Source organism: Lytechinus pictus, chromosome 3 (assembly GCF_037042905.1).
Source record: "Lytechinus pictus isolate F3 Inbred chromosome 3, Lp3.0, whole genome shotgun sequence".
NCBI classification, from domain to species: Eukaryota; Metazoa; Echinodermata; class Echinoidea; order Temnopleuroida; family Toxopneustidae; genus Lytechinus; species Lytechinus pictus.
In genome coordinates, this window is record NC_087247.1 from 75,400,308 (window position 1) to 75,544,486 (window position 144,179).

The following is a 144,179-nucleotide window of genomic DNA, read 5'->3' on the forward strand; positions in this document are numbered from 1 at the left end:
CCTTCAAGTCAGGTTACAGAATTTTTTTTTTTTTAAATCATAATTTCAGTGGGAAGAACAATGAGAAAAAAAATGCAAATATGCATTTAAGATGATTATCTCACCATATTAATTTATTCAAAGTGACAAGATCTTCTTCAATTTCCAGGTATATGATATCACAAGATAAAACATTTACACCATATGGCCGTTTCAGAAGAATGTCAAAAGTTTGACTTCTAAAATAAATCTATCATAAACTACTTTTGAAAGAAAACTCACTTGATTTTTAGGAATTCAAGAAAACACAGAAAACCACAGCTTCAAATCAGTAACCTCATCTTAGTACAATAGTTCACAGAAGTAAGTGAAAAAAAAGGGGTATTCCTGGCTAAGAATAATTATATCTGAATAAATAAAATAAATTTTTTTTTTAAACAGTAATATCATTTGGTGGGCTGATGACACATCCCCACTTTCCTTTTTCTTTTATGAGATGAAATCGAAATTGTTTCCCTTTTTTAGACATGTACGTATGATATGGCTCCCCTATAATAAGATAAGTTGCAGCAATGACTATCTAATCGTGTACATGTAGTCTGTTGTCAATCCAATATTTTCTATTTTTGGAGGACAAAATTTGAATATAAATGATTTCATATACATGTAATAAAAGACAAGAAGTGGGGATGTGACATCAGTTTTCTCATTGAATATTCATTAAGACACGAATGAAACTACTTAGCCAAAATAATGCAAATCTTTTGAATGATATAACAACGTTATTCCTTGTCCAATTTTCATCAAATTTTCAGTGTTTTGTTCTTCTGATTTTTTAGCTCATCCAGCCCAAAAGGGCCAGATGAGCTTATGTCGCGGTATCCGTCGTCCGTCCACAATTTCAAAATGTTTCTTCGTCATTTCAAGTCTGATTTCAATTCTGTTTGCTTTATATGATAGCACTAGTGGGGGATTCCAAACTTCTACACAGAATTTTGAAACTCATTAAATATGCTAATTTAAATGCTTCATTTGTTTACCGAATATGATTTTTGGCTTCCGTCTGGTAGAGCTTCATGAGGTTCACCAAACTTCTACACAGAAATTTGACTAGAAAAATTTTCATGCTAATTTATGCATATTTTTTAAAATTCACACAAGACTTGAAAGAAAAAAGTCATGAAATTTTGCAGCATTTCAGAAATAACGCACGAAGCGTTGAGGGGGGCCATCATGCCCCCCCCCCCCCCGTCCTTACAGGGTTGAATAAAAATGATCTAATAATGATAGGCATTTATATAGTGCCATCTACCTAGAAATATTCTATTCTGAGGTGCGTTATTATTATCATTTCCCTGGCTTTAGCTCGAGCTGCCTTTCAGCGCTCATGCATTCTTGGAATTTATCCTGCCGGGTACCCATTCACCTCACTTGGGTCGAGTGCAGCACAATGTGGATAAATTTCTTGCTGAAGGAAATTACGCCCTAGCTGGGAATAAGAGAAAATATACCTATTGTAAAAGAGAAAATATATCTATCATTTAGACTGATGACAATGCAATAGCATGATGTATTGCCTAACATTGAATAACAAGTGCATATAACTTATATTTGACCCAGAAAGTAACATTTATTTTATGCAACATGCACCACTTTATCTGTCCTATTGCCCCTTGTTTGAGCAACCCATTACAAACAAAACATTCATGGATGTAGTAATTATACACAAGAAATGAAAAAATATGAAATTTCCCTATAACTTAGAATGGAGAGGAGGTAAAACCTGACAGTTAATCTCTTAAATGTTAGGTGCATAATTTGTTTGCAAAACTTCAGATACAGTGAAGTGTGTAAAGGCATCAAATCAGGTACATGTACATGTATATGTTATTGACACAAATAATAATTATCTTAACACATAGCTAATTCCTGTAAAGTATTGTTTTACCAGATCCTGTGGAAACACTAGTCCTACATGTATATCAGTGTCTTCAAAAGTGGTGTACAATTGATACATTGTCTTAATGTAAACATATTAGATTTCAATTTTTTTCTGGATCATAATATTATCAGTAGTACTTGCACATCTTACACCAAGCTACCTGTTACAGGCAACATAGCACAACCATTCAACTTCACTTTTAAACTCAAGCATCAGTGACTAAATAATAAAGCAATATTGACTGGCCTCCGGGCAATACAACATATATCGCCCAAACTCTATTTACAGTGCGTATAAAAAAAATGGGACAGATTTGAAAAGTCTATAAAATTTTTGTTTCAAATTATGATCTCTATATTTTGGTGTCAATTGGTGCTCTGAAGTATTATCCTTCAAATGCCTCTAAAATAATTTAGTTTCGTTCATGCTTGAGCGAACACGGAATTAACCTTAACCTTAACCTTTTCATTATCTTTGCCATAATTTTCGAATTATGCGGTCAAAATTCATGTCCAAATCTACTTATTTGCTTGAATTGTTCTGTTGTTCCTTTTTAATATGTTCTCTTTTAGCTTTTAATATTCCTTCTTTACGCAAGAACATTATTTTTAAACCGAAGTATGGGAGAGTGTGTTTTTTTCTTCAAATCCTTTGATTGTGTGCTACAAAGGTTATGGTTCTTTTGAACAGTGGCATACTGATGGGTGGGGGCTTGGGGTGCTCCCCCCCAAAAAAAAAAAAAAAAAAAAAAAAAAAATCATGACCAAGAAAAAAAGTGGAAAGGAAAATAACAGAAAACATCGAAAGTGAAATATGATATCATTTTCTGAATATTATGTCAAAATCACAAAATTTCATATTTTAATAAAAAAGTGGAAATTTTTGCTTGATGGCTTCACAACTTTTTAATACATTTTACCCGATCTGCCATATCTTGCTCCTTAAAAATTGACTCAATACATCATTGCCGTTGAAAGACATGAATCCTTTCCCGTTTGTCCTGCCAAGCACATAAACTTGGTGAAGAATTCAATAACCCCTTGAAAATAGGATTTATGTCTTGTATAGGTACCATAATATAATCTGTTTCACATAATAACAGGATTTGAATAATTACAAATTCTCCTAATTAATAATGCAAATCTTGTTACTTGGGTTGACAAAAAGTCTTCTTTTCTTACTTATGAAGGAAAATTCAAAGGTAAAAGAAGTTTAAATGAAAAACAAAATAATTCAGGTAAATAAATAAATTTGTAAACGAAATTTGGTGGTGGTGGTGGTGGTGATTTTTTACCTGATTGCTAAGAAAGCATGAATGCTTGTAAGCAAGCAACCAGAGGACCGACGGCTTAAGGTCCTCTCCGAAGGACCTGGTACTGAGGATTAATGCCTTACCAAAGGACACTAGCGCACCAAGTGGGAATCGAACCCGGGTCACCGGAATACGAATCCCCCGCTCTACCGACTGAGCTACAGCATAATTTGAAAATTATGACAAAGAAAATGAAAAGATTAAGAGGAAGTCTGCTGATTAGCCAAAAGTCTAATCATCAAATTTCTCATTTCTGCCAATTTGGCGCAAGCCTCTTTTTGAAACCCTGACAAAAACGTTCCATGTTTGCTCAAGCAAGAACAAAATTTATTTTTTTAATGGCATTTTAAGGATAACATCTAAGAGCATCTATTAACATCAAAATATAGATATAATAATTTGAAACAAATTTTTTATAGACTTTTCAAAACTGTCCCATTTTGTTTTATACGCACTGTATATCGCCCAAGTCGTAGACGAGGGTGATATCAATTTAGTGAGGGCGATATATGTCCTTTCGCCCCTAGGCCAGTCAATATTGCTATTATTAACCAAATCAGACATCTAGAGCAAAAATCATGAAAATGTAGATATTTTACAGTTTAAGAATGGGAATCTACATGTATTTGTCATGTTGAGCAGACTGGGCCTCTGAACTTTACCATCCTGACGTAATTGATATGACCCTTCCCTTGCCTGGGGACGCAGTATCCAGTGCGTTGTCTCAACTTGACATACAGCACTGCATGAATCAAGGCCGCATACAAAAACGTGTAGAATACCCGGGTGTTAGCTCTGCCTTATTGCCCGCCACATTTCCATGCATTTTCTCATAGACTTTCCTGAGCGGGCAATAAATTTGTCCGTGGTTAAACAAATGAAAACTTATTGACCGACCACCTGATCTCAGTCTTAAGCAGGCAATAATGTATTAAAGTTGCCCTGCTCAGATGTCTGAATATGGTTAATAATCAATAATATTGTATTTCGGTGTCGGTGTATAGCTTTTGCAATAACATATCATATTAGTATATACAATGTATGTTTAAGCATAAACTTGCACGATTAGGTAGTAAACAAACAATGGAATGCTGATATACACTCTCAAAAAAAAAATTAAAAGAAATTGCACTAGAACTGAACATTTTATTTATCAAATGAATGGTAAAGACAAGAAGTCTATAAATATATTTCTTGTCACTTGAAACTATTGAGCAATGCTTTCCATAAACCTACAGAACTCAAATACCTGGGAGATTAGTGTGACTTGAGACACATTTATTCTTTACAATTCAATTCAATTCCATTTTAAAACTGAATTGTCTAAACATTAAAATGCAATGTAGACTTTTTTGCTTAAGACATATCTACTTTCACTGTTGAAATATGATACAATAAAGTAATAAACTTAGAACTAGACTTGACCGGAAAAGAAATAATACAATCATCTAAAAATAAAGAAATTTATAACTGAAGCTGTATTGTCAAGGTTGTTAGATTTTGTGAAAAGCTACACGTCCTTCAATATATACATAATAAAATACAAGTTCTAACGGTTGACTGGAGGTTAATCAAATTTATTGCTACTCAGAGTTTCACGTAACCTTCAGTTGCCTGAAGAAAATTCACCTTAAACACAGATGTATTTACTTTATCTTCAGAAATATAAATACTACCATGACAAATTTGGTATCAAATGAAAGAGCATGATAAGCTCTTTCACATAATTGGGATGCCATTGGGATTATTAAAGTATATTTCAGGTGGAATTTTCTTTGAATAAAAAAGTAATATTCATGCCAAATGTATTCTAATATTTGTTATTTTATTTTATTTTCAAACATCGTTTCATAGAAATATAAAATGTCAAATCTTTGATTTATATTACATTTTCTATCATGTTATGTCACCATTGAACAAAAAATTGTAATAAAAAACGTTTGTGTTGAGAAGTAACTAGCACAAATATGAAATGTTTTTGTCAAGTTTTTATTTTTGATTTGTCTAAAATATGAAGATTTTTTGGGGAAAATGACACCTAAATATTTTTTAGCACCTGATGACATAGCAATGTGATGAAGGGGCATGACATATTCACTTGTTTGATATCAAATTCGTCATGATAGCACAAATATTTCATAAGATACAGTAATTTTATAATGTTTGGCAAGCGAACAAATTTAACTAAATTCCATGGGTGTATGTAAACTTATGGCCTCAACTGTATATACACATATAAATGTGTGAAATAATACATATACAACAGCTTTGGCAACTCTTTTATTTAAATATTTTGTGAAAGGAATGGATGAAGAGAACAATGGTAGGCATAGCTTAAAGGATAAGTCCACCCCAACAAAAAGTTAATTCGAATAAAAAGTTAAAAATCCAACAAGCATAACACTGAAAATTTCATCAAACTTGGATGTAAAATAAGAAAGTTATGACATTTTAAAGTTTTGCTTAATTTCACCCAACAGTTATATTCAAATCATTGTTGGTATGCAAATGAGGAGACTGATGACATCACTCACTCACTATTTCTTTTGTATTTTATTATATGAAATATTCCAATTTTCTCCCTATTGACGTGTGAAACAATGATTAATTCCTCCCTGAACATGTGCAGTTAGCATCGTTTAATTCTATATGGTTCAATCAAGTTGGTCCTTATTGTAAAATATGAAAAAATGGAATATTATATAATTCAAAAATAAAAAACAAAAGAAATAGTGAGTGAGGGACATCATCGACTGTCTCATTTGCATGTCACTGAGTTGTGCATATCACTGTTTTGTAAAAAATAAGTGAAACTTTAAAATGTTATAACTTTCTTATTTTACATCCGATTTTGATGAAATTTTCAGCATAATGCTTGTTTGATTTTTCTCTATTTATTCAAATCAATATTTTCTGGGGTGGACTTGTCCTTTAAATCAAGGTTCCCAGAGCTATCTGCCCTTTGGAAAAATTGGTGATGCCAAAAAAAGTCTCTGCCGGGCAGATATTTATGGGGAACCTTTATTTAAGCTACACCTACATGTACCATTGTTCTCTTCATCCATCCTTTCACAATATATTGAAATAAAAAAGAGTTGCCAAAGCTGTTGTGCATGTATAATTTCTCACATATAATATTTATATATATCTATGTGGTCGCATTTCATAAGTTGGGTATGCAAAAAGGGTGGCATATGAACAATTTTCCACATGGTGCCATACTGCCATGGATAAATTGTTGCTACATCACAGCATCTTGACGAAATTTACTGAGTAAGATCTCATTTTGAAGCTAGAACTACAGGCTAAATATATTACTATAAATTAGATCAATACAATATAAAGAACAAAAACTATAGCACATTAAGTTTGAAGTAACAGGGGTGGCGGAGCCGGTGGATGCGGTGAATGATAGAATATTAATTAAACTTAATTAAAAACTTACTATAATATGTAATATGACTGTTATCCTCATATTTCTGGGCGTTTTAAAGCAGGGAACAACTAAATGTCACAAAAATTTGACAATTTTGAAAATATGCAGCAATGAAATACATGTGTATGTCAGCTCTGATCTGCAACCTAATCAATTAGTAAACTGGAGAAATTTGGTTAATTATCTCATTTGTAATCTTAATTTTTAGTACAAATGTTGTGCATCATTGAAACAAACATTTCTACCCATGATGTTGTCATTTTGCCAAGCATATGAATACAATGACGGGTATTTTGGGGGCAAAAATGTGAAATTAAATACTGTACTTAATCAATTAGTACAATTAATATGCATACAATAATAGATAATTATTAGATTTTTGGTACAGATTTAATTATTGATGTTTCAAGATTATAACTGCAAAATACTAGGGTGATCCAATTTTGGATCATCTTTTGACACCATTTTATTTGCAGCCGGTCCAATTTGAGAAAAACACATTTCAAAATTCACATTTACACTGACGTCTATGTAATAATTAGCTGTTAATTTGTCATTTTAAGGAAAATAAAGGTATTTGAGATTTAAAACTGTTTCATTATTTAGAGAATGGTAATAGCTATAACATATCAAAAAATAAAAATTTTGACAATTTTTACCCTGTTCGCGAAATTGGACCACCTTGTGAAATGCGACCATATATATATATATATATATATATATATATATGTACATATATACACTACCCTTTTTTCCATATAAGAAAGCTAAAATAATCAACTTCAACATTAAAATAACATCTACTTAGTAATTTCTAATGTACATCTTAATCAATTACATGAGACCTACCAAATAAATCGTTGCTCTTCTAGGCTATTTGGCCAGTAAAATGGCCTATGGAGAAAGAGATACAACATGCCAATATTGACTACACTGTACAGGATAAATTCAGTGATAATATCAAGATATGATCCAATATTCATGTTTAACCTATATATTAGGTATGGTATGATAAAATATCTGAACTCAAGAAGCTGTTGAGGTATGGTAGCTGCAAGGAGACAAATGAAGAAGACAAGCTGCCAGAGTTCACTCTTGTGGGAGAGCGAATCACGGATGGACCAACCAGCAAAGATGTAGCCAGGAATAAGAATTGATTTTACATACTCATGCCTCATAAACACACGTTGCCAGATGTAAAATACAATGTGACGATTGTCCGCAAGAAGAAAGGGATGCACAAAGGTGCAATGGTAAATGGCTAGAGACATTGCAGCAATGATGCTGAGGTATGTGATAGGATGGTAAACTAGACTTTGGAAGAACCTCCAAGCTTTGCTAATAGAAACTGAAAATGGCAAGGAAAATCCAGCTGTGAAAGCTGCAAAATAAAACAGTTGTGGAAAGTTCAAGGTTGCTTGATGGTTACTTCGATCCCCAACAACAATTCCCTTATTGATATAAACAAAGGCCACAAAGCCAATGGTGACAAACAAATATGGCCATATGAGTGCTGCCAATTTGAAGATGTTTGTCATTGATCCTATGAAGATAAGCCCTCTTTGAACAGCAGTAACAAGGGCATCCAAGACAGTCTCACTTTGAGGAGGCTTCTGTTTGGCATTCTGATTCATGAGTTGTGCTATAGATGTACCTGCCATGAACACAACCCATACAATATTTGTCTGCCTGAAGAAAAAGGCATCAACAGCTAAGATGGATGCCATTAAGTGGTTGCCACGGATACAGAAGAAGTACGCAAGAAGAATGAAGAAAGTAGAGCCAACGTCGGTATAGTACAGGAAGATGAAAAAGTACAGAAGAGGAAATGATGCCAGCACCACAGCAGTTAAAATGATTTTCACCTCGTCAGTACGCTGTATATAAATAAAAACAAAACAATACAAAGTCAGTTTCATGGTAACTTTTCACATTAGATGGCTTCACTTGGTTTCATAATTGAGACGGCATTAGGAATCAGTTGGTATAGCACTTGTCTCATAATTTGGTAACCCAGGTTTGAAACCAAACTGACACTATAGTTCCATTTAATGTTTAAATCCAAGGGTCCCAAGACTTGTCATCGTAACAAATGCGCAATTTTTACATCATGTTTATCAAATCAAACTTAACACTTTCATGGCACTGAACTGTAATCTTGTTATTATAACAAGTCTTATGAAACAGTCCCCTGGTCCCTCCAGTAGGATGTGCAGAACAGCTGGATAAAGATTCCATGATCTATTTGGAATCAGGTAATATAATCAACATAGGAACATTGGGTTAGAAATTTATCAATATCAAAAGCAAAACCATACCAGGTAATCATACAAAATTAAAATAGTATGTAACTATGCAGTAGCAAAAACCAATGTGACTATTGATCCTAAAAACATGTGTTCTAAAGGGAAGTCCTCTCAAACAAACAAAAATTATTTGAATAAGAAAAGAAAAATCAAACAAGCATAATGCTGAAAATTTCATCAAAATGAGATCTAAAATAAAGTTGACATTTAAAACAATTCTGCATATCCTGATTGGTAAACAAATGAGGGACTATATCACGTCATCCACTATCTCCACCATCTCCTCATCATAAATGTGAAACAAATTTTGACTTTTCCCTGACAATTTTCAATTAAAAATTGTCAAATGACAAAAAAATTGAAATATTGTATAATTTATTCAATATAATAACAAAGAAATGAGTGATATCATTAACTTGTAATTATTAATGACCATTTTATTCATTATATTATATTCTCTCATTTAAATATCACTATGTTGTGGTTGTGCATATAACTGTTTTATGAAAAATAAATGAAGTTTTGAAATGTCATAGCTTACTTATTTTATGAAATTATTTGAACTACGCTTTTTTGATTTTTCAATTTTTATTGAAACAAACTTTGTTGAAGTGGACTTCCCTTTGATCAACGATGAGCTAGATGAATTGATGTAAAACCTTCTGAGTGTATCTCACATTTTTAGGTTGGTGGATGGCCCGTAGTACATGGTAGATAACAAATAGACATCCAACTGCAAACAGGACATTGAGGGATCTAAGAACAGTGACAGTACATATGTCTATCATAGGAGACTCAAGAAGAGCTGCAACAGGTTTCAAAAGGCCCACGGATGAAAGATAGAGTCCTGGCAAAGTGGTTATTTTAGAGTCCCACTACAATCATAAATGACAAATAAAGGATAAAAAATCATTTACTGTAAATCCTAATGCAGGCAAGTAGCCACTAGAGTAAGACAAAACTCAATATGAATACTAATAGTGATAAACATTGTTTGTTTCCTCTTCTATGTGTTTTTATTATGATTTTACCCTATTTTTCAAATTGACAGATTTATTTTGACGTAATATAATGCATTCTGTCACTTTTATTTCTGAAATCTTCTATACAGGGTCTTACAAGTGCCTTTCTAAACAAATTCTACAACTGCTTAGAGTCCAGTGTTAAAAATGTGGACCATGCATCAAGCTACAAATTTATTGATATTCCTAAAACAGCTTAACACTTTGGTAAAGAGTCAATAATGTAAATTATACTCGAGTGTCATCTTACATTCCCATCTCACAAAAGTGTGGTTGACTGTGCAGTTTCCTTCAATCCATGATTCAATATAAAAAAATATATGAATTATGATTTTATTTTTAATCAGGCACCCACAAACACAAGTGGTGTTTTCTTTAAATCAGGAATCATTGAGCAATGATCATACAAATTTGATTGGTATCTATTATAGACTATCTCTTGAATATTAATTATTTCAGCCCATTCAAAATGTCCATCAGTAAAGGGTAAGTCCGCCTAAACAAAAAGAGGAATTGAATAAATAAGAGGGTAAAGCAAAAAAAGTAATGCTGGAAATTCAATCATAAATGGATGTAAAATATGAGCCTTATTGTAAATTTCCACATATTTTTACAGTTTATGCAAAGTAGAGTCGATGATGTCGCACGCTATTTCTTATGTACAAATGTAGAATTATTTCAGTTCCTGGCAGGTTTGTCAATAAGAAGACATCTGGGCCCCATCTTACAAAGAGTAACAATTGATCCGAACGACCTCAAGTATATGGAAATCCATCAATGTCATAATTTTTTCTTCAGGAAATTTGCACACAATGTTCTTTGTAAACAAAGAGAAGCCTAGTGAATATTCAAGAAAATAATGGATGTATGAATATACATCATAATTGAACAAACATGCATTTTCGATGTTGACATTGCTGGCTTTCCATAGCTATGGTTGTTTGGATCAATCGTAACTCTTCGTACATGTAAGATGGGGCCCTGATGTCATTGTACAGTGCGTCCCAGAAAAAACGAAACCGGGATTTATCGTAACTTAATCACAAATACAATAGACAAATGACCTACCATTGTAGAGCTGCCAACTTGGATTAAAAAATTACTTGCATCTGCCGATAAATATCAGGAATCGTAAAATATTTGTGTTAATCAATAAATATCATATAAATTACTTTATATTTATCAACCGAAACAAATATTTTATGAATCGTGATATTAATCGGCAAATGCAAGTATTTTTAAAATCTAAGTTGCAGCTCTGCATGTGCACGTGACGCGTGTGGTATCTAGGTATCGATAACAAAAGAATGGAAAATGGCGACGTAAACAGACGGGGTAAGTGAACGCTCTTGCTCTTAATTTTTTTAAATTTGACTAATATTTATTTAATGAAAATTAGGAAATTTGATAAAAAATGGGGGTAAACATAAAACTTGCCCATGTACTTTAGTTTGGGCGCTAAACAAAAAAATAAAAATTGGTGATTTAGGTCTTACTTAGTTTCACCATGGGTAATCCTCGCCTCTACAGCCAGGCATATATAGCCGAGCCAGGCGTTAGGGAGTAAGCCTACGTATAGTACATGATTTTTACTCCCCAGACTAGCCTGGAGGCGTCTGGGGAGTAAAAATCATAGTACTAACGTACGCTTCCTCCCCACTGACGCCTGGCTTGCTTAAGCATTGGTCTACACACACAGTAGATTTTCCCACGGTGAGAGTAGACCTAAATTATAAGTTTTTGTTAGGATTTTTACCCCAAACTACTGTACATGGGCCAAAACTAAGTTTTCCCCCCAAATTTGATATATTTGTATATATTCCTTCAATAAATATGAAAAATAATTAAGAGCACGAGCGTTGACTTACCAAGTCTGTTTTGGTCGCCATCTTGATCTCTTTGTTATCGATACCTAGATACCACACGTGTGTATAGCTGCCAATTTAAATTTTAAAAATACTTGCATCGGTCGATAGATATTTTTGATCGTAAAATACTTGCCTCGCTTGATAAATATCATGAAGCAATTTTATGATATTTATCAACCGAGGCAAGTATTTTACGATCAAAAATATTTATCGGCTGATGCAAGTATTTTTTTAATTTAAAATTGGCAGCTATTGGTCTACTCTCACCGTGGGAAAATCTACTGTGTGTGTAGACCAATGCTTACGCAAGCCCACTCACACAAGCATGCGAGGTTAGTTGTACTAACCTCGCACAACGCATGTCATTTCATAAATGAATTTTGATGTTTTCATTCATCACACGAATGTGAGAGAATGACACACGCCAAAATCTTCACAATATACTAAATTTATTCATCTAAATCTGTTCATTGAATTAATTTTCAAACTATGCTCCAAAATATTCATAAAAAGGGATTTTAAACGCTTACCTTCAAATCTCAGCCAAGATACTCCGTCCAATCCTTAATACTGCGGTGGAAATTACGCAAACAACAATCGAAATGCGAATTTTTTTTAAATCGAACAGTCTAGATTCAAGTCGCCGGCGCATAATAGGAAATTGTACCAAAAAAATCAACAGGCATCTCACGTATAATCGCTGATGGCGCTACATCATAAAATAACGCTGAACAGCGAAAAAAATGCGGAGCGCCTAGAACGCAGCCAGCAGCTACAGCTGATTTGACGCAAACAAGCAAGTTTATTAAATAATATCGCGCGCCCTCTCTGTGCGTATAGAGAGAACCAGCTAATCGGGGCCATGCCCCTGCTTCGACATCAAGAAAAATCATCTATATAAAGTAACAGAAAGACAGAGAGGAATTGAAATTGGCTTCATATCGTTCGGTAAGTTTCATATCCAAAGCTTACTTCATGTAAAATGTAGATAAATTTCAAATTTTTAAATAAGAATAAAAAACTTATTGCAAGTGCCGTGCCAGCGGTTATCCTGTGCACGGCGGCGGTAATGTACCCATAGGTGCCAGAAAGAGCCCCGGTGAGTAGCGAGAAGGAGTTTCGGCAAATATTACTTCAGCAATGAAGCGATGTTTGCCGACTACTTCGAAATCAAGGGTCAAACACGGTTCGGTGTACGAGGTTAGTATATAGAGGGAGGCAGTGTAGCTCAGTCGGTTAGAGCGCCTGTTCCGGATAAGATCGTAGATCTCAACGTGGGTTCGAGTCCCGCAGCATGCCGGAAGACGTCTAACAAAAAACTGATGCTAGCGTTGTGTGTTAGCGTGCCTCACCGCTGTGTTCAGTGCGGGTGTGAATGCAGTTGGAAAACACTCCGTCCATCGGAAAGGACGCAAATGTTGGTCCCGTGTATAGGAGAGTCACAACCTATGCACGTTAAAACCAATACACTATTCGTCAAAGAGTAGGGTGTTCACCCGGTGTATTGCACCTGCCGGTCCCCGGTACTACAATACTGCAAGAATCTTCAAGATTGAAGGAGGCAGTGTAGCTTGAAGAAGAAGAAGAAGTATACTAACCTCGTACTAGTGTGAGTGACCCATAGTAGGGTGTCTGAAGCCACACTGAAAAGTGTCAGCATAAAGCAGGCTAATTTAGGGGAAAATATGGCACATTTTTTCAGGGAAGTTCAGGCTACTAGAAAAATGTGATCTGAATTTATTTAACTTGTGTTTGGCATGTATGGAAAGAAAAAATTCAGGGGCTTCTTTTGTCAGTCAGGACAAGTTTATATGATCATTTTACATAAGGATTTAGAGATAAATTGCAAACCCTTATTTTTGTGTGTGTTGAGATTGCCATTTCTCCATGCGTTTTCTATGGGAAAATGAAATTTCTGTTTTGCACAATTTTTTTCACTTTGTCGCAATTTTTCATTGTGATCTGGTTTCCAAATCTTTATAAAAATCATACCATCAGATAGAGCATAAAAAATCCTATTGGACTCTTTATGGACAAGTTTTTGGCATTAATAATAAATTTATAACAGCTCTCGGAAGCTAAAAATTTGGATTTGTGTGTGTCCATTTCTTAACTACACATGGCAGAGAAATGCTGAAAATTTACCTAATTTCATTCTTCTTTTTTGCAGCCAATAATTGGATTTTTTTCAAAAATGTTACATTTCTGTCAGTCTGAAGGTCATTTCTCTTCAAATTCACAAAGAAAATGTGATATTTTCTTAAAATAAGAAAAATAATTTTTTTCTCCAGACACCCTACCCATAGGTGACGCAATACTAATAGGCCTACCCACTCTAGGCGACACCCCAATACTTACCCGTGCTAATAAACTGGGACTCCACTCACGCGCATTTGGGCCGCCCTAGCTTAGAACTAAGCAATATTATCTAGAAATTGTTACATTGTAGTCATTAAATATGTTCTATTAAATAAATTGATAATGTTTAATCGGTACTCACCGGTTCTTTTGTTGCATTTTCAGACCATTTCTCACAATTCTTCGTAAATATTTGCGGCAAATTTTGTCGCCATAGACAGCTTAGCATCCATCTTTATTGATAAATGGAGCGCCCTTTACGATAGTTGTTAATGCCGCGGAGAAATCGTTAGGCATTTTGGCCTGTGTTCAAGGCGTTCTTTCTGTTTTATTTTTTATATTGAAGATTGTGCATTTGTTGAATAGCGCCGTCTACGTCAGGTATGAGATCGAGTGTATAAATACACTCTTCCAAAATAATTATGATTCCGACCTGGCGCTGTTTAACTTCAATCTCTTTCACCTAAATTAGCGATGAATGCTAGCATTATAAAATATATATTATTAACGTCTGACGAAAAGAATAACCAACCGATCAGCTGACGAGAACGCGAATCACGTGATCTTCATATCAGCTTCGATCGCGAGTCAGAAGAGAAGAGCAGCTGCCCAGAAAATCAGGAAAAAGCCGTGAAAATGTAAGTTCCCCTTCATTTCTTTCATTTTTTGTTGTTGCTAACGATGCATTTACACTATAAAATTATAATTTAAATAAGAGAAAGGAATATAGCTTGTACTTGTGATATAATATATAAATATCCTGTTCTCAGAGATTTCTAACCAAAAATACTACTGATGTCGCCTATGAGGTCCATACATGTATTATGTAATGTTGGACCTCATTGGTACTAGGAGTGGGCCTACCTACTAACCTCGCAATACGTGTGAGTGACGCAAGCCAGGCGTCAGTGGGGAGGAAGCGTACGTTAGTACTATGATTTTTACTCCCCAGACGCCTCCAGGCTAACTTAGGCAGAGGTAAGCGATTTTGCTCTTTTTCGTGTCCTTTTGAAATTACAAAAATATGTTAAAAATTGAAAATGGAACGCTTTCTACCAGAAAAAGCCCTGAGAATTGGTTTCGGCTAACATCATTCACGTTATGAAGCGATGTTAACGGCAACTCTAAAATCCACTACAAAGACACGTTGGTTGTGCGAGGTTCGTATAGCATATACTAACCTCGCAATACTCATACTTCAGTGTGAGTGGCTCGAGGTAGGCTTTCTTTGCTGAGTTATCTCTAACTTACACTAATGTAAATTCCAGTATATGGGACTGGCATGAAACACAATTTACTTATTTAGCCATTATTACCTCTCCAAATGATCCATTGCAATACCTCTGAGCTTGTGGAATGTGGAAAATTTCATCCATATACGGCAATGGTTGCGTTTTATCTACTTCTGTGAATATCATGAGCGTCACAGCAACATGAAGTGAAGCTACAAAAAATACGAACACATCGTTAAATTGAGCCATTTTCCTAAGCTTGGCCTGGCACTGCACTAGCCACGTCGTGTCGTTGCATGCCTAATTTGTCCTGCGGCGCGGCGCATAGCGCAGGCGCAGCGCCCGATCCATCCACGAACACAGCACAGTATACAGAGAGACGTGTCGAGGTCGGGGGCAGGGCAAACGTTGCCCCACGTGCATAGGCGGATCCAGGGCGGGCCCGCGCGTTTCCGTTTTACACCCTGCCTGGCGAAGGCATTTTCCGCAAAAATAGCCACAAAGCGACTAGTGAAGAGTCTACACACGTCGCTGGTTGCAGCGTGCGACACAGGCGAGTCCCACACCACCGCATGCAATCTGCACAGTTACTGATCAGAGCATAGAGTTCCTCGGCACTTCATGTACAGAGAGCAGTCATATGAGTGAAATCCGAACATGCTTTTGCAGTTACTTTTTTTTAATGAAAAGTTATGAAAAAGTTTTTTTTCTAAATATAAATTATTAACTAAATGAATAGAATGACATACAAAATAAAAATAAACAGATACATATAATAGAAAGAAAATTGAAGTTTGATGGATTGATACACTTAGATGCCGAAAGATAGATATAGAAGACTGAAAAATAGATAGAGACATAGATAGATAGATAGATAGATAGATAGATATATAGATAGATAGATAGGTAGATAGATAGATAGACAGATAGACAGATAGATAGATAGATAGATAAATAGATAGATAGATAGATAGATAGATAGATAGATAGATAGATAGATAGATAGACAGATAGATAGATAGATAGATAGAAGTAGAGAGAGAGAGAGAGAGTAAGACAGAGAGATGGATAGATAGATAGATAGAAGTAGAGAGAGAGAGTAAGACAGAGAGATGGATAGATAGATAGATATATAGATAGATAGATAGATAGATGGGGGAGAGAACTTGAGAGATGGAGAGATGTTATAGATAGATAGATAGATAGATAGATATATGGACGGATAAAGAGAAATTGAGAGAGAGAAAAAAAGACAGACAGATGGATAGATAGATAGAGAGAGAGAGAGATAGAGAATCTGAGAGATAGATAGATAAAGAATGAGAGAGACAGAGATGATAGACAAATTAACAGATAGATAGATACTGTAGTTACATAGATAGATAAATAGATAAAAGATATAGATAGATGGGGGGAGAGAACTTGAGAGATGTTATCGATAGAGAGATGTATATATGGACGGAAAGAGAGAAAAAAAAGACAGACAGATGGATAGATAGATAGAGGGAGAGGGAGATAGAGAATTTGAAAGATAGATAGATGTTAGATAGATAGATAGATAGATAAAGAATGAGAGAGACAGAGAAGATAGACAAATTAAAAGATAGATAGATACTGTAGTTACATAGATAGATAGAGATAGAATTTGAGAGATAGATGAATAAATAGATAGATAGAAGATAGATAGATAGAGAGAGAGAAAGACAGAAAGATGGATAGATAGATAGAGAGAGGGGGAGAGAGAGATAGAGCATTAGAGAGATAGATAGCTGTTAGATAAAGAATGAGAGAGACAGAGAAGAGCGACAAATTAACAGGTAGATAGATACTGCAGTTACATATAGATAGATAGATAGATAGATAGATAGATAGAAGATAGATAGATAGATTGATAGAGAGAGAGAGAACTAGATAAAGACAGATGGATAGATAGATAGAGAGAGAGAGAGATAGATAGATGTTAGATAGATAAAGAATGAGAGAGACAGAGAAGATTAACAGATATATAGATACTGTAGTTACATAGATAGATAGATAGATAGATAGATATAGATATAATTTGAAAGATAGATACATAGACGGATAGAGAGAAAAAGACAGACAGATGGATAGATAGATAGAGAGAGAGAGAATTTGAGAGACAGACAGACAGATGGATAGAGAGAATTCGAGAGATAGATATACGGATAGAGAGAAACAGAGAGAGAAAAAGACAGACAGATGGATAGATAGAGAGAATTTGAGAGAGAGAGAGAGAGAGAGAGATATATATATATATATATATATTGGATTTTATTGCAATAAAAACTATCAAAATACAAGCACAAGCAGTCAAAGACTGAAATAAGTGAATGTTTACATACAAATAGAATCATAACAAAATATAAAGTAAACATTATAAATAAATATCAAATACAGTACAAATTCATACAGATGAAAAAGAAATGTATCATAAATGAATACAAAAGGCCAAAAGTACTACAAAGTGTCACCAAAGAAGAAAAAAGCGGAATGAAAGATTAAGAAGAAAGAGGAGAGAGAAGAGGAAAGCCGGAGGTGAGAGAAGGGAAAGAAATTGGGATAAGACAAAGAGAAGGGAAAGCAAGAGGTGGAATTTGAAAGAGGATAGGAGGCAACCTTCAGAAAAAAAACTCATTATGCAATACAAGACATTTAACAATGGTAACAAGTAAATAAAGTAGTAATTGAATCGAATCGAGCACAAAAAGGGAAAAGTAGAGCTGAGGAAATAGACTCCCAAAGGAAGTCGAAGCAGTGTTGATATTGCACGAGTAGATAGATGGATAGAGAGAAATAAAGAGAGACAGATGGATAGAGAGAATTTGAGAGATAGATGTTAGATGGATAGATAGATAGACAGATAGATAGGTTGATAGAGAATGAGAGAGACAGAGTAGATAGACAAATTAACAGATAGATATATCATGTAGTTCCATAGATTGATTTATAACATAGATAGTGGATAGACAGATATGATAGATATAATATGAAAAAAAGTAATTATGTGTTTTATTTTTCAATATTTTAGCTATTATTCGTTTTCATTCATATAAACGATCATGTGCGATAAAGTAAAAAAAAAACCATGAAGCCAACGTATATAGTTCAGCGGAACAACCAAAATACAGAGACTGAAGCTTTTGGTCTATAAGCTCAGCTGCATTTGCACGTATGTTCTGCGGATATCTTCGGTGCGGACTTATGGATCGCGCGCCCAGCTGATTATGTAAACAAACGTAGACGTAGACTCTTCACTAGTCGCTTTGTGGCTATTTTTCCGGAAAATGCCTTCGCCAGGGTGTAAAACGGAAACGCGCCGCCCGCCCGAGGGGCCCGGAGCAAAAAAAAAGAAGAAAAAAAAAAGAAAACGGGGAAAGAGAGGAGAAAAAAGAAAAGGAGGAAGACGAGTGCATAAAATAAGATAAGGGGAAGAGTGGAAAATAAAACAAATCTTTCATGCCACTAAATTTTCGCTCGCGCGCTTCGCGCTCGCATTACCTGTTATGTGATTTACATATCTTGTTCAATATGGAGCTTGAATATCAAGTTTGGAAGTCAATATACGAAACATATTTCACCTCGGAAATCGAACTTTCATTATTTTGTGTGATTAACAAATTGATTTTTAAAAAGTGTTCTGTAAAATGTTAATTGTATGGTCTGAATAATAACATTTTCTGCTCGAGCTGCGCACTCGCAAATTTTGGTGTATCAGGTACCTATTATTTTCGTGTATTCCATAAAGTTTTCAAAATCTCCCTTTTCTGATTGTCAAATGTATCAGCTAGCGCTGTACGCTCGCATTTCGATTGGCGAGTTATGTATGTCTCAATATTGATTATACATCAAACTACTTAAAATCCCTTTTGCATGACAGTTTATCAAAAATTTAGCTCGCGATTTGCGCTTGCATTAATGGTTAAAATATATTAACCGATGCATCCTATTCATAATTACATAAGTGCTTGAAATGTCCAGTTTTCAGGCCATAATATCATCAGATTTCGCGCCATCTATAGGCATTAATAAATAAGATATTAATTTAATAATTAAATTGTCCCTTTTGTTTCATCCCGCGCTTAGCAAGAGGAATAGGAAGATAGTCATCATTTTCATATGATGACATATGTCCTAAGGATGTCCCTGTCATATTATGTCAAAACTCAAAGTAATAATAATTAAAAATATCAGCTCTTTTTTAAGTGCGATCAAATTCCACCTCACAATTTTTCCTACAAAGTGCTTGAAATAAAGAGCTTAATTTGACTCTTTTTTTTTTTTAGCTCGGAATAAAAAGATAGTTTAAGCTCGCGCTTCGCGCTCGCTTTGATTTTCATGTATTTAGAATGCCTAGATTCTAGGTCTAAATATGAAACACGCATGCGCATGTTTATTCAGATACTCAACTCGTTAATTCTCTCTTTAAATCATTATCCAGTTTAGATCACAATATCAAAAACTTTCTGCTCGCGCTTTGTACTCGCATTATTAATGTAGGAAGATCCCCTATTACTCCTTTTCATGATTTACTAAACATGAATAGAGTGGCCCATTTTTAGGTCTAAATCTCGATTTTTTTTCCGCTCGCGCTTCGCGCTTGCATCGATTGTTTAGTTATATAACTATCCTGTTCACGATTACAAAAATTGATTAAAATTTCCATTCTATATGTAGAAATGTCAAAATATTTTAGCTCGCGCTTCGCGCTCGCATTATTTGATTGTTGAAATATGCACCGTCTTCATGGCTAAGTGCAAGCAGTCCTTACCAGGTACCTTTCCGATCAGTTCAAAACGTATATAAAATGTTCCTGCTCGCGCTTTGCGCTCGCACTGCAGTGTTAATGTAAGAGATCCCCAAGTACTCATCCTTTGCATGATTTACAAAACATGAATAGAGTATCTCGTTCAGTAGGACTAAATCTCGAAACACTGCAGTGTTAATGTAAGAGATCCCCAAGTACTCATCCTTTTCATGATTTACAAAACATGAATAGAGTATCTCGTTCAGTAGGACTAAATCTCGAAATTTTCCGCTCGCGCTTCGCGCTCGCATCAATTGTTTAGTTATATATACCTATTCTGTTTAAGTTTAAAAAAGTGCTTAGAATTTCCATTCTTAAGGTGAAAAATCTCAAAAAATTCAGCTCGCGCTCGCATTATTTGATATATGTTACGTCTTCATGGTTAACTGCAAGCAGTCTTTAACATGTATACCTTTTCCATAAGTTCATCTCTGCTCGCGCTTTGCGTTCGTAGTAATTATTTAGTTGCATACGCATCTTTTTCAGGATAACAAACATTGCCCAGAATGTTCAAATTTTAGGAAAAAATACATAAATTTCCCAAAAAAATTAGCTCGCGCTTCGCGCTCGCATCATAAGATTATGATATTACACATTAAGAAATAAAGGTTCAAAATTGAACCCCGAAAGGTTGATGCAAAATCAGCACCCTTTGGGTTCAAAAATTGAACCCCTGATTTGGGGTTCAAAAATTGAACCCTGCGATTGGGGTTCATTTTTGCACCCTGCGGGTTCAAAACTGCACCCCTAGGGGTTCAATTTAAAATTTAGGGGTGCAGTTTTGAACCCGCAGGGTGCAAAAATGAACCCCAACCGCAAATCAGGGGTTCAATTTTTTAACCTACAGGGTGCTGATTTTGCATCAACCTTTCGGGGTTCAATTTTGAACTTTTATTTCCTAGTGTGTATATATATATATATTTATGTTGATTTATAATGTTATGTAGTGTGTCTATAACTTCCTGTTATCCTTTCAATCATTCACCTTTTCTTGTTTACAAACTCCCATATCTAAGAATCCCAAAACCTCCCATTAACTCCTATAAACCTTGACCGTTAAGACCAACCACCAGTGACGTCGGCTGACTTCAATTGGAACATAAGTTCTAAACAGTATGACTCACACGTCCAGCCCCAGTCACTTGCACAGAGCATAGAGCTATTAATGCACAGAGCATCACCACATCCCTTATACCAGAGAAAGTTTGATAGACAGTTACCTGTAGACTAATCAGAGTAAGTTTAGATCACTCCCAGTCTCCCACCTTAAATTGTTACACCCCCAAAACTAATGATATAAATAAGACTTCTTGATTATTAGAGACATAGAATATATACAGTCAGGGGCGTCGATCCATTTTTCAGATTGGGGGGGCGAAATCATTAACGTTCCAAAGGCGCTCGATCGTACAAAACACCCACCCACACACACACACACACACACACACACACATACATATATATATATATATATATTATATACACACACACACACACACATATATATATATATATATATATAAATCAAAGAGTTCTGATATATATATATATATATATATGTATATATATGTATATATCTATATATATGTATGACTCATGAGACACAGACACGTATCTCACTACACAGATAGTACGAGTGCCGAGAGTGAGCTCAAATTTCTTTATATTCTGAGCTGAAAACTTGATATTCTAAGCATTTTTGGTACCAATGATTAAGATTTGTATCTAAAAGAGAATAGATGCGAGCGCGAAGCGCGAGCTGAAAATTTTGATATTTCGATCTGAAAAAATGACAGTTTACTGGACGTTTTTGATAAAGAACAAGCTATATATCCAAGAAAAGATGATTGCAAATTGAAGCAGTTCTTTTGAGGCTTAGAACTGAAAATGGGACATTTACATTCACCAATTTAATCATGAAAAGTATGGGTTTTTGCTACAGAAATGATGCGAGCGCGAAGCGCGAGCTGAAAATTTTTATATTCCAATCTGAAAAGCGGACATTTTGAGCACGATTTTAAATAAAGAACGAGTTGTGTATCTCAATCTCGCTTGCTGAACATTACAATCTTGTTTTTTTTTAATGCATATCCGGAATTATTGGGGGGGCAAAATGATATGTTTGCCCCCCAATATTTTCATTGGTGGGGCGATCGCCCCCCCTGCCCCCCCAGGATCGACGCCTCTGTATACAGTAGAATACTAGACCCACACTCATCCATGTAGACTGACTGACTTCAAGACTTAGACGTCCATCAAATATTATCTGAACTTCACAATCTCAATCTTATGCTTCTAAATTATTTTATATTCATCGTCTCTTGTTATATCCGAATCTTAATACTTCAAATTGTGAACTGTAACTGATGATTAAATACCCAGTGATTTGAACTGTATAATTTTCTCCAAAGTTTCTTCATTACGCTTCCCTTCTAAATTATAATTACCGATCCCAACATGACAATAAGAATAAAGCTAAGAAGTGACTATTAGGACTACCCCTTCAAAGAAAATAACAAAAATCATCTTCGATCGGCCGATCGGGGAAAATATGGCTGAAACAAATTCCGCCCCCCCCCCCCCACCTATTGGCGAAGGCTGGATCTGCCCCTGCAGGTGGGGGTACATATCATCAGGGGCGGATCCAGCTTTTTATAAAGGGGGGGTTGGGGTGGTATGCGAGGGAGCGTAGCGACCGAGTCCAAGCGAGCGGAGCGAGCGAGGGGGAGGGTGTGGGAGGGGGGTGTCCCCCCTCCCACAGTGGTATAGAGGTCGTTGCCATAATAATAATAATAATAAATGAAATAAATACATAGAAATAGAATAAAATAAAGTTACAAGTTAAAAAAAAAAGATAAGATTTAAAAAAATGGTCCCCGGATTTTTTTTTTTTTTTGGGGGGGGGTTGCAACCCCCCCAACCCCCCCTCTAGATCCGCTTCTGTATCATGCAATCTCTACGAACTCTAAGTTAAAAATATACATGTTGTATCCAACGAATTTATTGTATTTCTGTGGTTGTATCTCAATGATCTAATCTCATCGTTTTTTGTTTTTTTTGTTAACAAATATGGGCAAATAGTTTTTAATTTCCTAGGGGAAGATGTTTGTCAAACTCAATTCATATAAAATGATAGGGGCATATAAGGCCTTTATGTGAAAGACTTATATGTAATACCTGTATATGCTAAATAGGTTCATTATTGCGGATTGAAATAATCGCTACACACTAAGAAATAAAGGTTCAAAATTGAACCCCGAAAGGTTGATGCAAAATCAGCACCCTATGGGTTCAAAAATATTGAACCCCTGATTTGGGGTTCAAAAATTGAACCATGCGGTTGGGCTTCATTTTTGCACCCTGCGGGTTCAAAACTGCACCCCTAAATTTTAAATTGAACCCCTAGGGGTGCAGTTTTGAACCCGCAGGGTGCAAAAATGAACCCCAACCGCAGGGTTCAATTTTTGCACCCCAAATCAGGGGTTCAATTTTTGAACCCATAGGGTGCTGATTTTGCATCAAACTTTCGGGGTTCAATTTTGAACCTTTATTTCTTAGTGTGTAGAGGGTATTCATTTGTCTCGCAATCTACTATGGTCAACAAGGAAATTCGTGATCACTCTCGCAAAAAGTGTTCACTAGCTTACAAGTTCACGAGCTTTCGAGTGCCGCTGCAACTCTTTATCAAGTGGCGAAAATTATCTGATAACGTAGTCTACGTAGTCTAAGCTCGTGAACTTGTAAGCTGGTGAACACTTTTTGCGAGAGTGATCACGAATTTCAACGTAGACTACGTTATCAGATAATTTTCGTCACTTGATAAAGAGTTGCAGCGGCACTCGAAAGCTCGTGAACTTGTAAGCTAGTGAACACTTTTTGCGAGAGTGATCACGAATTTCCTTGTTGACCATAGTAGATTGCGAGACAAATGAATACCCTCTAGCGATTACCTGTATATGGTTTACAATTCCTCAATTGTTATGTATGAATTGTGATTTTTAATCACAATGATAATAATGGTATTTATTCATCAAAATCTGGAGCAAGCAGATACAAATTACATGATTTACATGAAATGATTAAAAACATATTGATTCTGTACACAGTAGCTAAATGGCCTGCAACATATTCAAATTACACATTACTATTATTATATATCAAGAAGTATCAACGGATTATGAACTTTACAGAAGAAAACTAAATAGAAAGAGAGCGAGAAAAAACCCAAAGGAATGACAGGGATAGAGCCGAGAGGGAGCACTGAGAAAACAAATAGAAGAGAGCATGGAGGAGGGGGGGGGGGGGGAGTCAAGAGAAAGAGTGGAGTCTGGGGAGGAAGTGTGAGAGAGCAGCTGTAGGGGGGGGGGCATAGAAATAGAGGTATAGGAATATAACAAACGAGGGAAGTAGACAATATCGAATAGAGAGCATAATTCTCATAACTATACAGCCACTGGATGAGTTAACGGGATTTTTTTTATCTTCAAATAAAATTCCGATTGATGAGGGATGTGATAATGATACATCAGAAAGATTAAGTGGGTATATAGTATACTAAAATAATTGAGAAAATAAATGCATATTTTAAACTGCACATGGGATCAAGAAAATAGTTGTAAACACTGATCCTTTATTTTCAGCATTTCAAGTTGATAAAATGCAAACAAATGACAGATATATAAATGCAATCAAGCAGAATCATAGGATTCAATATAAGACATTAGGTTTGAAAGGGGTTTGGAAGCTCAAATTGCAACCGATAGCTGTATTACTATTTAGTTCATTACATTCAGCATTGACACAAGGAAATGAATAACTCGATCTGCATCTTTCGGTGTTACATTATTTTGAATGGTATCAACATGTATAGTGTTTGCGGGTCATAAATTGAAAATAAATGAAATGAAATGAAACTGAACTGAAAATGTTCTATTGTCTCATGGACCTGACAATTTCATGTTGATTATATTTATACAGATAATGATTTAATATACATTTTCCAAGTCTTAACCGGTGAATCATAGTCTCTTCATATAATGAGACCTTGACAATCAACCTCACCAACCAACCAACCAACCAACCAACCAACCAACCAACCAACCAACCAACCAACCAACCAACCAACCAACCAACCAACCAACCAACCAACCAACCAACCAACCAACCAACCAAAATATTTTAAACAATAAAACATTCTCTCTTATTTCTGTAACCAACCAAGGTTTTTTTTAGTAGGGTATCATTCCACAAGAAATTATGATGCAATATCGGCTGTTAACAGATTAGGAGAGTCACGATAGTTCAGGGAACAAAGTACATCAGATTCCATTGTATTCTTGGGATTCTTGACTGGGGTGGGTACTCTGTTTCATGGGAGGCTCTGTTTGGAAAGATCGATAACCTTGACATTTACGATATGGACCAGTAACTTTAGCTTGTTGAATCTGAATATTATTCTAATAACAAAATTCGGAGATAAAGGAAACCTATACAAATTTTTCACAATATCGTTGCAAATAAAGCTGAAAGAGATCTTAGTTCTATCTCTGTAGAGATACGACGATTTGGGAATTATATAGACCAACAGGCCTGCGTCCTGAAAATCAAGGTGGGTACTATAGTTTGTGAATGAATGTGTGCCATGTCATGCATGTGTGTTGTGTGATTTATCATTTTGATTAAGAATGTGGTGCTGGTATAGCTAATAACTTAATTTATACCCGATGATCCCATGACAATTTCCGTGTTAATTATAGGATTTGCAAAAAAATAAACCCAATCAGAAAATGAAAAAAAAAATATATATATACATGACCAGGGACCAATTACATAATTGTAGCTCGAATGTCTGAAGCTCTCATTCTATTTATTTCAAAACAGAATAAGTGATCTATAAACATTTGTCTCATTGTCGGTCATGAAATTTTGTTCATAAATGGGTATGTTTGTGTATGTGTTCGTGGGCCTACTTTAAATGAATATGGGGATGAGTATTGACAGTACTATTGTATGTTTCTTTTGTTAATTATCTTAACTGAAATCACTGGGTTATTTATTCAGATCCCTTGAAAAATAGGATTTGTTATATAATGCACGGTAGTTTATACAATTTGTTTATCAACAAGTCAAACAATGGCACGTATACATATATATATATATATATATATATATATATATATATATATATATATATATATATATATATATATATATATATATAAATAATCTATATATTCTCTAAAAAAATATTCAATTGTGAAATCAAGATCTTAACAAAGAAAGGTGTCTCGCTTCACGGTGAAATTGCTGGTTATCTTGAAAAGAATAGGCCCGGGGAATAGGTGTTTGGAGGTGGGGTACAAAGTCAAATTTAATAATCTCTCCCTCTATTCGTATATTTTCCACTTTTTTTTAAAAATCGCTCCTGAAAAATGTCACTGACCCAGCTGACCCATCCCCACTAGCGTACCTACGGGCCCACGGGGGGGGGGGGGGGGGCAGTCTGCCCCCCCTGAAGAGCCACCCATGCAAAGGACGTATCCTTGCCCCCGGCGCCCCCTGACCAGCTTGAAAGACTTTTTTGCCCCCCCCCCCCTGACGAGCTTGAAGACTTTTTTTTTTTTTTTTTTGCTTGTCAATTTTTTTTCTGGTACGAAATCCTTTATTTGTGATTGAAGACCTTTTTTGTTTTGTTTTTTTTTGCTTGTCAATTTTTTTGGCGGACGGTTTTGCCCCCCCCCCCCCCCCCCCTGTGGAAAATCCTAGGTACGCCACTGCCCATCCCGTTCGTGTTTTTCAAGTCGTTCTGTATGGATCGATGTGAACTTTGATGATTATGATATATTATTCTCATTTTCTCTTTCTCCTCGACCATTAAGCTTATCTTTGAGAGATTTCTTTCAGATCCTGATCGATCATGGTTCACGTTTCTCTTTTACTGCTGGTGACAGTCATCTTTGGTAGCTGTTTTATATCAATCTCAGGACAACATGTTCAGTTGAGTCTTGGTGTAGAGACAGAGCAATATACTGTACCATGCAATGAATATCAATATTTCCGTGTTGATGCTACTGAACCATGCAAAGACTTAAAAATACAGGTAAACACTATACACATATTTTATTCATGCAGCGACACGTCATTTTTTGTAATATTTGTTTAAAAAGGGCAGACAATTGCTAATTCTCTGTTTTTGAAACATCAATTTTTCATTTTTATTAAAGAGGGCAGACATTCTAAATGCAATAGAAGAGGTGTCTGTGCTTCAGAGAGATGTATACTGCATGTGCTCTCATCATCATCATCATCATCACCATTATGAGTTATCATATTCATAACGAACATTTACTGCATTAGGTTCGAAATTTGATACTAAATGAATTATTGTTTACTTATTGAAATATTTCTGTCAGTATAAAGCTTTGCTTTGGGAATTTAATTGAAGAATGATAGAAATTTAAGAGATCGAAACTCGCAAAGAAACAAATAATATTTTTTTAAATATATGTTTTCGATCAAAACATTAAAAATATATTAGATCTTTTTTACGAAGAGATAAATAAATAATTGAAGACTGCCACCAGGTGGGTTAGTCGCTAAAATATGAAAACGATCTCGATTTGATTGATTAATTTTAGGTGAACCACGCTGAAGGGGAACCTGACCTATACGTATCTCGAGGACCAGATAGATTCCCAACATTTAAAAGTTTAGCTTGGTCTTCTTATGAATGGGGTTCTGAGAGTCTAATCATCTCTAGTTGGGATCCAGAGTATGTGATAGGGACATATTACATCGGGGTTCTTGCATATTGTGGTTCAGATGTCGATACAGGCAATATCCGTAAGCAAATATTCTATCATATTATGGTTGCAATTTGAGCAATGGTTTTATCTTCTATCTATATCGAGCAACATGATTTAGGAAAGTAACATACTAGCAAATAGTTTCTGAAATTATCGTATCACTTTATTAGTTCAGGGAACCCTTATTTTTATGCCGACTAAAGGGAAAAAAGAGAATCATCATAATGACACATATAGTTCATGAAAACCTTTCAATATTCTTATATAGGATAACCGTTCCCCTCCAAATTCAATTACAGTGGTTAGGGCGAGTAAATTAATTTATTCCAAATGTATTGTATAAATTCATTTTTTTTTCATTTATAAACCGATTGTTCCTATGTATTTTTGTATTTCAATAACATGTTTGTTTTGGGGTAAATATATAATCTTTATAACTCTAAGCATCTATATATGCTTCTTTATTTCCCTTCTATCATTTGTGAACTAGTTCCAGAATACTAAAATAGATAGATTTTAAATGCAAAAAAATAATTTTATAATCATAATTGTGAGATATTGCCTATTTTAATTTTTGAAAAAAAAGTAAAACAACGTAAAACAGAAGCATTTCTCATCTTCGACTGAAAGGTCCATCACTTACTCTACTGTCTCTCTAGACTCTACCATATGTTATCTCTCTCAACAAATATTTTATTTATTGTTTTAGCTGCCAAGTTTACCCTGCTAGCAGAGCATGTAACATCGAGCCATCCTCATGATGAAGTATCATATAATGGTCAAATCACAGACAACATAGATGCTCAAAACTACAAGTACTATCGCTTCTGTGTACCATCAACCTGCTCCAATATCGTTGTGGGATTGGAAAACTGCATTAATCCTTCGACATGTCCAACAACCTATTCCTATCCTGAGCTCATTGTTTCTCGCTCAATTCAAAGACCAACCATCAACAGTCATGCTTGGAAATTAGCCTCCATTGACGTCCGCAGTGTTACCTTGAATCATGATGACCTTGACTTCTATCCTGGTCATTATTTTGTGGGTGTATATGGATGGTGTACTCCTGATAATCTTTGTGGTGATATGTCAACTTGTGGACCATGTTCATATGCAAATAATACGGAATTTCGTCTGTCATTGATAGTAACCAATGTGACAGAGAATTGCACTCCAAAGGAACCTCTAGAGCTTTGTAGTACAGGTGGAACCAAAATCATGATGTCATCTGTTAAGGTTCTCATCCCATCATTGTTGCTAGTTTGGTTCATTAATATGTTCTAGCTAGGTTCCCTTTGTCTCCCTTTTTTTCTTATTCTTTCATTATTTGTTATCCTCTTCATACTTCGTACTCATCTTTCTCTTAAGTTTCCCCAACTCCTTTCACTTTTGATATTTTTGTTTTTATAATCTTGCATATTTGGTGTGTTTTTATTAAATGGAAATAATGTACAGTAATATTCCTACTAATATTCACCTTCTTTTAAATAAGCAAATTTTACGGATCCCTGAAACATTTAGAAAAAATTAATGTTTCATTATACTATTTTATATTTTCAAATTGACAATGATGCATTTTAATGACATCCTCTTTTGAAGAAGATTGAAGAGTATGTATGCATGACTGATTCTAGACACTAAAGTAATTGTTTGTGTAAACTTTAAACTCTAAACTACAGAAAGTAACTGTGTGAAAAAGCAGGACATAATCTCTTGTATTTCTTAGCCTATTATAATAATTATTTTCATTTAAAGAGGGGTCAAAAGCTAAAGGAATTAAAGGGGAAAGAAAAGTAAAATTAATGGGGGGGGGGGAGAGCTTTGACATGAAGAGATAAGAAATTTGATATTAGAAGAGAAACAGGAGCTTTAGAGGTGTTAATGCACAGCAAGTTACCAAAAGTACTAAAATAGAAACTAAGATCTAAAACAGGGATACAGTATTTATATGTTTCTGATCTGTATCTTTGAAAAATAACACCTTAAATTTTCAATAACATATGTAAACAGAACTCACTGAATGTATATTACTTCCTCTCATAATTTATTTCACTTCAAATATATAGTACAATGATTCTTTTGTTCTCTGTATTCCTTGTAAAAATAAATATATACACTTTTCTACACACAAACAATATTTCTATTTACAAATATTTTCATACAACACAGCAAACAGAGGAAATGGACTTAAGTAAAACATTTTTAGTAATAATTACATGATTGAAAGATTGTTCAAAACGATAAGAAATTAATTGGACAAGGTATCAATACTATAAAATATATCATACATGTAAATGTTCTGTTAATCATCACACACATCTTAAGTTGGTAGACATGGATGCAAAATATAAAGAATTATAGATAACAGTGTTTACACAGCTTTTAAGGTACAATGCAACTGTTTACAATGGTGAATAATCATCACAATGTTTGTATTTTATTATTCTTGTATCAATGTTGGAAAACAAACAAATGTTATAAGTCAAGATCAAAGGTTCATTGTAATGACTAACATGAAAACAAAATAAACTTTGCATCTAATGAAAAACTCTTCGCTTCTTTTCTTGCTTTAGTGTGTACTATCATCCTAATTCAACACAGTAAATACATTTTTCTTTGTTATAAGGATAAATACACAAGCTATTCAGCTGCTGTCATAATGCAATTTGTCTTTTCAATCATATCATAAAATCAATTGCATAAAATACTAAAATGACAAAATTATTTAGCATTCAGTGAGGAATAAACATTTTCATACAAAATACTTTCCACATATACACATACACATTCATTAAACCATTTTTTAAATAGATTTGTATAAATCAAGTATATAAGTATAAACAACAACAAAATATTTTGTGGAATATTTTCTTCTTATCTCTTGAAGAAAATTCAAATAGATTTGTAAAATCATCCATGATTTATTTAATTTGCTAAAATAAAAACAGGCTTTGTTCAAAACAAACCAAAGAAAATATATTTATTGTACAAAGTGTTTACTAGTTTTAACATACATTTTAAAAATATATCTTTATGACCATGTTAAATTTGCATAATTGTATTCAATTTATAGGCTGCAAGTCATGACATGGATAAAAGTGATTAGATGAAAGGCACAATAATGTCATATGTATCCACAGAAAAAAAAACCTTTTTGTTTTGTTCTCTGTTTAAATCTTGGAAGTTCGGAATATCTTCACTTGATTGAAGGATGTGTTAGTATTTCATTCATGATATTTTACATAAAAATTAATAATAGAGATATACCACATAATATAGTCAAAGTCTTCATAATGGACGGAGCTGAAATGCAGTGTTAATGAAGTCTAACCTTGGAATGTCAAATGAATACACACCATACATCACATTTAAATGATTAACTGAAGTTCACACATTCAATAAAGCTAACACACCAATACCCATTTAAATTTCTAAACAGCAATTGCATTACATAATGTTCATTATAGCAAATGCTTTTAAAATACAATAAATATAATACAAGGTGATGCCAACAACAAGTCTTGAGTTTTTTTTTTTCCATTTTTTTTTTTACATTACTAGGGTTGTATATCATGGACTCATTTGAAGCATTATTTTTTTCTTCCAAAGTTGAACATTACTCCATTCTAAAATCATAAATGAGATGGGAATAATACTAGGTGAAAAATAAGTTACCACACAATTTTGCATAAATCTGCATAATTACTCAACATTCTATAAGTATAGTAATTATACTATCCAAGGCAATTTATCAGACTAGAATATGGAAAGCATGCATTATTATCTTTTTATTAAAGTAAAACAGATTTCTGAGGGTCTAAGAGGGTGTTGCAAGAAAATATTTGCGATCAATTGCAAATATTCTGTTGCAATTTTACAACTGATAGATCAACGTTAATTAGAGCAAATCAGATTAAACTTCTTGTTTCAAGGAGCAGATTAGCAATCAATCACTAATTCTCAATTAACTGCAAGACATATGATTGATTTAGGGATCAAAAATAGACTTGCAATTGATCGTAAGTTTCTTGCAATGCCCCATTATAGATTTGACTTGGGTAGACTCAACTGTATGTTCACTTATCAACAATCTTTTAAAACTGATTTAAGAACTGAACCTGAAAACTGAAATGTGAAAAAAAAAAAAATATTGGATTGAAATAAAATAAGACCCTGCCAAACCTCCTTTGAAAGACAAATCCTTATAATATATCTCAATAAAGGCAGAAGTTATAGGATATAAAATATATACTTTGGTGTGCGAACCTGTTTATGGTGTCAAACTAGAGTGACACAAAGAGACAATACAATACAAATTTGTTGAATCAAAGAATTTTCAAATATTAGAGGTTCGAAGGATTCAGTCACATTTATTGAAGAAATGAAATTCAAAGTGTTTGATATTTTTAGACTTTATATTTAGTATTGATGTTGTGTTGTTGTTCTATGGCCTGTAGCTGCATGATAGTCTCATGTCTATCAGGTGTCAGATCTGTCATAAGCTGCTCAGCGATACGATTACGTAACCTTGTCCCAACCTGTAATTATAAAGAACAATTATTGAGTAAAAGGAGAATCTAATTCACTCAATAATGATAGAGAATTAACAGATTTGGGGCACTGTATTAAAATATCAAGTAACATGAAAATAAAGAACATGAAATAAGAGCTTAAATCGTTAAAAATTACAATGTTATTTCAACGTCTTACAATGTTATTTCAAAGTCTAATGGACATTCCACATTGAAGATGGCCTTAATAAGTGATAAAGTAGACCTTATTGTATTTGGAATATTTGGAGCTTACAAACAAATTGATTCTGCCTTGTAAAGTGAGCTGCGGATAGAGATGGCCCAGAAGACAAATAAAGTTGTCTTTGTAGACAGGTAAAATATGATGCAAAGAATCACATGAAATATGACCTCTGGAGACAGGAAGTCCATAATGAAGGTCTGATCATAATTCACTTGTCTATTTTGTTTCTTTTGTCACTAAAGATATTAGGTTATTCCCCTCAAAACATAATATCTAATAATCTAGAAAGTGTATAAAGTGCCTGTATCCTAATGCACAAAATACCTATACCATCACCCATGGTAATTACTATATAGTATAGATATTTATTGTTTGAGAACCGATATTGCCATTAATGAAGCATGATTCTCTTTGTATGGCACTTGGTCTCTCATCAACTCCCAATTTACTACCCCCATTCCAGTAGAATATTAATACAAGAATCGGTTTGCATGCATGTCTTGTGAACGTCATCTTCAAGTGAAAGTTTGCCCTGACAAAAAAGGTATGGTAAAAATAGCAGAAAACTATTTAAAGGAGAATGAAACCTTTGGAACAAGATAGCTTGTGTGAAAACAGAAAAATCAAAGAAAAAGATCAATGAAAGTTTGAGAAAAATCAGACAAATAATGAGAAAGTTTTGAGCTTTTGAATATTGCGATCACTAATGCTATGGAGATCCTCAAATTGGCAATGCGACAAAGATGTGTGATGTCACTTGTGAACAACTCTCCCCATTACTTTAGTATGTATTTCACTTAAATTACATCTTTTATTACATCTATCAGAAAATCATGTGTTCTTTCTATAGGAGGGCGTGTACTAACGATTTTTAAAGAATACATCATGAATGAAGAGTTTGTATCACCATAAGAAAAAGCAAAAAGAGACATTTTGGGGGTATTTCATAGTCCATCAAAGGGAAAGTTGTTCACATGTGACATCACACATCCTTGTCGCATTGCCAATGTGAGGATCTCCATAGCATTAGTGATTGCAATATTCAAATGCTCATAACTTTCTCATTATTTGTCTCATTTTTCTCAAACTTTCTTTATTCTTATTCTTTGATTTTTCTTTTTCGACACAAGCCTACTTGTTCCAAAGTTTTAATTCCCCTTTAAAAATATTGGTGAAGGTTTGAGGAAAATCCATCAAAGTTTATCAAAGTTATTAGAAATTTGATTTTTTATTAAATTTGTGATGTCATATGCAAGCAGCTTTCCAACATATGTAGTACAAAGTCAAATCAAATGTCATTTTTTTCCAAATTTTTTTTTTTTTTTTTCATTGTAACTTCAGTATATCAACAGACAAATCATTTGAAACCAGCTCCTGAAAAGAAACAAAAATTTAGTTACCACAAACCATTAAAAAATTGAAAATTATCTATTTCATATTAAATAGCATAGGGCAGCTGCTCATAAATGATGTCACAAATCAATTCTAATAATTTTCTTAATCTCTGATGGATTTAAAAAAAAAACTTTCATCAGTATTTTTTTAATCATACTTTTTTGCATTTTTACAACAAGCTTCTTGTCAGGGTAGAACTTCCCCTTTAGTGAATAATTCCTTGAATACAAAATGAATTACTGATTTAATGAGACTTACAGTTTTAGGTCTTTGTGTCATACGATCTCTCTCATTATTAGGCTGGTAAGGATCAGGAGTAATAGATCTATAGTTAGGAGGAAAGGAAGTTAACCCTCCAGCAGTAGTAGTGGTAGAGGGTGCTGGTGTCACGGTGTTTCGACTCTTTGACTGGCGCTCCGAACCGTTACCAGATGACTTAGATCTCATAGCTGGTCAAAAATAAAATGGGATAATCGAAAATCAATCAAATGTTTTGACAGATGACTATAATCTGTACCTGCACCACTGTCTTTCTAAAATAAAATATCAAAGGATAACTGTAAAAAAAAAAAATCTTTCATTGGGAGGATCATGGAAGAAACCATTTGTATCCTCTATCCTTAAATGGTAGATGTTACATACTTATCAATACAATGATCACAGTCCATGATTTCATATCAATTTGGTATTATCAAATAAAGGGAATGTCAAATACAATTTCAATTACACATGCTATATCATTTAAGTCTAGAGTAATGTAAAATCATGTGCGATTATTCAAACATGTGTCAACATTTATGGTAGTCCTTAGACAGACTGTTGGCTATATATTATTTATAGAACTGAAAATCAATATTGCAGGTTTGATAGAATGTTCAATGTAATACTTGAAGTGGATACATTTTCATGATATCTAGGTCTGGAGGAGTCAATCCAATTTACATCCCCAATAAAAAAAAAGAAAAAAAAAAGTAGATAAAAAAATAAACAGCAGTAGTCAATATAAAAATGATAAATCTGAGATATCATTTACCAGATAACTACTTTATAATCAATCAATTCATATCATATCACATGGTTGAGAATTTTCCTGTACTAGCACAAGAAATTAATGAATAAAAGGTTACTATAAAGTTATGAAGTGACAGATTTATAATGATGGGTAAATCAAAATTAAATAACAACAAACTATGTCTCACAATATTAGTGATTTAGGAATTTTGCATGATATTACAAATATATTGGTTAGAACTATGTGGTACTAGTATACATTGTGATGGAAAGTGTTTAGGTTATATTTAGCAATATATAGTGTTAGCAGATAGAATGCATATGGTATGATCAATAAATTATATTTTCATGGGAGGTCATAATTACACATCACTGATGGGGGCACAAAGCTATTCAGTAGAGCCTTCAACAATACTGCATCTGGTGAAAAGTTTCTGCTTGAATTGGTTTATGTGTTTGCCTATTTTGGAGGTCTGTCAGTTCTGAGCAATTTAGATAGGATACTGAAAATTTCCATCCATCCATCCATCCATCCTCCCATCCATCTATCCATCCATCCTCCCATCCATCTATCCATCCTCCCATCCATCTATCCATCCATCCATCATCCATCCATCCATCCATCCTTCCATCCATCCATCCTCCCATCCATCCATCCATCCATCCATCTATCCATCCGTCCATCCATCCATCCATCCTCCCATCCATCTATCTATCCATCCGTCCATCCATCCATCCATCCTCCCATCCATCTATCTATCCATCCGTCCATCCATCCATCCATCCATCCATCCATCCTCCCATCCATCCATCCATCCATCCTCCCATCCATCTATCTATCTATCTATCCATCCATCCATCCATCCTCCCATCCATCTATCCATCCATCCATCCATCCATCCATCCATCCATCCATCCATCCATCCATCCATCCTCCCATCCATCTATCCATCCATCCATCCTCCCATCCATCTATCCATCCATCCATCCATCCTCCCATCCATCCATCCATCCATCCATCCATCCATCCATCCATCCATCCATCCATCCATCCTCCCATCCATCCATCCATCCATCCATCCATCCATCCATCCGTCCATCCTCCCATCTATCTATCCATCCATCCATCATCCATCCATCCATCCATCCATCCGTCCATCCATCCATCCATCCTCCCATCCATCTATCTATCCATCCGTCCATCCATCCATCCATCCTCCCATCCATCTATCTATCCATCCGTCCATCCATCCATCCATCCATCCATCCTCCCATCCATCCATCCATCCATCCTCCCATCCATCTATCCATCCATCTATCCTCCCATCCATCTATCTATCTATCCATCCATCCATCCATCCATCCTCCCATCCATCTATCCATCCATCTATCCTCCCATCCATCTATCCATCCATCCATCCATCCATCCATCCATCCATCCATCCATCCATCCATCCATCCATCCATCCTCCCATCCATCTATCCATCCATCCATCCATCCTCCCATCCATCTATCTATCTATCCATCCATCCATCATCCATCCATCCATCCATCCTTCCATCCATCCATCCTCCCATCCATCCATCCATCCATCCATCTATCCATCCGTCCATCCATCCATCCATCCTCCCATCCATCTATCTATCCATCCGTCCATCCATCCATCCATCCATCCTCCCATCCATCTATCTATCCATCTATCTATCCATCCGTCCATCCATCCATCCATCCATCCATCCATCCATCCTCCCATCCATCTATCTATCCATCCGTCCATCCATCCATCCATCCATCCATCCTCCCATCCATCTATCTATCCATCCATCCACCCTCCCATCCATCTATCTATCTATCTATCTATCCATCCATCCATCCATCCATCCATCCTCCCATCCATCTATCCATCCATCTATCCTCCCATCCATCTATCTATCTATCCATCCATCCATCCTCCCATCCATCTATCTATCTATCCATCCATCCATCCATCCTCCCATCCATCTATCTATCCATCCATCCATCCATCCATCCATCCATCCATCCATCCATCCATCCATCCATCCATCCATCCATCCATCCATCCATCCATCCATCCATCCATCCGTCCATCCATCCTCCCATCCATCCAAAGACAAGAAAGTGGACAAATCTGTGATAAATCTTCAAATTTCCCTTAGTATTTGCTTTGCTTTGCAATGAAAGCACAGTCTTTGATACTTTGGTTATACAGAATAACTGTGTCTAAGGTGAATAGATGATTTAAATTTGTGTTGAGTGAAAGGAAACTTGACACTTGTTTCAACATGATTAATACAGCTATCATAGATTTTCTAATATATGTTTGATTTATCTCAAATAAAATCAAACAGAAAATATAACTTTCATATATCTTGGCTCAATATCAAGATATACTACACCAACGAAGATGATGATGATTTCTAATCAATAAAAGCAATGTGATATGGTGTTAAAATATTCTATTTAGAGTTAAAATGGGTCAGCATTAATTTTTTTCTAGATTAAAATCTATCAATATTTTATTAGCAGGGTCAGCGTGACTGCATCTCATGGAAATTCAGTTCTGTAAAAAAAATTTATTACTACGTATGTATAAAAAGAATGGAACTGCAATTCATAAAAGCAATTCTCATTTTCAATGCAGTGGTGACAATAAAATCAAAGAGCAATCACTAAAAGAGAATGCACACTCCGCAACTAAGTTGTCAATCGCTCAAGATGACTGAATATAGGTGTTTGAACTTATGATGATAGCAATTAAAAGACCAAATGGTGAAATACCAAAATACACAGCATAATTTGAAATGAAACAATAATTTATAGGCAAATCAAGAAATTCTTTTGAAACAATAAATCCCCAATTTCACTTATTTTGCATTCAAAGTACACCAATGGAATCAAATCCTTGTAATGAACAGAAGCTGCAATCTCCAAAGCAAATTCTTTTTCTTCAAGTAGGTTCAAGAGTAAATGACACATTGCACAACAAATCGAAATTTCTTTCCCTTTGTAATTAACCAACAAAAAGAAAAACACAAGTTTACAAGTGGGAGGGAAAGGGGGTGGGGGGAATAAATTTCATGACCACTATAATTCCAATACTGTACATCTTTTGAATCAATTACAGTGAATTCATTCCATCCACTACAAGACTTTCAAACCATTCTACCTTTAACGATCTGTACTGGAGTGCCTTGAATGGAATCTTTATAGACTAACATAATAAAATATAAAAAGAGAAAGTAGATTACAAAAAACATTAATTTGATTCTTCAACAAGTGGAATGCCTCTGGCGGTCTCAACTGCATCACACGATTCAATATAGCAGCAGTACTGACTTTGAAAACTACTATAACATAATTATTCACAAAAAACACAATTCATATAATGATACAATACTATGTTCATTGACGATAATTGACATTTGACCTTGATCATGCGACCTACATGTAAGACTTGTCAGTGATACTTGATTACCCCTATATCCACATTTTATAAAGTATATCTATAAACATTGAAAGTTATGACAGCAATATAATAAAATCATCCAAAATGGCCAAAGTTCATTGACCTTAAATGACTTTGACTTTGGTCATGTGACCTGAATTTCGCATGAGATGGTCAGTGATACATGATTACTCTTATGTCCAAGTTTTATGAACTAGATCCGTACACGTTCAGAGTTATGATGGTTATTCAACAATTTCCCCCACCCCCAACATGGCCAAAGTTCATTGGCCTTAAATTACCTTTGACCTTAGTCATGTGACCTGAAACTCGCACAGGTTGTTCCGTGATTGTTGATTATTTCATGTCCAAATTTTATGAATCAGATCAGTAGTTATAGGTGAGACCTCATCCTATTTGACCTTTGACCCATGACCTTTGACCGCATGACCCGGTCAGCCTTTGACCTTTGACCCATGACCTTTGACCGCATGACCCGGTCAGCTTTTGACCTTTAGCCCGGTCAGCCTTTGACCGGTCACCCATGCCCTTTGACCACATGACCTCATACCAACTTGACCTTTGACCTTTAGCCTGGTCAGCCATGACCTTTAGTCCGGTCAGCCTTTGACCTTTAGTCCAGTCAGCCATGACATTTGACCCATGACCTTTGGTCCAGTCAACCTTTGACCTTTAGCCCGGGCATCCTTTGACCACACGACCCCATGTCACCATGAAATGGTATTACGACGCAGTTATGCAACCACCGTGATGCCATAGAATTACCCTTATCGCACCGTCGGTATTGCACCACCGTTGCGTCATCGCCGCGTATAGGTGATTTTCGGTCGACCTTATCACACGATTGCAGCGACGTTGCACGGGTATTTTTAGCATATGATACGATGCACAAAAAGACATTTATACATGCAGTTTCTTATTTAAAAAAGCGATCATTCTCCGCCTACCGGCGGATGTCAAGCGCCTCGCATGATGTCACCAGCTACGCAAGCACCGTGATGTCATATCCCAGGGAATTACCCTTTACCCGGTATGCAACCACCGTGATGTCATCCCAGGGAATTACCCTTAATGCACCATCGGTATTGCACCACCGTTGCGTCATTGCCGCATATGGATGACTTCCGGTCGACCATATCACACGATGCAGCGACGTTGCACGGGTATTTTTAGCATATGATACGATGCACACAAAAAAAAACATTTATACATGCAGTTTCTTATTTGAAAAGCGATCTTTCTCCGCCTACCGGCGGATATGTCAAGTGCCGCGCATGACGTCACCATAAAATGGTGTTAGCGACGCAACCACCGTGATGTCATCCCAGGGAATTACCCTTTACCCGGTATTGCACCACCGTGGCGCAATCGTCACGTATAGGATACGATGCACAAAATAGACGTATGATTTCTATACAGTTAAAAAGTGAAAAGTTATCTTTCTCCGCCTACCAGCAGATATGTCAAGTGCCTCGCGGTTCACGAATCGATCGCCCCATGCACGGCCAACGCGCGTCATTGAACTTGGGAGATCATATTCAAGGTGAAATTATACAATTATTGGTAATCCAACATGTGATTATAATAGTGACATCTCAAGCTCTACTCATTCCAGACTTTTACACATCAAAACTCTCTGACTTTTTCATACTGTTTTGTTCATACTTTTCATTTAACTCACATGACCTGCCCGGCTCTCTGACTCGCAAAAAGTATACTATATTGAAACCGGTAGATGCCTCCTTTAAATCAACTTCATTCATCCGCATTACATATGGTGATAACATGAAACACTATACAGTCAAGGATGATTCTTTATTATTCTCATCATTTATTTTATTCCATTTCAATGTAGATAGGTTCAGATATTGTATCAACAGCAGATTTTGATACAAAGGTAAAATAATGTAAGTTATGTTATCAAATTATATTGTAATGATAAACTAATTGTTAACTGTTCATTGTTAATATGAAAGTGAAGTTCTCGTTTTTCTATTTCTTCGCTTAACTTAATGGATTGTAACACATGTCTATGGATGGCATTCAGAAAATATGAACACAATGAACTTCAAACTGTCATTTATGTTGACGGCGTTTTCTTGGATTATTATTATTTGACAAGCTGATGTTTGTGCCTTTAGTTGTAGACTCCATCTTCACCCTCCGTTTCTTCTCCACCATCATCATTATCGTCATCGTCACCTTGATACTGGAATAAGCCATCGAATCGTGAACCATGCCTGGCTAACACTCTCTGTACGGCTTTCCGGAATTCCATGCCATTCTCTAATCTTTCCGTGAGATCGGACACGATTTCACGATTGATGTCAGCGTCTTCGAGGTACACGTTCTGCTGCAAGAACTGAGAGTAAAGATCGAAAAAGATGCGTTTGACTGCCCAGAGTAGTTTCACGTGAGCCTTTGTTTTAGCGTCTTCTTCTTCCATTCCTTCTGAGATGTATTTCTGATATTTTTCGTCTCTCAAGTCCTCGGTGGCTATCATGGCTTGGTCTAACCATCCTCGATAAGCGAGGTTGTCTTCAGTTTCTTCCATGTTTGCTGTCATTGACGATTCGTGTCCATCGCTTTCTGATACGCTCATTTCGGAACCATCGTTGGATTCTTCAACTCTTTGCATTTGAGAGGATGGGTCGGAGTCTTCATCTTCACTCGTTTCTTCTTCAGTATCATGCTTACGGATTCTTACGGATTCTTGAGGATTCCCATGCTGCATGGGTCATTCCAATGTGGATGAACATATTTTCCTTGAGATTATACATGTATGAAAGATTTTATGAAAGCATTAATTAATCCGTAGAATCCGTAAGAATCCGTAAAAATCCGTAAGAATCCGTAAGAATCCGTAAAAAATCCGTAAAAATCCGTAAGCTATAATCCGTAAGAATCCGCAAAAATCCGTAAGAATCCGTAAAAATCCGTAAAAATCAGTAATAATCCGTAAGAATCGAAGTACCTTCGCGCGCGTTTCATGATTACGTATTATTACAAGGTAGAACGTTAATTTTCTTCATTTCCCAGCAAATAATCATCGAGTCAACATGAATACGTTGGATATGTCCAACCGTTACGCTTGTTCACGATGCGATAAAACCTTTAGTAGGAAGTATGATATGCAGAGGCATGAACAAAACGAGCATGATACTGAAGAAGAAACGAGTGAAGATGAAGACTCCGACCCATCCTCTCAAATGCAAAGAGTTGAAGAATCCAACGATGATTCCGAAACGAGCGTATCAGAAAGCGATGGACACGAATCGTCAATGACAGCAAACATGGAAGAAACTGAAGACAACCTCGCTTATCGAGGATGGTTAGACCAAGCCATGATAGCCACCGAGGACTTGAGAGACGAAAAATATCAGAAATACATCTCAGAAGGAATGGAAGAAGAAGACGCTAAAGCAAAGGCTCACGTGAAACTACTCTGGGCAGTCAAACGCATCTTTTTCGATCTTTACTCTCAGTTCTTGCAGCAGAACGTGTACCTCGAAGACGCTGACATCAATCGTGAAATCGTGTCCGATCTCACGGAAAGATTAGAGAATGGCATGGAATTCCGGAAAGCCGTACAGAGAGTGTTAGCCAGGCATGGTTCACGATTCGATGGCTTATTCCAGTATCAAGGTGACGATGACGATAATGATGATGGTGGAGAAGAAACGGAGGGTGAAGATGGAGTCTACAACTAAAGGCACAAATATCAGCTTGTCAAATAATAATAATCCAAGAAAACGCCGTCAACATAAATGACAGTTTGAAGTTCATTGTGTTCATATTTTCTGAATGCCATCCATAGACATGTGTTACAATCCATTAAGTTAAGCGAAGAAATAGAAAAACGAGAACTTCACTTTCATATTAACAATGAACAGTTAACAATTAGTTTGTTATTACAACATAATTTGATAACATAACTTACATTATTTTACCTTTGTATCAAAATCTGCTGTTTATACAATATCTGAACCTATCTACATTGAAATGGAATAGAATAAATGATGAGAATAATAAAGAATCATCCTTGACTGTATAGTGTTTCATGTTATCACCATATGTAATGCGGATGAATGAAGTTGATTTAAAGGAGGCATCTACCGGTTTCAAGTCAGAGAGCCGGGCAGGTCATGTGAGTTAAATGAAAAGTATGAACAAAACAGTATGAAAAAGTCAGAGAGTTTTGATGTGTAAAAGTCTGGAATGAGTAGAGCTTGAGATGTCACTATTATAATCACATGTTGGATTACCAATAATTGTTGTAATAAGAGGCAGAGAGAGCCGGCTTTCACCTTGAATATGATCTCCCAAGTTCAATGACGCGCGTTGGCCGTGCATGGGGCGATCGATTCGTGAACCGCGAGGCACTTGACATATCTGCTGGTAGGCGGAGAAAGATAACTTTTCACTTTTTAACTGTATAGAAATCATACGTCTATTTTGTGCATCGTATCCTATACGTGACGATTGCGCCACGGTGGTGCAATACCGGGTAAAGGGTAATTCCCTGGGATGACATCACGGTGGTTGCGTCGCTAACACCATTTCATGGTGACGTCATGCGCGGCACTTGACATATCCGCCGGTAGGCGGAGAAAGATCGCTTTTCAAATAAGAAACTGCATGTATAAATGTTTTTTTGTGTGTGCATCGTATCATATGCTAAAAATACCCGTGCAACGTCGCTGCATCGTGTGATATGGTCGACCGGAAGTCATCCATACGCGGCAATGACGCAACGGTGGTGCAATACCGATGGTGCATTAAGGGTAATTCCCTGGGATGACATCACGGTGGTTGCATACCGGGTAAAGGGTAATTCCCTGGGATATGACATCGCGGTGCTTGCGTAGCTGGTGACATCATGCGAGGCGCTTGACATCCGCCGGTAGGCGGAGAATGATCGCTTTTTTAAATAAGAAACTGCATGTATAAATGTCTTTTTGTGCATCGTATCATATGCTAAAAATACCCGTGCAACGTCGCTGCATCGTGTGATAAGGTCGACCGAAAAATCACCTATACGCGGCGATGACGCAACGGTGGTGCAATACCGACGGTGCGATAAGGGTAATTCTATGGCATCACGGTGGTTGCATAACTGCGTCGTAATACCATTTCATGGTGACATGGGGTCGTGTGGTCAAAGGATGCCCGGGCTAAAGGTCAAAGGCTGACCGGACTAAAGGTCATGGCTGACTGGACTAAAGGTCAAAGGCTGACCGGACTAAAGGTCATGGCTGACCAGGCTAAAGGTCAAGTTGGTATGAGGTCATGTAGTCAAAGGGCATGGGTCAAAGGTCATAGGGCATGGGTCAAAGGGCATGGGTGACCGGCCAAAGGTCAAAGGCTGACCGGGTCATGCGGTCAAAGGTCATGGGTCAAAGGTCAAATAGGATGAGGTCTCACCTATAACTACTCAGATCCATAAACTTTCAAAGTTATGATGGTAATTCAACAAATACCCCTAACATGGCGAAAGTTCTTTGACCTTGGTTATGTGACCTGAAGCTCAGGCAGGATGTTCAGTAATACTTGACTAACCTTAAGTCTGAGTTTCACGAACTAGGTCCATATACTTTCTAAGTTATGTTGTCATTTCAAAAACTTAACCTTTGATTAAAATTTAATGTTGACGTCGCCGCCGCCGGAAAAGCAGCACCTCTAGTCCCCCCTGGTCTCACTCTGCTATGCAGGTGAGACAATAAAACCAGAATGAAGAATTATGATCAATAGATTTGAAATTATTTGAAACATTATTTCAAATATTTCATAAGAAATAAGATAAAACTGCAGTTAATTTGATGATTATTGCCAACAATATTTGTCATTATTCCTGTAAAATGTAATACATCTATATCTAATCTGATTTAGTTTGCAAATCTTGCAACAGAAATAGATATTCTTATCTGAATCATACAAATATCATTAATGATACAATGCCCTTCTCTAACATACAGAGAATTATATTCTGGTTCAACATTTCTAAATAAAAACAAAGGATGTCACTAAAAATGGGGGGAAGGGGCTGTCACCATATGATTTTCAAGTAGTGAAAAATTGGGACAGAGAGGAGGAAAACAAGAATAACAGAAGAGTATAAAAAGGAGAGGTCTGGTCTACGACCATCATATAACACTATAATACCCCTGTAATTCAAGTAAGAAACAATATGATATACCCTTTCAATCATCACCTACCTCCCCAATCAAAATATCATGATGCCACCTATGTGTACATTAACTCCTACTTTGATCTTTGAATGATAATGTTATGCATTTTACATGAACAAATAAGAACACATTTGTGTTATTTATTGAGCCAAGCAGGTCTAATCTTTTGACCCTTAGTAGCAACCACACAATTACACAAGCTACTCTAAATGAAAGATTTTATGTGCAGCAGATGTTGGCAGTGCGCTCAATGAATGTGAGATATTAATGAATGGGTGAAGCTCAAGCCAGATCTCTGCATTAAGAAGGACACAATACTTACGTGGTAAACGATTTGTTGATGTGAAAAAACCTGAATGACAGATATCATGCAGTATAGACCCAAATGAAAGAGAAGGAATACACATGCAATGGAAACCATTGTTTCACTCAAATGGGATATGATAGCTAGCTATATATATATATATATATTTATATATACATATATATATATATATATGTTTTTTTTTACATATAGAATGGGATAAACTTTAAAGCATGGAATATGTATAAATTTATTTTTCAATGATTTTCAAAATAATATATTTATGAATTTTATAAATGTTGGTTTGAATATAGGCACACTCAAAGTGAATGAAAGGGTATACAATTTAATATGCTAGCCTACTTTACATGCAAGTATTTTTGTCAATAACTCAATATTTGCTATAAACATGGGTAGGTAATAAACATACAAAAAAACCAACACATTAATGAATAAGAATGATTAATTTAAACACAAAACAAAACAAAAAGTAAACATCATTCATTGGAAACCCAATCACCAAAAGAAAAAGAAAATAAACGGGACTCAGTTGAATCAATCAGAATCAGGTATTGAAAAATCACTCTCATCCAGGAGCGAAAAAGTATCACAAAGCAAAGAATAAGAAAACAATTGTTCTTTAAAGCAGCTACGGTAATCTTGGTATTTTCTACTCCTATTCAGTGTGTGCAAGGAAAATAGCAATATAAATTAAATAATCATTGGATTTTACTTTGATGAATGTTTGGGTTTTGAAACTAAAAAATATGTGCAAGATTTATTGAAAACTATTGAGTTAAACTAAAGGATATTGAAGAAGATAAACCAAAGACTTACTCATTGATGTGAAAGGGCGTGACATACTTGATACAGCATACTCATAGTCATAAACTTGAGTCTGTAGTTCATCAACTCTATTGAAAGCATCTAGTTTCATATTACGCTCATGATGTAATCGAGATTTCACCTGCAGCATACATAGGATTAGTAAAATTCAATTAGAACAGATTCACACGATGCATATATTAGAAATATGACACTGGTATCATATTTTATTTATATAGGGAATTGTTTCCTATACTTGAGTGATTTTAACCTGTGCTTACCTATTAAACCATAAATGGAGCCATGTGAAAGGAACAATGTCCAAATGGACAGAGATTTTATCCAGGATATTTAGTGTGTTTTAAAGGTCTGAATTCTTAAAGCATCAATGCTAAGTTACAATAATTTGAACTTACATAGTCCTTAAAATTGTACACTATTTATAACCCCCCCTTTTTTTTTTTTTTTTTTTTGGGGGGGTAAATTCATTCAGACCCAATATACACCATATACTCCATTGTTTAGAAATATAATACACCTATCAAGATTGCCACTTCCAGATCACTCAGTTACTATGGAATTTTGATCTTTATCAAGAACACCTTTGCTATTAAAGATCATTGCAAAACTACTTTGCTAGTTTTCAGGACTTTGTAAGACTCTTATCTGCTAATTTCTAAGCTGCAATATTTCATGCAACATATGATTTGAATTTTTTTTTTGCAGCATTTGATTTTCATTACTTTATTTCCATGTATCACTAGTAGCAATTATTTGCACTTGTGCATCTTTATCATCTCATTACCTGTTTATATCCATTTTTAATTGTACACTTATATTCAGCTTTTGGCTGCATCACATCTTTCTCTTACGTCTTAATACACCATTTTTAATTGAATAAAAACAAAAAACTTCTTTCCTTGTCAAGAATTCTTTATATTTGTTCACAATGACAGCACATGCAAAATAGCTACAGAGGAGACCTAGCAAATCTGTATCAATCCTTGACAAAGGATAGGTGTCAGGGATCATACCTACGATACATTAAAAGAGGAAAAGATTAGGAAATAAACATAAGGAATATAATTTCAATAAGAAAAAAAAAATCAAGAAAAAGTATAAAGTACTGGTCAGAAAATGAAATGTGTTTTTTTTGTCATACCTGTGTGACTTCTTTGCGAGTTTTTTCTTGGGTTGTGTGATAAAGACGACTTGTCTTATCTAAGTCCTCTTCCATTATTTCAAGCTTTGCTGCCTTCTCTTCTATTTCTTCCATCTGAATAAACAAAACAAATCATAAATGAATATCATGATGATTCTCAACAAGTGAAATGATACCAAAAAAAATATTAAATTCAATGCATGAATGGATGACTGGATTATAAATCCTTTCAATTCAACTTGATTGATATAACCTTTCCATATATCAATATCATCTGTATTATAAGCAACCATTCTCTAGTAAAAACATCAAATCATTACAGAGTATCAATAAAATTGTGCTCTATTACAATATATTAGTTTCATTATTCAGTGCAATGTTATTGTTTAATATTGTATGCATAAAAATGCAAATAATCTGCATACTTTGATATTTTTATTCTATCAATATACAATTCATGTGTTGTGGTCTGCAAATGTTTGCAATAAATGCTCCCTGTATATGTATATTTATTACATTTTTCATCACTAAAAGCCTGGAAGAAATAACAAAATGAATAGAATCTGATGAAAAAGAATTTTTTGTTTACCAGACGATCTAATGTTGCAGCCCTAGCAAGCTCCATCTGTCGCTGGTTTCTTGCTTCCTGCTCCTCACGATGTTTACGCTCTTCTTTGATCCGCATCTATGATAAAAAAGACAAGTACAAAGAAATCAAATGAATGAAATGTCACATCTAGAGGCAATAAAAATGTTCTTGATTTTTCTGAAGAAGTGCATTGAAGAATCAATAAAACTTTTGCTCATATCACAAACATTTTAATGAATTACATTTGGGCAAGACCTATAGTACTTTTGGCATTGTTTCACTCACTATAATGATATTATGGGTTGAGAATATGAGAAGGTCATGTGTGTTTCTTTTGGGTAAATCTCTAATTTGATCAGTTATATAGATGGTAGATTTAATACAGAGCTGCCAACCAGAAAAAGAACATTTCAGTATTGTATTTAAAAAAAAATACCATAGGACAACACATAAAGCTGAAACTTTAGAAATCAGTATTTTACATGAAACTATCAGTATTCTTCTCATTTTTCAGTACTAAATACTGAAAATCAGTACTACTTGGCAGTTCTGTTAATATCATATGATCTTTGCCTAAAACATTGGCAAACACTCTTATTAGCTACAACTGATTGTAACTTTTCATATATAGTATGCAACAGACTTACATTTATGTTTGTTAATGAATGGATCATTCATTTCACAGGACCCTGATTAAAAAATATATTGAATATTTTCATCTATATTTTGAAATTCCTATCATTTTTCAATGTTAAATAAACGCTTGTACTTCAAATTTGGATGATAATAGATTACTAGTGACAAGATAGGGCAAATAATTCTTAGAAAACTTACTTCTTTGTCAAGAACTTTCTTGGTTGCCTCCCGTTCCTTCTCAGATGTTGACAAAGCCTTACGTAGCGCCATCACTTGTTGACGTAGGAGAATGACTTCCTCATTTGCACCCATTTTGATTTCCAAGTAGTCCCGCTTACTTCGGTCTAGGTCGTGCTGTAACTGACCAACCTATGGCAATATCACATAGACAGAAGGGTTATGCCTGTTTGCTTTTAAGAAGTTTGTTTTTATTGAAAAAAAATCATGAAAAATAAAAATATTTACAAGTAATTACTATACGATTAGAGTAAAAAATGACAGAAAAAAAAAAAAAAATTAAGAAAAGTAAACAAAGATGGCAGAATGAGCCTCGGTGTTTGATTTAAACTCTTTGATGTGATAGGGGTTATGACTTTGGTACCACTACTTCACATTCCAAATGTCTAATTATTATAGAAAAAGAGTTTCCAACCAATTCAACAATATATATCAAAATAAACGCCTGAAAAAAACAAGTGGAATGCCTCTGGCGGACTTACATGTACCTGCATCACGCGATTCAACATAGCAGCAATGCTGATTTTGAAAACTACTATAACTTGCACAAGATGTTCAGTGATACTTGGTTACTCTTATTTCCACGTTTTATGAACTAGACCAATACACTTACAGAGATATGATGGTAATTCAACAAATACCCCTAACGTGGCCAAAGTTCATTGACCTTACATGACCTTTGACCTTGATCATGTGACCTGAAACTCGCACAGAATGTTCAGTGATACTTGATTACTCTTATGTCCAAGTTTCACGAGTCAGATCCATAAACTTTCAAAGTTATGATGGTAATTCAACAGATACCCCCATTATGGCCAAAGTTCATTGACCTTTGACCTTGGTCATGTGACCTAAAATGCGCACAGGATGTTCAGTGATACTTGATTACTCTTATGTCCCAGTTTTATGAACTAGACCGACACACTTTCAAAGTTATGATGCTAATTCAACAAATACCCCAATTTGGCCAAAGTTCATTGACCCTAAATGACCTTTGACCTTGATCATGTGACCTGAAACTTGCACAGGATGTTCAGTAATACTTGATTACTATTATGTCCAAGTTTCATGAATCAGATCCATAAACTTTCAAAGTTATGATGGTAATTCAACAGATACCCCCAATTCGGCCAAAGTTCATTGACCCTAAATGACCTTTGACCTTGGTCATGTGATGTGAAACCCATGCAGGATGTTCAGTGATACTTGATTAACCTTATGTATAAGTTTCATGAACTAGGTCCATATATTTTCTAAGTTATGATGACATTTCAAAAACTTAACCTTAGGTTAAGATTTTGATGTTGATTCCCCCAACATGGTCTAAGTTCATTGACCCTAAATGACCTTTGACCTTGGTCATGTGACATGAAACTCGGGCAGGATGTTCAGTAATACTTGATTAACCTTATGGTCAAGTTTCATGAACTAGGTCCATATACTTTTCAAGTTATGCTGTCATTTCAAAAACTTAACCTCAGGTTAAGATTTGGTGTTGACGCCGCCGCCGCCGTCGGAAAAGCGGCGCCTATAGTCTCACTCTGCTATGCAGGCGAGACAAAAACACCTTGCCTTCTCTCATGTGCATAATGTCGATTTCCTTTTTTTCCATTAACTTTTTTTTTAAATCTTATGTCTCTCTTTAGAACATGATGATTTTTATATTAGTTGCTCAATACTAAACTGGGCTGGACATAACTAGTAACTATTACTCAATGAATCTTGAAACAAAATGAATGCACTCAAAAGTATACTTTTGAACACTCTTTACCTTGATCAAATTTTCTCATTCTTTTAACTATTATCACATCAACTTTCAGATGAACCATCAAAGGAATTAAATAAATTATGTTGTCTAAAACCACTAAGAATAAGGAAATATTAAATCTAACTAACCAATGCATTATAATGCTCTCTAAGTTTAGTTGTTTTCCATCCATTGAAGCTCTTCATCTTCACAAGTCTTCTAGTTAAAGCATTGTTCTCTTTTCTCACTTCATGAAGCTCTGTAGCTCGTTTTAGATTTAACTGCAGTCCTTCATCAGCTGTGGGAACAGTTCCAAATAATGAATTTTACAATTATTAAATTTCATTCGTTTCAATTTGAATGAAGCTTATCTTTAAGTACAAGACAATCTGAAGAATATAAACATTCAGGTAAAGACATAATTGTGCCTCAAGAATTGGATCACATGTTCAATCTGAAAAATAAGCTTGAAAAAAATATAGACATTTGTTCCAATCCATTTTCTTCTAAATTTTTACTCAAGTTTGGAAAAGAGCTTAATTTTTAAGATTGATAAAGAATGAATGTTCTTTTTCTTATCAGTTTGAGGTCATTTTATTCTTCATTCAATCAGCTTTACAAATTCTTAATATTACATACATCCAGATCCAGCTGTTTTCTTTTTGAACTTTGACATGGCCATGACAGCTTCCTGTCGCACCTGGCTTACGATGTCTGAAGCCTCTTTGTGAAGACGCAACCTGGATCAAGAAAACATTTAACACAAGATACATTGGAAATGTAATGTATTCAGATTAATTATATTCAAAGCACTGAATTGAGCTGATGTTTTGTAAATACAGAGTTATCAAAACATAAAGCATCTTAATTTCATAATTGATAATGTACCCCTACCAATCAAGACGTAGTACTATGGAGTTTATAGGAAAACAGTTCAATAAACAAGTAAAAATTTATAAATATGTATCCATACCACAAGTAAGAATTGACAGAAGTACTATGAGGTATGGGAAACAAAATTGATGACACAAATTAAAAATAAAACAAAGTATGTTGATAGTGAAGTAGAAGTGGTAAACATAACATTAATAGTGCCGACATTAAACATGATAACTGTACTCACCCAAATTCATCAAATTGTTGTTTGAGTGCAAATGCACTATAGAACAGATTCTGAACTAGAGCATCATATTCAGCTTTGACTTTATTTCTAATGTCTTCTTCCTTGGTCATAGCTTCTTCATTCATCTCTGCTAGCTTAGATCGTAATGCTGTGATCTCTGATTAATCAGCAATCAATTATTGGGAAACAAAATATAAACATAAAATTCCATAATAAACATCAAGCATACTATCAAGTTCATATATATATTTAAAAGCAAATCATGGCAATATTACATCTGAGCAATTCCATTAAATAATCAACCTTTTTTTGAACATTCGACCCTTAATTCAGATTCATAATCATATAAATGTATTGGTACATATAAAAAAGGAAAATTGTTTTGTTGGCATAACATAAGTAACATAAGTAGATAGAGCATAATACGCAAATAATACACAATATACATTATCACATCTATAGTAACATGGCTATAGAGAAATAGGAACATAGAAGCAGTTAGATTCCAATTTTACTTATTTAATGAAATAAAAACACTGATTCGATTGTTGAATTAATATTAATGAGAAAAGAATAAATGACAGAAGATAGAAGAGTTTTACCTAATAATAGGTCATGACTCCTATCTGCTAATTGACATTGAATATCAACCACGGCCGCTGTCTGAATATCATCATAGGCCTGCTGAAGATGTTTAATCTCCTGTTAATATAAAAAACATCATATACATGTATATGATTCAAGTATGGTTCATTATCATTATTCTTTTGGTCATACAAATTAGAAAATTGACAAAGATATAGAAAATTAAATTTCTTTACTTTCGAGCAAACCCTCAATGGTGATCACTTTGAATAGGAAACTATGCACAAACCCATCAGATGAAATGAAAATACATTATCAAATACCATTTAAGACATAGTTTTAGAGTTTATGATAAAAATGAAAAAGAAAAGTTATTTCAGCCAATCGTAAACATGCGATATGGTTTCTCACTTGAGATAACTTTAAATAAGGAGCAACCCAAATGAGGAGCATAGTGACATATACCATTGGTCAGATATATGGCAAATTGATTTGTAAAATTGCTGTGATTGAACTATTGTTGATTTCTATAGAGTGATAGGGGTACATCATATGGATGGTATGTGGATATAGCTTCATTACATGCCAGATAATATGGTGCTCTATGGGATATATGCATATCATATGGTGAAAACTGGTGACAACTGCATGTTAATAAGAAAGCCAACACACAAAAGAAATACTATACCTGTTCTCGCTGATAAAGCAACTGATGGTGTTGTCTTAGTAGATTCTCATAGTACATTGAATAATTCTCATAGTTGCCTTTTTCTCTTGCCATGACAGCATTAGCTAACCCAGTGAGAGCACTGTTTAACTGATCTGATGTAAAGAATACTTTGTCACCATCTCTTTGAGCCATATTATGAAGTGTACGTGAGAAGTCATCAGCAACATGAGGCTTGGGGATCATCAGACGTTCATTAATCATCTGTCGATCAAAATCAATTTTAAAATATATATATATATATATATATATTAAAAAAAAAAATTTTATGATGTTTGGTATCGTATCACACAGGAATTTATCTTATTTATCTTATTACTCAAAAATACCTATTCGTACTTAATACTTTTCGGGGGAAAATCATTTTCTCCTAACCAATTTGATCTTCGTTCTATCATCTCATCGCTTAATTTTCTTATTGTTACGTAACGAGTAATGTTATTGCGCAATATTTTCTTTCTTCATTTTTTTCTTTACTGTTACGTAACAATTTGATTATTACAAACAAGCGTTACTATATTTGTTTCTGTGAAGTGCGCGCATCCTCAGCCAGGCATCATAGCAATATCTGTCTGAGGATGCGCTCTCTGATTGATACCACACATTGTTAAACTCCTGAAGAAGACGGAGGACCGTCAAAAATTCGAGTAAACAATAAAAAACTTTATTGGCAATGAAAGCATTATCTTCAGCATTATTTTGTTACCTTACAGAAGCCAATACGTGAATCTTAAAGATGTTTAAGATATATATATATATATATATATATATATAGCTCTTACTCTCGATGCCAAACAGGATATCAACATTAGAATGGAAAGACAAGGGCTCCTTAACTCATAACATAGTGATGAATGTATGTTTGATTTTCAGGGATTGCACAATGTCATCGATGCAATCAATCATTAAAATTTGTTCTAAGATCATTGCTAAGCTTTTTGTATCAGGGCCCTAGTATCTCAAATATATCAAATGTAAAAAAATTAAGCCACTTCACAAAGTCACCAGAACATTTCACTGTTTTTAGGAGACATGGTTTATCACACCGGCAATCTTTGACCCTCATCCACAAATTGTGTAAATGAGATGCATGCCTGTATACATATGTAAGAAGTTGATCCTTAAAACTGCTTTACATGATAGCTTGATAAGTAGAATGATACATAGACAACTAAAAGAAATAACAATGGTACTGAATTCACAGTATTGTCCTCCCCAGATCTTTTATGAGCAATACAATACAGACCATGTAATGAACACTCACCGGTCTCTTCCATAGGTCAGTTGGGAGATTACCTTCATCCCTTGCTCTCTCGGCAACAACGAGGGCATGCTCCTTGGCAATCTTACGCTGGAGCTCATGGATCATATGATGTTCCAGATTATCAAGGAGCTTGACTAGTTGTTTAGCCCTAAGCTCCATCTCTGAGGCTCCTTTAGGAGCAACGATAGGCTCTGAGTCCATTACCATACCCTCATATAGATCTCCCTGTCAGAAATAGAAAATCATTGTAAACTCATATCTGCCCCATGTATAGAATTACAAAATTTGATGTATTAGAATTCATAATTAATCAAATTTAAACATCACTGTTTTTATTATCAAAGAATAAGACGTAATAGACCTTCAACCTGCTATTCACATTATATGTTCCAAGAGGAAATGTACCATTACATAATAATCACAATATAAGCTTTACTTAAAATCAAAGACCTACACTTTTCATTGAAAAAATCATAAAAATATGAAATCAAAACTATGATTTTTCATTGAATAAATAGACAATAGATAACCTTTTATAAAATACACAATCAATAAAACAAAGTAAGAAACCTATCACTGGAAATAAAATATCTAAATTACCTGTCCATATCTCCTGGCTATACTCTTCACCACGGGATAGAGGATCTCAATCTTGTAGGTTTGACTGAATGAACATGGAAAGATATATTATGATTTACTAGATTATCATAAGAAAATCAGAAAATGGCATACATAACAATGGAACCAAGATCAAAGGGGGAGACAGAAAGATGGTGTGGGGCTGAAAAGTCAGACAATGAGAAGAGAGAAAGAGAGACAGAGAAAGTGAGACAAACAGACAGATAGAAAGAAAGACAAAGAGATAGTAAAACGATCCAGGAAACAGCTAGGTAAAAAAAAATCATTTAGCTCAACACTTCATGGAATACAAATTAAATTTAACATGCAACAAAATTGGCTGTATGACTGGGGAAAAAACACAGATTAATTTCTTACCAAAACTTTCTATATAGGGCTGGAGTATTGACCTCTTCAATGGAAATCTTACGTTGACCCCATTCAACCTTGAAGACCTCTAGGCGTTTCCATAGTAACAAGAAATCTTTGAGTAAGGAGTAAGCCTTGACAGGCTCCTTTGTTCTGGAGAGTGCTTTTCCGGTAGTTGAAACAACTGAGTAAAACAAATTATAGTATGGGATTTAATCAATTCCTTATTGACAAAAGACTTAAATACCATGAATTCGGCAGTATATTGGAGGGTTTTTATCTTTCCATTGATTGATTAAGTTGACAGATAAGGGTTGGTCTTTTTTTAATATATTGATAAGATTGATAGTCCTTTGTTTTGAGCTCAATATAAACTCTAATTGCCTCAGTTATGTGGATATGTATCCTGTACATTTGAATGGGAGACAGCTTTCACATAGCCTAGCAATGCAAAGTGCCCGGAATAGCATCATGCGTATCACATACACATACCTTCAGACACTTTTTATATGAGCCAAAATCTAGTTAATCTAAAATTTATTTATTTATTAGAATATCTTTATACAGGATAACATGTTCAGATAATACACACTGTTTTTCAACACAGTCATGTTGACATAAAAATTTAAAAAACAAACAGAAATGCAAAAAATAACTTAAATTCAGATAAAATAATTAAAGGAAAAAAAAAATTGAGTGATATACATATAATTAACGAACATTACAGACGTGAAAGTACATTGTTGATGCTGGAATTTAAATTGCTTTCACTGTTTATTGCAAATTTCCATTCTTACATAAATGTTGCAAAGCAAATGGTTATGATATGATATTTACAAGGTCAATAGAAATGTAGTAAGCTGCAAGATTTCTGTAAACATCAAGGATATTCCTTTGAATTCACAATATTATTTGCTTCCTCCTATCTTTCAAAATCATCCCACATTTAGTCAATGAACTTTAAATAGACATTTTACAAACTACTGTTCTGACATATGAAATGAGCTTGCCTTTAGACAGTCATCAAATAGCCTTGTTTTTTTATATTTATTACAGAATAAGTATGGAAAAAAAACCCTGGTAATCTATCAAAGTTCATGAAAGCACCTTGCTTAGACTCCTTAATTACAGATCCACTTCTAGCACTAGCTGGTCTAGAATGAGATGATGATCTGGTACTAGCAGCACTTCTTGGTCTAGATGGAGTCTTACTGGATTGTATTGCTATATCTTCACCATCACTATCATCAGGTGACATGACAATATCCTGTTGGCCGCTCAGTAGAACATCTTCCATCAGCAGTGATACACCTAATATCTCTCCATTCGCAACATGTCTGCGAAAAAAAGAAGAAAAAAATGAATAATAATGATAGATACTTTATGAGATTTAATTCATTCATGATATATGATTATCTGTATAGCTTGATGATCAAATATGCTTCAAATTCCTACGCCTAAGTCATTCGTTTTGGCCCCCATGAGCTTGTCATTCCCTAGCTGCACGACAGAAAGAGTGTGACATTTCAATCATCATTGTCGATTCTAAGCTGTGAAACAAGGTACCGACCTTCCTGAAGACTGCCAATCTCAGGACAAAAAGCTTGTGAAGGTCCATTTAGTTTCTTAATAAAATGTTGCTGTTTATTGTTCAACTGGTATCTTTGGAAATGTTATGACTGTTGAGTGGCAATCATATATCTAGTGTAGTAGATTGTGAAGCAATGTGTAATGTGCAATGTGTAACAAGGAAAAGGTGCTATACCATATACTCACAAAGATTTGATTGGATTGCAATCGTCACAATCTGATTCTTACGCTTTTCTTGATTCTGGATCATAGAATTCGATGGAATTCATTTCAGATACTTGACAGAAGTATCATATTTGCAATTCTCAAAATGGCAATTGTTTGCCAAATGCATTTGAGAAACAAAACTCTTTCATAATTCTTTTTAATAGAGCATTCACCTTTCAGTGCTGTTGGTATTCTACTAATATAGTACATACCTATCTACATCCTTGAGTCCTGATAGACATAGCTGCATGTTGTTTTCAATCTGTTGCCATTGCCAGAATCTAAGATTAAATGGCCCTCGCCTGTTAAATTAACAAATATTAAGAACATGGGGTTAATGCTATAAAATCCTCAGTACCAGTCTACAAAAGAAAATGAAATGGTAATTCATGTTGAGCTGTTACTGAATCCACAGAAAATTACACTTTCATAAGAGTAAGAGTAATACAAAATATCATTAAGGATGTTGCACAAGATCCAAGAAAACACTAAAGTCTTTTAGTTTATTGTGAACAAAAGTTAAAACTTTTCTTATTTTCTTAAGATATCAGAAAATTGTTTCAAATAGAAATGTGACATACCTTCCTAAGAATGTTCTATAAGGAAATAACTCCTGTGCCTTGCTATCTCTTGGCTGCAATGGTTCTGGGACACACATGTAAGTGTTGTAGAGTGTTGGTCTCTGAACATTGCTTAGAGCAGGGAGAGCTGATGACATGTTCATGGTCACACTGCGGTATCCACCTACATTCTTTGTTGATAACAGGGTATCTCGAAGGGTGTAACGGATGGAGGAATCAAACTCAAGGAAGAGAATATCACGTCTTAGACTCAAAAAATCTGCAATCTGGATAGAGTAAAAATATAATGGGTGTTACAAAAGTCCAAGACAATGAAAACCAATGAAGTCTACATTAACTGCATATTTTCAAGTTAGAAGACATAAAAATCTGGATTGTTAGTGAAACAATTTAGACAGTATTCATAGCATACATCAGACAATTTATTTGAAAATTCAGGTGTCCTATAAAACATGGATGTCTTAGAACTTATAAACAGTTTTCTGTCAATGCAATTTTACAACATGATGAGCATGAAAATTTTTTCCTTTTTCAACTATAAAACAGGCTCCAGGATCAGAGACATCTAAGTCTTCTTGCAATAGTTAAACTCTTCTTTAACTTTGGACTTGTATCTTGGAACTAAGATACTATTACTTCCAATATCACTATAGCTACATGTACCGGTGAGCTAAAAAAATATAACCCACAATCCCCAACATTTTATCTTAGCATGATATTTCTGACCATACAAAGATCAGTTGAGATTAAATATCTGAAAAGGATTATATTTGTTTTAATTTCCTGCATGAACCGTATTACATCAGTTGGCTGCTAAAACCTCTTGTCTCAAAATCTAAAAATGTTAGGACAGCTTTAAATAATCCACTTTAGAGTTAAAATACAAGTAGTTACTGTCTTTTGCTCAGTAAGGAGTTCTCTATGGGCAAAAAGCCAGGAAAACATTGCTCTATATAACATCACTCTCAACATAACATAATTGTAGAACATCCCCTCAACTGCTCTGATCACCGTCCTGTTCTTGTCACTGTAACCCTTCCTGCATCCAAGTCTACACTTCTTCTTTAGCACATGCATGAGACAAGGCTTGGCCCCCCTACAGCAATTAAGAGGTACTACATCTTGTGGCCAAGTGACTGCAGTGAAATTGCTTCACTTTAAACCAATCCACAAGAACTGGAAGCAGCCAATAGCTTCCGAAACCTCCACTCCCTCTTACTGGACAAAACCTCTGTGGATCTGCTCTTTGTTTATCTTCAAGATCGGATGCTAGAGCTTTCCTTGAGACCTCCTCATAAACCCCATACAGAAAGGATATAAGGCAAACCTGACTGGACTCAGGAGGTCAGTTCTGCATACTCCCTTTCCTGAGCCAATTAAAGGAAGTGGAAGCAAGCTGCTAAACCAGAAGAGTTCCCTAAGATGATCTGAAGCCTCAATCAGACTAAACGTGCAAAGAAAGACAGAGTCAGCCAATGATATGAATAACTTCTTGTTTTACAGTCTTGTAAAATCAAACAAAGCTGGCAGAACCCCAACACTGGACCTTTCATTTCTGGTATACAAGGAGACTCTGTACCAGGGTAAGGATGCTATCAAGGGCTGGAAATTTTTATTTCCAAGACCTCTTTTCCCAGATCCTACTGCTGTCTGCTGCAAGGAAAGACAGAGTCAGCAAATGATATTAATAGCTTCTTGATTTACAGTCTTGTAAAATCAAACAAAGCTGGCAGAACCCCAACACTGGACCTTCCATTTCTGGTATACAAGGAGACTCTGTACCAGGGTAAGGATGTTATCAAGGGCTGGATATTTTTATTTCCAAGACCTCTTTTCCCAGATCCTACTGCTGCCAGCTGTGAAGAGGTGGCTCCGATCATCCCAGCCAAACACTTGACTGAGCAACCCGCTAATCTACTCCCCAGTCACTTTTTAGGCACTGTGAAAGACTCTCACTCTCACCTCACATGATGTTGATGAAGCCACCAGGAAACTCAAGCTACAAAAAGCTCAAGGCCTTGACAACATAACCTCTGAGCATTTGAGCATTCAAGTCCAGTCCTTTGTCGCCTACATCTCCTACTCTTCCAAAACTCCATCAGACTTGGACATCTTCCAGCTTCACTGAAAAAAGCAGCCATTATTCCTGTGCATTCAGGAAGGAGCATACCTGTTAGCAATCCCTCTAGCTACAGAGGAATCTCGCTTACCCCTACTCTGTCAAAACTCTTGGAAATGCCTTGAAACCTAAGATTGAGGACTCTCTGGTCATAGCCAGCACTCCAAATGAGCTTCAATTTGGATTCCAAGCTACAAAGTCCTGTATATTCATTTCAAAGACCCTTTAGATACTTATCAAGCTGAATACAACTCAGAAGAAGCCAACATATAAGTGCTGCAAGTCAGGCCGCATGTTCGGGTTCGGTTCGGCAGAGTTCTGGAATTTTTTTCCATACTTTGGTTCAGTTCATGGTTTGGCAATGTATGACTATATAAATTACAAAAAACATTTGGAAAAAAAGATTTGCTAGCCCTGAACCATGTAATATTCGTCATAACCAACTTATGTCCCATACTTGAAACAAATTTTGTTTTTAAAAAGAATGGTTATAAAAACTGTTGCATAATTTTTTTTTTTCATTTAAGAAAAGTAGTAAAAAGTCCTATTTTCATTTCAAATTATATAAAATTACCAAAGGAAAAAAAATGAAAATGGAAGAATGAGGATAGACACAGAATTTCAATGAACAGAATATTATCTTTATCGATGGGTTGATTAAGCTGCTGAGGGATGAAGATCTAGGATCCCACTGTCATAACATGTATGCAGGGGTTAATGATCTCGCTTACAATGTGGCCCTCATAGCTTCCATAGCCGAAGAACTTCAATCCATGCTGAACCTCACCTATTCACCCATACTTATGCAACTAAATGGAAGTACAAAATCAACCCATCAAAGAGTGCAATCCTCGTTTTCAAATGACAAGGCCACGTCAAGTACATCTGGTTCCTGGATGATGTAGAAGTTAAAGAAATTGGTCAGCATCCCCACCTTGGAGTTACCAAGTCCTCTACTGCTATAGATCCTGCACGGAACATCATTGCCAAGTGATACAATACCATATTTGCCATGTTAGGTGGCTCGGGTTCAAGGAACAACCTCTGGTTTCCAACTATTGCTAAGTCCACCTATTACATCCCTACGATGCTCTATGGAATTGCAGCTTTTAGAGTCACCTAGAGGTCCTGGCCCTCCTCTTCAAGAAGCTCCTTGGTCTTCCAAAAAGTACAGCAAATGAGGTGGTCTTCCTCCTGATGGGAATTATCCCTCTATCTCTGCAGGTGGACCTTAATACCTTGCTGACCCTCGGGCAACTGTGTACCTACTGACAGATTCGAGCACAGGATAATCCTGAATGCACTCGCTGCAGATATCCCCTTCATATCCTTGCTAATCACCAAATACAGCTTGCCCTCTATCGTCTCGGACCCCCTTGAGCATCAGCTACCCCTCCAGGAAAAGACTATGCCGCCAGCGATCTTCAGGAACTGACCTAGCTGATGCCATCCAGGAAAAGCACACTTGCAATTTGGAAGCTTTGTTCAGTTCTCCCATGCCCTAGCACTGTCTCCCCCTGCACTACTTTCACACCTCTGTATTGCCAAAAAACTCCGCTCCAATCCTGACCGGCACCTACCCAACACAAAACAATAGGCAAGTCTCCCAGAGCCACCTGTAGACTTTGTTTCAGACAATGAAAGCTCCATCCACTTTCTTGCATCTTGTCCAATCCTCGACTCCCAATGACCAGTACTCATTCAGCATGTTTTGTCCCTGAGCCCCCTACATCATTTACCCAAGCTTTCACCACTCCTGATCCCCACATCCTTGCCACTAGTATCCTTTTACTCTCCTCGCACCGATCTGCTACTCTTGCTGCTGACGTAACGACCCACTGCCTCTTAAAAATTCACCATATTCGTTGAGAGAAACTCCAAGTCAACCAACTTGCGGATAATCACTGATCCTCGAATGTTGCAGAAAATCAACTTGAGATTAGATAAGGTTGTCAGCATTGCAATACAGCTCTGTCTCTCCTCATTTTTTTTCTTCAAATTTTGAGATACAAGTTTTAACAGTTCACCAATGGTACGTCTTTGACTTAATGTTGCCATAAGGAGAAAATATTTTACATTCTCATGCTAATACCAACATTTTTAGGATCATCAGGACATTGTTGTTGATTTCTGAACCTCTCTGAGTTCAAAACAGATTCCAGACCAATCTAAGTCCACTTCCTTAACCCTATCTAGGCCGGGGGGGGTGGGCCTCCGAGGCCCCCCTCAACGAGTCGCGCAATATTTCCGCCGCGCAAAATTTTTTGAACGCGCTACTCGCTGACTTTTTACTTTCAAGTCTTGCGCAACTTTTGAGACCAATTTCGCGTCGCCCGGGTACGCGGTTCTGAAATTACGCAACGTTATGTAAGTGCATGTCAGACCAAAAATTGCTCAAAAACGTGATTTTGTGTACAAAGTCAATGTAAATTGTGTTTTCAACCAAATACCATAAATGTATTATTATTTTTAGTTTTGCTGGTCTAAATGTATGTATTTTATGCTGTTTATGATCTTAGAAGAGTCCCCAACAAATTTCATTGAAAAAACAATGAAAAACAAAGGGTAAAAAAAAACAAAGAAATACATAAGAAATTGCAAAAAACAATATAATACATAAGAAATTGATCTGATATCACAATTTTGTTCAAGTAAACTTGCTAAGAGCACCAGAAAGAGTTTCTATGCCAAAAATTAGAACATTTGGAGCTTTATTTAGGGAGTTAAAGGATAAAGTATGATTTTGCATACTCATTATGCATAAATTAACATAATTACTTAATAACAATTCGCATGAAATAAATTACTATACAATTTTGTAGATTATATCCCAGACAACCTGCGTGCCAAGGGGGGGCCTGGGAGGCCCCCCCCCCCCCCCCGGCCATATGAACTCCCAAAATACCCCGGCCTAGATAGGGTTAAAATACTAACCTGTTCAGGATCATTAGGATCCTCCATATTGTTGATTTGTTTCTGAATCTCTCTGAGTTCAGAACAGATTCCTTCTGTTCCACCCCAGTCTGCTGTAATATCCTTCTTTTGAGAACCAAGTCTGATTTAAAAACAAACAAAAATACATCATAAAATGGTTATTAGGATCTATACATGAAGTAAATTTTCTTAAGCCCCTTTAAACCAGATGACCATAAAAAAACTTATTAATGGATGAAATACCCATGGGGCAGAGGCAATATCTATTCATTTTTATTGAGTTTGAACATTTTCCTAATTCAACAACTGTACAAAATTAAATTTGATTTCATATCTCCACAAAAGCTAAAGATATAATTTTTATAACAAATATAATTTACAATTTATAGGTAAAAAAGAGAAAATTAGAAATGACCTAGTTGTCCTAGCATGTCTATTCTAACAATTTACAATTGATTAGAGTCGGACTTTGTATGAAACACAAAAATATAGCAACTTAGTCAGCTTCATGTCAGGTGAAAGTATGATATTTGTGTTTAATAATGTGATAATGAAAATATCTAAAATTAAACAATATAACACCAGGTGAATCTACCTTGCATGTGAGCTACCCAGCTTGGAGTGTGCACAAAGGTACTGTAGGATGTCATGGAGTGCTGATATAATCCTTAATGAGACAGAGAGTGCCCTCACACATGTATCTTCATCCAGTGTCTTGAACATGACTAGAGACTCAGTATGATGTGGTAGAAACCACATGTTAAGGAGTGTGGTACCATCAGGAGAGAGTAAACGTCTTGGACGTTTCTTCAATTCCCTGTAATCATAAATAAACAATTTCATTTCATTATCTGTTGCCCTGATGAGTTATTTTATTTCGCTATATCTATACACAAATTATTTTTTTTTCATATGGATAAAGCTGTCCCCTTTTGAGGTTTCAAAATAAACAGAGGACAATTACATTATGGTGCATACAACATCTATGCCAAGATTTCATTGTTGAAAAAAAAAACCCAAACCCTCCCCCCCCCAAAAAAAAAAAAAAAACCCACAGGGATTACATGCAGATAAAGTTGTCAATTAAAATTACTAAGTCCATCAGTATGACATAGGAGCTTCATACATGCTTCTGATTGGTTGAATATCTGAAACAATTTTTATCTTTGAGTTATGTTCAATACACACAACATTATCTGCAAATGACCCCAGGTGAAAGTAGTACAATAAGGAAGGGCTATAGGCAATCCCAAACAGAACAAACAATTAAAATTGATAATAAAATTATTTCTAACCTTGGATTTGTTTCTAATCCTTTTACATCGTCTTCAGGACCTTTCTTCTCATTCTGTAGACCACAAACAAAGTGAGTTTTCTTGACCATATCAAACTCATCTAATAGGTTCATCATACTATTAATGTAGGAGATAATTTGACCTCTTAAAGAATACTGGGATACACGCCTCATGAAACGATGACAGAACTTCACTATCAGTTCCCTAAAGGAATGAAGAAAAATAATGAGCTTAAAAATAATTCATGTTAAATTTTGATGAACTTATCAGGAAAAGATTGATTGAATATCATAAACAATAAAAATTCAAATATCACTGCAAGACTCAACACTAGACTTGGGTCAAATAATTAAAAAATAAAAATGTTAAAATTTACTTGGCCGATTGGGTAAGTAGAATTATGACTGTCAAATGTTTGAAATTATCTTACCAGGATTGAACAAAATATGCAATTTCCATTTAGAATTATGCAAAAACAGCATCAAAGTTCACTCGCAAATTGAATGTGATCTGTCAGGAATGTGACAGAAAAGCTACATACTGCACTTTGTGGAGCTAGCTCATGCAATTACACAGGTACATCTTTTCCTATGCGCAGTCCTGTCCCAATGGCTCGCTCTGCCTGTGTGAGCGGGTGATCGTACAATTGGCAGAAAACACAGACCAGGGGGCCTGTTTACATGTTTTATAAAGCTCTTCGTAGGTTTCACATAACTTTACAAAAGACTGGAACATGTTCTTGGGTGCTACACTAATCCCATTCTTACTTAATCATTTAGCACAGACTAAAACTGATCATCAGTCATTTGTAGTGCAACACTAAACCCATCCTTACTTAAAGGGATGCTCCAGGCTGAAGATATTAATATCTCAATAAATAGAGTAAAATTCACTAAGCAAAATGCTGACAATTTGATCAAAATCGGATAACAAATAACAAAGTTATTGAATTTTAAAGATTTGCATTATTCCATTCAAACAGTTCTAGGCATGTCTTCAAGAACATTATAATAATAATAATATAAGTATATTTACCCAGGGAAGCCACTTAAGTTCTGAAAACTGTTCTCCCAGCGGGCCCTGCTATTAGTATTACCCCAGCTTTAGCTGGGCTGCCTAGGCGCTCAAGCAGTCAAGGAATTTCTTTCTAATGGGTACCCATTCACCTCACCTGGGTTGAGTGCAGCACAATGTGGATAAAATTCTTGCTGAAGGAAATTACGCCATGGCTGGGATTCGAACCCATGACCCTCTGTTTCAAAGTCAGAATACTAATCCACTGGGCCACAATGCTCGACTAATTCATTAGGCGGCTGATGATGTCATATCCCCAATTGTTCTTTTGTATTTTATTGTACGAAATTAGGTTCATTCAAAATTTTTCTACCAAGAACTAAACCAATTAGATTGACAACTGATTAATTGCCTTAGTTATTTATTGCTGCAACTTATTTCATCATAAAGGAGACACATCATTTACACATTTATGAAAAAATGAAACATTTATGATTTCATGCAATAAATTATAAGGGAAAGTGGGGATATCACATCATCAGCCCACCTAATGAATATTCACGATGACATGCCTAGAACTACTTAACCGGAATAACACAAATCTTTAAAATTCAATAACTTTGTTATTTGTTATCCGATTTTGATGAAATTTTCTGCATTTTGCTCTGTGAATTTTACTATATCTATTTAGATATAAATATCTTCAGCCCAGACCACCCCTTGAATCATTTAGGACTACAGCTGATCACCAGTCATTTGTAATGCTACACTAATCTCATTCTTACTTAATCATTAAGCACTAGAACTGATCACCAGTCATTTGTAGTGCTACACTTATCCCATTCTTAATCATTAAGCACTAGAACTGATCACCAGTCATTTGTAGTGCTACACTTATCCCATTCTTAATCATGAAGCACTAGAACTGATCACCAGTCATTTGTAGTGCTACACTTATCCCATTCTTAATCATTAAGCGCTAGAACTGATCACCAGTCATTTGTAGTGCTACACTTATCCCATTCTTAATCATTTAGCACTAGAACTGATCACCAGTCATTTGTAGTGCTACACTTATCCCATTCTTAATCATTTAGCACTAGAACTGATCACCAGTCATTTGTAGTGCTACACTTATCCCATTCTTAATCATTAAGCGCTAGAACTGATCACCAGTCATTTGTAATGCTACACTTATCCCATTCTTAATCATTTAGCACTAGAACTGATCACCAGTCATTTGTAGTGCTACACTTATCCCATTCTTAATCATTTAGCACTAGAACTGATCACCAGTCATTTGTAGTGCTACACTTATCCCATTCTTAATCATTAAGCGCTAGAACTGATCACCAGTCATTTGTAGTGCTACACTTATCCCATTCTTAATCATTTAGCACTAGAACTGATCACCAGTCATTTGTAGTGCTACACTTATCCCATTCTTAATCATTTAGCACTAGAACTGATCACCAGTCATTTGTAGTGCTACACTTATCCCATTCTTAATCATTTAGCGCTAGAACTGATCACCAGTCGTTTGTAAAGTCATGCTTAACTAATTGCAAAAAGCTTCATGAAACACCCCTAGGAACAATGTAACTTCATATTTTAAAAACACATGGAATGTACTGTACTGAGCACTGAGCTTGGTGGATCAGTGCAACATCACATATCCAAGATATGCCTAAAAGGGCGTCAGTTGTTAGATTACAAAGAATATTAATTTTTAATGTTTTTTATTGTAGTTTTCTTTTTGGCAAGTAAAGATTTAAAATAAACTTCTTTCTCTCTTTTTTTAGTGTGGAGTCCTGATTATTGTATTGAGCAATATGAACAGAATTTTGTTCTAATAATGTAACAGACATGATGTCACCATGCTACCAGTATTAAAAAAAAAAAAAGACTATTAATTGACTGCAGCAACTACTTCCAAAGGTTAAAATATACATTTAGAATTTGGATCAGAATAACATTTACCTTTTGAGTTTCTCCACTTCTTCTGGGTTCTTCATAATGGTTCCTCGACTGGCTTTCAGCTGAAGGAAATTATTCAGCATTACATCTCGGGATGGAGTCTGTTAAAAAAATATCACATCCATACTAAAAATATAATATAACCATAATAAAAATAGCTAAGTATTACAAACAGTCAACGGGAAAACCCTGACGGGACAAAATATGGTATCATACTGCCCCAATGCAAAATAAAAGACAGCAAAATATATAGAGAGCGACAGCCCTTGAAAACATCATAGATACTACATGTAATTTGTTGTATCTATCTTTGCTATATAAATGATATATCTTTCAGAAAATAAACACAGAAAACACTGTTGAGAATGGAAGAAACACACAACAAACAACATGTGGCAAGTGGAAGAAGCACACACCATTAACAAACACATTGGTTGAATATTACCTTTTCAAGCTGTAAAGATACAAATGCTTCAGGGGATCTCTTATGTTTCTCCATGCTTGATTTGAGTTTAGCAGCAAACACCACAGACTGTGTAGATATACCTACTGCACTGGATTTCCTTCGACCCTGAGATTGAGCAGAATGACTCGTCTCTACTGGAGCATTACTAGGCCTGGTAAAACAATAACAACATTTATATCAATACACTTTTATTCAAATGATGCTTTATTCAAGTTTTCTATGGCTTTTGTAACAAACAACGACGATAAAAAAAAAAAATCACAGATAAACAAGGTGGTTTTTGTATAAAATTCTAAATCAGTCATGATATTATCAAAAGAAAACGAACAGTAGAGAATTTATATGTAAAGAAATAATTAAACAGTTTTAATAGCCCATCTATTATGCACAAAGCTATTACATAATATCATCTCAAGATTCAATCAAAGTGTTATGATAAACTTTTATCGTTCCTATAAGTTAATGAAACTTACTGTTGTCTTGCTGGTGTGTTATCAGTATCAGCTTCTTTGAAGTAAGAACACACACTGCCCTGCTGAATAGCAGCTAGTAATGAATTCTTATGAACAACCTGGATCATTAGAATAACACGGATATTCTCCAGACCATTCTTCTTCATGATCTGAAAAAGATACATTGATTGATCATTGAAGATTTGCAGGATAATACAGATAATGCAGAAGCAGCTTACAGTACACCATGTGGATAGTCTTGAATGGAACTGAATTGAAATTATCCTATTTAGAATTACCCAAATGGTGTACTGAATGCTCTTTTAAAAAAATGATAATAGTAATGATAATAATAACAATAATAACTAGAGGGTATTCATTTGTCTCGCAATCTACTATGGTCAACAAGGAAATTTGTGATCACTCTCGCAAAAAGTGTTCACTGGCTTTCTAGGAAATTCGTGATCACTCTCGCAAAAAGTGTTCGAAAGCTCATGAACTTGTAAGCTAGTGAACACTTTTTGCGAGAGTGATCACGAATTTCCTAGAAAGCCAGTGAACACTTTTTGCGAGAGTGATCACGAATTTCCTTGTTGACCATAGTAGATTGCGAGACAAATGAATACCCTCTAGCGATTATTTCAATCCGCAATAATGAACCTATTTAGTATTAATAACAATAATAATTAGATTTATATCGTGCCAAATCCACTCTGTAGAGTGCTCAAGGCGCTTTTTAGGAAATTATAAGAGAAATTAAGAAGAATTGAAGAGAAATGTTTTAAGGTATTGTTTGAAAGTTTCAGAGGTCAAGCACTGTTGAATGTTTTCAGGGAGGCTATTCCATAATATGGAGGATGAGTGAACAAATGATCTTTCCCCCCAGGTTTTGGAAACTTTGGGGGGTAACAAGAGAACTGGAAGAGGAGGAACGTAAGGATCTTAAAGGGGTATAACTTTTGATCAGTGAAATGAGGTACTGGGGAAAAGAGCCATTGGTGACACAGTAGAAAGTTAACAACAAAATCTTGAACATAATATGTTTTAAATAATTGATTGATGCCACTATGAGGTAAGGGACTCAATACACATAGATTTAATGATTGATTGATTTGATTTGATAGCATTTATTCCATTAATCATACATAATACATACATTACATGGGAAAATCGTAAAATAATGCAATAATAAAATCTGAAAAGATAAAGAGGCAACTAGAAAGACAAAGCCTTATTAGCGCTGCCACCTTTACGACAAGTGGAATGCCTCTGGCGGTCTCACCTGCATCACGCGATTCAATATAGTAGCAGTGCTGACTTTGAAAACTACTGTAACTCGCACAAGATGTTCAGTGATACTTGGTTACTCTTATGTCCACGTTTTATGAACTAGACCAATACACTTACAGAGATATGACGGTAATTCAACAAATACCCCCAACATGGCCAAAGTTCATTGACCTTACATGGCCTTTGACCTTGATCATGTGACCTGAAACTCGCACAGGATGTTCAGTGATACTTGATTACTCTTATGTCCAAGTTTCATGAATCAAATCCATAAACTTTCAAAGTTATGATGGTAATTCAACAGATACCCCCATTATGGCCAAAGTTCATTGACCTTTGACCTTGGTCATGTGACATGAAACTCAGGCAGGATGTTCAGTAATACTTGATTAACCTTATGGCCAAGTTTCATGAACTAGGTCCATATACTTTCTAAGTTATGCTGTCATTTCAAAAACTTAACCTTCGGTTAAGATTTGGTGTTGACGCCGCCGCCGTCGGAAAAGCGGCGCCTATAGTCTCACTCTACTATGCAGGTGAGACAAAAACTGGAAGCTGAATATGTGATATTGTGAAATATATGATGTAATAAATACTGAATACCAGATATAAACATTGAGCATAGAAGAGGGAAATGCAAATTTTAAAACAATGCAAGGAAAAGAAATATCAATGATAAGTACTATAAAAATGAAAGGGGAAAAAGGAAAAGAAACCTGATCAAACATTATTACAATATTTACTGAGAAGTTTGGTTTTATATCTACTTGATGGATATCACATCAACACACTCAAACTACTCCAAACCCTTCCCTACCACATTGTTACAATTTTTTCTTTTCTTTTTGTACTGAAAGAACAAAGGAGGATCCAATAGCTTTTAAACAGAGTGGAACATTGAACATCATGAGATCTAGGACTAGATAATTACCTTCAGACAGCCTTCCTTGCTACGGAAACTAAACATTCCAACATGTTTTTCATCCAGTTCTTGAATAGCCAAGAAGATATTGGCTGGAGTGTAACGGTCAAGATTAGAATCATCTTCTTGAAGAGCGGTCATGAAGAGAGGAGGAGGTTGGTCAGCGTCATCTTTATGAGTAGCAAACTCAAACTGGACACACCTCATGAACATATGAAATTCATCAAAACCCATCTCTACTGCTTGCTCCCTGTATAACTACATTGTCAAAAGAAATGGAACATAACATATCTACATCAAATTTCCACTTAAATGACTAGTAATACTGTAAAAATAAAAAATATTGTATTAATGTTGATACAAGACAAATTCAATACAAATTATTGTTTATGTCATTATTGCTATAAATCTAACATAAGGTCAATGTTTAAATTTCTGGAATAAACTAAATGCAGTTTAATAGAAAATGTTAAAAATTTAGAGACAGTGTGAATGATATAATGAAAGAGATCTCCACAGATAAATGGACATGAGAAATATTAAGTGTTAGATTTTTCATTCCTGATTTTTAACAAAATCGTCACTTTTAAATAAGCTCTAAATTAGACAATAAATTGTGACATACCCGAGAAAGAATTTCAGTCTCCCAAGAAGTCTCCACAAGCCTGTGCCTCAAATTTATTGTCTGCATCAAAAACAAATCAAGACATTAGAAATGACTAAAACTGAAAAATAAACTTGATAAATATTCTTCTGTTTAATTTTGATTTTCATTTGTCCTTGTCTCATCATCTTTTGTCCACTGCATCACAACACTAATAAACAATTCAGTTTTGAGACTTGAATTTCCTATTAACATTTTTAACATCTTTAAACTTGCTATTTTCTTAATCTATTGATAATGACTACCTTTCTGATTGTAATATGTTTTAATGTAATTTAAGCTGTTCATTGTAAATTTATACATGAGACAATATTATCTTGCTTTATTAACATTACCTTCATAATCATTTCAATTCAGTTCAACGATTGGCAGTATGAGAAAGAATAGAACAAGTTTATACAGTACAAGTAAAATGCAGAATAAATAAGTACAAATAAAAAAAACAACAAAAATACACAATTAAAGATGTATATAGAATTTAGACTGGATTTATAAAATAAAAGGTAAGATAGAAAAAATTTACTTGTAAAGTGTTCATTTCGTATACATGTTCTGTAAGTTTAGGCAGAGCTCTATTCTAAAATCTCTTCATTCTGTAAGGTAATTCTTGATATTTAAAGTGTATATTGAATAGTTTTCTTCCTTACTACACCACCCTGTGTGTATGATGATGTTCTTTACCTCCATGATATCCAGCCATATCTTAAGGGTATCAGCCTGCTTTTCTTTGGCTGTTCTTCTACCTGCTGCAGCCTCCTGGGCATCCATACGAGTCGCTGCAAGCTCACAGACGAGCAGAGGATCCTCAATGAACAGATCAGAGAACAGCTAGATCATATAAAAACAAGAATTCAGTAAATATATTTACATGCTCTTTCATCTTTGCATTTGCTAACCGTTTGCAATTTCCACTCAAAAATACTAAATTACATGTTGAGTATTATTTCTCTTTTGCCTATTAAATATTGTGTAGTCCACAATGCTCCATGAATACCTACTGCTATCATCTACATCTCTACCACCATCCTCATAATCACCATAACTGACATTGATATCATCATCAATGTTATCTATTTTGTCATTATCAACTACCATCATCACAACACAATTATTTTTATTAACACATCATCACTAGACTCATTACAAGTTGTATCATCATCCCCAAATAAATTTATTCATATTTAACGGTCCACTACTCACATCTTTCTGTACTTGAGCATTGAAGCTATGTCCCATTGGTTTCATCTCATCCCATTCCTTCTGAACAGTCTCCCATAATTTCTTCTCCATGGCAATAGCTTCAGATTCAGTTGAAGGTTCATGACAATGATAGAGTTCCTGATGGGAAGAGTAACAATCAAACTTACTTCTTCATAAATCAGAAGAAACTCTTTATCTGACTCGAAAACCAACAAAAAGTCGTAAAATATGAATTTTGAGATTTACATTGAGCTTGAAAAAGCATGTCCTAACCTTTAAAATGGTATATAACTTGTCAAAGTTGATCAACAATAAGCCACACAAGAACTTGATTGAATGCTGAAGAATTTCAGCAAGAACTTAAAACAATAACAAGAAAACAAGGTTTGAACTGAGGTCAAAGATGTGCACACTGAAATATCAGTGAAACTTCCAAGCGGTCTGCAAAAAATGGTAAGCAAAGAAACTCTTGAATCCTGTCTTTTATTCAGCTTTACAAATGCAAATTTTGAAAGTTTAAAGAAGAATTGCATTACTCCTTCAGATAAAAAATTTGTTATTTTTTGCTTTTTAAAGACACAATTACTATTTGGCTCTTCACACTTTCAGGAAGTATAAATAGATGATTGTCTTCACCATCGATGAATCAGGAAAGAGCACAGTAAACATAGCAAACATACGACTTCATAAAAATTTTGACACTTTTGGTTCCAATAATTTTAGCACAGAGTAAGACCATGGTCTAAATTAAACCTGACTTCAGAATACGGGTCATTATGTCCAATTTCTTTTAATACTTACTAACAGTTTCTTATACTGGCTAATTAAATGCCACTAAAAAACTTGCATTTGTTTTATAGCTGAGAGAGAATTTATCACAGAAACTTAGAATTTGTGATCGATAACAGGCACACTAATGGACATCTTTGACAACTAAGACCTCATAAGAATAATTTCTAGCATATACTTAAACAAATACCATAAATCTACATTGAGATATGAATTCTTGTCTTACTCACGTTGCAAGCATATTTAACAGCCTGAGGGATGCGACTAATGAGAGCTAGGGAGGGGTGAAACTCTAGAAGGAAGACATGTTTGAGGGCGGGACGGCTAAGATTGATTGAAATTGGCTGTTTTTTAACAATGGCATGAGGAAGACCAAACTTGTTCCCTTCTCTTGTAATGCGCTTGATGTACTCACGCTGACTCTCAATCTACGAAGAAAAACAAAATAAAACAACTTGATACAAAATTATTATTTAGATGTAAGTATTTTTATCCTTTCTCCAAGCATTTTGCCTTCTTTCTAATTTATGCATATATCAGGAAGTTTCATTAAAAGGATCTTCATCTTACTATTTCACATAAAGGCTGTGAAATAATAGGTTTCAAAATACACCATATACTTCATTTATGTGTTTTGTGTGTAACCCTAGCTTCTGGAAGACAAAAATGTTTCTATTGTATTCTACACTGCAAGAAATGTTCATATCAACTACTCTGTTACTACACCTATTATAATGTGATAAAAGCCTGTGATAGGAGATTTGCTTTATTTAGGGCCATGTCACATACAATGTACAATTATGGTAATTTATAATTATAACAGTCATAGTAACAGTGCTAAACAGCCAATCAAAATCAAGGATTTCATCAAAGTTAGCATTGGGTGGCAAAGATACCACAATAGTGACTTCATGCAACAGGGCCCAGCTCTATCAATGAGATAAAAATAAAATAGATTTCGGAGTACCTGTTTATCAGAGACAGACTTGATCACTCCACAATGAAGTTTTAGACACCGAGACTCCATCTTGTACGTATGCACAAAGTAATCTCTCTTAAAGTCAAAGCGAGGACGCTTGTGAATGATGTTTGTCATCTCCTGAGCGAGGGCTCTCTTCTCATGCATATCAAATACATTGTGGTAGGCTTCAAGGTATACATCAAGAAGCTATTCACAAGGAAAACAGAAATATATAAAAATTACAGAATAATTCAGAGAAAACATATCAATCATGGTACATAAGATATATTGATTTCTCACTGAAACCAATATAATTGGTATTCTTGTACAATGAATATTCTGCAACAAAATGAACATAAGTGATTGAAACTTCTTCTATACAATAAGCACCAAAGATTCACAGAAATGCCTAATTGTTCAATTGATTGTAGTCAAGCAATGGTCAATTTACCTGTCTCTTATTTTCTAGGAACTCTGCTTCATTGGTCCATAGATCAAGGAGAATAGCATGACGGTCAACAAGAGAATGACCATAGCTAGGGATATCTACACTATCATCACAATGGTTCTGACAGAAAGTGAGAGAATGAAAAATATATTAAAAAGAAATAATATACTTCATCTTAAATACAAACATATGATAAATGTAACCCTTCAGCTCAACCTTGTACATAAACAATCAAACTGCTTCTGGAAATATGTCTTTCTCCTATTCAGTAAAATATCAATCGGAATATAGAATGTTACCTAACATATAGAAAGTATCTATGAACCCAATATTAGAATTTACAAGTTATGCAAACAAACTTTGGCATGCAAAAAAAATAAAAATAATAATAATAAAATAAAAAATTAACATGGATTATTGAGACCCAAGCATAGTTTGATAAAAGTTACTGATAGAATCTAAATAAATAAACTCATCACTAAACAGACTGATGAATAAGCTGTTCAATATTGGAAGAGGTTCCCTAATGTACAAAAGTATTGTAATTAGTCACAAATCATCAGTAACGACAGCTGTGACTTTAGGAAGAGGTTCCCTAGTGTACGCAAGTATTGTAATTAGTCACAAATCATCAGTAGCCAAAGCTGTGACTATAGGAAGAGGTTCCCTAATGTACACAAGTATTGTAATTAGTCACAAATCATCAGTAGCCAAAGCTGTGACTATAGGAAGAGGTTCCCTAGTGTACGCAAGTATTGTAATTAGTCACAAATCATCAGTAGCCAAAGCTGTGACTATAGGAAGAGGTTCCCCAATGTACACAAGTATTGTAATTAGTCACAAATCATTAGTAGCCACAGCTGTGACTATAGGAAGAGGTTCCCTAAGGTACACAAGTATTGTAATTAGTCACAAATCATTAGTAGCCACAGCTGTGACTATAGGAAGAGGTTCCCTAGTGTACGCAAGTATTGTAATTAGTCACAAATCATCAGTAGCCAAAGCTGTGACTATAGGAAGAGGTTCCCTAATGTACACAAGTATTGTAATTAGTCACAAATCATCAGTAGCCAAAGCTGTGACTATAGGAAGAGGTTCCCTAGTGTACGCAAGTATTGTAATTAGTCACAAATCATCAGTAGCCAAAGCTGTGACTATAGGAAGAGGTTCCCTAATGTACACAAGTATTGTAATTAGTCACAAATCATCAGTAGCCAAAGCTGTGACTATAGGAAGAGGTTCCCTAATGTACGCAAGTATTGTAATTAGTCACAAATCATCAGTAGCCAAAGCTGTGACTATAGGAAGAGGTTCCCTAGTGTACGCAAGTATTGTAATTAGTCACAAATCATCAGTAGCCAAAGCTGTGACTATAGGAAGAGGTTCCCCAATGTACACAAGTATTGTAATTAGTCACAAATCATTAGTAGCCACAGCTGTGACTATAGGAAGAGGTTCCCTAAGGTACACAAGTATTGTAATTAGTCACAAATCATCAGTAGCCAAAGCTGTGACTATAGGAAGAGGTTCCCTAGTGTACGCAAGTATTGTAATTAGTCACAAATCATTAGTAGCCAAAGCTGTGACTATAGGAAGAGGTTCCCTAATGTACACAAGTATTGTAATTAGTCACAAATCATTAGTAGCCACAGCTGTGACTATAGGAAGAGGTTCCCTAGTGTACGCAAGTATTGTAATTAGTCACAAATCATCAGTAGCCAAAGCTGTGACTATAGGAAGAGGTTCCCTAGTGTACGCAAGTATTGTAATTAGTCACAAATCATCAGTAGCCAAAGCTGTGACTATAGGAAGAGGTTCCCTAGTGTACGCAAGTATTGTAATTAGTCACAAATCATCAGTAGCCAAAGCTGTGACTATAGGAAGAGGTTCCCTAGTGTACGCAAGTATTGTAATTAGTCACAAATCATCAGTAGCCAAAGCTGTGACTATAGGAAGAGGTTCCCTAATGTACACAAGTATTGTAATTAGTCACAAATCATCAGTAGCCAAAGCTGTGACTATAGGAAGAGGTTCCCTAGTGTACGCAAGTATTGTAATTAGTCACAAATCATCAGTAGCCAAAGCTGTGACTATAGGAAGAGGTTCCCTAGTGTACGCAAGTATTGTAATTAGTCACAAATCATCAGTAGCCAAAGCTGTGACTATAGGAAGAGGTTCCCTAGTGTACGCAAGTATTGTAATTAGTCACAAATCATCAGTAGCCAAAGCTGTGACTATAGGAAGAGGTTCCCTAGTGTACGCAAGTATTGTAATTAGTCACAAATCATTAGTAGCCAAAGCTGTGACTATAGGAAGAGGTTCCCTAATGTACACAAGTATTGTAATTAGTCACAAATCATTAGTAGCCACAGCTGTGACTATAGGAAGAGGTTCCCTAGTGTACACAAGTATTGTAATTAGTCACAAATCATTAGTAGCCAAAGCTGTGACTATAGGAAGAGGTTCCCTAGTGTACGCAAGTATTGTAATTAGTCACAAATCATCAGTAGCCAAAGCTGTGACTATAGGAAGAGGTTCCCTAATGTACACAAGTATTGTAATTAGTCACAAATCATCAGTAGCCAAAGCTGTGACTATAGGAAGAGGTTCCCTAGTGTACGCAAGTATTGTAATTAGTCACAAATCATCAGTAGCCAAAGCTGTGACTATAGGAAGAGGTTCCCTAGTGTACGCAAGTATTGTAATTAGTCACAAATCATCAGTAGCCAAAGCTGTGACTATAGGAAGAGGTTCCCTAGTGTACGCAAGTATTGTAATTAGTCACAAATCATCAGTAGCCAAAGCTGTGACTATAGGAAGAGGTTCCCTAATGTACACAAGTATTGTAATTTTTCACAAATCATCAGTAGCCAAAGCTGTGACTATAGGAAGAGGTTCCCTAATGTACACAAGTATTGTAATTAGTCACAAATCATCAGTAGCCAAAGCTGTGACTATAGGAAGAGGTTCCCTAGTGTACGCAAGTATTGTAATTAGTCACAAATCATCAGTAGCCAAAGCTGTGACTATAGGAAGAGGTTCCCTAGTGTACGCAAGTATTGTAATTAGTCACAAATCATCAGTAGCCAAAGCTGTGACTATAGGAAGAGGTTCCCTAGTGTACGCAAGTATTGTAATTAGTCACAAATCATCAGTAGCCAAAGCTGTGACTACCATTAAATAGTATGAAAAGGCCTAGATGCTAATAATAAGAAAGAAGACAAGAAGTGACTACCTGTCGTCTTGAGGAGCTGATACGTGACATTGCCGGTCCGTCTTTCTTAGTCCTGTTTTCACGATCTTTCTCAATAAAATGTGTTGCTATCAGCAGGAGATCAGTCTCTAAGTTCCTGTCAAATGATACAACATTCAATAAATTTGAATTTCAACAGATTTATCAAAAACAACACAGATATTACAACTGAGTTTTAATTTAAGTCAATAACTAGAGAAGCATTGTTCTAAAGCTCTAAAGATTTAGAAGTCAGTCGATGAATTACTTACTTCATATCTTCCTTGGCCTTGTGATAGATGATATAATAACCTCTTTGATCTTGTACATGTACCCTTCCTTCATCAATGGTATAGAAATCATCATGGTTCTCAATATCAGAAAATTCCATGAACTCAGATTCTGACAACCTGAAGAAAAAGGAAATACTCAATGAGTAAGCTCTTTGAGACATATTCAGATAGTATTTGAGTAGGCTTAGTTATGTCTCATACAGTATGCAGTTGCTAGAGTACCTAGCAATAAAATCACAACAGAAAATATTAAAAACAGTTCTATAAGTTTAGCTTGAATTTCATTCCAGACCATTACAGAAATACTTGAGGCAATAGGGATGAACTATACTATTTACCTAGATTTACTCAATCTAAAGAATCACATGCATAAGACTGGGATCTTCTGCCTTCTTGCTAAATGTACAGTATTTACATTGGAGAAGTGTAATAAAAACAACTCATGTTATGCATAGCCTGCTGGTAGAGCAGTTTTGTAAATAGATTAGCTAACCTGAGAAAATCAAACAATGTCAATATTATCATTACTCATTAATTAAACTGTAGAAATGAGAGTTAACTCACTTGAATTCTGCTGGTGTGTTATGCAGGTAACCATGGTTACCAAGTCCACCTCCTCCTCCCATGCCTGCTTCTGGTGTTCCTTGTCTGTGGTTCTGATGACTGAGTTGAAAATAAAGTTGGAAATAAATCGGAAACCCTACTATAACATGACAAGATTATAAAATAAAACTATGAAATTAGTAAGATAAAAAGATTATTGATTAACTGATTCATAAGAACAATGAAGACAAGTACAAATAAAAGTGACCTCATTTTGGTCTATTATTTCAACGAATTGTAATTAATAAATCTATTTTCTTATCGGAAAACTTAAAGAGTAAGATATAAAAAGTTACCTTTCATTCTGAATATGGTTTCTATACAATCACAAAACACAGATAAAAAAAAACAAATAATGGTAAAATTTCATCTTAAGTGTGATTATACCATAGAGATATATTACGAGTTTGCTAGAGTGCGGACTCGCAATAGGCGAGCGTACTTAACGTTTGTGATTGCGCAGAGCATGGTCGGCCATTGCTCGATAGGTCTAGATTTGCAAAAGTACCCAGACGTACACAAGCTTGTGCGTTGTAACGCTGTGTGAAAAAGGGATGTGGTCTCCAGCTTTTATCTTGAAGAAAAGAATCCAACCTCAGTTGAAAATATGAATGACAAATTGCATCTCAAACTATTAGAGTGATTAAATGGGGATTATGCTATCAATTTGGCATTTTTACCCGACTTCTCGGGATGAAATTCTCCTAAATTATTTGCATTAACTTTATGTCCATTTATTGGCCTATAATAATAGACAACAATATTGATAATATCACACAAATAAATAGATAAAAATAAAGCATAGCATACAACATACATTAATAGAAAGATTGGCAATTAATTAAAAAGACAGTGAATTAGCCATCTTCTCTGGATTTCCCTACCTTTAACTGCATTGTCCTTTTCCCACATTTCCTTCATTCACATCCTTTGATATATGTTGGAAATAATTTTGTCATTTTTATATAGACCTACTATACGTAACTTGCTTTAATTTGTACGAAATATATCATTTTTCTAATGTACAATTTGTTTAAGTTAGTGTTTTGATCTTTGATTACAATATGTGACAATATGTGCCAATAAGATTTTTTTCAATTCAATTTCTTTTTCAAATTGAATTGAATTGAATTGATCTTTGATTATATGCGCTTTTATAATTTTATTAGCAAATGGTATAAAGGGCATGTCATGATTGTTCTTGGTGAGCCTCCCATTACACCATCAATGTTAAAATTTGTGTTATTGGGTGTATGTGTTGATTTTTTCTCATAGGATCATAATAAACTCCCAAATCTGCAGGCCTATATGGCACCGAAAAAGAAATATTGATTTATAAAAATGTCAAGAATTACTTTATATTGTTCCAACTTTTTGCTTTATAATTCCCTTCACTTAAAGCTAAAATCTTTTTTTTTTAATTTGCTTTATAGGGGGTGGGTGTAATTAAAGCGACGTACACACCCAAGCAAATTCACTTTAACCAAGGAGATAGTGATATCTCCTTGCTTTAACATACTGATCAAAATAAAATACAGGGGGCACGACCGTACCCCTCCTTGAAGTGGAAATGAACATAACATAATAAATAATTGTGATTTTATGCACCTCCACCACTTTCAAAATCATTCCGCGGCCCTGTATAAAATGATATGATAATTATGTTCATCAATAGAAATCTTATTATAAAACAAACCTGAATAATCAAACTCAGGTCTATAGGCTAGCCAAAGAAATTAAAAGAAGAAAAATAGAAAATCAAATTCAGTATATACTTTTAAAAATGACAAACAAAACTGAATATGCAAAACGCATATTTATATGTTTATAATTATGTATAGGCCGGTGCCAGTGTTTGGAAATCTTTGCCATAAAGTTAATATTCAAGCGACACAGACAAAGTTAATTAACACAATTTCAAGACAGGTATTACACTTGAGATTAAATTAGGATGATTACTCAACAACCAACAATTTGTAATATCTTATTCCAAGTAGACCTATTTGTCAGTTTTGCAATATTATTGCTTAATATGTTCAGTTTTAGCACTCACAATTTTGCCACCGATTATGCTAAGTTTATTAAGTTTGCATTTATATCTTTCATGATATTTTTATCAATTGGTTTTATGCACTCAGTTTTAGTAATAATATTCTTTGTAGTATAGTACAATTATAATATCCTTCTCCCGCCCATTTTCTTCTCCTCCTACTTCCTCTCCTTATTATGATTCTTTCCTTGATTTGTTCACATAATATTGGTCCAGTCATCATATAGGAGCGCAAACGCCGGCCATACATCATCAGAATATTTCAGCCAGTTTGCCAATCAGCATCAGTATTTCAGCTGAGGTAAATCAAGTCTAGACTTTCCAGAAAATCATAGTGAATTTTTTTTATGTTGCGCATTGTAATTTGTTTACTCTCCAAAATTTTGAAATGTTTGCAAGGCAATAATACACTATAAAACTCCTAAACTTTCCCCCATTAGGCCTCATGTGCGCATTTGATGCAAGTTTGCTGTCAACAAACTTTTCCACATTGATCGCATGTAAGAAAGTAATCAATATGATTGGATGGTTGCCAGCATTGGAAATCTAAATCATCAATTAACTGGACCAATCATGAATGGGTAAATCATTTTCAAATATTATCAATAAAAAGTCATTTTATGACTTACAAGTTATTGTGATGTTGGTTACATTAACGTTTAACACCATGGGGGAAAGGAGTCCGGCCCTATTCTATATATGATTTCTATGTGTATATCTACAGGAAAAAATGAATTTACCAAAAGTGAAGAAATTAAGTATCAGCAATCAGCATCATAGTAATTAGGAATGTATACTTGAAAATTGGCAATCATGTTTTTTTTTCTCTCAATACTTTATAGTGTCTCGGATGCATCAGACACTGTGATAGGGCCTATGAAATTTCTGAGGTCAATTTGAACACCAGATCATATAAAAACATGTCAAATTTGTTAATCAGGACCTATAATGATATGCCTGGGCCTACATGTTATTTTTAATACTCATCCCTTCCAAATCATTAGAAAATAGAAATCAAAACAATTGGGGATGTATATCGTTGGCCTTTATTATAGTTGTATGATATATTATGTGCTATAGATCGGCCTATATAGGCATTTTTGTCCTCAGCTTTTTTAGATTTTTTTAATTTTAACTATAATCCAGTGCAATATTTGCAATTTTGCTTTCAGGCTCATATTTCATCATTTTTTACAGTTCTGTGCTCATCCATGTACAAGCCCCATAGGTACTGTACAGCATGCCAGGCTGAGAAGACCTATCGAGTAATGGCGGCCCGTTCTCCGCGTAATCACAGCTATTTGACGAAGTACGCCCTCTAGCATTATTAGCATATATCTTTATATGAGGTGCCATGAGCCTAATTACATCAGGCGGGCTAAAGATATTCATTCGACCCAACCCATTCGAAATTTTTCAATTTGATATTGCTGATTGACAAAAATGTATGAATATGATTCAAAATCTAACACTGATTCTAGAAATGGTAACTACTGAACTTCCTTTGCCCAAATTGGGAAGATTTATCAATGATTTGACACTTTTTTTTGACTGGCGGAAGAATTGGGGCTATTTTACTGTTTCAGTTGATGAATTTGATCCCATCATAGTTATCTTCATAAATGGCGATTTATTTTTAAAATGAGCTGGCTACGATACACTTCTCTGGTCAGATATGGAATGTCAGATATATATCCTATCCAAAGGTAGTAAACATTCGACCCTCTAATTTCACATTTATTTTTTATGAATTTTTCTTAAGTGCCATTTTAACACACAAGTCTAAGGGTGCCATGAGCCTTATTACATCAGGAGGGCTTAAGATATTCGTTCGACCCAACCCATTCAAATTTTTCTCAATTTGATGTTGCTGATTGACAAAAATGTATGAATATGATTCAAAATCTAACACTGATTCTAGAAATGGTAACTACTGAACTTCCTTTGCCCAAATTGGGAAGACAAATAAGTGAATTGGAACTATTTTTTGACTGGCGGACTAATTAGGGCTATTTTACTGTTTCAGTCGATGAATTTGATCCATTCATAGTTATCTTCATAAATGGCGATTTATTTTTAAAATGAGCTGGCTACGGTACCCTTTCCTGGTCAGATATGAAATGCCAGATATATATCCTATCCAATGATAGTAAACATTCCACCCTCTAATTTCACATTTATTTTTTATGAATTTTTCAAAAGTGCCATTTTAACACAAGTCTATGGGGAATGTTTTACGCGCGTGACACCTTTAAGTAATATGGGAAATCCCTAGTAGTGGATGGAATACCTGGCCAAACTCTTCAGTAGCAAACAATTTCTCACTGATATCAATATGTTTAGTCATCAAGTGGTGAAAAAAATTGATTTAATGGCTAGCAAGGCCATATCAGGTAAAGTTAGTAGGTCTGTGTATATGTAAGCCTAGGAATGTATGTAGACTGGTCAATGTATAGAGAGTCTATGCCTCTTTATGTTCTAATTCATCACTGTTTTGTGTTAGTGTACATCACCTACTTAATGTCAGAAAGACCTTTACAAATTGCTCATGTTAAAGGAAGGGGGTAGAGAGGAGATAGAACTTTTAGAACTTTACTGAAGAGGACTAGGGTGGTACCTTCAAGAAGGTATTTAGAAAAAGGCACATAGTAAGGTAAGGTATCTAATAGTGCTCAACTAAGGAGGGAGGGGGGGGGGGTGGCTGTGTGATCCAATCTTAGTCTAGCCCCCCCCCCCCCCCTCTTTATAAGCCATGCCATCTATGAAATTATCTTTCTTTCTCTCTCTTTCTATCTATTTATGTATCTCTTCCTTCTTACATCTGAGAGGCAATAGCCCTATAGAAGATTTTGTTATAATAGGTCAAATGCAAATGTACCAAAGTAGTATGATCTCATTATTTTATTGTTTCCTCATTCAATCTCATGTATATCTGGTAATTATGTTTGGGGGCAGTTCTGGTATCCTGATATCTACACAAAATTTACATACACCTTTATATTACAATATATTACAATTAATATGGACCTATTGTCATTGCATTCACTTTTGGGCTGTATGCAGGTAGGATATGTATACATCCATATAGTGAATATAACATGTATGAGTAACACATTAAAATGGGTCATTGCATAGAAAATAGGCATTTTCAATGCATTTCTTTGTGCGATTGTGAGTGTACAGATATAAAAGAAGAGCAAAGGAGCTATTCAAAAAAAAAAATTCATAGGTCATATAATATAGGTGCCATGAGCCTAATTACATCAGGAGGGCTTAAGATATTCGTTCGACCCAACCCATTCAAATTTTTTCTCAATTTGATGTTGCTGATTGACAAAAATGTATGAATATGATTCAAAATCTAACACTGATTCTAGAAATGGTAACTACTGAACTTCCTTTGCCCAAATTGGGAAGATAAATAAGTGAATTGGAACTATTTTTGACTGGCGGACTAATTAGGGCTATTTTACTGTTTCAGTTGATGAATTTGATCAATTCATAGTTATCTTCATAAATGGCGATTTATTTTTAAAATGAGCTGGCTACGGTACCCTTTCCTGGTCAGATATGAAATGCCAGATATATATCCTATCCAATAGTAGTAAACATTCCACCCTCTAATTTCACATTTATTTTTTATGAATTTTTCAAAAGTGCCATTTTAACACACAAGTCTATGGGGAATGTTTTACGCGCGTGACACCTATGGGGAATGTTTTACGCGCGTGACACCATGAATTATACTCACCTAAACCTCTTCTGTGTGTCGCCCTCTAGAGACAGACCTTCATCATTGATGGTGAGGGTTCTTTCTATGGAACGGAAATAGTTCAACACACTCAGGCACTGTAATAAAGCAATACAAATATAATATCAGTGTATGCATTAAAGGGTTCTATGACAATTGCTTCACAGTTAATTAATCTTAAATTACTCTTAAGAAACCTGACCCCAAACCTAACCAGAACCCAAATTCTATATCTATGTTCTCCTGATACCAAAATATAACACAAAGTCTTCCAAAGATTCAAAGCAAGTTATGTTTTGTCATCTGAATACATGAATCACTGTGATGAGAACATGATTAGAGATGAACCTCTCAGGGGCTTTGAATGATCTAATCTTAATTTTGAGTCATTTTTTTCCAATAGTCATATTATCAAAGATATCACACAAATTTCAGATTATTGATTAAAGAATTGTGGTTGCTTGATTGAGAGTTGTGCTTGTTAACACAAAAGCAATTAATCGAATTGGTCATTCAGCATAATTAGAAATTTGCCATCTCTTATCTCTTGACATTTATTGATAATCAAAATATGACTGATTGAAAATACTTGTACAATGCCAATGATAGTACTTACAGTCCTTTGTAGATCTCTGATTCTAAGATGACGAAGATACAGATATGAGAGATAGCCTCCTTGTACCATGGTAGGATCCTGTTGACTACTACTATCATCTTCAAGACCAAGCTTCTGTAATGCATCAGCAAATGTAAACTCATTCTCTTCACCTTTCTTCTTAAGTCTACGAGATGTTGCACTACCAGCACGTGAACCTGTACCATAGGTCATAGTGTTAACATCCTTTTCCTCAAACTCCATCACAGCCATGTCTTCCTCTTGCCCCGTACTGGTACAAACAACAAAAAGAAAAAAAAAAACTTTCCAAATTGAAATTTAACAAACTTAAGAAAAATTTTGTCTGAATAATACATAGGCAAACCTTATTTATAACAAAACGATTTTTGTTGGCAGTGAAGACTTATTTTTCACCATGTGATTTGTCCGGAAAGAAATGGTAGAATGATAAGAAATTGTGAGAAATGAAAATGCGACAGACAGAGTAGAAAATAGAAAGGTAAGAAATAGATAGTAAAAATTTGTCATGAACAATTTCATTAAAAAGACAACAGATCTTGATTTAAACAAACTTTAATTTGTTAAAGAGATCACTAGAAAAGTATTTACATTTCAAACAGCTCTGGATTACAATAGATCTTCCTCCATATTGTGTTAGTATTATAAGCTGTCCTGTGTGATGTTACAGATGCTGATTGGTAGTTTGATGGTTCTCTTACTGATATAGCATGGGCTCGAAGGGTATCCATCACTTTCTGTAATAAATAGGACAATATCATTAACTTCTTAAAGCAATAACATGTAATGCCTCTGGCATGGATGATGTATTTTAAATCCATATCAGCAAATACAGTTCGAATATTCACAAAAGGAATAAGAATTGATATAGTACATCTAAAAGTGGCAAAATGGCCACAATATTTGAGTGAAAATTAAATTAGGCAAAAGATCAAACAATTTTAAGATCATAAATAAACTATCATGAATGGGTCTCACCAATATAAACATAACAGTGGTGTATTGGAGTGTGCAATATAAATAATTTGCAAATATGATTTTATCAAACTGATGACAAAATATCAAACCATCTTACCACAAAGTCTGTAACTGAGATGAAACGTGACTGAGCTCTCAGTAGTTCATCAATACTATTCCTCTGTCTTAATTTCATCATCATCTTCTCTTGCTTGGGATCTTTCTCAGGCCTATTAAATGTATTATAAAACTTTTTACATAAAATTCAATTTTAAAAAGTCTGTACCTGAATAACCAAATAAAAGGTGATATTGTAAACAAGGTAATAAAGGTGAATTTTACACAAAAATACAATTTAATTATATCAAACAAAGTGCTTTAAGTACATGTAGAACTTATCATTATCATTTATTCATCATATCTTATCAAACTATGTGTAATATATCTCCACAATAGTTATTTGCTTAAAAAATTAATATATCACTATATTCATTTCTCAAAATAAAAATCTCACTCATATGTATGTAGTTTTAGCAGTCAATTGAGAAATTTACATGAAAGACCACAACCTTCTTCACTTTGCGAAAAACCATGACATTAATTTGTGGTAATATAAATACTTTCATACTTGAGCTTGATAAACTGTGTCCAGTTGCTCTCCTTGAGTAAGGCGTGTGATGATGTATCTGCTCCCCAAGATTCATTGCCAGTCTGTAAAGGGATTGTTATATACTAGTATCATATTTAGTAGGATTAAATATTGTTATGCATGTGAGGGACCAATGTTTAAAACCTGTTTGGAGTAAAGTAATTTCTCCAACACTTTTCTTCCATCACGATTATTAAGAAATTAATTTTGTATAAAAAATGAATGCTGAGTGACAAAAAAAAATCTAAGCTATAATCAAACAGTTACTGTGTTTAATGTATAAAATTAATTTTATTTAAATACAATGATATCAGTACAGCTAGATTGGCAAGGGAGGACTGGAAACTGAGGCAGTCTCTTCTGATTTTTCATTCATTTTTCTCTCACTATATATATTAAACTGTATCAATCTGTCTTGGGTTATAGCAAATTTTCTGCATTACACAATTCTTGCACATTAAAAAGTCATAGCAACACACTTCATACTTGCCTCTAACTTGTCATAGGTTGGGAAAGTTTTCTGTTGCTCTTGTCTTGTAAAGTTTGACTTAAACTTGCGAGTGACGATGGATATGAGTTCCATCTCATCAGATCCACTCTCCATGTCATCAAGATTCTAAAGAAAAAAAAAAGAATAAATTAATGAAATAATCACATCATGTAGATGTACAGATTACATATGTTTATTAAAACCAATGATACATTTAAGCATTGTCAAGTATATTGACCAATATTTTTTGGATGTTGTTTTTTATGGTATAGTATAATTTCTAATTAGAGGGGCTTCTTATGGCTTACAAAGTATCATTTATGGACTGCTATAGTTACAAATCTGGCTTATTACACTATCTATTGAAAATGTGTTTGTTTCTCTTACACGGTGGAATCGTACAGTGTGCAACAAAAGTCACAATTAATTAAATTCTATTATTAAATTGTGACACAGTTGAACTATCAATATGTGATAAATCATGAACTAAACGAATTAATAATAATAATATGTCCATTTATATAGCGCAGTTACTATGTGCATATACTCAACTGCGCTTTGATACTTGGTTTCATATTATTACCCCAGCTGTAGCTAAGCCGTCATATTAATAGGCACTAAAGCGTTCAAGAAATATCCTACCTGGTACCCATTCATCCCAACTGGGTTGAGTGCAGCACAATGTGGATAAATGTCTTGCCGAAGGAAATTACGCCATGGCTAGGATTCGAACCCACAACCCTCTGTTTCAAAGTCCAGAGACTAATCCACTGGGCCAAAACGCTCCACAAGATCTAAGAATTTAGATCTAAGTTGACTTGGCCCAGATCTGCATCACCTAGATTTACCCCACAGATTCGGAATACGGCAACTGATTGATAATCAGATATTGTTATTTGTTTAACTATTTTCTTCAAGAAGTGATCATTTTAACCTAGTATTCTTACCATGTGTACTGAATAGCATGCCATGAGAAACTCAAGGACAGGTTTAAAATCCTCTAGATTGAGCAGATGACATGGAATCCCCATTGTAGCACTATTAGATGCTGGTCCTCCACCTAACATGAGAACAACAAACATTAACTCTTTGAGCCTTTGTGTTTAACAACAAAGTAAAACACATCATACATGCAAATAACACATAATGAAGAATAAGATAATACCACTAGTGTGACATATCAACCAAAGAAAAGATATTTATTGATACATTATTTATAATCAATCATTTAATGAAAGACTAATCATTATAGTATTTTGCAAGTAATCAATAATTGAGGTGTGAAATTGGAATGAAAATGTACATGGATGACACAAATAATTTACAAATTTCAAGTCAAAACCCTACCCTTATCAACTCCGTCACAGCCTAAGCACAAAATAAAAAGATCGAAGTTGAACAAGCCGAACGCCTCTTGCAAGCCTCACTTGCACTTTGTGATACCATATAGCAGCAGTGCCGACTTTGAAAACAACTAATATGAACACATTTCATACTGAGCTCATTGACAATAAATGACCTTTGACCTTAATCACGTGACCTGAAACTTGTGTAAAATGATCAGTGATACTTGATTACCCTTATGTCCATGTTTTATGCAATAAATCTATTGATTTCTGAAGTTAAAATACCCTTTAAAAAGTTAACTTTGGTTAAGTTTTTCAATTTTTGTGCCACAACATAGTCAAAGTAAATTGAACCTTTTTGAAACCTTTGCCTTTAACCTTGGTCATGTGACCTGAAACTGGTGCAAGTCATTCAGTGAAACTTGCATACCCTTCTGTCTAATTTTCATGACCTAGGTCCATATACTTTCTAAGTTATAACAACATTAAAAAAAACTTAACCTTGGTTAAAATTTCAATGTTATGATGGCGTCGCTGTTGGAGAGGCAGCGCATAAAGTTTTGCTCTGCTATGTAGGCAAGACAAAAACCATATAAATTGCCCAGTGAGGGTAGAATTATAATCTATGAGTATGAATGAGATGAAATGAATGAATGTACCTGCCGCAGCAGCTGCTGCAGCTCCCTGTGGAGTATTGGTGATGGTATTAGTACTCATGACATTAACAGATGATGATAGGAGTGATCCACCTACATCATCTATCCCACCGCTGTCATTTCTCTCCTTTATACTTTCTAACATAGATGTCTGACCAGGAGAGGGAGCAACAGATACTTCACCTACAAAGAAAAATCAGGTAGGATCTAATCATCAAGGAATTAGCAATGAAAACAATGATCATGGCTCTATGATAAGTCGGTCTGCTCTGATGCTTTTTTGTATTCTTCTGGACCAAAAGAAACTATGAACACATAATGGAGCAGTAGGAAATGACACAAGAATGATCATGATGATGATAACTATCATACAGTATCGCTCGAAATAAAGTTGACAGATAACGCACGTGAAACGCGCTAACCGATGTGGGTCTGACTATCGCAATATTCACGCGCGTGAACGTCAGGCCAGTCTGTGGCAGATATCGCCGTGTTCTTGCCGGTGATTCGGCGCACGGCCACGGCCGCGAACTACTGTCTCGAGCTGCGATAATTATCGCGATAGGACTCCAATCAGCGAACCTTTTCTATATCATTCGCCAAGATTGTGGGCATAGATTATTTCTTTGAATTACATTTTCGATAACTGATTGGCTTGGAAAACAACTCACATGTAGCGATCAGTGGAATCGCTCTGCTTTAGAATAAGAATCTAGAATCTATTCGGCCGCGCATCACATGCCTGGCCAGGCCATCGCCAGCAAACAATTTTGGTTCCTGGCCTCAGTTCTCCGCCGTACGCGCGCGCGTGCGAAATGAAATGGGTTGATAGACGCTGACTACGAGTTTGTATGCCAGCGCAGCTGTCCCAAGCAAAGTACTTAAATTGTTAACGTTGAAATAAATTACTCACAATCGTCCCTCAGACCATGGACCTATTACATGCTCAGACCCAACCAATAATTATCCATTTTGTTTCTTCCTTCTCCAGCTCTAGCTAGGGTCCGAGTATCTGCCTGATGTTGACTCTTTGCTGGCTGAGCCAAATCTCAAGGCCCGTATTTAGAGTCACATAGCTTTTTGCATCATTATTATTACTACCACTACTATTATTTCTATTATCATTATTATCATAATCATCGATGTTATCATTAATTCTACCACTATACCGGTTTTTTTTTTTCTAATGAGACCCGAGCCCTATAATGGATTGATTTAACTTGCGTGCAATTACACGAATAAAGCTAAGAATTACCAAAATATGGACCTCTTAAGTGTTAAAAAATAGATTTAGTGATTTTGTTTCAAGCATGATAATTGTTTTGAGGGAATATCACATAATTTACCTCCCTATAATTCTCTCTTTTCTTCCTATTTCTCCACCTACTATGATCCCCGTTATGATAATTTTGTGTTCATTCATTAATAGAGAGTATACTGAAAGAAAGAATAGAAAAACACAATTACAATTATTATTATTTGCAGCTCATCAGTACGATGCAGCATTAACTTAAGCTTACGTTTGAAACAATAATTGAGTGAATAATTCGTCGAATTAGGCAGTCTTTAAATCAGTTTTCTGAGTAACTTACGTGATGACAGTGATGGTTATTATGATCGTGATGACAGTGATGGGTATTATGATCGTGATGATGATATCGAAAAGAAAGGTAATGACGGTGATCATGATGGTGATGATTGTGATTGTAATCCTAACGATGATGGCAATGACAAGAATGGTGATGATGATAATTATAATGTTGAGATTATGATGATGGTAATAATGATCTTAATAATTGATCATTAGAATTATGAAATAATCCCGAGAATAGCAATAATAGTGATGATCATGGGCGGCGGATCAGAAGATAATATTTTGCGATAGGGGACAAATATTGATGCACCCTATATGAACATAGGATATATCCCCTGCTTCGGCCCCCTCGGTGATGATTAATTAATGTTTTATGATGTTGACGGTGATAATGATAGTGATGAAGGTGCCGAGAATAATTATGATAATAATCCTAAAAGTTTGATGATTACAATAATTATATGTCAATGATGATTATGGCAATGGTGATGACATGGCAGTGGGGAGGGGGCATGTATGCATTTTTTTTTTTTTTTGAGATTCCATTTGAAAATTAAAGGTAAGTCCTATACTGAACAGTTTCACCGCGTGTTTCTCACCAAGGCGAACTTCTATACTTCAAGCTATCGGTAATTACAGAGCTGCAACTCTCCAGTTGGTTCGGGATTCCACCCATGAACCTCAAACAGTGAACGAATGAACAATAACCAGGTAACATAATGGCATACGATGTCAATGGACAAAATTTTCTCCTTATGTCTATTTATCGTAAGGTTTCCATTACAGTGAGGCAAACATTATTTTGATTACATGGTGACTTCTTAAAAGTTGCCTAAGACTAAGTGTGGGATTTTTAAGGGGAAGGAAACACGCTGCATGGATTTTCTCCAAGAAACGTGATTTTTGAAACTTGTAAGAATGATGGTTTTTTGGTAGGACTACATTTTTCAAAATTTGAAAGAAAAATTGAATTTTAGGCTTGAAAGAAGGTTAAAAAGAAGAGGATTTGTTTTCACAATTAGGTAATTGGCTGATCTACTTTTCCACTCCTGTCCTTCCGAGCTAGCATGTACACCCTTTACATGATGTCCTGATCCTTACTCTTAACCTAACAATAGATATCGATTGACCTATATATCTTTATAAACCACATCCGGTATAACGTATGCATCCACACATTTGCTAAGAATTTGATGTCCGACTTTGTACTCGACCCCCCCCCCCCCCCCATAAACAGAAAATTCCGCGATTTACCCCCAAGTTTAATCCTGGCCAGGCATTACTTTTTAGTACCAGAAGAAAGTACTAATTAGTTCAAATGCCCGTAAAAGAATAACAATAAAATAAGCAGAGAACGAAATAAACGAAAATCCCTACTCCACAACCTGAGCCTATATAGAAATAGAAAGGCTCTGCCAAAGATCAGGCAAAAACAGAACTTGTTCTTGTACTTTGTAGTTGTACAAGTGACTAGACCCTTTCACTCCAGTCGAGATGGCGGTGGATCTACCGAGTACCGGTACCGGTAGGCGGTACATTACAGTCAACGGGCTCAACGCGTGTGCAGCCGTCCGGACTTGGAAGTTGTGTTAAACAATTCCACGGCACGCACAAAATTTACAATTTGAAGCCAGCCCTAGGAGAAATATACCAAAATCGCAAACAAACACATATTTCTAATACCGGTATAAACAAAACTTCAATGCATGAGCGATTGCGGCCCTTTATGTGATAGTCGCTTCCCTGTCTCCAAGACAGTAGTTGGATCTAATTTTAATAGATAGACACGAGTCTTAATATGGTATCTGCAAAATGCAAATAAAAAATCAATGCAGTCGAGCCATAATTTGAAAATTACGAGGAAATTAATTACGAGCAATTAAGTCAAATATATTAGCGTTCAGAAAATGTTGAATACCTTCAGAGCCCAGGGGGGGGGGGTGTTCTCACGAAATAAGGCATACGGGGATGTGCCGCTGGAATGGGTCGCTTTTTTGTTGTTGAAGAAATCCCTAAACGTGGGGTTTAGTTTTATGCTGGAAATTCCCTAAACATGGCCCTAATTTTTAGATACTGGCCTTAAACATGGGTCCATATTCTCCATTTTTTTTTTTGGGGGGGGAGGGGTTCAAATTTTAATAAATCCCTAATAATGGGTACCTTTTAGCCGAAATGACCCCGAGTGGGTATTGGTTTTGAACCTTCAGCCGCACACCCCCGTCCCCCGATGTAGAGGCAGAGGAAACGTTGAAACGAATAGAAAGGAAGAGAGTAGTTGGAGCCGAGGTTTGGCACAACGAATGGTGAAAATAAAATACAATAGAATATAATAAAAGCCATTTTGTCAGGATTAAAACATGTTCTACGCAACCTTATAATAATAATAAATGTGGACAGTGCATGGGGCCTCAGATCAGCTTGCATAATAGGTTATACCCCCTGGTTATTTTTCCCGTATTTTATATCCCGCCCGGGGAAGGGGGTCTGATCAGGCCAATATAAATTGTTATTACCCAACTGTTGGACCAGCTAGATTTGCACCACGGGGGGGGGGGGGGGGGGGGCTTTAATTAACCAATTTGTCTATACTATAATTTTTTATTATTTATGTTTTATTAATAAATCATCACATACCAATCCTTTACATCAAAGTGTTCACAATAAATTTAATGATAAATCATAATTACGAAAGATTGAAGTGATCAGGAAAATAAAGAGGGGAAAAAAGAGATAGAAGGCAGAGTACATACATATCATTTCTTTTAAACAAAATTATACTATTACTGTAGTCACTTGCATCGCATGTAGGCCTTTTTTTTATTATAACGTTATTTTTTAAATAAAATTTTGAATAAATAAACTTGAACTTGCTTTTGATACAGTGACCTAAATGTTTTTATAATTGGTTATTTGGCCAACCTCTCCTTCCGCCCCCCCCCCCGTTCTGTTTATGTTTCTTTCATTTTTTTTTTATATTCTTTAACAGATCCTTACCTTCCTCTTGCTCTTTCTCCCCTCCATCTCCGACTTCTTCTCTGAGTAATCACTTTCTTCATTTCCGCTGACAATGGGGAAGGGGTGCAGCTCCTTTGTCTCCTTACAAGAGGAGTTGCACCCTGATAGGGCAAAATGTTTTCCTTTTAAGGGAGACCACCCTGATGTGCAAGTTTAATGAAGTGCATACTTTCAAAGTAATGACATTTCAGAAACTTTTTAAATTTTGCTGAGATTTGATATAAACGAGACGACACTCAAAACTTCTTTTTCTAAAATCTTGTACCATTATTTGAGAACTCAGATGGCGTATTATCAATAAATCATGTCATCGACCTTGGCACTCTTCATCAATACAGCAAATCAGATGATCGATTGATACACGCTTGTAAAAAGTAAAACACATACATTAATTATTTAATTGATTTATCCTTTTTTTCTCATAACTGTCTTGAAGATAAAATAGGCGTAATGTTTTTTTATCATGAAGACCATTCAGGGTTAATTCACATTCAAACCGCTACGTTTGAGATCTGAGTATAACTTCAATTGAAACGGATTCTTCCTATTGTTGGCTGCTTTGTGATTTTCACACCTTCGTCCATTGTTCTCAAAACGTGCTAGACGGCGTAATTGACGAATATTGATCACAGTCAGGTTCAACAGGTCGTAGTAGCTATATAGGGTCATTAACTTCAACCATACACCAACGCTTCTATAACACAGTACGTGCAGGCACATTATGGCCCACTCTAGACCGTTGCATGAAATCCCCCGAAATCACTCATTATGCAGTGACTATATTTCTTAGTTCTAAAGGATCAAGGTATATGAAATATATTTTAATTCCTTTATTAGCACCTCAAAACAATTTTGAAACATGTCCTGATCATTCGTTCATTAATCTGAGATGTTTGTGACTTCTCTTTTATTTTATTTCTTTTCGCCGTTGACGGAATATGATTGCTTCTTCTATATTTCTTAGAGAATTTATAACGAAAGGTATATACAATATATTTTAACTCTTAAGCACCTCTCGGCTAAAATAAAAGAGAAGTCACAGACATCTCAGATTAAGGAACGAATGATCAGGACATGTTTCAAAATTGATTTGAGGTGCAAGGAGTTAAAATATATTTTATATACCTTTTGTTATATAAACTCTCTAAGAAATATAAAGAAACATTCCGACAACGGCAAAAGGAAATAAAATAGAAGTCACAAACATCTCAGATTAAGGAACGAATGATCAGGACATGTTTCAAAATTGATTTGTGGTGCAAGGAGTTAAAATATATTTTATATACCTTTCTTTATGAGCCCTCTATTGGGGTGTTGCAAGAAACATGCGATCAATTGCAAGTCTATTCTTGGTCCCTAAATCAATCATAAGTCTCGTAATTAATTGCAAATTAGTGATTGATTGTTAATCTGCTCCTTGAAACAAGAAGTTTAATCTGATTTGCTACAGCTAACGTTGTAAAAATCAGTTGTGAAATTGCAACAGAATATTTGCAATTGAATTGCAAATATTTTCTTGCAACACCCCCTAAGAAATATATGTATAAATATGAAACATTATTCCGAAAACGGCAAAAGGAAATTAAATAGAAGTCACAAACATCTCAGATTAATGAACGAATGATCAGGACATGTTTCAAAATTGTTTTGAGATACTAAGGAGTTAAAATATAATTTATATATACCTTTCGATGTGAACTCTCTAAGAAAGATAAATGAAGCACTATTCCGAGAACGGCAAATAAGAAACAAAATAAAAGAGAATTCACAAACATCTCAGATTAATGAACGAATGACCAGGATATGTTTCAAAATTGTTTTGAGGTGCTAAGGAGTTAAAATGTATTTTATATACCTTTTGTTATAAACTCTCTAAGAAATATAAAGAAACATTCCGACAACGGCAAAAGGAAATAAAATAGAAGTCACAAACATCTCAGATTTAATGAACGAATGATCAGGACATGTTTCAAAATTGTTTTGAGATGCTATAAGGAGTTAACATATATTTTATATACCTTTTGTTATGAACTCTCTAAGAAATATAAAAGAAGCATTATTCTGACAATGGCGAAAAGGAAATGAAATAAAAGAGAAGTCACCATGATGTTCCCCCTCTTTTTGTGTTTAAATATCACGCATTGAGCTAATAATGCCCGAGCACAATTATAAAAAAATCCTGTTCGTGTTACCATGATATGACCGGGAATTTTTTTGCTCTTGCCCCCCCCCCCCCCCCCCCCGGCGGCCACCGACCCTGGCTGTACGCTGATACGCCCCTGATGGGTAGATCTAGACTATCAGAAATAAAACTATTAGAATTTAACCAATTATTTTTTTTTTCAATACAAGTGGTCTAACGTTTGAGCGAAATTGACATTTTTCCCCAAAAAAATAAATCATAGAGGTTTCCGTTCTTCGCGTGCATAGGAAAGGAAAATGCTTTATTTTGTAGCTTACATCTTGCCTTTCACACTTTGAGCTCTTCTTCGAAATTTCAGAGCATCTATGTCATTTGCGGGTAGTATTTACTTCTCCCTTGCTGCATAGCATACTCCGGGCTTCTACTCTGTTTTTAGTGCTGCTGAATATTTTTCTATCAAATCTGATTATACTAACGTAGGCATTTGTTATCATTTTTCATAATACAATTAAGCATCCGCGCTTAGTACTACACCATCAAAGGGATCTTGAAGACTTGACAGAAACAGGGGCGGGATCCAGCTTCCGCAAGTAAGGGGGGGGGGGGTTTAACCAGTTCCCTGAACTGCAGGTAAAAGCTGATTTTTGGTGGTTTCTTTAAACAGTTGAAGATGTAGCCGTGATAGTTACTTAAATTGCTTTACTCTTACATGTAACAAGTTCATGGTTGATACTCACAACACAGGGGTACAACACCAGCGTATTATCTTGTATCCACTGGCGGATCCAGACGGCCCTTGCCCCCCCCCCCCCCCCACTTTCGAGAAGCACCATGAATATTTGTAAATGTAAAAATGCTGTGAAAACAAAAGTGTGGCCTCTTTTGAAAGTGAAGACATTTATTTTATTTTCTAAAAATTTATTTCTGTTTGTCAACAACTTTCTTAGACGAAATGTCATAATTTTGGGTTGAAAAACTTTTTTTTTTTGCTCATGGACGAAATGTCTTTATTTAAGTTGAAACTTTTTTTTTTCCTGTCATTTTTTTCCTCGGGGGAAATGTGCCCCCCCCCCCCTGAAAAATCCTGGATCCTACCTCAAATGATGTTCATGCAGGCTCCACTTCACTACCGCTACACTACGCTCCACCTACCCGACTACTATAGATGGAACGTCGTGTAGCGGTAGTGAAGTGGAGTGGAGCCTGCACGAACATCACTTGAGGTAGGATCCGCCCCTGCTTGTATCCGTGGGTGGGGGGTTGGTCTCGCTTGCACAAACTACACGCATTTAAAGAGAGTGAAACAAGATAAGAAAATTGAGAATTCTTAAAAAGTGACACTAGTTAAAACGAGTATATTAATGAATCATGGGGAAAACAACTGAACTCCAAATCAGAACGGATCGAGCTTCATGATGGCACGAGACGAGTGTTCTGGCATCTCCGAGGTCTGGCCAAACCAAGTCACCTCCTCCGAGACGGCTTGAGTTTGTTGACTTGTCAACTAGCGCACCGTTAATCAACCCAAATCGACACCCTTGGATTTCCTGGATTTCGATCTCCGTGAGGGTAGTAAATTTCAAGATATTTACACGAGGTTTTAGTAAAACATCGGCGCGCCGATTCATCTTATTATGACAATCTTCCTGTTTATTGCGCTATTATCGCGTTCATTATCGCAATAATAATGCAACGTACGTCTACGAGGTACTTTTTTTTTTGTTTTTGTTTGATATCCTTCCGCGCTGGCAATAACGCGCGTGAACGTTAATGAAAAAATAAACGCAGTACGGGCCGGTGCGGCGTTACGTCCGTTAATGGTGTCAACTTTATTTTGAGCGATACTGTATATGTTGCTACAAAACCATAGTGATTATGGGCCAGTCATTGAAAGCATGATGTCATGTATCCACCATTGACACAAAAACAAGTTGCAAAACAGATTTTCACTTGGATACTATAAAGATTAGTTGAAATATCCACACAATACCATGAAACATTAAATAATCTGTTTATCATATCTTATTCAATTCAAATTAACAAGATGACAAATGGTGGATTATATGGACAGACAAGGAATATTATTCAAATTTCATACTTACCCATAGAAAGTCTACCATCAAAGATAGACCATCTGCCAGGTCTATTGATGGCTTTAGGAGTTTGTGGACCTTGATTCTTCTGGTCAGTGTGATGGTCACTTTTGATCATCTGATCAGATTCATCTAATTCATCTGGTGAGATTTCATGTTTGTGAGCTACAGCTATCCATTCAATTATCTAGTTTAATAAAAGGCACACAATAAAAGAGAAAGGAGACAACTTGAAACCTCATTGAGTTACTAATGATGATACATATAAGTGCATTTGTGATAATCAGTAGAAGAATTGGTAAGATATTAATACTTAATCTTTCATATAAAAGGAAACTTTTATACCAAATTTCAAATGAAAGTGATTGAGGATGGAATCTTTCTTTCTTACAATTTTATTTAATTTTTTTCAAGGGATTCCTCATCCAGAAGGAAATGATAGGATTTCAAATATGGATGTCCCTAAACCCATCATTATGATTCAAAACATTCTAAAGTTGTCGATTTCATTTGATAAGTTTCTGCAATTATTTGAACTAGTGGAAATTACAAATAGGTGGAAAAAACATGTATTTGAACTAGTGGAAATTACAAATAGGTGGAAAAAACATGTATTTGATCGAGTTACAATTATCAATCACATTGCAATTTTGCAATAGTGAACACCCGGTAAAATGAAGAGACAAATTTTGGAAATAATAGTGGATGAATGTCTTCAGTAATAGCTTACCTTCAGGAATGCATGTATACGTTTAACTGAGTGATAGTAAGAAACAAGCCATCGTGTATAGATCTGCATATCTTCCAAAGTAACAAGGCTCTCAGTAACTAGTGGTTTCCCCATTACCAGCGCTTCATTGGAGACAGATAATCTCTTGGCTCGTGCAATGGCATCACTGTACTCAGACATAATCATTCTACCATGGATAAAAAACAAGATCAAAATTGTATCTCTGTCAGGGTATGTAAGAGATTCTTAGGTGAACATGTCAATATGCTTTGTCAATGATAGGAGCAAATTATGAAGAGCAATCCTTCCTTTGACAACTCCATTTTCTTAAGAACTATACAAATATATTTTGTTATATTTTCTTGTTTTTAATCTAGTCAATAGTAAGACAAAATCACAACTATGATGATACAAATAATGTTTCCCCATTGAGTGAAGAGAAGAGAAATAGTGCCTCTAATGCTAATCATTGCCTTATAACTTTAATCCTTGTTGTAAATGAGACTTCAGTTGAGGGATGTTGGGGAAAGCCAAGATCGAACGTTTTTCATAAAATCTGTCAGGCGAAAAGATCACACTGCAACGTTTCATGACTGTTTTCCTTCAGTCTCAATAACTTTTAAGACCAACTTCCTGACACAGGGGTACGTGATTCCAAACTTATGTAACATGACGTAAGTGCGTGTCAGACCAAAATTGCTCAAAAGCATGATTTCATGCACATATCCAATGAAAACAGTAGCAAAAATTAATAAATGCATCATAATTTTTTCTTTTACTGACTAAAACAATTGATTTGATATAATTTATGACTAAAATAATGTGGCCAATAATTTCCATTTAAAAAATCAAATTAGAAAAACAAAGAAATATATAAAAAATACAAAAATAAAATACATTAGAAAAAAATGTATTATTTATTTTATTTCTTTTTAACATACATTTTATGGAAACCTAAAACAAGTGTCCAGACAAAAATTTAGTAGTTATGAGCTATATTTACAACCAAATTATTATTTCATGAATTAATTAGCATAATTAATTAATTAAAAAAATGTGCATAACTTTGGAGCAATTAACTATCAAATTTGGGTTATGTCATGGGTGATGCACATGCCAATTTTCATCACAATCGTGCAATCAACAATCAAGATCTGTGGTGGCTATGCAATTTCAAAATAGCCTGGGATATATAGGGGTTCCTTAACTTCCTTCCAGCATCAGGCTGTCAACAAGGACAGTATAAAGAAAACCAATCAATCATGTAAAGTGAATGAGGAAGGCAAAAACAAGAGAGAGAGAGAGAGAGAGAAACTTAAAAAGACAGTCACAAAAAGATATATATATATATACACCGGTACCAAAAAATTACAACTAAAAAATAACCAAGTTCATGAAAACAAAACCTGTCCAGAACACAAATATTACATACATCCTGAAAGAGCATCTTATCCAGAATAACTTTATACCATATATGGTACATGTTTACATTTGGAGGATGAATTCTTTGTTGTGTTGTAAAATTTGATTTGTGCCAAAGTAAGGGATGAATGTAATAAATAAATCCAAATGTCTATGATGGAAAAAATCATACATGAGTTGCAGTAAAGCTTCATTGGAAAATAACTTTTCAATTAAAATAACATGAGAATAGGTACTCAAAAGTGTTTGATAAACAATTATCATGTTAAGTTTTGAAGAAAAAACTTGCAATGAACTTTACCTTGTTTATGGCAATTCTTTGACAATGGTGGTTTCATTAGCATCTGGATGCCTTCATATCTTATCTTGACACCAATCAAATTTACAGAGCAAAGATTACCTTCTCACTATCCCGGTGTAAACATTCACCACATTGAAAATGGCATTAAATCATTGGAAAGAAGATACTTTTTAAAAATATACACTAAAAAAAACACACACATAACACTGATGTGTTCATGACAAGGACTTTCATTAAATTGGTGATTTTTTAGGTGTAAAGATTTATGACCCACTCAGTTTACATATTAAATCTAAATGAATAAAAAAAGGTGCACCATTGAGTACAAGATGAAAGTAAATTTTAATCTTAAAGGGAGAAAAAGACTGTATCTTACCCAAGTTGATTTTGATAGTGTGGATAGAGTGCTTCAAGAGTGCTGGTGTGCTCACAGAACCGCTTCCATCTTAGCATATGCATGTGTTTACATTGGACTAGTAGCTGAATCTTATCACAAAAGAACTGAAAAGTAAGATAATAGATAGTACAGTCTTTCATTTGTTCTGATCCACTAAACTTCATAATGATCTTAGAAACCATGATTGCCCCTTCCTACAAGCTGTTAACTTACTTACTTTTACTTTTATCCAACGATGCTTGTAGGACTATATGCCTGTTCATCGGTCCAAGGGAATAAACTGTATGTTCCACAGTATCACTTTCAAATAGTTGCATGAGGCAAGACACAAAATCCATTACTCAAAGTCATACACAAAATTCTTCCAGTGATTATCAAGCCAATTCTTAAAAGAATTTACAGAAAATGCTAAAACCACATTTTCTGGTAGACTTTTCCGAGAACTTATTACTTGATTGGAAAGGAAGAACTTCCTAGAATCATTCACCCAAAAATACAATCTACTGTTAATAATGAGTATAAAAAGACCGTGTCTGTGCTACACACAATACAAACCCCTGTCACATCATTCAAATATAACTTTACAAACATTATTCTTATGTGATTATTTTCCCCCAATTTTTTTAAATTGTCCCAAAGACCTTTCTTAATCAAGAAAATTATTTCACTTCAATACAATTAAATTTCTTTTTATACAATTATGCTCTACTAATACTAAAAACTGTATGTATAAATTCCATTTATTTCCCCTAGAGAAAAGATGGTTATTGTTGCAATTTTTTTATTGGGGGGGGGGGGGTTTGCGCCATTGGTGGTCTACCCACACTGCACTGCTCTCTTATTTCGCTTGTATATTGTATTTTTGGCTAGATTTGCCTCTCTATTTATTGACATATGTTTTGTATAAGTTTTCTGAAAGCTACGTGATGAATTTGGAATTGTATTGGTTTGTTATTTAGTTTGTGAAATTTTCTTTACTTTGCTTGTGCACTGTTGGACACTATGTTACATATGTTATATAACTTACACTGTACAGTTGGTGTGTTCACTCATGCTTGATCTTGATCTATTGTTCTATTGTCAAACCAACTTGGCATTCACATTCACAATGAAGCTGTCTACAGTTCTAGCACTTATGCTACCTTTTTGTATACTGCACTGCAGATGTGTTATTCAATGCAGCATCATTGCAGTGTAACCATAGGCATACTTGATATTAGTGTAAAACCTACACCTAAGGTGTACAGGTTGATAGGAAAACATATTGGTTCTTCTGTTCAATATTATTCAAATACTGACTCTACTTTATGGATTTTGATATTACTATCCGGTGATGTCAATCCCATTCCTGGGTCAATCACTCAAGGGCAAGGTCCTATTAACAGCATAAGACATCCCTTTGACCATAGCATAAGATACTCATATGATACCCAAACGCTTTATTCCTTCAATAAGGGATATTCACCCCAATTCGTGTTGAAAATGAGCATTTGTATAACAGGTTATAGAAGGTGGACGACACATCGAGGTAAGAGGGGAGGTCGTGACATGTCCACAGATAAATTCAAATTTCGCTAAATTGCCGTTCTGTTCGTAATAAATCTTTATCGTTACAAGAATTCATTATTGATCATTGATCATATTGATCATTCAACTTTGCTTGCCTTTGCGAAACCTGGTTGACTTTGTCGGATGATTGACTTCTTCCACTGTAAAGTTCACTTTATTTGCGAATCTTTAACGCCTAATGAGTCAGTGATTGATCCAATCACAGCTTCATCGATGGAGTCTATTTCGGCCTACCACGCCTGACGAAGTTTACACACTTCTTCATAAGCTGCCTGCAAAGTTTTATTGTCTTGATCCGATACATACTTCAATTATCAAGGATTGCTCTTCATCATTTCCCAAATTATTAATCCAAGTATAAGTCATGCCCATATTCCTTCTGATCTCAAAACTGCACATATCACTCCCATTTTGAAGAAGCCTAATCTCGATTCTGAATTGTTATCCAATCTCCCATTTTTTTTCAAAATACTAAATAATTGTATTCTCTAGGTTGTTGGATTATTGCACCAATTGATAACGACTTGCTTGACCCACATCATTCGACATATCGCTCTCAGCACAGTGTAGAGCCCCTTCTTCTTAATGTATCTAGTTCCATTCTCCATGAAATGGATGCGGGAAAGGTAACTGCCATGATACTCCTCGATCTGTCTTCCGCCTTCGATATGGTGACACATTCTGCTAAACACTGTTAAATGTCTCTTGGCATCAATGGTAAAGCCCTTGATTGGTTCACATCATACCTGTCACAACACTCACAAGCTGTTTGATAAGTGGCTGTTCTTCTGATTTAATATTGCTTACCTGCGGGGTTCCGCAAGGCTCTGTGGGTGGGCCTATCCTTTTCTCCTTGTATCTCATCGGACTGAAAAACACTTTCCAGCACCACTCTATTAATTATCATATCTACGCCGATGTCATTCAGATCTTTACATCCTCCAAACCCGATTCAGATACAGCTGCTGCTGCTATCTTGAGGATTGCATACAGGATGTTCACCATTGGTTGTGCTCACACTCTACAATGTATATAACTAAATTTTCTAAATGTGAATTTGTGCTGTACAGCTCTAAAACCCATCTGTCTAAAGTACAAATTGCATCTATTTCTATTGCCAACCACATTATTGAAGTTTCTGACACATGCCATAATCTGTGTGTGTTTCTCGACTTGAACATGACGATGGGTACTCAATACATTTGTAAATCTGTACGGTATCAGTTATGCAATCTAGAGTTTATACACAAATATTTGACTCTTGATGCAACAGATAGAAAGTTTGTCGAAACATTTAAGATTAAGCTAAAAACTTACCTCTATAACTCATTTATCAATGAAGAATCTGTGATATTTGTTAATTTGTTTTGCTCCCCCCTTCACTTGTGCACCTTGAGCATCTCTTACGAGATGGATATGGCGCCTAATAAATTGCATTTTTATCATTATTGCTATTTTTTTTTATTTAAAAAATCTTTTTTTTTTAATCTTTAAAATGAGAGACTTAATTGTTGTTTTAAACTTTCAAATCTTCCTACCTGATGCAATATAAGGGAAAGGTTCTCCTTTGAAAACTCTCTCTTCTGACAGTTTTCCATTTCTTCTTTCATGACATCTGCTTGAATAACAAGTGGCTGGGCTTCACTGACCTGAAATTAATACAAAAAATATTAGAAACATGCATTGCTGCAAAATTCCCTGTACTAAGTCAGAACAGTTTTCTTCCTGAAATATGAACCAGTGTAATTATCAAATATGATGACCACATTGTTCACAATATAATTTGAGAAAATCATTCAATAAAGCACAGTTGATGATTTATTATTTGTCACTAAGTCACCTTCAGACACTATTGGGGGTGATGCAAGAAGCTTGCAATTGATTGCATGAGAATGTCAGGTCCTAAAATAATAATAGTAATATTCCACATTTATATAGCGCTTAATACATTGGACGTCTCTAAGTGCTTTACAGATATAAGTTTACAAGTCTTTTAATTAATTGCAAAATTGCAATTGATTGTTGATCAACTTCTTACATCAGCAAATTTAAGTTGATAGGCTTTAGTTCAAATTGATCCATCACTTCTGAACTTGAAGCTGAATTTTGCAATTGATTGCAAATATTTTCTTGTACCACCCCCTAAAAGAGTTTTGTTGCTAATCTGGATTTTTATTTAATGTGTAAGATCAATTTATTACAAGGTTATTTGACCTATGAATCAAATGATCTCAAACCACTGGTCTCAATAATTAATCTTTAATTTCCCATCCCCTGTAACCTGCGTAAATTTCATATTGTTATTAACAGGTTGGAAATCAAAAGGAAATTACAACCCACCTCCATAGCTCTCTTGATGACTTGCTCTCTCTGCTTTCTAAAATGATCCACACTTTTAGGAAGGGACACAGAGCTTAACAAACAGAATGAATAACATAGGAAATACATAACCATAGATGAAAATGGATTACATCTTTTCATAATCATAATCTACATTCATTTAAGGACGTTCCACAGTTATGTTTGTGCGCATCATGATCTGTGCATATTTTACACTCCGCACACTGACGTCACAATGGATGAACTGGTGATTAATCAGTTGTAGGTATTTGAGCTGATTTTTCTCCTTATCTGCACTAACTGCAGATCCGATGTACGTGTAATTTTATGAAGCTAAGAAACTGGAATTATTCCATGGACCATTCTTTTTATTCCTCTTAAATTTCAAAATTTTCTGCAGTGCTGCAATAATTATGATGAATATGACCCAGAGTTTGAATGAAATAAATGGTAGAGTGGTTCGGAATTTTTCCTCACAGAAGCTTTTGGCGTGTTTTGGGGGTGTTTTAAGAAGCACATTTGCTCTAATAAGAGTGCTGATAGTTTGAAAACAAGCACATGAACCCATATTTTTAATGTTTACACCTCTTATGTATACCTTCCTCTACAACTTTGCAAAGTTTGGTGAAAATGACATGGGTTTTGAATAAAGTGCATCATTTCTTTTACTTCTCAAGTTTGTTATTGAAATTTGAAATTTTTGAGGTTGAGTATTTGTTATCTTTCCCGCAATTTCTATATAAGAACTGAGAGTGCTGTTAGACTTAAATGAGCAAACAATTGAAAGCAATATAAATAGATTATCCATTTTAAGGATCCAATTATTAATCATATTGCAAAATTTGAAGAAGTTTTCATGGATTTTGACTGAGTAATAGATCTTTAAACTCATTGTTGTGATCCCGTGAGGTCTACAAATGCCAAATTATTTTGAATGCGCAATTCTTAACATCTATTTGGGTTAAATTTGAAGCTCTATAGCAAAAAATCAAGCACATGGACCTATGTTAATTTGTGCATATTTGGAATATTCTGGTGCTAAAGTGTCTATGTGCAAAGTATGATGAAAATGACATGGATTTTCAATGTTTGGGAACAAGACTACGGAACCATTCGCATTTTACACTTTATTAACAGACTTTTGCTTGTTTTTGGCGCACTTTAGGAAGATTTCAGTATTTTCAAGCTATCTTGCAACACTTTGGACCCTGATAGTTTAAAAACGAGCACATGGACCCCATATTTTTAATAGTTTAACGGCTTTAGAATATATTCCTCTACAAATCTAGAGAGTATGATGAAAATGACATGGATTTTGAATGTTTGGGAGCAAAACTATGGAACCATTCCAATTTTAGACGGTGTTATTAGACATTTGCACGTTTTGGCGCATTTTAGGCGATTTTCAAGCCAACTCGCAACAATTTTGACACTTATAGTTAAAAAACGAGCACATGGACCATATATTTTTAACTTCCCTACATCTTCCATATACATTTCTCTACAGTTTAGCCGAATTTGATGAAAATGACATGGATTTTGAATAAAGTGCAACTTAAAGTATACTTTTTAAATTTTTTAGTAGATTCACGTCTTTGAAGATTTGTTTTTCCGAGTTTTTGCACCATTCTTGCCAAATGAGGGCGCTGCTGACTCCAAATAGATATAGTTTTGCCAATTAAAAGACTTTCTACTACTTTGGTATCTACTAAGTTACACATTCTGAAAGTTTGATAAAGTTTGATAAAGTTTGATGCAATATCGAGAGAGTAAAGATGATTTAAACTCATTTGGTGAATTTGTGAGGTCTAAGAGAGGCGTAATTCTCATGATTGCGCAACATTTCACATCATTCAAATACGGCGACTTTGAAGTCCCGTAGAAAAAAAAATAAGCACATGAACCTATTTTATTTTTTGCATTTTCATAATGCATAGATACCAAAGTAACTCTCTGCAAAATTTGGTGAAAATGACATGGACTTCATTTTAACTGTGGAACATCCTTAAATGCATGAAGATGTTTGTTTAATAGTAAATACCTTAATTCCTAAGGTCAGGATCATTGAGAAACACTATATAATATTTACGAATAGACAGGGTCAGAACCAAATTTTTGCACTGCCTTCTTTTTCGTCACATCTCAACAGAGAACCGATGTCAATTAGGTACTTGGTCTAATGTTGTAACCCGCAAGTGAAAACCCGAACCGTACCGTCCCGTATAATCCAATAATTTGCAAGCGGGACCCGCTGACCCGTCGGGTTTTAACCCGCAAGTAAATTTATCTTTGAAAAATGAAAATTATTTCTGCAATCCCCACACTATACAGGCTCAAATCACGAAAATATATGCCAACTACTAACCTAGCCTAGAGTGAATTTACTTACAATTTGCAAATTCGCCTTTTATTCCGGAGAGAAAATGTTTTTGGGGTTACTTTGTACCCGAAATGGGTCGGCTCTGATCTCGTAATCGAAAGCATTGCGCAATTAACTCCTCGGATCGGAGCCGCAGCTCAGCGCGCGCTAGCTACATGTAGCCCAGGCTGCCCAGCAAATTCGATGTTCGGTTTCCCGTCGCCCGCCCGCGTTATGAAATTTGGACCGCGTTTAAAAATCAAATTCTGAAAATAATTCATTATTTTACTATTTTGACATAGATCTAGATTCAGAACTGATATAAAACATTAATATAAGCTTTTCAGTCACAATTACTTGTATATCAAGTAAATACCTGTAATTCTTTTCTTGTTTTTTTCTTGTGAATGGAATGACACTGCATGCTCAACCACACCTCGAGCGATGTTCGTGCAGGCTCCACTCAACTTCACTTCTGCTACACTACGCTCTACCTACCCGATGTAGCGGTAGTGAAGTGGAGTGGAGCCTGCACGAACATCGCTCGAGGTTTGGTCGAGCTACCTCAATAAATCCCATAGTCTAGTAACCTCGCATTGGTGAGTTGTCATACGGCATATCAGACAAAAAAATCATCAAACAAAACTCAATCTGTTTTACAAGGCCGACGGGAGGCTCACGCACGTACGCATTGGCGCTTGTACTAGCTAGCCAGTCTGAGCTCTGTCTCTCTGCCAGAGCTCTGGGGGACAATTTGCTCTGTAAAGGCCTCAATGATGGTGATTTTATGTTTCAGACAGAGTTTATATTTCGGGAATATTATTCAAAACTGCCAATAAAGTTAGATGATTTCTTCATTGTCATGTATATTTAAGTTATTAATGAGTTCATTCTCACCAAATTTAGACTCCCCCATAGAGAAATGCAATTTTCGTGGAGATCTGCGTTTTCAAAGAACATCAGGAAAAGTTAGGGTATGTGGGCCTTTATTACATGGCCAAGTACTGGAATTAGATGGAGTAGAAATTAGATATTGAATTCATTTATATCCAAGTTCAACTCATAGTCACACCCACACAAACACACCCACATCCAAGATTCTAAGCATGAAAAAAATAACTTTAAAATCATGCAATATTAAACAATAAGTAATAATTAATTTAATAAGTGAACAGGGATTCCTCAAAATACAAAAACGTAGCATTTGAAAAGAGCCCCCGAAATGAAAAAAGTAGCCTCCAAAACGGTAGAAATGGAGACCCTGAAATATTATAAAAAATGAAAATGGAACCCCCGAAAAAAAATGATTGATTTGCTCCCTGGCTTCAAGACAGTTCCACAGAATAAACGTGCGTTCAAAGGTTACAAAAGGTCAAACTGTCATCTTCTGGAAAATAATGAATAATGAAATCCTCATTATGAGCTGGAAAAAATGGGACGGGAAACTCGACATCGAGTTTCATTGGCCTATGCGATTGCTTTTGACTAGATCGACTACTATACTGTGCATGTGCTGCGCTGCACTGGCGCGCGCTCCTTCTTCGAAAGAGCAACTGATGTATTTATGTCGAACTGTCTCAGTCCTGTTCACTGTTCACAAGACAAAAATACGCCAGCATTTTTTTAAAAGGAAATATCTACGTCTCTAAAAGAATCCGCCACGTAAGAAGCACATGATCCTAACTCAATTTTCATTGTTAATGTTTTTATTATGCGTCGTTATTTCTCCCTTTTTTTTCGCATGACGGTCTGCGGGTTTGAGAATGAACTCGGCCCGGCCCGCAACCCGCGATCGGGGGCATACCGGCAGGTTAACCCGTACCGCAACGGGTGCGGGTTACAACATTAACTTGGTCATCTTAAATAGAATGATTCTTAAGGTCTGGGCTCTGAAGGAGGTGCAGCATGGTTTATGATTTGCAAGTCAACGCTAATGATGTTATAATCACATCCCCAATTGGTTTTTGCCAATATGCTTTGTTCCTTTCTGAAGCAAGAGGGACTTCCAGGTATTCCAATCTTGATTTAGATGTGAAAGCACCTTGGTATATTGATAGAAAGTGGTAGCCTGTTATAACAAGAGTGTTGCTAAGGCGAGCACATAATATGCCCATCTGTAATGTGAAAAATGGAGATACTGGTCAAGCAAGAAAAGTGGAAGATGGCGACTTCACCTTTGACCTTCTGACCTCAAAATCAATAGAATTGCTAGGATCTATGCTAGTATCACACACACCAAATTATATGAGCCAAGGTTAAGTTCAACTACATTTATCTTGTTAAAAAGGACTTCAGAAGGGTAAGATGAAAACATGTCACTGTAATCTTGACCTTTGACCTTTTGATGTCAAAATCAATAGGCTTCCTATGATTCATGCTAGTATCATACACACAACATTATGAGCCTAGGTTACGTTAAACTAAAGCTATCGCGTTTACAAGTACTGCAGAAGGGCAAGATGAAAACATGCCAGTGTGACCTTGAACTTTGACCTTTTAACTTCAAAATCAATAGACTTCCTGGGATCCATGCTAGTATCATACACACCAAATTATATGAGCCAAGGTTAAGTTCAACTAAAGTTATCTTGTTAAAAAGGACTGCAGCAGGGTAAGATGAAAACATGCCAGTGTGACCTTGAACTTTGACCTTTTGATGTCAAAATCAATAGGCTTCCTGGGATCCATCCTAGTATCATACGCACCAAATTATATGAGCCTAGGTTAAGTTAAACTGAAGTTATCAGTTTACAAGGACTGCAGAAGGGTAAGATGAAAATATGTCACTGTGACCTTGACCTTTGGACGTCAAAATCAAAAGGCTTCCTGGGATCCATGCTAGTATCATATACATCAAATTATATGAGCCTAGGTTAAGTTAAACTGAAGTTATCGCGTTTACAAGGAAAAGTTAACGGACGGACGGACAGACAGACGGACGGACACCGAGCATGATACCATAATACGTCCCGTTGAGACGGGCGTTTAAAAACTTGTTTTCTCCTGCACTTCCGGAGTCTATATCTGACCATCTGTCAGGTGTCATTGGTTGGACAATGCATATGAAGAGTTTACTTGATTTGAGATATTCCTGGGCTGGTTGGACATCAAAACATGGATAGAAAAGGTGTTATCTAAGATGCTACACATTGCTGGTCAATGCCATGTGAGGTGAACTATCTGCAATAATAAAAATAGCTACACTCTATCGGCATTATTGGCATTGATGATTCACAACACTTCACATTGTCCAGTATGAATAAAACACAGGTGAAAATTAGCAACAACAAAAATTGAATTAAAACTAACCTTGCAACTTTGGGCATTTTGCCCAGCATCTCATTCTCTTCAATATCATTCTTAAGATCCTGAAGTTCCTTGGCTAGTTCTTCTTCTAATGCTTTGATCTTTTCAGATGAACCAACTTGATAAAGTTCTGCTGATGACGACATCTTAGCACTTTTTTGTTCTTAAGTTCTGCATAGATAATACTGTCCTGGTGTGCAGAAGCTGTCCTCTAATTTGGTCACATAATTATTTTGTCATCTGAAAATGCAAGGGAAAATAAGACGCATTGGCATACATTCATCCTTTTACTAAGTAAATTCACTGGTTGTAGTTGGTGTCATCACAAAATAAAGATTTAAATGACTTGACAAATTACCAGTATATCGATTACTACAGAAAATAGATATTCAGACCCGAGCATTGTAATTTTGGTCTCAAAAGATGCGCAAGACTTCAAAGTAACAAGTCAGCGAGCGGCACGGTCGAAAAATTTCGCACGGCAGAATGGTCACCGACAAATGACGAGAGGGGGGTTGACTCAACCCCCCCCCTGATGGTTTAAGGGTTAAGGCAGTTGGTTGACTACTAAGTAATGTTCATGAAGTGTGGTATCTAGGTATCGATAACAAAAGACTGCAAAATGGCAACGTAAACAGACTGGGTAAAAGTGAACGCTCGTGCTCTTAATTTCTTTCAATTTTACTATTTTTAAAATAAATATTAGGAACTTTATTAAAAACTGGGAGTTAATAAATATTGTTTTGGCCCATGTACTGGTACGTTAGTTTGGGCGCAAAACAAAACGTAAAATTGGTGATTTAGGTCTACTTTAACCGTGGGAATTTATGGCCTCCACGGCCAGATATGGGTACCTGTCCCAGGCTTCATTGGGGAGTAAGCCTACGTTAGTAGATGTTTTTTACTCCCCAAAAGCCTCCAGGCTACTCCAGCCGTAGCCTCTTGTCGAGGCCCTGTCGGCTGCTTTCCGAGCGAACATGGCAAAGCACGGGAGAGAGCGAAGCAGAGCGCCGCGAGACAGGGCCTCTTGACATCTGTACCGAATTTCACCGACTTTCTTTTGTTTTTTATTGTTTTTACCAATTCACCGACCAAAAACTGGTCGGTGAAAATCATCCAATGAGAGCGCGAGCTGCTATGACGTCATAATACATATTAAATATTCATGAGCTCCTCTTGAATTCTTGGCGAAGAGTGACGACGAAATATCAAAGAGCACTGAATATGCCTCTAAAACGCTGAATATTGACCGATTTAAGGATTTGCAAGTCGATGAAATTAACTCTGCACTGAAAGGACGAGATGTCTTTGTAAATCTACCCACAGGATATGGAAAAAATGTAATATTTCATGCGATTCCACCGGTCGATCCGGGGCGTCGATTATCGATCTCCGCTGTGCAGTGCAGTGAGGGATCTGGGGTGGAGTTGCTGGGAGTTGATTCGAGTCTGACCAGCGGCTGAGCAGTATCTCCCGGGAAGTTTCGGGGCGGTGATGGGTCTGTTACGGCCAGTAGTAATAGTAGTAGTAGTAGTAGTAGTACCACTACTTGTAGCATTTTGCTGGTTATATCCACTTTAGTGTCCCGCAATTAAATGAATCCCCTGCAGAATAGTGGACTAGGCCTACTATATAGTATTCCGAACCCAAGACGAAACACTCAAACAGCTCTGACATTTCATTGGTTTACTCGGTGACCGGTAATATCATGACTCATGTAGGCCTATATTCATTAGGAAGACGTTCCTCATGAATATATAATTCAGTTCAGATGTCAAGAGGCCCTGGCTCGCGCCAGGCCTAATTCGCTTCGCGAATTAGGAAAGCCCTTGCTTCGCTCGGGAAGCAGCCGCCAGGGCCTCGACAAGAGGCTACTCAAGCCGTGGAACCAGACCCAACCTCAGTCCCATACGTTCTAAATTCTGATGTTTTTAAACAACAAGCCAAGGGCAAGGCAGCTCGCACCGCACGATCTTAAATCTCAACGTTATTTTCCGTTAAACAAATTTATATAAATTATTTCATTTAGTTTTGTACAATACATGTTGTGGTATCTATCACACATTAAGTAAGGCTTACCCTGTAACATTACAATTCGCGGAATTCAACACCATGTACCGTAGCCTGTAGGCCCGCCACTTTCTCCTAGGACGCAACTTTTAATTGAATTGAGCATGCGCAGATTGCGATAGCAACCACACGCTAGGCTAGCTCGGCAGCAGCGCTGCACAGGTCTGGGAGCATATTCCATGGAACTTTCAACCTCCATGATTTAACAAGATTCAAGATTCTTTTCCGGGATTCTTTTAGTGGTCAGTGTGTAAAGAGATTTGGTTTCCAATGGCTTTAACAATGAGTATACACAAAGATGAAAAGTACAATACAGTGTAACAATATTGAAATGATTCACATGAACAATCCAGGATCAATATACATGTTCCATAGGTGGATGCGAGGGGGGGGGGGGGGGGGGGGGGCGGGGCGCGAAATTATTTTTCCCACCGAGTTCTGGACCAACATATGAATATTCATGACTTGCGTCTTCGGATTGAGAGTACGCATGCGCGTGGACTTGGTCTCGACCACTGCCGATCGTAAGCATTCACGTTGCTCATAATGAATTAGCATCGTCAAATTACCGGTACCATTACATAGTTACATAGGCCTTATAGGCTTAGATCTATATATACATCCAATTCTTAAACACTTATCAAACTAGCTGCCATTAATGGCAAGACATGTGCTTGGGTAGGGCTAGCTTAGTCTAGCGCATTAACTTTACCTCAAATCTGGACCTGTCTAATGCCTAATACTAATAGGAATAGCCGACTAATGCCATGGTTAACTTCGAACTTGTTAATTCCGAACTTTACGTTGATTAGGTTTGGACCAATATTAGATTATTTACCATGGTTTAATATGTCTAGTCCGTATACAGAACCAGTCCTAGATAAAAAAAAAATCTTAGTTCTAGTCTAGTCTCTAGATCTAGACTCTGATCTACGCGCTATCAGCATGGAACCACTAGTGTACCAAAGGGGGGGGGGGCAGACTGCCCCCCTGACGAGTCACAACTGATCCAGGGGACGTGCCCCCCCCCTTGAGAAGCCAAATTAATAATTTGTAATGTCAAAATGCAACGAAAAAAGACGTTTGTCCCCTCTTTTGAACGTGAAGATCTTTTTTTTTTTCTTGTCAAATTTTTTTCAGCTACGAAATCCTTAATTTTGGGTGAAGACGGGGATCAAGATCACTGACGTTAATTTGTGCCTGACGTTAGAATACGTTCCATGCACGCACTGGTGTACCTAGGATTTTCCAAAAGGGGGGCAAATTTTTTAGAGGATATTTCGTCCGCGAAAAAATGTGACAAGCCCCCCCCCCCAAAAAAAAAAGGGTCTTCACCCCAAATTATGGATTTCTTAGCTGAAAAAAAAATTGACAAGCCAAAAAAAAAGAAAAGATCTTCACGTTCATAAAAGGGGACATACGTATTTTTCATTGCATTTTTACATTACAAATTATTAATTTGGCTTCTCAAAGGGGGCACGCCCCCTGAATCAGTTGTGACTCGTCAGAGGGACAGTCTCCCCCCCCCCCCTTGTTACACTATAGTGGTTCCATGCTGATACAGCGTAGATCAGAGTCTAGATATAGAGACTAGACTAGAACTAAGATAATTTTTTTTTAGATCTAGGACTGGTTTTGTATACGGACTAGACATATTAAACCATGGCAAATAAGCTAATATTTGTCTAAACCTAATTAAACGTGAAGTTCGGAATTAACCAGTTCGAAGTTAACCATGGCATTAGTCGGCTATTCAGTGTTGTAGTCAAGGCTCAAACCTCCAAGGCCAAGGCTTTAATACCCAAGGCCAAGGCTTCAATACCAAAGGCCAAGGCATGGAAACCCAAGGCCAAGGCCTAGGCCTGAAAACCTCAAGGCCAAGGCATTTCAAACTTACGATATACAGAACAATGAACTAACAATTAGGCGGCAGACATCACACATGGTAAAATGCATGTGAGCGAGGGGACTGAGCGAGAAAAAAAAATTAACCTTTGTACATTTAAAACAAAAATAATTTCATGATAGAGACATATTAAAATAATGATATAGTTACCTGTGTAAACATAATCCATAATTTTTCTATAGGCGATTTACATTGCAATAATTATTATTACCACGGTCATCTGATTCTGGCATTCTCAACGTATGTTTTTCTCCACTCCATGGGACAGGGGCAACAGAAAATTATTATGGAGTCAACGCCAAAAAGGCACCCATTTATCAAAATGAGTTTTTTTGTGCAAACAGATACATGTATTTTCAAAATGAGATTATGAACTGCGTGAAGTAATTGTGTGTTTTATAGAAATTAAGTTGAGCAAAGGCTTTCTAAAGTGATTTTTAATTATAAGATAGATATTTTGCTTTAGGTTTTACTTCTCAGCGAGAAAGCATAGCGAGCAAGCGGTTTTGAAAAAAAAATCAATTCTGATGTTGTAAAACTTGATTTATGGTCAATTATGGGGCTAATCATTGTTGAAATTTCCTTGCGCGATGTTGCCAGCGCGAATCACCAGCTCAAACTTCTTGACATGTCGTGTAATAAGACATGGAAATTATTTTATTCTGAGCTGGTTTTGTAATCATGAAAAAGATGTGTATCTAACTAAAAAATAACTTTGCGCTCGCTAATTCTTTTTATATACTGACCAGTAAAGGAAGCAGTTAATTACTGCATTTTAAATAAGATACATAACTCACCAATAAAAAATAATGCGAGCGCAAAGCGCGAGCTCAAAAATTTGTGATATTCCAACCTGAAAACTGGACATTCTAAGCATTTTTTTGTGAACGAGAAGAGAACGAGTACAATAATTGATGCGAGTGCAGGAAGCGAGCCAAATATTTGTGATATTTCAACCATAAAGCAACATTCTATACATTTTTGTAACCATTAGCAGTACTGTACTAAACAATAATTGATGCAAGCACGATTCAAAATCTGTGATTTTCGAACCTAAAATGTATTATGTTTTATTATTAAAGAAGGTATTTCTTTTTTAAAAAGGGCATATTTCATTTGGAAAAAAAAATCCTACAGGGATTTTTTTTTTTTGGGGGGGGGGGGGGCAAGAGAGCACAAAGCGCAAGCTAAAATTTTCAAATGCTTAAACTGAAAATGAGTCATTTTTAGGACTCTTGTCAGTTTTCATATTTTTTTCTGCTTACAACCACTTTTATCAAACAGTTAATTAATCATTAATTATTAATACTTATTGATAATATTGATAATTATTAATTATTAAATTATTTTTTGTTAATTATTATTTCTTGAAACCATATTGACACAAAAACAAATACGTTGCTTATTTCCTTGAAACTGTAGAGAAATGAGATTCAATGTTGAACGATATATGATTAAAAAGAATTAAACATTTTTTCCCCTTTGTTTTGTCAATCTGACCCAAAACAAATATAAAATTTAGAAGAGAGATAGAGAGAAGAAGAAGTCCCACCACCAAGAATAAACTTAGACAAGGGGGGGGGGGGAAGGGAAAGGAAAAGATGGAGTAAATGTGATATTATTTTTTAAACAATCTATTGCAAAATTAGCTTTTCTTATAGAAAGAGGGGGACAAATTTTGTTCACTCGCTCGCTTCAATCGCTTTCTTCTTTTTTTGACAGAAATTTTGCTCTATATATGCCATGCTTGGCCCCTCAAAGTTTCTGGCTCATCATGCCATTGACATAACCCATTTGGATATGACAAAATTGGAGACTGTGTTCAAGTTTACCAAATCTTTTCAGAATATCATTAAGACTTAAAACATTCTTGTTGGCCAAAGAAAATAATACAAGGAAAATCCTAATGGAATAGAAATCAACCTTGTTATCGTTCTTTAGAGTTAGCTATGTTTAAAGTATGAAAATTGTTGTCAAAATTGCAGTCAGATGTAAAAATTATTCTTGTCATCAAAGCACTATTATCTTGATCATGACCATTATTATTTACTGTCATTATCATCATATGATTACAACACATTACCAATACATAATGCTATTTTTCATAACTGATGTATTCTTTGTTTGAATTTCTTGATAATGGTGACAATTACAATTGATGACACTGCTAGTACACTTACTACTGCTGCTGCTACTGTTACTGGTGATTGGTAGTATTGACCATTATTAAATATATATAAAAAAACAATTGAAACATTTATAATTACTTATTTAAAACAAATGAAAGTACAAAATACAAAATGCCTTGAAAAAGCCTTGAAAATGCCTTGAAAATGCCTTAAAATTTTAAGGCTCAAAATCCTCAAGGCCAAGGCTTTGAAAAAGTAGCTAGGCATTAAGGCGCCTTAAGGCCAAGGCCGAGCATCAAGGCACTACAACACTGATTAGTACTAGGCATTAATTAGACAGGTCCAGATTTGAGGTAAAGTTAATGCGCTAGCCTAAGCTAGGAGCTAGCCCTACCCTAGCACATGTCTTGCCATTAATGGCAGCTAGTTTATTAAGTGTTTAAGAATTTGATATATATATATATATATAGATCTAAGCCTATAAGACCTATGTAACTATGTAAGGGTACCGGTAATTTGACGATGCTAATTCATTCTGAGCAACGTGAATGCTTACGATCGGCAGTGGTCGAGACCAAGTCCACGCGCATGCGTACTCTCAATCCGAAGACGCAAGTCATGAATATTCATATGTTGGTCCAGAACTCGGTGGGAAAAATAATTTCGCGGGCGGGGCCCGCCCCCTCCCCATTGGCGGCCGAGCAAAGAAAAAGAAAAAGGGGACAGAAAGAAAAAGAAGGGAAAAAAGAGGCGAAAAAGAAGAGGAAAATGAGAGAGATGAGTGAATAAAATTGAGGAGATGACTTGGAAAATAACAAAGCTTCAATTTTCGCTCTTCGCGCTCGCATTGCCTGTTAGGTAATTTACATATCTTTCTCAATATGGAGCTTAAAATATCAAATGTTATTTGAAGGTTTGCATGGTGGTATGTACAATCGCTGATGTGGTTTACGGTACACCATGTGAAGTGTTGTAGAAACAGTGGATAGGAGAAGAGAAGAAATGGATAGGCGAGAAAGTGGAGATTTGAGAGTAGAGTATTCTTTCTTGAAAGTAGTCCTGAAAAGGACTGTAAACCAGGAAAGATTGATGAGTTGAGAACAGCTTGAGTAGTAGAGCTAGTGATGAGATGCTGGCTTGAGTCGGCGAGTAGAGATGAGAGATGAGTACTATGTAATATGAGTACTATGTAATATGTGATATAGTTTCGACAAGTATTACCTCGCGCTTAGGAAGAGAATAGGAAGATAGTCATTATTTTTCATATGATGACATTCCCGGTCCTAGGTCAAAATAGCAATGATAAAAATATCAGCTGGCGCTTTAGGCTGGCATCATTTATTAAGTGCGATCCATATCCACTTGCACAATTGTCCCACATAGTGCTTGAATTAGTGCTTAAATTGACCCCATTTTAGATAGGAATATCAATTATTTTTATCCCGCGCTTCGCGTTCACATTATTGACTTTCATGATAAAATATGTATTTAGAATGCCCAGATTCTAGGTCTAAATTTAAAACACGCGCACGCATGTTCATTGAGATTCGCAGCTCGCTCTTTATTTAAAACATGCCTAAATTATCCAGTTTCAGAAAAGAATATAAAAAAATTCTGCTCGCGCTTCGCGCTCGTATTATTAATATCGGAAGATACCCAATTACCCATCCTTTTCATGATTTAGAAAACATGAATAGAGTGGGTCTAACTCTTATTTTGTATTCCGCTCGCGCTTCGTGCTCGCATTTTTAAAAAGTTATATTTACCTATCCTGTTCATAATTGGAAAACGTACTTAGAATGTCCTTTTTTTAGGTCGGAATGTCAAAAAAAATTGACATTCCTTCATGGCTAACAGCAAACAGTCCTTAACAAGTCCCTATTCGATCAGACCATGATTTATAATAACAAATTCTGCTCGCGCTCGCAGTAAGCATATAGTTACATACGTATCTTGTTCAGGATGACAAACATTGCCCAGAAATGTTCAATTTTCAGGACAATGTACATTAAATTTCCACCAAAAAAAAAAAAAAATTGCTCGCGCTTCGCACTCGCACTATGTAAATAGGACTTATGACATTGTTACACATTCATGTTGTTTTATATATCAAAAAAGAAGTGACTGTTAAACAAGCAAAAATCAACTTTGAGCGGCCGATCGGGAAAAATATGGGTGAAAGAAAATCCCATCCCTCCATAGACGAAAGCTGGATCAGCACCTGAAGCTGATGAGTTGTCCTTATCTAGAAATCACAAGAATATTTGAATATCGTTACCTCCCCCCCGCCCTTATCTAAGTGCTAATTTTATCTTAAACGAATGTAGCTATACAGGTGGACTGAAAGTTCATCATTTGCTATGTTCTGATTTTCCACTCGATAGGTCAACGTGAACAGTGGCGGTATCATGAAGAAAATTGATTAAAGGTCAAGTCCATCCTATAAAATTTTTGAATTGAATCAAAGAGAAAAATCAAACAAGCATGACGCTGAACATTTCATCAAATCGGATGTAAAATAAGAAAGTTATGACATTTCAAAGTTTCGCTAATTTTTCACAAAACAGTTATATGCACAGCTCAATGACATGCAAATGAGAGAGTCGATGATGTCCCTCACTCACTATTTCTTTTGTGTTTTATTATTTGAAATATAGAATATTTCAATTTTTACAGATTTGACAATAAGGACCAACTTGATTAAACCATAAAATGTTAAGGCGATGGTAATTCCATGCGTTCAGGGAAGAATGAAACTTTGTTTCAAGGACAATGAGGAGAAAATAGGAATATATCATATTTCGCATAATGAAATACAAAAGAAATAGTGAGTGAGTGATGTCATCAGTCCCCTCATTTGCATATTATACCGAACAGGATGTGCTGATAACTGTTTTGTGAAATTAATTGAAACTACAAAATGTCATAACTTTCTTATTTTACAACCGGTTTTGATGAAATTTTCAGTGTTATACTAAATGGATTTTTCTCGAATTTAATAATCTAATTCATTTTTAATGATACAAGCGCCAACTCTTGATAGTCTATCATGCATAACGCCATGTTGTTTTTTAGACTATATATAATTAACATCGTTTTTGTTACAAAAATAAAATCAATTTAATTTTCGGAAAAACGAACCTCATTTTATTTTCGGACTAACCAACCTTCGGATTAACGCACCTCATTTATATTATTATTATACTATTATTTTAACATATATATTTTACCCTAACTACAACTGGCTTTATACATTTTGATCTCTTTTTTTGTTTTGTATTGGTATTTATTTATTCAATTCATTCAGTTCAAATCACACAAGTCATGGTACATTACAAATGTTGCAATATAAATGAAAAAAAAAACATGTTCATAAAGACAGATAATTATTCAAAATACAGCAGTTGACCAAAATCGTAGCATTTCACATTGCTTGATGAAATGACACTGAATGAATATATAATTCAAATGGCAAAAGGTGAAATCCTTTACTTATTATATTTTGGTGAATATGTTTTTGTAATATTACTTGCTAAATTAATTTTGGTTCAAATCATACTATACAAAGCAAAATGTGACAAATTATAAAGCAACTGACAAATTCAGACAGGCGAATAATTATTCACAATAAAAATTATCCGTTAACGATATAGCCAATGGAAATTCACATGCAAAGGCAATTTTTGATAGTTATACAGAAAATTGACATCCTATTGCTCAATAATTAATGACATTTAATGAATAGTAATAATATAAAAACCGGGAAGGAGTGTTCCCACTCGCCCATATATCTTTAACCGGGATGGAGTGCTCCCACTCCCCCATATATCTTTAGCCGGGATGGAGTGTTCCCACTCCCCCATATATCTTTAGCAGGGATGGAGTGCTCCCACTCCCCCATATACACCATCTTTAACCGGGATGGAGTGTTCCCACTCCCCCATATATCTTTAGCAGGGATGGAGTGCTCCCACTCCCCCATATACACCATCTTTAACCGGGAGGGAGTGCTCCCACTCCCCCATATATCTTTAACCGGAATGGAGTGTTCCCACTCCCCCATATACACCATCTTTAACCGGGATGGAGTGTTCCCACTCCCCCATATACACCATCTTTAACCGGGAGGGAGTGTTCCCACTCCCCCATATACACCATCTTTAACCGGGAGGGAGTGCTCCCACTCCCCCATATATCTTTAGCAGGGATGGAGTGCTCCCACTCCCCCATATACACCATCTTTAACCGGGAGGGAGTGCTCCCACTCCCCCATATACACCATCTTTAACCGGGATGGAGTGCTCCCACTCCCCCATATACACCATCTTTAACCGGGATGGAGTGTTCCCACTCCCCCATATACACCATCTTTAACCGGGATGGAGTGTTCCCACTCCCCCATATACACCATCTTTAACCGGGAGGGAGTGTTCCCACTCCCCCATATACACCATCTTTAACCGGGAGGGAGTGCTCCCACTCCCCCATATATCTTTAGCAGGGATGGAGTGCTCCCACTCCCCCATATACACCATCTTTAACCGGGAGGGAGTGCTCCCACTCCCCCATATACACCATCTTTAACCGGGATGGAGTGCTCCCACTCCCCCATATATCTTTAACCGGAATGGAGTGTTCCCACTCCCCCATATACACCATCTTTAACCGGGATGGAGTGCTCCCACTCCCCCATATATCTTTAGCAGGGATGGAGTGCTCCCACTCCCCCATATACACCATCTTTAACCGGGACGGAGTGCTCCCACTCCCCCATATATCTTTAGCAGGGATGGAGTGCTCCCACTCCCCCATATATCTTTAACCGGAATGGAGTGTTCCCACTCCCCCATATACACCATCTTTAACCGGGATGGAGTGTTCCCACTCCCCCATATACACCATCTTTAACCGGGAGGGAGTGCTCCCACTCCCCCATATATCTTTAACCGGAATGGAGTGTTCCCACTCCCCCATATACACCATCTTTAACCGGGATGGAGTTTCATCAAAATCGGACAACAAATAACAAAGTTATTGAATTTTAAATTTTAGCAATATTTTGTGAAAATAGTTATATATATATGCACGTCATCATGAATATTCATTAGATGGGCTGATGATGTCAGCCCATCTAATGAATATTAGATTACATCCCCACTTTACTTTTTCTTATGTTATTACATGAAATCATAATTGTTTCATTTTTTTCATACATGTGTGAATAATATGTCCCCTTTATAATGAAATAAGTTGCAGCAATGAATATCTAATGCACTTAATCAGCTGTCAATCCATTTTTTCTTTTCAGTTCTTGGCCGAAAAATTTAAATAACCTAATTTCATTATGAAAAAATACAAAAGAACAAGTGGGGATATGTCATCATCAATTTGCTCATTGAATATTCATGAAGACATGCCAAGAACTGTTTCACCGTAAATAATGCAAATCTTTAAAATGTCATAACTTTGTTATTCCTTGTCCGATTTTGATCACATTTTCAGTGTTTTGCTTGTCTGATTTTTCTTTATCGGTTTAAATCAGATAATTTTCAGCCCGGAGCATCCCTTTAAATGTCTCGTTAAAACTCCACTTTACAGCGGTTCTTTGCATGCCAGGCGATCGCTCAAGAGAGTGGGTCCTGTGTTGATAAACAATGAAACTTGCCACCGCTCCAATAAACTCTGCTTCCTGATTGGCTATTAATGGTTATGCAAATAAGTTATATGGATCTATTATGTTCTGGTGTTCATTCATGCATTGACTTTTATTGTTAAAAGGCGCTGTTATATTCACTCGCATGCTGTATTCTCATAACGTCGTTCTATTTTGGACAGGTTTTTTATTGTAAACCAAGTAGATCCTATTAAAAACATAAGAAAAATATCAAGTTGTGAAAATAATTTGACCAGGAGTTGTTGTTTGGTAGCAAGCCAGTAGGACATACCAATGGATGTGGTAATAGTTGAAGATAATCAAGTACGGTTGACTGATATAACGATGGAAGAGGGTAATATTCCAAGGGAACCAGGCGATGAGTCTCATGAAGCACAATGTAGTGAAGAAATACAGCAGGTCAGTAAGAAATGCAATTGCTTTTAACTTAGTTAAGTTATCCAAATTTCAATGCCGATGAATAACAAAGCATCGGGACATTTTGCGGGGAATGAATTGTTATGGAAACTTCGCCTGTGTCAGTTTTTAAGACTTGTTCCATATAGATAACCGTGATTACTGAGTTTACATGTTTTAATGAATACAAAATAGTTTGCATTCATTTATGACGATTAACTGTTGATATCAAGATGCCAGTAAGTGTATGATTATTAAATTTTACGGATATTTGTATTTGTTCATATGTCCCAAGCTGTCTAGGTGCGCGATTTCGGATTCACTAAATATCAATATAGCTTTCGGGGACTTCGTGAGAATCTGTTTTTATTAAAGTTATCGGAACTGACTCTCATCAAGAAACAAATTTGGACAGGAATCCCCGCTAGAAAAAGGTACATGTAAAACATGAATTAACCGGTACTATTACATCCATCGTGACCAAGATGTTGGGCACACGGATGTCGGAAGATATAAAAACAAAATGCTTCTACTCTTTATTGCTTTCTCTCGATAGTAATTTACGTGTAGATTAGTCTCTGAAATCTCTTGTGCCATGGATTTATAGGTAGCTAATGATAATAACCCATAAGTACACTGGCTATGAATCTGTATTCAAAATATTATGTGAAAAACTACTCTATTATATTTCCAATTCAGAGTTCTGCTCAAAATGATTGTTTATGCACTTCCTAAAGTCTGTCTATGGAAAATTCCCACAGAGGTCCTTCAAAAGAATAGGAAAAAAAATCCATGCATAGCCAAGCGTATCTTCCTTTTGTCCGCTCCGAATATAATTGGGTACTCTAATATTGAGATTGCACAACAAATTTTACAGGTTAGGTTGGCCCAACCCCAGGGGTTCGAAAGCATAATTTAGAATGTTTGCTGATATTTCTTTATTCACCATTAAGCATTATGTGTATTTTACTGTCTGCCAGTTACAATATTTGCTTCCATAATCATTGTAAGCGGACCCAAATGGACGACATTTTTGCTTGAAACTTTTTGGTCTTGCTTAAAGTTGGTTTGTTATGTTGGCCCGAGGACATACGATAAATAAGTAAGAAAACAAGATAATTTTTGCTATTGAACAATAATTGACCAATCGTGTTGCCATGTCAATGAATAAAGTAAATTTAGTACCTCAAGGAATGATCGTATCGAGGGCCACACAACCTGGTGAAATAAAAATTCACTTGAAATATTTTTTTTTCGAAAGAAGATCTTATTTCTTTGTTTCAAATTTTCCGTGGGCTTCACAGCTCTTGTATCTTTTTTGTTTCCCTGTTCAGCTTATGTGGTGACTTACATTTCACTACTAAAATCATTAAAGGACAAGTCCAACTCAACAAAAAATTGATTTGAATAAAAAGAGAAAAATCCAACAAGCACAGCGGAAAAATTTCATCAAAATCGGATGTAAAATAAGAAAGATATGACATTTTAAAGTTTCGCTTAATTTCACAAAAACAATTATATGCACATCCTGGTTGGTATGCAAATGAGGAGACCGATGACGTCATCCACTCACTATTTCTTTCGTATTTTATTATATGAAATATGAAATATTTTAATTTTCCCCACATTGTCAAGTGAAACAGTGATTAATTCCTCCCTGAACATGTGGAATAAGCATTGTTTAATACTATATGGTTCAGTCGAGTCGGTCCCTATTGTCAAATCTGTAAAAAATGAAATATTGTATAATTCAAACAATAAACAAAAGAAATAGTGAGTGATGGACATCATCGTCTGACTCATCTGCATGTCACTGAGTTGTGCATATTACTGTTTTGTGAAAAATAAGCGAAACTTTAAAATTCCATAACTTTCTTATTTTACTTCCGATTTTGATGAAATTTTCAGAGTTATGCTACATGTAGTTTGATTTTTCTCTATTTATTCAAATCAACATATTGCTGGGGTGGACTTGACCTTTAATATTCATGAATAGTGGATTATACGAAGAACCTCTCTAGTTTTGTACTGTACGTGTATAGTAGAATTCCAAAAGGCACCGAGGAGTAGGCTAGGTTTTGAGTGCATGGCGGATATTAAGAAATAAATTAAATATTGTAATATTATTTGGGTTAATGCTGGAATAACAACATTTGAACCTTTTCATAAATTACAAATGAAATTTTAAGAATCTGTGCAAACTCCCCTTTTAGAGCTCCTTCACGACCCTTTTTCAAATCTCAATTACATGTACCCTTAAAAAACACGATATTTTTAAATTTCAGATAGCATCTGTGATGTTTTGTGCTATTCAAAACATAATTTCTCCTAATATATCCCGTATGTTTTTAATGAATAATTTCGTTCATTGTCACAATACTCGCTCTAGTGATAAATTTCATTATCCCAAGGTTAAAACACAAATTCTCCTAATAATTCATTAAGGCATTATGGCCCACGCATTTGTAAAAATCTCCCCGATGACATCAAGTACTAAAAACAATTACGTCATTTAAATCTGAGTTAAAGGGGGGTACTCCGGGCTGAAAATATTCATATCTAATTAAATAGAGTAAAATGCACAGAGCAAAATGCTTAAGATTTCATCAAAATCTGATAACAAGCAACGAAGTTGTTGAATTTTTAAAGTTTAGCAATATTTTTCAAAACAGTATAATATGCACTTCGTCATGAATATTCATTACGTGGGCTCATGATGTCATATCCAACTTTCCCTTTTCTTATTTTATTACATGAAATCATATTATTCCACATGTGTGAATGATATTTCTCCCTTATAATGAAATAAAATGCAGGAATGAATATCTAATGCACTAAAATCAGTTGTCAATCCGATTTTTCTAGGTCTTGGAGGAAAAAAGTTGAAATAAACTTAATTTCATGCAATAAAAAAGAACAAGACAGTGTGGATAGGACATAATCAATTTGCTCATTTAATATTCATGAAGACATGCCTAGAACTGTTTAACCGGAATAATGCAAAACTTTCTGATGCATTGTCCGATTTTGATCGAATTTTCAGTGTTATGTTTGTCTGATTTTTCTTTTTCTATTTTATAAATATATATATAATAGTCATTGTCATATAATTGTCATTGTCATTTTTCAAAACACACCTTCACCCGACAAAGGAAATTATAATTGGCATGGTGTCGAAAATATGTCTATCTGGCGGTCAATCGGAACGGGGTCGCCCTAGCCACGAACCCGTCTCTGTGGTCTAGTGGTTAAGGCACCGGCGTTCAAAGCTGGGGGCCCGGGTTCGATTCCCGGCAGGGACATTTTTTCGGCATCACCAATTTTTCCAAAGGGTAGATAGCTCTGGGGAACCTTGATTTAAGCTACGCCTACCATTGTTCTCTTCATCCATTTCTTTACAATATTTAAATAAAAGAGTTGCCAAAGCTGTTGTACATGTATAACTTTACACATTTGTATCCTTTCTCCCATATGTGTACTGTATCAAAGCTATAGCTTTGATCCAGCTGAAGCATGGCGGCTTGTCATTGTTCGAAACCCACCTTCACCCGACAAAGGAAATTATAATTGGTATAGTGTCGAAAATCTGTCTATCTGACGGTCAATCGGATCGGGGTCGCCCTAGCCACTAACCCGTCTCTGTGGTCTAGTGGTTAGGGCACCGGCGTTCAAAGCTGGGGGCCCGGTTTCGATTCCCGGCAGGGACATTTTTTCGGCATCACCAATTTTTCCAAAGGGTAGATAGCTCTGGGGAACCTTGATTTAAGCTACGCCTACCATTGTTCTCTTCATCCATTTCTTTACAATATTTAAATAAAAGAGTTGCCAAAGCTGTTGTACATGTATAACTTTACACATTTATATATATATATATATATATAGTCTTCTTTAACTGCAGTTTCGTATAGTCATTATATATATATACACTTATCCCCCCCCCCCCACCCTCCTTGTATGTTTGCCGGTGTTTGTTGATGCTGTATGTGCATTTTTTTCATTCAATGTTACTATCATATATTTAATTTAATGTACTTGGAACTACTACTCACAAGTTTTTATAAACCTTTCTGTAGTTTCCAATTTTCTCTAATATGATTTTTCATTCCCGTACGTATTGTATCATTTTTTTTTATGCTGAGAAAATAAATAAATTGGACTGAACTAAACTGATATATTTTTCTCATTGAAATCACATAATAACATACCTCACTCGGTTCCCATTTACATTCATTCATTCTCTCTCTCTCTCTTCTTTTGTATTATATGAAATATTCCATACGAGTAATGCAAAAGAAATAGTGTGTTGGTACGGGGTAACGTCATCAATTCGCTTATTTGCATAATGATATGACGTACAGGATGTGCACTCAAAATGTGACTAATTTTCTTATTTTACATCTGATAAAGAAATATCAGCGCTATAATGCTTGTTTGATTTTCTCATAATTAAAAAACCAAACTCCTTTTTGTTGGAAGAACACGTTAACACCGGCTTCTCCGGGCTCTCTCATTTCCTAAATCACCCCGAATGCATTGACAACTGTGACTGTTCTGGAGACTGTTTTTCGTAAAACATTAACATGTACAATGTTTACGTATTAACTTCTATGGAACGCAGGATCAAAGCATAATTAGAACTATGCCAATCTTATTCAACTTAATGGTCCATATTCAGAATTAATGCAGGGTTAATTTTAAATCTGGCCTGAAGTTGTGGGTTAACTTTATCGTAACAAGGATGCTAAATAAAATTATACAGATACAATTTTCAGTTGGCTTGTCGCTAAAAATATTCATAACTGTCCAGGTCTGGGAATGATAACTACACGCAAAGATAGTTTTCTTCAACATTGAAGAATGATGAAAAAATGCAGTAAAAATAAGAAACCCGTCATACAAACACAATTGTATTTTCGTCTCCCCGCAATTTTAACAGTTATACAGTAGCTCATTACGGTAAATTGGACTTCATTATGTGGGCCGATGAATCTATTAAAAAAAAAAATTATTTATCATTGGCACAGATACAGCGAGCATCATGAATATGACCGCAAAAGGGAATCGGTATTCCGAAGAATATATTTTTGCGTCAGCCCTTTTCAACTAAATGCAAGCCGAGAACAATTTCAATTTCCTTCAGAGTATATAGGCCTACATGTACATGTATACTTTTGTAGCGCTTATTTCCAGCACATTCCATTCTGAAAGATTATGAGCGAAATAAGCGCAAACATCATGGTTAATAAAAGAAGTTACATAACATTGACAATGAATGACCATTATCCCCTTCCCGCGTTCATTATCATATATATTACTACTCTTTGTGAGAGAATTAGATGCGGTTAACAGTTAGCTTTTAACTTGAACTTATGCAACCCTTAATCCTCGACGGTATGTCACATAATGAATGGACGGGCTCATGTATGCGGGGAAGCGTGATGAAAATGGCGCCATGCCTTTAGTTTCAGAAAACCTTTGGAAATATACCCCAATATACCTGGCCGAAACTTAATCTGAGAAATTTCTCATGGCCGATAATGGTTGTGTAATGACATTTTATCAGTATTCCCTTTGAATAGGCTTGTCATGTGAGAACTTTGTGAAGTATAAATATGATGAGCACTCTTTTATGAACGCCGAATAAAAATCGTTCATTGTTACCGTTTCTGGTATCAACACCTCCTGTGGGGGTACATTGTGGAGCGCCAGTAGGCCTATAGCTAAGAGATAGAACGTTATTTCTATAGACGTGAGTTCTACATGTATACTTGTATGTAAGAACTCTTCTCATTGTCAACATTACATGTACACTTATTACATACATACACCCATACATACATACATACATAACAGGTACTTATATAGCGCTTTACCAAAAATGTGATCAAAGCGCTTTACAATAAATAACTAATAATAATAATAATAATAATAGTAATGAAATTACATTAAACAGCACTTAAAATTAATACCTTGGTCACATTTGTTCTACGGCGGCCGTACGGCGAGTCGAAAACAGTCGTTTTATTCATTTTTATTCAAACCACCTATATATAGCAGGTACAAAAACATGTTAAAACGGCCGTTTTCGACTCGCCGTACGGCCGCCGTAGAACAAATGTGACCAAGGCATTAGGGGACTGGTGCCTGATGTTAATGCCCTCGGTTCACCGGCAGTTTAAGGAACTTGCCCAGAAGGCAATCCGGCAGGTTCATAACTCACAAGGGCTCTAAAAATACCAGGCCTAAGCTAAACCTATGACGAAAAACCAACTTATGAAAGAGAACTAAACATGAATATTTAAACCAATAGTTACACAAAAAAAATCACATAAGGGGAAAAAAATCAATTAAAATAATAGATTTACCAAAAACGCTTAAAATATTAACATTCATATAGGCCTAAATCTATCATTATAATTGAATTTTGAGGTGAGAAAGATTTAATCAAGATAATAAATGACATAATTTTCTAATTTCCTTCAACTGTCAGCTAGCAGAGAATAATTCATAAAGCAGTCATCATGGTGGTCGTCGATTCTCGCGTCGTATGACATCAATCAGGCATAGTGTAATGGTCCAGGGAACCATAGGGGGTGCTGAGGGTTTCAGTTCAGGAGAATATCGTCAGAAAAAAAATGAAAAGCAAAATCCTCATAATAAAGATTTAAAGACCTTAATCTTTTAAAATGGCTGTTAAACACATTCCCCTTTCAAAATTGCAGAATATGTTATGACGTAATTCATTCATAGTGCGCAAATTAGTTACTTTACGCTTTATCCCTTGTTATCTATTGTTTTCATTGTTACTGAAACAGAGTTAGTTTTGTGGAGTTTTAGTTGTATTTTCATTATAAACTTCTTTGTAATATGTTTTTCGTAATCTGCTACGTAATATTCATATTATGACATCTTGAGCATGCATGAAAGAATATTTGATAAATGAATAAATGAATAATACGAATGTTGGAATTAGTGACCTGATAGGTCTAAAGATCATGGTTAGCGCATGAGACAGTCTATTTGACGAGTTTACCGACATGCAATACATCCATTCCATTGTGACTCGCATGACATTTACACAAAAATGTCAACTTCTTAGGGTTAATTACTTGAAAACCGTATATTGCAGACTTATTTTTCCTATTTATTTTAATTGAAGTATTGATAATAAGCATTGTCCAACAAACTGAATTTACAGTCATTTTTGTAGGAGATATTTCAGTTTGTTTGTTGTGACTCGCGTGACGTGACACTATTGAAGATTCCTGACCTTACTTTATTTGTCTGCAATTTCCTTAGAAGATACTCAACAGATTTTGATAAGATTTTCTGGAGAGTATTTTCAAACATCTGGAAATACATGTATAATGTTAAAAATCTACTATAACGCCTGACTTTTTCTTTAGTGTCGATTGTCATTTAAAAATATGACTCGCGTGACAATATCATTTTGGACTATATACGTTTAACAAATTATCATGATTTTATACAGTAAAATGGGCCAAACTTCATTCAAACAGAACATTTATGGTCATTTGCATCCAATTTATTGTTTAAAACAAAGGAATTTTAAAGTTGAGGTCTGATATGTCTACTTACATGAAAGTTTACATGGGGGACTCCCATATGGGCATTTTCACCACAGATGGACACAGAGGCAAAAAAATCAAGTTGATATTCATGTCAAATGCTTTATGTTTTTTAATAAAACAAGACCTGAAGTTTCCGAGACAAAAAAAATTCCGACTCTGGCAGCCATTTTTTATTTCAAAATGGCTGCCAAAGTATGGATACAAATTAGTGTTGAAAATAGTATATTGATACATATTTTGTTTTGACAGATTTTTAAAGAACAGGTTTGATCATGATGTTTTTGCCTGTGATTTAGCTTGCTATTATAACACTTTTTAAAATCTTACAGAAAGGAACACCATTAATTCATTCATCTGATAAAAAAACATTGATGAAGTATGTGATATGGTATGTAATGTCAGTTACCGAAAACATGAACTTTTTTTTTCTAATTTCCTGGAAAAGAGGATATATTAAATGAAACTTGGTAGATTTCCTCTCTAGGTAACACCCCTCCCTTCTACACCAAAATTAAAGATTACCAATTAACAATGAAGCCATAGGGTACCATTAAATATATGTAATGTCAGTTACCAAGTAGAAAATGTAATGTCAGTTACCGAGATGTAATGTCAGTTACCATGATAAAACGTTGGTTACCAATATTGAAATGCAAATATGTGGTCAATTTTATGGTGAAGAAATATTGTATACTTGTTATTTAAGTCTTTCACTTTAAAGGTCACACCAGAAGGAGCTTGCTATTGACTTTTAAAAGGTATAGTTCACAAGGAATACTATATGAAATTATGAAGGAAGTTGCATTCCCATCAGGCAAAAAAAAATTACTATGAAATTGTTTTGTACATGCACTTACCAAGTACCTAATTGTATCAGACAACTTTTTGTTTGGTTTTCGGGGGGGGGGGGGGGGGTAGGGGGTACTTTTCCCAACCTATTGCCTAAATCTGCAACATTTTTTAAGCTTAACATTGTGATGAAGGGGATTTCCAGGGTCCCTTTTTTTAGTTTCTAGGATTCTTTTGAGCATTGCCTCGCTAAAAGTAAATTCCTGGTTTTTATACCTGTTAGTAGTGTGGATGTGTGATACAATTTTGTTTTTGGTTTACAAGTAGATGAAAAGTGAAATTTGACAGTTCTGATCAATGTTGCATGGATCTACTAAAACGGTTTTTTTCTTCTAATTTACAAATAGTTCAGTTTCAGTTTAGAAGCTGGAGTTTATTTTTTGTGGACAGCTTAAAAAAGAAATTAGCAAAGAAAATGATTAAACAAATTATGAAGAGAATTGAAATCAGACAGATATGAACAAGCATCGCTTGCACTGACCAGAATAGAAATCAATAAAACTACATGGCTGCATGAGATTCAGGGGAGGGGTACATGTAGCCTAGGGGAGGAGACTCTTATTCATTTTGCCTTTTTTGAGGGGAGGGGGAGGTTGAAGAAGGAAAAGGTTTAAAAAGTCAATATAAAACTGATGAATATATTATGGGTGTATAGTCAGAAAAATCCATGTGTACAGTCAATGCAATATTAAATTATTATAAAATAAAGGAAAACATGTAGCTGCTATGACCCCCCCCCCGAGTAAGTAAAACATACATTTCTTATCTTTTGATAATTAAAAATGTGAAGTATTATGAAACTTTTATGATTTTAAAAAGCCTTACATATAAGTACCAAGAAAATTATGCCTTTGAAAATCATAAAGCACTGGTAAATGTTAATGTGTATTGTCAGTTACCGACAAGTAATGATAAAAATGTTCAAATCAAAGAAAGGAATTAAGAAAAAGAAAAAGTTTTTTCATTGAAATGTTCCTAGAAACTCTGGTATACTTCCACATCAAGCTCACTTTCATGTGAAGCTCTGCACAGAAGATACAATGCAATGATTCCACACATTTGACTTCCATGTGTTATCTCTATGGCAAATTAAGTGTAATGTCAGTTACCGTAATGTCAGTTACCAGCATGGTTGTGGAAAAATTTTCATAGCCCCCAAAAAACAAAAACGAATTGTTTAATATTTTGACACATCTTAACCTAGTAACAGAGGTATATTTACATATTCAAATTATTACTCTATCTACTCAGGGACATGAGATATTTCAATTTTAATGAACACCCTGAAATTGCATGTCCTTTTGCGTAATGTCAGTTACCGACACATTTTTGCTTGCTGATGCGTAAAAAAATGTGGTTACATAGGAAAACTTAGTATCAGGTTATACAGCAAGGTTCACTTTATTAACTCTATCAAAAGCAAACTCCCATCATTTGTTGTTTTAGAGATACACACAATGAAAGGTGTGAAAACATTGTGCCGTGTAATGTCAGTTACCGTGAAAATGCCCATATGTGTTATTATTAACATTTAACAACGTTTTTCGAAATAAAAGTAATCATTCAAGCTTAAAGAAATGACATCTGCCAAAATCCCATTTACTATCCCTTTTCCCCCAAACATTGCTCATTTTGTGATAAAATGTGACTCGCGTGACATAGCCTACCCTAAAAAAACTTAATGTGACTCGCGTGACAGCACTTTAGGGTGTTTTTTTTTCATAATGAAGGGGTGTTCAGTTGGCAATCTTCTTTGCTGGTTTGATTTAGGACTATATGCTCCTTACTTTTTATCAACTACAAATTACACTACCCGATACTTTTTAAATAAACTAAACTACGGATGTATTTTTGTGACTCGCGTGACACATTTTCGAGGGTATTTTTAACTTGAAATATTGTCAAGCTCGATATAAAGAAGTGCGAAAACAAAGTGATAAGAACTTAAAATGGCTATAGGATATGACAGAATACAAAAAATGATGTATTTACAGACAACAGAACACATTTTTATAAGTGTCATTAAAAAGTTACAAAAAGACATACTTTTTCATGCGAATTTGACATCTCTTTAGGATAGTGTATCTCGGTCATTTGTAGGTGAAAGGCAGTGAAAAATCAGATTTACACCTCTTGTCTTGGACATGTTCCTAGCCAAAGATAGATATTCTTTATTGATTGGTTTATCTTGAAATTTGAAGCCTAGGGTGTTACATGGAATGGCTGAATATCATTCACGTACTTCGTGGTTATTTCTTGTCTTATCTTTAAACTTAAATCAAAATTTCATTTCATTTCATTTATTTTGATATTTTTCATTATTCTGATTCACATAAAAAGTAGCAACAATAATGCAAAACTATTAAATTATAAACAACTTAGAAGTATACAATAACATAGTATAATGAAACAATCAGTCGAGTTATAAGGTAAAGGCTTAACTAAAGTCAAAGAAAATGGGTCCTACATGAAAGCAAGCTTGTAAAAAACTGCAGGCCCCGGTGAGATAAGTTGTAATTCATTGTGGAAGACGGATAGATGATTTTTGACCTTCAATATACATATTTGAATTTTCAATTAAATACAGAACAAATGAAATAAGAATGTTTAAAATATAAAATTGAAGTAGTCAAGGCATTACAAATTAACATACGTTGAATAGATACATGTATATCTTTCCATGACACTGCAAGTACGTACATATACACCCATATAGGCCCTACATGTATGTACATAAATTAGTAAAATCATATCTGATATATTACTGTAACGATATGCATATTGCTCAGCTGGTATAATAGATTCAATGAATTTACAATCGAGGATATTTAGCCATCATCATAACATTCTGTACACCCACAACAAAGCCTATAGAAACAAACTAGCCAATCAGGCAAGGTTTCAATGTAAGTTACTATTGATTGCAATGACCATGAATGGGGGTGTTTATGCAATTGGCCCAATATGGACTAACAGTGCTATTTCGTTCGAAGAATAAAGTAAGTAATACCTTGGTCACATTTGCTCTACGGCGGCCGTACGGCGAGTCGAAAACAGCCGTTTTAACATTTGTTGTACCAGCTACATATAGGTGGTTTGAATGAAAATGATTAAAACGGCTGCTTTCGACTCGCCGTACGGCCGCCGTAGGTCATATGTGACCAATGTATTAATAATGCTCCTAAATAGAAAAGATTTTCGTATTATCATTATTTTCAGTGTAAACCAAAGACGTTATCGGATTCACAACCACCGCCAGAATCAGATACACCATCAGTTGTATTCACACACATCAATGATGATGGCAGGGCCAAGTTGGATTCACTTAATACAAGTCGAGCTTCGTGGTCATCGACGTCGAGTAATGAACCTGTTTGTAGGATATGCCATGATACAGAAGACGAGAGAGGTACGTATAACGATGATATTAATGATATCACGGTGATGACTACATCAACGTGATATTGATAATGGTAAAGATGATAACTGATATCATGATAATGATAATAACGATAATGATAATATCGATCGTGATGATTTATTTTCTCTTTAATTCCTTCATGTGGGTCAGTTATTCTATTTTTTCATATAATATTTACGATCGTTATGTACAAAAATATACGTAAAATAACAAGATATGACACAGGACTAAAAAGATCAAAAGTTCATTTGACACCCTTTTTTATATCATGTCTTCTCACTACACTGTTATAAATCACAAATTGGAAGTATTTTAAAATAAGATTAACAACATTAATGTTTGTTTATCGTTGTTTTCTATTCAGTGCCCTATTGTGATAGGTTTGTCGTTCAAAATAATTTGTACATTAAACATAGCATCTATTAAACAGATATCTCAAATGCATATTTTAATTTAGGTATTGTACCATGGCAGTGGATAAAAAGTCAAATTGTTCCTCTCCCAAAGTCACAACCCCCTACTATTACTCAACTACGCCCAATTGCTCTAACAAGCCGTCTCTCTAAAATAGCAGAATCCTTTATTGTTAAATGGCTTTTGGAAGATGTTTCTCAATGTATTTATTTAAACCAATATGGCAACATTCCTGGATTATCAACATCGCATTATTTCATCAACTTATTACACAGTATTTTAGAAAATTGTAAGAAACCCAAATCTATGTCAACTATTATTTGTACTGATTTTTCCAAAGCGTTTGACAAGTTTGACCATAATATTTTGGTTAGAAAATTAATTAATTTTAGAGTTAGACCGTTTATTATTGATTGGATCATTAGTTTTTTAGAACAAAGATCTCAGTGCGTAAAATATCAGAATAACTTTTCAGAATATGTAACCATCCACGCCGGAGTGCCCCAAGGCACGAAATTAGGACCCATTTTATTTTTTATTATATGTTTAATGATGCTTGTCAAGAACAATTGTTGCCTTATTTCAAATACGTTGATGATCTCACTTTACTTGAAAACAGAAACTTACACAAACTATCAATATTACGAAATGTATTAGATGATTTATTAGAATGGACAGACAGTAATCATATGACACTAAATCCTAGTAAGTGCATGGCAAAGCCAATGAACATAACTTGTATGAAAAATGCACCCTTTTGTGAGTCTTTGCACATCGGCGAATCAGAACTGCCTTATGTTGATACCTTAAAGATTTTAGGAGTTTATATCCAACATAATTTAAAATGGGACTTCCATATAAATGAAATGTTAAAAAAGTGCAATAAAAAGCTCTATATGTTTAGATTAGTGAAAAAATATAAATTACAAATTTCTGACTTAATACAAATATATATCGGATACATCCGCCCTGTTTTAGAATATTGTGTGCCTGTGTTTAATGGAAGTTTAACTTTAGATCATGTACAGAAACTAGAAAGAATCCAGAAAAGAGTTTGTAAAATTATCTTAGGTAAAAGTTATTCAACTTATGAAGATGCTTTAAAACGATGCAAACTGGATACACTAAAAGATAGACGTGAACAATTATGCTCTGATTTTGCAGTATCTGTAAGCAAAAATCTACATTGTAAAAACTGGTTACCGGAAAGGAACGTTGTTGGCATGACTTTACGCAATAAACAAAAGTATATATATGCAATACAAATGCAGGACCTCCCGTTTTAAACATAGTGCAATACCGTATTTTATTGATCCTCTACTCGTAAAGTGTATATTTTCATTGTAATTTCATTGTATACTGGAATTTTTTTTATGTACCATTAGTTTTATCATTATTACATAATTGTTTTATGATACATGTGCAATTGTTATACCTTTGTAAATACATATATTTCAGCTTTTTAGCTGCAGTATGTGTATGACTGTTTTTACTGGAAATAGATAAACCATGAAATGATAATAATGAAATAAATGAGAAGTAATTTCCCATTCAAAAGTGTTACCACCTGACAGTAGAAAAAAAAGATACTTGCAAATATAACATAGATATCTAAATCTATCTGTTTGATACACCATTCACATAAATCTATTATATTTATTATAAATTATCTTTATTTGTTTGTGTACTACCAGTCACAACAACTCTAAAATTCGTTATTGTACATGACCCAGAAAAATAATAATAGCACGGAGAGCAAAAAGAATATAATGTACATTATCATATATCTCTAAACGAAATACTGACAGTATAGTCGTGTAAACATGGTAAAAGGAGTATTCAATATTTCTATCAAAATATCTTTCCAAAAATTTTATTAGTGTTTCGATATACCACTTTGTTAGTGGTAGTGATTATACTGCGTTCTAATTATGTCGAGATGATTTAGGGGTTATTATTTAAATATGTTTGTTCATTTTTGTTTTCTCTAGGAAAGACAAAGCTTATCTCCCCGTGCGGTTGTTCTGGTTCAGCACAGTTCATACATAAAAAGTGTCTTCAGAAATGGACCAGTATGAAAGGGGCAACTACATGTGAAATCTGCAATCAGAGATACAAACCAAAATATATCCGACTTAAGCAGAGATTAATGGTAAGGAGGTTAATAATGACCGTCTTCATATTAAATACGTTGGGTCTATAAAAACAACAATCCAACTCCTTTTTATCTGGAATGAAAATGTGTCGGAGCGTGCGGTCACCAATTTTTGCTGCTGCGTTTTTTATCTTTTAAACTTGCTTTTAAATCTTATTTATTGGAATTTTCAATCAATTTTGGAAGGATTATACCATCAAAGATCGATAGGGAGCAATTTTGGTCAACTTTAGCGAAAATTTTACAATTGAAAACTGAAAATTGACTGAGATTGTTCGCTCCGCTGAAAGCCAGACAGCGATACGTAATGGACATACATCATGCGCCGTAGATAGCCGTGCAGTACAACCTTCGTCGCCCTCCTTCATGTATACTCCGCCGCACCCAGGCTTCGTCGCATCGCAGTTTTAGCTATTTATTTGTTTTTAATTAAAATTCGCCGGACTTCCGTGCTTTTAATCTGTTTAATCTGTTTTGGAGTCATCTATCTTTTTAACGTCGGAACCTTGGGTTTTTAGCCTGTTTTAATAAAAGTGTAAATCGCATCACGTCACGTGTTTAGCTTTCCCGCCATACTTGCCGCCATGTTGTTTTTTTGTGAATCAACGAGGGACTTCTCGACGTAGTGGGAACGAAAAAGCGAGATTGGGTTCCCTTATGACTTGTTTATCAACATATGCAATGATCTACATGTATTTGTCTGCACTGCTGAAACTGGATGGCCAAGTGAACCTGCAGAATCAGAAGAGTAATCAAGTCAGATACGGTAGGATCTTGCCATTTTTCGATCATGTTTTTGAGTCTGATTGCGTGAACTTGTTCCTTCATCTTTGTGACTTGAATTCGAATTCAAATTGTGTGACAGTGAGCTTACGTGACATGTATTTGATATCATCAAATTGTGCAAAGAAACCTCAGCTTGGAAGAGGTCTTAATTTGAGATCAACACCCTTCCTAGGAGTACCGAGAGTCAAACTTCCCCTGTTTATATTAGTAAACTTGTTAGCTAATGATATCAATCTAAATCCTGGCCCGGAATATGGGAAACATAACAGAGGTCGTAAACCTAAATACCCTTGTGGATTGTGTGGGTATGCTGCGAAGAGTGACTGTATCCAATGTACGGGATGTGACGGGTGGTTCCATAACATGTGTTCAGGTGCTTCAGATGAGACTTTTTTACATCATGTTGAACACCCTAGCATGGCCTGGATATGCCCTGTCTGCGATGACCTGAACATTATTAGATCTACATGTAGATCTGAGCATGACAGTGATCCTGATTCTGTTAATGTTACTGATCCTTGCGTAGAAAATTGTTATAACCCATTACAATACCTGGATGAGAATGATATGGATTTAGATGTAGGAAATAATTCATATCCCGACTTCGACGCGGACGCTAATCTAAAACCCATCCACTCTTCTAGTCCGAGTCAGGGCTACCGTAAATTAAAGGACAAGTCAAAGCCTAGTAATCTCGAAAACCGTAGACAAGTTCCAGCACTGAAGATTGTTAATTCATCGGATGGCTGGAAAGTAGTACAGCGACGAGTTTCTCCGATTAAACTTTCTAATTCCTCGGGCAAATGGATCGTGAACAAGAAAGAAATTCAGCAGCGAGTTTCTCCAATTAAGATTTCTAAATCCTCTGGCAAATGGATCGTTAACAATAATAGAGAAACTGCTGTACCGTTAAACTGTGTTGTTAAGGAATATCAAAACAAGACCAAGTCTGTCTCGTCTATGCGTTCTTTGAACATTGCCGTTATGAATTGTCGTAGCGTTAGGGGAAAGGCTGTGGTACTATCAGCATTTATTGATTCCGAGAAGCCAGATATTATACTTGGTACAGAGTCTTGGCTTGAACAGGGCATTAACTCAGCAGAAATCTTCCCAAGTAACTTTAATATATTCAGGAAAGATAGGAACTCCAATGGAGGCGGAGTCTTTGTAGCCATCAACAAAAAGGTCCAATGTTTTGAAAGGAAAGATCTTGTAGATGAGGAAAATGAAGTTGTCTGGTGTGAAGCCTTCCTCTCTGGCCAGACTATCCTGATTGGTGCATTTTATAGACCACCGGGAGAAAATATAAACCATATTAATAAGTTGGGAGAAAGTTTATTTAAGATCAACAGTTGTACCAGGTCTCCTCATGTTATTCTTGGTGGTGATTTTAACGTCCCAGGATTGACTTGGACTGCTGATGATGATGTAACCTCACCTAAAGGGAACCTCCAAAAGTCCTTGTTAAACTTAATCGATGACAATCATCTGACCCAGATGGTGACTTTTCCCACAAGGCACCACCAGAATGGAACCGAGAACACACTGGATCTTTTGTTAACAACACATCCTTCCCTGATGACAGAAGTCAAGCCAGTCGCGGGTCTTAGTGATCATTGCACCGTTAAAGCAAAGTTAAGCACCATCACTAATCTTCCCAAGAAACCGCCACGAAAGATCTCTCTGTGGAAGAGTGTAGTTCCTGATGACTTTAAAACCAAAACCCAGGAACTGCGTACAGATTATTTTAAAAGACACCCCGAGCTGAAATCTGTTGAGGAAAATTGGTCATGGTTTAGGGACACACTGAAGTCAATAGTATCTGACACAGTGCCTACTAAGACAGTTAAGGATAACATTCGCAAACCTTGGTTCACACGAAAATTCAAGCGCCTATGTAGCAAGAAGGAAAAGGCTTACATTAAAGCGATCTAAGTCACATCAAGACTGGATTAACTTCATACAGATTCGCAAATTAGCTAATAAATCCATTCGGTCTGCACATAGGCAGTATGTTAAGGACCTAACTGATAACGCCAGTGTTAAGAATTTCTGGAGATATGTACGTTCAACAAGGAAAGACAACGTGGGTATCCAGCCCTTGAAAGTCAACGATCAACTTTTCACTAAGGATCAAGACAAAGCTTGTGCCCTGTCAAGACAGTTTGAAAGTGTCTTTAATCGTCAGAGTCAAAGCCCAAACTTAATAATGCCTGGAAATCCTTTTCCTGAGATGCCGCCTATCGTCATTGACACTGAAGGAGTAAGAAAACTACTGCGGAATATTGATACCTCGAAAGCTATTGGACCAGACCAGATCCCAAATCAAGCTCTGAAGTTGGCAGCAGTTGCTCCCGTATTACAACACTTGTTCCAGCAGTCTCTCGACTCGGGCGACCTCCCAGTGGATTGGAGAAAAGCGAATATCACACCTATCCATAAAAAGGGGTCGACCACGGACCCAGCAAATTATCGCCCTGTCTCGTTGACAAGTGTTTGTTGTAAGTTACTGGAACATATCATTGATTCAAACCTAATGGCTCACTTAACAAAATGGGACATACTGTCTGAAAATCAGCACGCTTTTAGGAAGGCAAGATCCTGTGAGACTCAACTTATCTTAACAACCCATGATTTTACCATGAACATTGATATTGGACTTACAACTGATGTAGCTATTTTGGACTTTTCGAAAGCTTTTGATGTCATGCCACATCATAGCCTCCTTACCAAATTGGACTTCTATGGGATTCGCTCTAAAACCAAGAAATGGATATCATCCTTCCTCACAAAGAGATATCAGAGGGTTATAGTAAATGGTGAATGCTCGAACTGGTTCCCTGTACTCAGTGGAACTCCGCAAGGCACAGTACTCGGGCCCCATCTATTTCTTCTCCATATAAATGATATTGGGAATGGGGTGAAGAGTACCACCAGACTCTTCGCGGACGATTGCTTAATCTACAATACCATTAGATCATCTACAGATGTGGATCAGTTACAAACAGACCTCAACACTCTGTTCGACTGGGCTAAGACCTGGGGAATGGCGTTTAACCCTAGTAAATGCACAACGATGCGGATCACAAGAGCCAGAAATCCGGCCAAAGCATCCTACCGGATGATGGGAATTGACCTCGAAGAGACTTCCCACAGCAGATATTTGGGTATCATCCTGCAGAAGGAAATGAGATGGAATAAACAGGTTGAGAATTCAAGAAAAAAGGCGATGAAATCCTCATCTAAGACGAAGGAGAAGCTGTACACTATGCTGGTTAATCCTCATCTAAGTAACTATGCGTCTTCAGCTTGGGATCCCTACACAACTACAAACATAAAAGATCTCGAAAGGGTCCAGAATGCAGCAGCTATGTTCACCACCAACACTTATGGGCAAGACTCAAGTGTTACTGCTCTGAAGGACTCCTTGGATTGGACCCCCCCTCCAAGAGGAAAGACAGTGTTCCCGAATCACCAGTTTATTCAAGATGATCCATGGTTTAATGGACGTCAACTACAAGGAATACATCTCTCTGAAGGAAAATCGAGCAAGACGGGGTCATGATCAAACATGTCAGAACAGATACACATGCAAATTCATTTTTTCCGAGGACTGTCAAAGACTGGAACCATCTCCCCTCCTCAGTTATATCCCAACCACCCTTAGGAACCTTTAAGTCAGCACTCCAAAAAACCTTAAAACCGGAACCTTAAGTTGGTGACCGTACACGACACACCTCCAGTTTAAACACCTTTATGGCGTCTTTTGGAGGATTCCTACCAAGTACCAAGTATCTGATAGAAATATCATATAATTGAAGATAAATTTTCTTGCATTAAGATACTGTGTATCGGGGTTCTTAATGTTTAGGTTTGTAATAGAATGTTGATAAAATATTCACATGATTATTGCTTAATCCTAAATTTACTCGTCGTTACATTAACGTTTCATTCTATCAAACTAATAATTATACTGTAAATTGTATGATTGATGCACATTCCTTTAAGTATTCTTCTTACTTTCCAACCCCCGACCATTTGGAATTTACAGAACTGGTTATGGGTAACGTTGCTATTAATCTGAAGGACATATCGCCATATTTGAGAGCGTGTGTGGACCATTAAAATAATTGCAATTATCTAGTTGACTAATCGAGCAATAATTCCATTATTTTTGTGACGCATTTATAGACCAATTAAGTGATTAGCTGATCCCATCCGCAGAACCCCACAGCACGAAGCTTAGCGATTGATGATATGGAATTTTTATTGATTAATTTCAGTGGTAATCATGATGTGATAGAAATTAAGTCAATAAGCTTTGTGTAACTTGGTTTTATAGGTGCGATCAACTGTCGAATAATAATCCCTGAAGATTGGCATGGATGATAAAATGATGACAATATCCATTCAGGAAATTGTGCCAGATAAACATGCCCTTAAAGTAATTTCGTATTTTAAGAAAGAATCGGAAATATATTTCAGATTATAGAATGATATACAGTTGAAAACTGATATTTTGAAGTAAGCATTGTAAAACCAAAGAAGGTTCACATAGCGATTTTTTAAATATTTTTTTCTCCCAATACAAGCATTGATAATTTTTAGCGATTTCCATGCAATTCAACAAAGTAGCCTTAAAAATGTAATTATTGTTATATTAATTTATATTAATATTTCCACTTTGTGTGTTCTATGCAGACTCGTCAGGTAATGTGTATGGGCAGTGCTGCTTCTCTCCCTCTTCTTGTTGTCATCATTGTTGGTTTCTTCTTACTCGGTGAACAACTCAATCTCGGTAGTTACGATGACAACGATGAAAGTTCGCCTAGCGACAAAACTGACGAGAGCGAGGAAACGAATGCAAGCAAGTTAATGGTTTCTGTATGTATGATAGCCACAGCAACCTTTGGAATCTTTCTCTTGTGTTGTTTTTCCATCTGGGCTGCCAGGGTACAACCTCATCAGTTAGAATTCAGAGGTGGAAGTTTCTTTGGTCAGAACGATCAGGACGTTGAAAACGGGACTGGTCACCATCACAATTCAAGGCGAAGGATCCCAGCACCACTCTATTTCTTCTAATCTGACATTGACTTTAAAACATTATTGCTGCACATTCAATACTTTGAAAAATTATACATGATGCTCGCGCTACTACTACACCTTTTAACACACGTCCTTCCATATTTATTCACTAATAACATTGTTTTCTGTATGGGAGCAAAAAATTTAAATTCATTTATGTAATTTTTGTGATAGATGCACATTTTTCAAATGAATGATTATAACCATGATAATGATAAATTGTACATTTTACATAGTGCAAATTCATTGTTTAACAGAAAGTTGGAAGCTTGTTCGTAGTTATATCATTGTAAATCATGTTTTAAGCTTTCTATAAAGAAAGGAGACACCATTACCAGGTATCTTTGTTACAAGCTACTGTTATCTAGATTGATATATTTATGTGATGGGGGACATAGTATTAGACTCTTATCAATGGGATATGCTCACTGGAGACTAAAAACACTGAATGAGATTTACCAACCTCGTGAAAATTGTGTTTTAACTCAACATTATAGATACATATGTAAAAATGCTTGAATAACAACTTGTGGGGTTTTTTAAGTTACATTACATACTAATTTAAATGTTAGTATATGAAGCGGCCGGAGTATCAAAATAGTTCAAATAAAAAATTATAAATCATTACTTCATGCATGATTTACATCAAGTGCTCTATACACATGATACATTGAATGGAAACTAAGCGTATAGTTCTAATGAGTTACGAAAGCTAAAAGAATAACCGTTTTGATTATTTCATTTTCGTTTCGCATTTTTTAAAATTTAAATGTTCGCTCCATCCGGCGTATCTGGCCCCCTCAAAATCAATATTTCAACATTTCACCTAACGATTGTTTTCAACTGAATGTATACAGTATGATAGAAGTACATTTTTTTAAAGGATGTGTAATTGTGCCCAGCATAGTACATTATATTTAATATTAAATAAACATAAAACTACACAGGCTTCATTGTGTTAGTTTGTTTTTGTTTTCGCTGGGATGGGGGGGGGGGGGGCTTCAAATTCCCTTTTCTGCATTTTAATGTTTCTATACTGTAAAAAATATTGGGTAAAATTTTACCCAGCACGAGGGTTATAATGTGTCCAACCAATTTGGGGCAGTATTTTACCCAATGCGGGAAGCATATTGTCCAGTAAGGTTAAAACAAATAAGCAGCAATTACTTTAGAATGGGCAATGTCCAAAAAGAAATGCCCAATGTTGGGTGGAGTAGTTTTTAGAGTATAACATGCCATCTGGCATTAGGCCTATGTGCATCTAAAGGAAAAGATCTAGATATTCTAAATGATTTTGTCGGGAATAAGAAACAGTGTCCTGTGTTTCCATTAGATGCTGTGCTTTGTAAGGTTGTATGATTAAAAAATTGGATCAGCCAAATTGACAAGAAAAAGGTTTCGTTAATATGGAATATGTAACCAATAATTGTTCCATTTATTTACACATACATAGGCGGATCCAGGAGAGCAAAGCTGCCACATCTCCTTAATGGCATATAAAAAAAGGAGAGGAAAAATAGAAAGACATGAGGAAATAAAGTGATTGACACATGGGTGGGGAATAATGATTGGAATATAGAAAAACCTCCAGGGGGCCATTGCATAAAACTTTTTACCTGAGAAAACTCGGGTTGTTTTTACCGGAGTTTTTGCCCTGTGTTAAAGTCAATGGCAGAAATCAGACTAGCCTTAGTTTTCAGTTTTTACCAGAGTTTTCTCAGGTAAAAAGTTTTATGCAACAGGCCCCCTGTC

The 144,179-nt window shown here is 35.5% G+C and overlaps 4 protein-coding genes across 8 annotated transcripts; 2 read left to right on the plus strand and 2 right to left on the minus strand.

Moving 5' to 3' along the window:
• Positions 1-7,417: 7,417 nt before the first annotated feature.
• On the minus strand, positions 7,418-15,792 carry LOC129256692 (putative Dol-P-Glc:Glc(2)Man(9)GlcNAc(2)-PP-Dol alpha-1,2-glucosyltransferase). Its single transcript, XM_054894853.2, has 3 exons — positions 15,540-15,792; positions 9,653-9,850; positions 7,418-8,546 (listed from the first exon to the last, which is right to left on the minus strand). The coding sequence occupies exons 1-3, from the start codon at positions 15,702-15,704 to the stop codon at positions 7,515-7,517; spliced, it is 1,395 nt and encodes a 464-aa protein (XP_054750828.1). The 5' UTR covers positions 15,705-15,792; the 3' UTR covers positions 7,418-7,514.
• Positions 15,793-25,595: 9,803 nt separating this feature from the next.
• On the plus strand, positions 25,596-32,300 carry LOC129256087 (uncharacterized). Of its 2 annotated transcripts, none has more exons than XM_054894376.2 (4): positions 25,596-25,888; positions 27,159-27,379; positions 27,918-28,122; positions 28,795-32,300. In XM_054894376.2, the coding sequence occupies exons 2-4, from the start codon at positions 27,197-27,199 to the stop codon at positions 29,370-29,372; spliced, it is 966 nt and encodes a 321-aa protein (XP_054750351.1). In that variant the 5' UTR covers positions 25,596-25,888; positions 27,159-27,196; the 3' UTR covers positions 29,373-32,300. The 2 variants fall into 2 exon arrangements, with proteins under 2 accessions (XP_054750351.1, XP_054750352.1); XM_054894377.2 differs by having other exon boundaries at positions 25,605-25,888; positions 27,184-27,379.
• Positions 30,112-112,130, minus strand: LOC129256690 (uncharacterized). 4 transcript variants are annotated; one of them, XM_064097730.1, is made up of 48 exons: positions 112,030-112,130; positions 109,954-110,190; positions 104,286-104,358; positions 103,484-103,594; positions 100,356-100,480; positions 98,257-98,443; positions 97,536-97,713; positions 88,685-88,864; positions 87,627-87,739; positions 86,680-86,805; positions 86,169-86,251; positions 85,659-85,770; positions 85,175-85,320; positions 84,566-84,836; positions 83,950-84,047; positions 78,110-78,208; positions 77,525-77,662; positions 77,256-77,370; positions 74,024-74,140; positions 73,579-73,779; positions 72,842-73,039; positions 71,823-71,960; positions 71,304-71,450; positions 70,584-70,643; positions 69,968-70,216; positions 67,768-67,916; positions 67,274-67,445; positions 66,832-66,929; positions 63,838-64,041; positions 63,138-63,359; positions 62,543-62,663; positions 57,490-57,755; positions 57,121-57,210; positions 56,219-56,448; positions 55,121-55,295; positions 54,725-54,788; positions 54,125-54,349; positions 52,822-53,064; positions 52,151-52,250; positions 51,549-51,705; positions 51,065-51,165; positions 50,575-50,723; positions 48,640-48,810; positions 47,806-47,901; positions 47,217-47,330; positions 46,067-46,196; positions 34,497-34,687; positions 30,112-32,626 (listed from the first exon to the last, which is right to left on the minus strand). In XM_064097730.1, the coding sequence occupies exons 2-48, from the start codon at positions 110,094-110,096 to the stop codon at positions 32,495-32,497; spliced, it is 7,008 nt and encodes a 2,335-aa protein (XP_063953800.1). In that variant the 5' UTR covers positions 110,097-110,190; positions 112,030-112,130; the 3' UTR covers positions 30,112-32,494. The 4 variants fall into 4 exon arrangements, with proteins under 4 accessions (XP_063953800.1, XP_063953803.1, XP_063953802.1 ...); XM_064097733.1 differs by lacking the exon at positions 88,685-88,864; XM_064097732.1 differs by lacking the exons at positions 30,112-32,626; positions 34,497-34,687 and adding an exon at positions 45,096-45,277.
• Positions 112,131-122,053: 9,923 nt separating this feature from the next.
• On the plus strand, positions 122,054-143,371 carry LOC129258053 (E3 ubiquitin-protein ligase MARCHF4-like). Its single transcript, XM_064096082.1, has 4 exons — positions 122,054-122,128; positions 133,786-133,975; positions 136,393-136,553; positions 142,044-143,371. Exons 1-4 carry the CDS (start codon positions 122,054-122,056, stop codon positions 142,422-142,424), a joined length of 807 nt encoding a protein of 268 aa, XP_063952152.1. The 3' UTR covers positions 142,425-143,371.
• The last annotated feature ends 808 nt before the right edge of the window (positions 143,372-144,179 follow it).

Coding starts and splice junctions, on each gene's coding strand:
- LOC129256692 (XM_054894853.2), bottom strand. CDS start 15,704: ATGGCTCAATTTAACGATGTGTTCGTATTTTTTGTAGCTTCACTTCAT. Junction 9,851..15,539: donor GCAATGGATCATTTGGAGAG/GTAATAATGGCT, acceptor TTATGATTGTAG/TGGGACTCTAAAATAACCAC. Junction 8,547..9,652: donor CCATCCACCAACCTAAAAAT/GTGAGATACACT, acceptor ATTTATATACAG/CGTACTGACGAGGTGAAAAT.
- LOC129256087 (XM_054894376.2), top strand. CDS start 27,197: ATGGTTCACGTTTCTCTTTTACTGCTGGTGACAGTCATCTTTGGTAGC. Junction 27,380..27,917: donor GCAAAGACTTAAAAATACAG/GTAAACACTATA, acceptor GATTAATTTTAG/GTGAACCACGCTGAAGGGGA. Junction 28,123..28,794: donor TGTCGATACAGGCAATATCC/GTAAGCAAATAT, acceptor TTATTGTTTTAG/CTGCCAAGTTTACCCTGCTA.
- LOC129256690 (XM_064097730.1), bottom strand. CDS start 110,096: ATGTCGTCATCAGCAGAACTTTATCAAGTTGGTTCATCTGAAAAGATC. Junction 103,595..104,285: donor TCATCAAGAGAGCTATGGAG/GTGGGTTGTAAT, acceptor TATTAATTTCAG/GTCAGTGAAGCCCAGCCACT. Junction 51,706..52,150: donor GAGTCATGACCTATTATTAG/GTAAAACTCTTC, acceptor CTGATTAATCAG/AGATCACAGCATTACGATCT.
- LOC129258053 (XM_064096082.1), top strand. CDS start 122,054: ATGGAAGAGGGTAATATTCCAAGGGAACCAGGCGATGAGTCTCATGAA. Junction 122,129..133,785: donor GTAGTGAAGAAATACAGCAG/GTCAGTAAGAAA, acceptor CATTATTTTCAG/TGTAAACCAAAGACGTTATC. Junction 136,554..142,043: donor GACTTAAGCAGAGATTAATG/GTAAGGAGGTTA, acceptor TGTTCTATGCAG/ACTCGTCAGGTAATGTGTAT.